Genomic DNA, 144,179 nt, shown 5'->3' on the forward strand with positions numbered 1-144,179 from the left:
TTTTTGACTTGTCAGTCATTGTGTAAAACACTAGGAATCATTGGGTAAAACACCAGGACACTATAGCGTTTAGAAGTGCCCTCTGTTTGATGCAGCTTTTTTTGCAGCTTTCATTTAGACTCTTCAAAGTATCTCTAGAACAGTACCACATTATTATCGCACTCTTCACTCCAGGAACTTTCTTCCTGGATAAAGGTGGGTTAATTATTTACCCAGGATACCACAGATTACCTGCACAAAAATCGACATGAAAAGTAAATTTAGTTTTTATTATTTAGCCATGCTGCATGGCATTTGGTATCTTAAAATGCTAAAAGCCATTGGTAAAGGTAATTGGTCCCAAAGGTGAGACCCATTTACATTGCCAATGCTTGTTTTATTGGTGCTCTTGTTTCTAACTCGCTGGTCCTGTTAAACTCTCAGAGTTGGTCTTGCTGGCCGAGCAGAAGTTTTGCCTTTATCACAAAAAAAACATACCAAGCTGCCTCTTCACAAATGCATAAATGTAATTTTTAAATATACAACAAGCTTGGTATCCTGCTGTGGTTGTATAACACAAATAGAAGTTGAAACGCTTTTAAGTACGTCGATGTGTCAGTGAAAGAAAAATTCCCTGGCAGTGGTGGGACTCAAACCCACATCTCCAAAGGAACTGGAGCTTTAATCTAGCATCTTGGACAACTTTGCCACACTACCCTGTATTGGATCCACAGTAGCCACAATTAGAGGCCGGAAGGCACAGTGCTATAAGACTAGATGAGGTCTGTGAAGAACGGCAGGTGAGGGGGCGAAGCAGGAAGAAGGATGTTGGTCACTGGACGCCTTGCACTGGGTGATTTCCAGACTTCTGAGTGCAATCCACAGGTTGTATTGGTGAGAGAGGTGCAAAGAACAGCAGCAGAGGGGGCTGGCAGCACAGGAATGTCCCTCCTGTGTCTTTTATGGCTGATTTGCCAAAAACATTATTTTACTCCTAATATTATTGAGTAATTCATCAGTAAAGGTCAATCCCACAGGTTTTGTTCAGATGTAGTAATTATTTACATTGAGTCGCCTTTATAAGTCTCTAACAGAGATTTATTATTGACAAACTTGGGCACAGATCTGATTTGTCTTGCAGTAAATAGAGCACTTGGATGAAAAGGTTACAACAACCGTCCTGCACAAAAATAGAAGCAAATGCCTGAAAAGGTTTTGATTGAAATTAATAATTCATAACTCATCTGAGGCCAGTCCAATCAACAGTAGTAACTGAAACCAAGGGGAAGATCCTAAAGATTTTAATTTTAGGCAAAGTATCTTGATAGCAGTCAAAGTAGCCAAACACCCCTTTGCCCGCCCACAAGTCGATGGTAATGCTGGATTATGAAAAAAGAAAAAAATCCATCAATATGAAAATCATCCAAAGCCCAGGTCTATTGTAAGCAGATTAGGTCAAAATCTTTTGTATAACCCAACCAGCCGTCATTGGATAACTCACCACAAACACAAGCAATGTTCCATGATAACAAAATGGGAGTCACAAAATGTCTATTGGCTCTTTGTGTTAAATCTGCTTTAGGGACTGGGCTTAATACCAGTCTTGTGGGGTATCACATTCAGGAGCCAGGAAGGAGAGAGAATGGGGATCAGAAGGCGGTGGGCGTCAGTCAATTTCCTGCAGATTGTTCAGCGGGAGAAAGAATTGCACAGAGGAATCAATGGAGCCTGAACTGAAGCAACAGTTTTCACCCTGCCCTGTCCAAGATCTTCTGCCACCCGACCCAAGTTGTGAGAAGGTTTGTAAAAGAAATCCAAGTGGAGAGCTCCAAGTCAGCCATATGAGTCAACCAGATTTTTCATTGCTGTGAATAATTTCCCCACCAGTCATGAGATTCTAATATTAATGATGACACAGTCCCCTGGGGATAATTTTGGTTCTCGGCCAACACCTGACTCTCTTCTCACTGTTAGGATCTCAGATGAGAGATCACCTGCCCAACCTGAATTAACTCTGATCCACTGCATCCACGACTCCATCTTTGCTGGTTGCAAAGGATGGACTTGATTGAGGATTATAAGTGGGGTGAACTCTGAGGAAAGATGTAGGTGTGGCTATGAGAATAGGAATGTGATGGAGTTACCCTCACACAAACGGAGATGCCTTTTCTTAGGGGTGGATCAGGGGTGGGGTGAGGAGGATCTGCTATTTCTGCACCATGTAGACTGCTCGATGGGTTAGCAATCAAGGTGCTAGTGATACAGCGTTGCGATGGTGTCAATAGGTTTTGTGTTTGGAGGGGGGGGGGTTGATTCGTCCTTTCCAATGCCGCTGTGGACATCTGTACCTGGAGCAGACCACGAGATGTCAACATATTCCCTATCGCCTGGTTGAATTTAGTGAGTAGATCTTCTCTAAAATACTTTAAGACCAGCTCCAACTTCGCAAACAGACCATTGCAATGTTCTTTAATTATGGAATTTAAAAGAGCTATATTGGAAGAGTGCAAACTTTCTTTCTGTAGCAAAATGGTGGGCAAGGGGCATGTAGACTTTTCAAATGGAGGGGGTTTGGACACAGCCTTCCTCGTTGAGGTTGCCTACTTGCTGAGTGGTGTAGTTAGCTCAGGTGGGACGCCAACACTATCGTCCGCAGTCAATATTGAAGAATTAGTAACCACACAGGCATTAACTGCTTGGCCATCACTCAAGAGAACCTATTTGCGAGTATACTAGGCTACAGTGCATCTTAATATTATCACATTTTACAAAATGGGTGGCAAAAACAAAGCATACCCTTATTTTTCATGATGTGCCCTAGGTGCATGTTTCTTGGTGCCCTGGGCATTTGGTGACCAAAAGTTCTTCTGCAGACCTTTGTTGAGCATCTTTTAATAACCTGAGGTATTGAACCATTTATGCTGAATTGAGATGGATCTCTGCTAACATGAGTGCCTTCTTCTGAATAACTTGAAGAGACCTCGCTTCTAGTAATGATCAGAGGTGCTGCACCCTTTTTTCACTTTAGAGGGACATGTAGTAAAGCTGTGTGGTGCAGCACCATTGTGGGGTTCTTGCATAAAAAGGAAGGAGCAGAAACATAAATCATTGGTGGGGAAGGATACTGAGTGGTGTGGCTTTAGTGACATACACCCTGCAGGACTCATAAACAGACTAGTATGAGACTTACCAGCCTGGCAGGTCGGCAAAAGCTGCCGCCCAACCTGTGTGGTGTGTTTGCCGAAAGTGCATTCATCGATGCTTATAATTATTGTCTGTAAAACCATCAAGTATGTCATATCATATTACCATAATATTATAGCAAAAGTATTGATTTTTAATTCCAAATTGACCAATTTACCACTGAGTTGTTATTCTGGCTTAAAGGTGTTAAACCACTGAAGTTCCACAGTTATGGTTAACGCCTTAACATATGCCATACCTTACAAAGCTCACCATGAAGCTCTTTTCTTAACAGTTTTTGTGTATCTGCGCTATTGGCAGATAGATGTTTTGTGCATGATGGATGCCATGAGTTATGGCATTTGTTATCGGCTTTAATTACCATAACCAGACCTGTGTTAAGGGTAAGCCACTCACCTGAACTCCAGGTTGTTCCAAAATGTTGACGATAGTTCCCAAAACCCACAGAGAGCTGATAAAAAGACAGTGGAAAAGATACACCGCCTTTCTGGAAGCTCCCAAGGGGAAGGGGCATTGGGCTGAGAGAAAAAGAAAGACAAAAGAAAGACTGGATTCTCTGTAGGTGTACCTCATACTGAAGTGTGCCTGGAATTAGTGTTCTCACAACATAGCCATACTGGGGTCTGATTGGGTTGAACCTCTTGAGATGTAATGGGGTGTGACTCTGGCTGAGTTCTGATACTGCAATAAAGATTGCAAATTACTTGATGATCAAATATCTGACGTGTATTAGACTCTTCTAGTATTAAACGTACCAATATAAACATAGGAGGAGTCAAATATTGAAATGATCACGTTGTCAGCGAAGAATAACACAATGCCAAGCACTTAAGGTTGCTTCCTGAAGTTTTTTAATAAGCGTTCTGTTTATAAAACACAAATGTATTAACGGAATTAGCAACAAAGTTCTTTAACTAAGAATTCTGTCATCAAAGTAAACATATTCAATAGCTGTTCATTACCTTGGTGATGTCTCGGTTGAGTATGACTCTTTACCTGGGAATCCTTATTATCAAAGAAACATGAAAAGAAAACGATATCAAGCTAGAAAAGTTCCTTGCACACACTTTCTGAACTGTTAAGACCGTGGTTATGTCTTAGTACAGATTGTTCATGTAGATGTAAATAAAACAAGCATTTGCAATGCAATCGGTCTCGCCTTTGGGACTTTATATGTATTTAGCTATGCGCCACATTAGCCTGGGTGCTGAAACATCTACTGTTCTTTAACATGGAGGGAAAGTAAGCACCAAACTGTGGAACTCACCAGGTATGGGAACACATGAAGAGAAATACTGCTTATCAGCTGGAAATGGTATTGTCCAAAGCTCTGTTTTTAATATAAAATCACAGCCTTCGGTGGTCATATCACTGAAAATAAAAGATTTGGAAAAATAATATTGTCTACTGGTGCTCATGGAAGACAAGTTTCTATGGCCTGGAATCTAGGGAATGCTAAAGTGATTCTGGTATTTTACTGACCTCTGCTGCCCATTTTCCATCAAGAAAGTTAAATAGAGGCAGTTGCCAGAAAAATGAAAAAAGGAAGTCACTAAGCAGAAAGCAATTCTGGTATTTTACTGACCTCTACTGGTTGTTTTCTATCAAGACAGTTAAATAGGGGCAGTGCAATCGAACAGAAAAAAGTCATTAGAAAAAGCTGAAGAAGGCAGTCCTAGGGCTGATCTCCAGAGCCCACAAAGTACATACAACAGATTTTCCAGACAACGCAAGCACTGTCTAGGCTCGACCTAAAAATCAAACACAAATCTTTTTTTTCATTGTCTTTACCATGTCCTGCTTATACAAAAAATATGGTATACTTCTGCACCGTTAAAGTTCTCAAGTTCTTTCTTTGAATCTTTTTTTAGGGACTCACAATTCACTTAGTTCTAGACTTTGTCCAAGTGTAATCCAAATAATATGAGAGAAAATAAATGAAGCAAAAGGGCTTGTCAAGTGATTTCAAAGACCGTCTTTGTCTTACTTTAACAATGTTCTGTATGTGCTTGTCTTACAGAGTTGACGGTAGGAGAATCCGCTGAGGAGAAGTATTGGCAGGAGACGCCCTACAAAGGACGCAGAGCTGAGAAGTGGAATTCCAACTGGAACAGCAAGGAAGCAGAGAAAGCCGGAGACCGATAAGAGCTTTTCCCAAACCAACATGACTATGCGCTGATCTACTGAAAGGGAGCGGTTTAAATACCTCAGGCACCTGCTTTCAACACGTATTGCACGTTGCAACATTTGACAGTCTACACGCTGCAATGGTCAAACATTTGCACGTGTCTGCAGGAACATGGGTTTCGGGGAACAGACGCGTGTGCCCACATTTACACGTTTGGTCATTCCAGTATGCTCCTCTTACATGGGCACACTTTTGTTCATTCCCGTTTGCCTATTTTAGTTGAACAGATTATTTCAGATAATTAATTACAATAAATGCAACAATAAACATTCCTACTGTTATGCTTTACCTTATTCTGAACCTGTTAACCATTACTGCATTTTCTTTTTGGGGGGTACATCAGTATAACTTACTTAATGACAGAATACCCACAGGATCACAGTGCCCATAACAACTTGGGCCTGTGTTGGACACCTCATTGTGTCACTGCACCTTTGCCTCCATTGGTGTACTCTCTATGTGGGTGTAGCCTGAATGGTCATCTGAATGAGTTGCAAGTGCTGTAGGGAATCACTGCACCTTCGCATCCATTGGTGTTATCCGATCCCTGATTGTAGCCCTGAGTAGGTATCTGAGTGGGTGGGCTTGTACCCAGGCTGGGCATGTCTTGAACACCCTATTGTGTCATGACACTTTTGCCTCTATTGATGTGTTCTGTTCTGTGTGTGTTGCATCTGAGTGAGTGGCCATTTTGGACTTGTGACAGGCATTTGTGATTGTAGTTCAGGGTAACATTAAGGGGTATTACAACATTTTTAGAGTTCAGGAATGTGCAATGAAACGGGGTTGTAATGGGTTCATATGGCTCATTGATAGTAGCATTAAGGGGTAGTAATGCCTTTTTAGAGTTTAGGGAAATGTAGAATTAAGGAGTAGTAAGGGGATTTTTGAGGTGAGGGATTAGTTTTGCTAAGGAATAGTAAGGGTTTTTTTAGTGTTCAGGAATGGTAGTGTTAAGGGGTAGTTACAGTTTTTAGAGTTCAGGTAAGTGTATCATTAAGGGATAATAGGGGGATTTTAGGATTCGTGGATGGCTTAAGTTAAAGAGCAATAGGGTATTTTAAGACTTCAGTGATTAGTAGCACTAAAGCGTATTAAGGGTGTTTTAAGATCCAGGATAGGGTAGAATAACGGAGTTTTAGGGTTCAGGGATGGGAAGAGTTATGGGGTGGCAGGGGGTTTCAAGGGTTCAGAGAAGAATAGCATTATGGGGTAATAAGGGTTTTATATTTTTCAGAGAAGGGAATTGTTAAGGGTTAGTAAGGAATTTTTAGGGTCAGGGAAAGGCTAGCGTTAAGAGGTAGTAAGGAGTTCTTAGGGTTCAGGGAATGGTAGCACTAAGGTGTAATAAAGACTTTTTTAGACTTAAAGAAAGAGTAGCACTAAGGGATAGTATGGGATTTTTAGGCTTCCAGAAGGGTAGGTTAAGGGGCAGCAAGGAGTTTTGAGGTTCATGGAATGCAAGCAGTGAGGGGAAGTAAGAAGTTATAACTAATGTGTTCAAGGGAATCAAGGGTTGTGTGCATTTTATTTAGGGTTCATGGAACAATAGCATTAAGGGATAGTAAGGAATGTTTAGGATTATTGACATCAGCGTATTCAGATTCCTCAGTGAACCCGTCATTGTGTGCCTGAGTGCAGAATCACCAGTAATGTCTGACACAAGGCTCTTCACAAAATGGAAGGGGTTTCTGCTACAGAAAACTCTTTCTTTTACAGTTAATTACATTTGAGGAAAAATTCTAATTTGTCAACAGAAGTCTAAATTACAGAGACATACAAAAATGTTAACCCTTTCAAGCCCAACCAGCAAACAGTTTTCAACACTTAGAACTCAGAAACTACTTAATAAGATCACAGAAGAAAACTTGCTTGGTAAAGTTCAATTTTTAAGCAAATCCTTACAGCCTGTTTTGGAAAGAAATTACCTACAGGGACTAAAGAAGGAAAGCACTTTTTTTTTACACCCCCTTTCACTTTCCTCCCCCCTGCATGGATAATGAGGTAACTTAGCATGGTGAACCTTAGCTGCATGAGTAAATAGATTGTCAAGGTACGTGCAAATCTGTATGCAGGGCAAACGCTATAGGTAAATCAATAAATGCCTTTTCAAAGGAAACATATTCTTAACCATAACCATACAGTGGTGAGTGTCACAGTGTAAAAAGGGAGCAGTTTTCATGCATTTATTGCTCTATCCAAGGAATGTGCAATGAAACGGGGTTGTAATGGGTTCATAGGGCTCAGTGATAGTAGCATTAAGGGGTAGTAATGCCTTTTTAGAGTTTAGGGAAATGTAGCATTAAGGAGTAGTAAGGGGATTTTTGAGGTGAGGGATTAGTTTTGTTAAGGAATAGTAAGGGGTTTTTTTAGGGTTCAGGAATGGTAGTGTTAAGGGGTAGTTACAGATTTTAGAGTTCAGGTAAGTTTATCATTAAGGGATAATAGGAGGATTTTAGGATTTGTGGATGTCTTAAGTTAAAGAGCAATAGGGTATTTTAAGACTTCAGTGATTAGTAACACTAAAGCGTATTAATGGTGGTTTAAGATCCAGGATAGGGTAGAATAAAGGGGTTTTAGGGTTCAGGGATGGGAAGAGTTATGGGGTGGCAGGAGGTTTCATTGGTTCAGTGATGGGTATGGTTAAAGGGTGGCAGGAGGTTTTAAATGTTCAGAGAAGAATAGCATTATGGGGTAATAAGGGTTTTATATTTTTCAGAGAAGGGAATTGTTAAGGGTTAGTAAGGAATTTTGAGGGCCAGGGGAAGGCTAGCTTTCAGAGGTAGTAAGGAGTTCTTAGGGTTCAGGGAATGGTAGCAGCCTTAGTAAATAGATTGCCAAGGTACGTGCAAATCTGTGTGCAAGGCAAATCAATAAATGCCTTTCAATGGAAACATATTCTTAACCATAACCATACAGTGGTGAGTGCCACAGTGTAAAAAGGGAGCAATTTTCATGCATTTATTACTCTAGCCAAGGTACAAACATCTATGGGGCATATTCTCAAGAACGTGTGATAACCATCGCAAAAGTAACTTAATGCAGCCTACAACATCGCAGTCTATCGCGGGAAACTTACACTGTGTTAACCAAGTATTCACAACATGGCGGTACCATGCGATAGTCACCAGATAACGCGCCAAATGGCCACGTTAAAATCAATGCCACGCCGCAAAAATGCAAAACACGAACGCAAAAAAAGCTGCAATGAGGCCAAGCGCGATACAAAATGCTGCGAAAACCAGCCACAGGCCTGCAAATCCAGAGCGTCTGGCGGGAAAATACACTATAAAAGCTTCAAAAACAACACACCTGCGTAGCAACATGGATGCACCATGACCGAGCGCAGAGGCCAACCCAAACCCCAAAAGCACCACAGACCACTAGCAAGGAACAAAGGGCTCAGGGAAGGTCAAGCAGAAGAGGGAGAGGAAGACGGGGTGCAATTCGCAGGAAAACAAGACCAGCAACTGGATGACCTGGAATGCAGCCAGAGTGTCGAGGAGGAGAATGGATGAGGCCAAGAGGCACTGGCATGACATGAAAACATAAACCACGCACAAACCCGCTGCCAACAGGAAGGCAGCAACGGCGACAGGAGGTGGGAGTCCTGCACCACAGGAGGAGCAGGAGGAAATGGAGGCCAGTCATCAGGAGGTGGGAGTACGGACACAGCTCGAGTAATCTGACACAACAACAACAGGGTGAGTAACGACCAGTGACTGGGGGTACTGGGGGGACTGGGGAGATGGGCACAATGTCACACATGCACAATCAAGTATAGCACACTGCACACCCACAATGACCCAGGATCATGTCCCTCTTCCCCGTGGCACACTGCAGCACACACACATAGCAATCACAGCACATCCCATGACAATGTGGCACCAAGTGCAACACCCACACTGCAGAACAGGGGACACAACTAGGTCCGCACATACGCAGAAACAGGCCAATCGCATTGGACAGAGCAGGGAGCTGCGAGATGCATATGCACAGGTACAATCTGTAGTCCAAATGCCCACTCTCCCCCCAAATTGCCAGCACTACCAAAACAGTCACAATGTACATTGCCACAAAGTCTGCATGTAAACAAGAACATTGCGCAAACATAAATGTCAACACAGTGTCAACATGCATCTCTCCTTCACATTGCAGAGGGACAAAAAACACCTCCAGCAGGTCAGACCAGACAACCCATCAGTGATGCCGGAGATGACCACCACACCTCTAACACCCTACAACAGCTCATGGACTTCTCAGGCAACCCACCCCCAGGAGCAGGGCAGCCAAGCCACATAGAGAAGACCCCAGCCCCTGCATAGACCACACAGCAGGAAACTCCCGCCACCAGCGCTGGCTCCCAACACTTCACCCAGGCAAGCATCGCATTCCAATGCCAGGTGTCAGAATGCCAAAAGGAGATGGCTGAACAGGTGCGTGTGGGGTCAGAGCTCATGGAAACCAAACTAGATCACATATGTGGGTGTTAAAGTCTCATCAGGGACTACCTACATCCCACAAAGGAGACCCACATCGCGTCAGATACACATGCATGTGCACATGTCCTGCAATGAACCATGCCCAGAGCCACAGAATCATCATTCACACCCCGACGCTGGTCCTCGGTACGACATCCTAGTCCAATTCTCATACATATTGAGTGACTGACGACAAAGCTACATGTCCAAGGTCATACCCGCTGCATGCGGTGACATGTCTGCATCCACTGTACAGAGCACAATGTAATTTCGTAGGGCCCAGGGCCCTCAGGCATACAACAAGACCACAGGGACACACGCATATATTATGTTGAACTGGCTATGGGCACGTGCGCCTGGCCCCTTTATTGGCAGGGCCACATGTACAGTGACGCCTGTGCTGGATGTGTGTGGGGTGAGTATAAGCCAGTCCGCACAAAGTGCTTGGTGCTGGTTACAACTTGAACAGTGGACACCAGTGCAATGAAAACAGAAAACACCAGCATAACAGAGTCAACAGCTGAGCAACATGGGTGGAGCTGGAGCAAGTACAGGGGTCACCCAATATCCAGTCAGGAGGTTCCGTGAGTTGCAGTGCACTGAGGTAGGGGCACCAGGGCTGAGCGTGCTCATGTGAGATATTGTCTCGGATTGTGTCTCTTCGGGATATCCCTGCTGCAGCTGCAGTGGGGTGTGTTACACCTGCCACTTCTCACCCATCATCATCCCAGGTCCTCCGCACTGCCTGAGGTGACAGTTGTGTCTGCAGTCCACAGGGCACTACCCAGTAATAGATCCGGGTGTGCAGCTGGACTACCACCTCCAGTCTGCATTCCTGCCTTTGGGTTGTTGCCTCCTGCCCTCCCATTGTCTGTGCCTTCTCCCGTCCGCACACTTGCCACATCTTCCTCGTCATAGTCCCAGGTTTTCCCTACTGCATGAGGTAACATTGTTGCGTGCGCTGTCCACAGCACAGTACTCAATCAGAACAGGTCCATGAGTTGTGGTGCACAGAGTTAGTGGCCCCGGATGCAGTGCGGCCGGCACAGGCACACTGTCACGGGAAAGCGACTTACGGTGCAGTGAGATAGGGACACCAGAGCTGAGCAGGTCCTCATCGATGTCCAAGGTAAATGACGCGGAGTGTTTCAGGAGACAGTGGAAGGTGTTCTTCCAGGTACTGATGCAGAGGGCAGAACCAAGCACACACAGACAATGTGTAGGAGATGAATGCTACAGACACATACTTGACAACAAATCAGTATCGGCTACATGATGATGATGAAAAAACCCAGGCTATAGTCTCACACACCACCAAAGTTCAACCAGGGAGTGTACATGGATTACGGGGCACAGAGTTAGCGGCACTAGTGCTGAAAGGGGATGCAGTCTGCGATGATGCGTGTACAATGGCATAGAATCTGCCATAAATAAATCATGTCTCAGTTCCACATGTGTGACCTACTTGTCTGCAGTGCAGTCCGGAGCCATGGCTCAGCAGGGGCCCACAGCCACGTGTCGTTGGCTCGAGATGCACAGAGTTAGTGGCACAAGAGCAGTTGTTGGTAGTGTTCGATCACCTCCGTAAAGATGATCCTTTCTTCCTCTGGACTGAACCGCATCTTCCTCTGACTCCTCACCTTGCGTACAATGGTACACACTCTGGAATGAATAAATCAAGACTCAGTTCCAAATGTGTGACCCAATTGTCTACTGTGTATGCCGGTGGAGAATGTCAACGAGAAAGGAGGACTGAGGGCCTTGCTCGAGGAGGCCATGATGGTCTGAGCAGGCTGTCGAGGTTGCGTGCCTCGGGCTTGGAGGTTGCATTGGCATGTGGTGGACCCTCCTTGACACAAGCCCGTGTCGGCAGGTGAGCAGTGAGGCCTGGCTGCGCCGCAGTAGGCAAGACTGGTTCGGGGACTAGTGACCCCGGGTACAGCAGGCGCACAGGATCACAGGAAACTCCGCTCAGGACAACAGCATTGGCCTTGTGGCAGTGTGAGAGGCATTGCCCTGGCAGAGGTGTTGGGCATTCCGGAAGGGGATCATGCCCAGGGCTATGTGCTTTTAATTCACACCCGACGCTGGCCTGGCATACGCAGGGCCAGACCACTCTGCTCACGCTTACAGGGAGGGACGTAACAGGCTACATTTCTGCAATCTTCCCCCCTGGCTGGGGTGACATGGTTGCATCCACTGTCCAATACACTCCATACACCAGCGGTGTATGTTGACATGGATATGGGTGTGGTCTGCATTCTCCAGTCTGTCCATCACATCCACACCACACTTGACATTGTGTACATACTCATTTATGGGTCACTTGCCTCCTTCGCACATGCCTGGTGCCCACCTCTCCACACTATCTGCTATGGTGTGGCCGAGGTGCCATGCCATTGATGGGTTATGTACATGCCTGGCACAGGTTCCCACAGTGAGTTGTGCTGTCGTGTCTGGTGGTTGTGCATGTTGTATGTGAGCTTGTGACGTGTGCATTTCCTGTGTCATGTATTGCATGATTGTGGAGTTGAGGTGTGTGGTGTGTGCAAATGGTATTGGCCAATGAGCAGTGCATTTCCGTAGGTGCCATCCTGCTGGCACAGGTCGATGATGGACTGTCAGAAGGTGTGGGAATCATGCACACTGCCTGGGTGGTTTGCGGTGGTGTTGGTGGAGATTCCCTGGTGGTCCACTATTGCCTGGACATTGGTGGGATACATGCGCTTTCTGTTGCGTCTCTTGTGTGCAGTGTTGCCAAGGACCAGTAGTGGGACATGTGTGCAGTCAATTGCCCCCTGACACGTGCAGGCAGCCAGCATGGCGTACACGCCTTGCTTGGTCTCATGCTGTTCATGCGCAGTGTGTGCGAAGTATAGATGGTGGGATACCAAGATGATGGTGTCATCCATGGCCGTTGTGAGGGACTTGTATTGGCCTGGCTGTGTGACTTCTCCGTCTCAGGTGCATGTTGGTCGGAGGGTACCAGTATTGTAGTACTACCACATTGCCACGGTATTACCATATTTTCAACAAAACAAATTGCCAAATGGCGGGTCACTCGGTGAGCCCCCCAACAATGTTGTAGTGGGCCAGGGAAAACCTTTCCTGCACCGCCATATATTTTTTTCTTTTCTTTCTAGGACACGTGGGTTGAGTCCTGGGTACTACAATGGCAACCAAACATATTTGTTGATAGTAGCCAATCAGATCTTATCTTTAGATGTGCCAGTCCAGCTCTACAACTGCAACCCGAAATATCTATAAAATTTGAGCCTTAATATCTCAGAAACTACTTATCAGATTTATACCAAAAAATAAAAAGCACATTTTCTCAGTAAAGATCTAGCTTTCTGCCAAATTTAGTGTAATTCTGTTTAGTCATTTTGACTGCCGTGCAGTTTAAAATTCCTATAGAAAATTGCATGGTTAAATTAGTTTTGGCCCCCGCTTTTCCTTGCCTCCGCTTGAAGGATCACTTCAAAACTTTCTAGGAAAGTTTTGAGAAGATTCATCAAATGGCACTAAAGTTCTTAGTAATCTAAAAAATCTATTTGCTCTGGAAATGTGGCCCTAACTATAACTTTAAGGTGGCAACTGCCAGGGTGTAATATATATATATTAGGCCTGTCCAGACAGCTCCTTCGAGTGCTTTGTCCATCTCCTGGTCACTTTTCATTTGGATTTCAAGTTGAAAGGATCACTCTCTTTCCTCCTGCATACATATACTATTGGTTTTTAACCAAGGACTCTGTTTTTGTGACATCACAAGTAAGTTCAAAAACATTTGTATAAGGGTGTTGTTTGAAAGAGGACATGTACCAGCACTTATTTGTACTGTTATTCAACTGCTAATTGTTATTATGGTTGTGGTGGGTGTCCTGGAGTTGCAGTAAGGTCCTAGTATTTTTGCTGCATTGAATTTTGTATTCTTAGTGAGGAATAAAGGTTGCATAGTTAAGTACTTTTTCTCCATATTTTTTAAATTTGCACTATTCATTTATTTCACCATGTGGCCTAGTCTGCTCACGGGACATCCAGCAAGTACTAGTCATTGGGTACATGAAACAACTGTTTCTGTGGTATATGTTGTTTTAAAACATCTATTATTTAGTCCAGGGATGGCATTGGATGAATTAAAAACGTTTTGTTTAATTTTGTATTTCATATTTTTTCTGCAAGAAGTGTATTTTGGAGTAGTAATGTTATTAGATGCCTTGGGAAGATGTATGTGCTGTAAACGTCTGAGATCTGCCATGAGATAAAAGGGTAAAGAAAAGTTCCTCAAAGTCTTAGAATTATCGAAAAGGACAATTAAGAGGATGAGCCAGTGACTGTCAGTTTGGAAGAACGCTCAGAAGATAACGAGATTACAGCTCCTATTCAACCTGCTCAGAGGGATGTGGCACCGGTTCCACCACCACCACCAGCTTCCATATTTGTAAGACCCGCACTGAGACCTACATCCACCACTACCACAGTCGAAGTAGGCACTGCAGGCAGAGAGACAATCCACACACCTCCAGTTTTTCCTCCGGTATTGACAGTGGGACACTAAAAAAGATCTCCTCCTCATTTTGGGACTTCTTTATGATTAGCAAGCACGAGGATAACATTGCAATATGCTCCATTGGCCATGCAAGTGTCATTGAGGTAAGCCTGGTTCACACTATGGTACTGGAGGCCGAGAAGCCAATATGAAAAAACTAGGGGTGGGCGGAATTCGCGGAATTGCGTTACGCAAATCTCCGCGAAACGGTAAAAAATCTCCGCGAACACGCAGAAATTCCGCGAACACGCGGAATTGCTTGTTCGCGATGCTTTTTTCCTGTTCGCAATTGCTGTTTGCGTGCTCGAGGAGAATTATTTCGCGAACATGCAATTTGAGAACGCGAACAAGCAAAAATTTCGCAAAATCGCGGAAAGCAGACTTTTGAGCAATTTCGCGTTCTCCGCGGAACGCGAAATTACGCAAATTCCGCGAGCGGAACGGAATTTGCCGCCCAGGCCTAGAAAAAACATCAAACAATCCAGTCGGAGGAGCACCTTAAAAACACTGGTGGTGGTGGTGATGAGAGAGAGGAATCAGCTCTGATCACAGTGATAGGAGGTGATGAGGAAGAAGTAGATAACAGCTTTCATCAAGCAACTCATACCCAGAAGTGTGTCAGCATCACCTGCATAAGCAACCTCCAAATGGCACAAGACACAGATGGCAACATTACTGCATATAGCGATAATTTCCCTAGATGCACTCCTGGTTCTCTCTGCATCAGTGGCACCACAAAGGAAAATAATCCAAGTTGCTATTGCAGCCATGTTTAGGCAGGAGGGGCCCTGTGAAGAATGCCACCACCCAATAGAATGTTTGTACAATGGGAAGCTTCTTAAAATGTTAGTGCTGGACCACCTCCCTTTTTCTTTTGTGGAATGAGTGTTTTTTTTTTTAGGAATTGTGGCCCAAAATGTAAGGTTCCCAGCCAGAACTTTTTGCCAGAGTTTCTGTTCCAGTGCTGCAATTGGTTGGACAAGCTTTGCATAGGAATTCTGTTCACACTATTCACCTGATGACAGATATGTGGACCAGTTGTTAAGCAACTGATTACATGTGTATTACTGCACACTGAATCACTCTTGTGGGAGTTAGGCAAAAAGTATCTGCAGGTCTTAGCACTGCAGAAACCTTTAAGTGTATTCAGCAGCATGCAACAGTACAGATGTTTGCCAGGGAGAAATTCCATACAGCTGCAAACATCTTGGAAGACTTTAACAGCATGATGTTTGAATGACTGTGACCCAGATGTCTCAGAATCTGATTTGTTGCCACGGGCAATGGCAGTAAGGGCCATGGCAGATGGTGGACATCTCAGGTTCCTGCTTTTCGCTCATTTCATCCACCTGATTTTGCAGGACTTTCTCAAAAAAGAAGATATAGACAGCAACATAATGGTCACCTGCAGAAGAATCTGCACTCATTTTCAGTAATTATTTTAAAGTCGGATGCCGTTGAGGATCATTCACCTTGCTAATAGAGTACCGGTAAAAGCCCTCATACAGGAGGTTTCAACATGTTGGGAATCGACCTACTGCATGTTGCAATGTCTGTTTGAACAATACAGACAGATCACTGACTATGCCCTTCAAAGAGGAAGGGATTCAACTGGGAAAAGCATGAGAATGGAGATAGACAAATGAGAGATACTATAATGCCTGACACATATGCTACTTCCTCTTGAGGTTTTTACACAGGAATTCATTAGGGAGGACAGTATGATGGATTACACTATCCTGTTGTTGCATCAGCCACAAGGCCAGCTGAAAAAGGTGTCACAAAGGTTTGCCAGTGTGAACAAAGAAGCGTATCAGTTGGTTGAGAGCTTAATCCTTTGTGTGGCCGTTAATCTAAGGCTGCAAAAGAGGAGTACACCTGAGCCACACTACTTGATCCACAGTACAAAAAAAACTACTGCCCACTTTCATCCCTTTTTCAGGAGGTGATGTTTCACTATACAAGATGTGGATTGTTGAGCAAGCGAGAGACCTGGAATAAGAACAGCCAACACCAGCAACAACACCTGCAACAACAACACCAGCAACCAAAGAATCTGACCTAACCTTTCCAATGGCTTAGGTTCAAGTGTAATGACTTAAGTCAAGTGCAGAGGCAAAGGCAACAGACATTGAGCAAGTGGTAGCACCAATTACCATTCATAGGATTGTGCAAGACTATTTGGATGAACCAAAAGAGGTCTACGGGGATCAAAACCCATTGGCCTATTAGTATGGGAAGATGCGGCAAAGGCCAGAGCTCAGTGGGCTGACAATAAAGTATATGGCTTGTCCGGTAGAAAGTGTGTCTGCTGAGCGTGAGCTTAGTGCGGCTGGTACAGTTGTCACAGTCAGAAGAACCATTCTCTTGCTTCAAGACGTGGAGTGATTTACCATGAACAATATGAACCAACACTTCATATCACAAGATAACACTGTTCCTGAAACAGCACAGGAGAAGGATTAGGGCAAGTGGTCAGACTCAGGTGCGTTAACTGACCAAATTCTTGACAAAGCTCCTAATTTGAGGATAAACTTTATTTTCCTAACCGAATAGACCGCAAAGAACTTTCACATGTCGAACTGCTTTGCCCCAAAAAAATTGATATAGCTAGAGGAACATTGTATCTCTGGTATCTAATTATGCAGCACCCACCACTTATTCACATGTATGGCCGGACTGGAGTTGGACCAGTGTGCAAGGAAGAAGCTATTCACTTAAAGGACATGAAGTCAATGTCTGCCTCCGTCACATCCCTATCCTTCTTTTTTTCATTCCCTAGTTGGACTTCCCCACTAAAGAACATTCATTTACAAGGCTGCCATTGTGTTGCTTCCCTGGGAAAAAGAGTAAATACAATAGTTGACAATTGTGTTCCACCGTGGTTGGATTGGAACAGGTAACAATTGCACCAATGAGTAATATTATTGAGTGAGTGTGAGTGGTGGTGATTTATTGTGGTGGCCCACAGTGAGGGTGTTGTTCCACTAGTAATGTTTGCAAATTTGATTTAGACTGTTTGCAATGTTTGGTGGCTGATGGAAAATTCTGTCTGAAGGTGATTTTTGGCACTTTCCTTCAAACTTAGCTATATTTACTTGCAAAGTCCATTGTTTCCTGTACTTTTTTTTCAGGTCGTTCTGAGATCAGTCAATTTAGTTAACAAATGGAATATACAAAGCAAAATGCTCACATTCTTTTGCTCTTCTTGTTCCTCTACAGCAGTGCACTGCAGGTCTATCTCTCTCAATCTCATTTGGGTGAGGAGCACTAGGATTCGGGAGTCAGATGGCGTGGGGATTTGAAGTCAGAAAGACTCAGGGCAGGTCTACCTCAACAGCCAGATGAAAGAAATTATCTACTTCAAGTTTAAAGGGAAACCAGCATGACTCAAAGAGGCCGATTCAGCCCTGCGAAATTCAATGGAGAGACGTGCATTGATTTGGGAAATGATGAGTAGTGTTCTGGCTCATTTCTGTCAAACTCCTCTAATGAAGTGGATGTGTTTGGGGGTTGTGACTGGAGAGAGACATGTCATCATGTCACATGATGTAGCACTCAGCTAACTGTTATGACGGTTGTGAAATTGGTCAGCCAGGTACATGCAGCTACTTGTCTAGGATTGGTTGTAAAATTGCTCTCACTTCTTGTTTAATCGTACATGAGTCATTACGATTCCAGCAGCCTATACTCTTGCTCTTGATCTATAATGAAGCTTAACTTCTGTCCTGACTAATATCTCATCCCTAACCAATCAGTTAGAGGAATTCCCCCAAATGTGCTTCAGGAGAGTTAAAAATCTTAAACAAATTCTGTGCCAATCAGAATTTATGGATAAACGGAAAAACCTAAAACCAATTTCTTGACCAAGTTCTGTGGCTTCTACATCTGCCATGACTGCAGTACGTGCAAACTGGGAGCCAGTAAACAGGTGGAATACAAACATGAGTCAAACACTACCATCCAAATCATGGATAGGATTACCTGTACATCAACATACACCATCTACATTATAATGTGCTCCTATAACAAAATCTACATAGGGAGCACAATCTGGGCGCTCATAACAAGAATCATGGAACACTATCGCAATATCAACAAAGAAGAGGTGGGACCCCCACTAACGGAACCTTTCCAAGAAGTTCATCCACACAGAAAAACATTCAAATTTTTTCAGACTGGAGATTATGAAACCAGCCTCCAGAGGAGGCAATGGAGAACAACCATGAGGCGGAAAGAAAGCGAGTACATAATGCGCCTAAACGCCACGACGCAAAGACTCAACAAAGATGCAGAAATGCACTACTGGCTGTACTAACAGGGTATATCTATTTATGCTGATACCACCTATAGAGACCAAAGCCGTACTGATACAATTTACAGTGCTCCAGATAACACTTTTGAGCCCCCATGCGCCGTATTTATATTTTCTGTAATAACCATCTGTTGGAAGGCGGACCCCGAGGAGTCGGCGAGACCACTCAGGGGGAGCCCCCACACTGTACGAAGTAGCCGAGCGCTGCAGAGAAGCCTCCTGGGAGATCCTTCTCCTATTATGTACTAGCACAGTAACACCACCACACCGGACTCAAGGAGGTTGTCTCAAGATGAGCAATTCTTTATCAACACTTTAAACGGTTACGGGTTCAACCTTACACAAAAAGGGGATCGAGGGATCCGCAAAAGTCTCAGTGTCTCTTTTAGGAGGGAAGGGGTAGCGGGACAGTCTTAGGCAGGAGCTTGGTACGAGGGTACCTGGGGCCCAGTTCTTATCCTCAAGCTGGAGGACCTCCGGGTCTCGGAGGGGTCGAGCCGCGACGGTGTCAGCAGGGCTCTGGCGGTCAGTTCGGGGAGAGCCGCGACCCGGTCAGCGGGGCTCTCAAGATGGTTTCTGTTCAGCTCGAGCCGCGATGTCGTCAGCAGGGCTCCGAGGGAGGGTTCAGCGAGGTTGGGCCGCGACAGCGTCAGCAGGGCCCGATGTTCCAGGGGGCTTCAAGGTTTCAGCAAGAAGGAGCCGCGACGCAGTCTGCAGGGCTCGTGATGGTTTCAAGCAAGAGTTCTTCTCCGTAGGGTCGGCCGCGATTCAATCAGCAGGGCTCTCGACTCCGGGATACAACTGCCGGTCTGTGCCGGGGTCGCCCCAGATATAGGTCTGGAGCCCTTTGATGTCCGGACCCTTGCGCCCGGGGGGCGGAGAGGCCGGGTTGGGAGCGGCCAGACGCCCAGCAGGAGAGGCGCCCGGCCCAGGAGAGATGGAGGCCGATCGCACCTCGGTGCGTGGGGACGGTTGGGGGTCCCATCGATGCCGCCCTCCGCCAGGGCGATGAGGTGTTCACGTGACGCCCCCTGGCCAGTTCTTGGTGCCTCAATGTCTGGGCCTTGCTGGGCCGAGGCCGGGTTGAGCGGAGTCATGAGGACTGGCGTGCAGAGTCACGTGGCAGGCAACAAAATGGTGGAGCCCCGAGGTGTATGAGACCCCGTGCGGCTCGAACGGGTAGCTCGTGGAGGCTAGGGCGGGGAATGGGCCCAACCCCTGGGAAGTCAGGACCACGCCACGAGGCCGGGTCCAACAGGCGTCCCCCCCAGCCGAAGGCGGAGAGAGTCACCCATCGTCAAGGCGGAAGAAGCGGGACAGGCTGTCCGCGTTGGCGTGGTCATTGCCGGGTCGGTGCTCAACCGAAAAGTCCATCCCTTGCAGGGCAATGGACCACCGCAGCAGCTTGGGATTCTCGCCTTTCATTTGCATTAACCACCGCAAGGGCCGGTGGTCGGTCTGGACCCGAAAGTGGGTACCGAAGAGATAGGGCCGGAGCTTCTTGAGGGCCCACACTACGGCGAAGGCCTCGCGCTCGATGGTGCTCCATCGTTGCTCCCGGGGCAGCAGCCTTCGGCTGATGAAGGCCACCGGGCGGTCGAGTCCCTTCTCATCAACCTGGGACAGGACGGCCCCGATCCCATATTCGGAGGCGTCTGTCTGCACGATGAACTCCTTACTGTAGTCAGGGGCCTGGAGTACAGGGGCAGTGCACATCGCTGCCTTGAGAGTCTCGAAAGCGGATTGGCAGCGGGGAGTCCAGTGCACCTTCTTGGGCTGTTTCTTCGAGGTGAGCTCCGTGAGAGGCCCAACAATGCTCCCATAGTCCCGGATGAACCGCCGGTAGTATCCAGTGAGGCCCAGGAAGGCCCGCACAGCGGTCTGGGTAGTGGGGGGTTCCCATGCCTGGATGGCATCGACTTTTGGCTGGAGAGGGGCCACCTGACCGCTTCCCACCTGATGGCCCAGGTAGGTCACTGATCCTTGGCCGATCTGGCATTTGCTGGCCTTGATCGTGAGCCCGGCCCCTTGGAGGGCGGCCAGGACGGCTTTGAGGTGAATTAGGTGCTCAGCCCAGTGGTTGCTGTACACGGCAATGTCATCCAATTAGGCCGCGCGGAAGGCCTCGAGCCCGGCCAGAACCTTGTTTACAAGTCTCTGAAAAGTGGCCGGGGCGTTCTTCATGCCGAAGGGCATCACCCGAAAGTGGTAATGCCCATCCGGGGTAGAAAAGGCGGATCTTTCTCGGGCGCCGGGGGTGAGCTGGATCTGCCAGTACCCGGCGGTGAGGTCCAGCGTGCTCAGGTAGCGGGCGGACCCCAAGCGGTCGATGAGTTTGTCGGCCCTGGGTATAGGATGGGCATCCGTCTTGGTCACAGCATTCAGGGCTCGGTAGTCTACACAAAATCGTAACTCCGGGGGATGGCCGGGGGCTGCGGCCTTTGGTACCAGGACGACAGGGCTGGCCCACGGGCTGTCGGAGGGCTCGATGACCCCCAGGGCCAACATCTTCGCTACTTCGGCCTGGATGCATGCCCGTACTCGGTCGGGTACCCTGTAGGCTCGGTGTCGCACGGGGGGGCTGTCCCCGGTGTCGACGTCGTGGATGCACCAGTGGGTCACCCCCGGGGTGAGGGAGAAGAGGGCTGCGTAGTCCTGCAGCAGTTGTTGACAGTCGACACGCTGTTCCGGGGTCAGGGAAGAGGCGAGTTGGACACCCTTGAGGGATCCGTCGTGGACGTTGTTCTGCAAGAGGTCGGGTAGGGGCTCGGAGTCGTCCTCGCCCCCCTCGTCGGTCGCCAGCAGCAGGCTCAGTTCGGTCCGGGCAAAGTGGGGTTTGAGCCTGTTCGCATGTAGAACCCGGAGGGGGTTCCGGGGGGACTCTAGGTCGACTAGGTAGGTGACGGGACTTTTCTTCTCCACCACCTTGAAGGGCCCGGTCCACTTGTCCTGGAGGGCGCAGGGCTCAACAGGGGCCATGACCCAGACTCTCTGGCCTGGCTCGAACTCGATGGTAGAGGTGTTCCGATCGTACCACCGCTTCATGTCCTCCTGGCTCGCCCCGAGGTTGGCTTCGGCCATGGCTCGGAACTTGCGGGTCTGGTTTCGTAGGGTCAGGAGGTATCGGTAGACGTCAGGAGGGGCGCCTGGGAGCTTCTTCTCCCAGCCCTCCTTGACCAGGCTGAGCGGTCCGCGGACCGGATGTCCGTACAATAGTTCAAACGGGCTGAACCCCAGGGACTTCTGCGGGACCTCCCGATAGGCGAACAGGAGGCATGGTAGTAGGACATCCCATCTCCGCCGGAGGGGCTCTTCCAAGCCCTGAATCATCCCCTTCAGGGTTCTGTTAAAGTGCTCGACCAGCCCGTTCCCCTGAGGGTGATAGGGGGTTGTGAATTTGTACGTGACCCCGCACTGCTGCCACAGGGACTGCATGTGCTTGGAGATGAAGTTTGTGCCCCTGTCGCTCACCACTTCGCGGGGAAATCCCACTCGGGAGAAGATCCCCATCAAGGCCCGGCCTACCACGGGGGCCGTTACAGTTCTTAGCGGGACCGCCTCCGGGTACCTGGTGGCGTGGTCCACGAGGACCAGGATGAAGCGGTGGCCCAGGGCGGTCCGGGGGTCCAGGGGCCCCACGATGTCGATCCCTACCCGTTCGAACGTGGTGCTGACGGCTGGAAAGGGCTGGAGGGGGGCCTTGACCCGACCCCCCGTCTTCCCGCTGGCTTGGCAGGTCTGGCAGGACCGGCAGTGGTTGTCCACGTCTCTCCGCATCCGGGGCCAGTAGAAGTGGGTCACCAGACGGCTGTAAGTTTTGTCTTGCCCTAGGTGTCCGGCGAGGGGCACGTCATGTGCCAGGTTGAGAAGGAACTCCCGGAAGCGGAGGGGGACCACCAACACGCGGCTGGCCCCGAGTTCTGCCACTTTCTGTTCACTGTACAACAGGCCCTCGGACCAGTAGACCCAGTGGGTGCCGGTCTGGTCCCCGTTGGCTTGTGCGGACGCTTGTTGTCGCACCCCTTCGAGAGAGGGACAGGACTGCTGTTCTTGCTGGAACTGCTCACGGGTGGGGCCCCCTTCGTGGCGCCATTGTGCAAGTTCTGGTAGGGCGCCGAGGGAAGCAATCTCTTCGGGGGAGGGTTCAGCAGGTCCCGTGTCGGTGTCCGCCTCCCCCTCGCTGCAGGCGGGGGGTGGTGCGAGCCCCTCGGGCTGGGCGGCCCCGGGGGCCAAGGACGAGCGGGGGTCCTGGGCGGTCATGGACCGGGTGATGGCGCAGGCCCATTCGGATAGTCCCAGCATTCGGAGGTGCTCCCGTCGCTCCACTTGAGCCCAGGGGGAACTCTCCAGGTCGTTCCCCAGGAGGCAGTCTACTGGTGCGTTGTCGCGGACAGTCACTTTTAGTAGGCCTGTCACCCCTCCCCACTCGAAGGGGACCAGGGCCATCTGGCACAGGCTCTCGCTGTTGTCGGCCGTCCGGACGGGGCACAGCACATTGGGTAGGATCTGTTCGGGGGTCACCAGGTGGCAGCGGACAGCGGTGACACTGGCGCCGGTGTCACGAAGGGCTTCGGCCCGTTGTCCATTGACGATGACCTGCTGCCGGTACTTCTGGGTGTTGCTTGGGATGGGGGTGCGGGGCACCATTTCTCGGCTGCCCAGGCAGACCAGGGACATGGCCGCCGGCTCCCATTCGGTGGTCCCTCGGTCGAGGGTTTCTTCTTCTTCTTCTCCTTCCCCCAGGGCGGCGGCCGCCAGCTGTCGGGGCGGGGGCCCGCCGGCCCCGCTTCTTCGGTTCAGGGGGCAGACCGGATCGCTGGCATAGTGTCCGGTTTGTTGGCAGCCTTTAGCATGTTACTGGGGGCCGTGGTCCGGTTCTGGCTGGGGTCGCCCCTCTTCGGGCTAGGCTCGGGGAGAGGGGTTGCTGCGGTGGCCCTCGAGGTGGGCTCCTGGGAGCCCCGGCGGGGGGGTCCCGGTTCCTGTTCGGCCCTCCCCCTCCACCGCGTTGGCGGGGAGGTCCCGTGGGGTTCCTCTGGTACTCCCCCATCGAGTTCCGGGGGACTCGGGTGTTGACCCATCGATCGGCCTCGACGGCGAGTTTTCGTGGGTCGGTCATCTTGCTGTCGAGGAGGTGTTGCCTTAGCTCCACGAAGCAATTGTTGGAGAGATGTTCCCAAACAATGAGGTCGACCAGCTGCCCGTAGGTGGTGACTTTGCTACCCTTGATCCATCCTTCTAGGGCCCGGCTGAAAAAGTCCACATATTCCACCCAGGTAGTACCCGGGATCTTCTTGCAGTCTCTGAACCGCTGGCGGTACATTTCCGCGGTTAGCCCGTAGCGGGTGAGCAGGGCCTCCTTCATGTGGTCGTAGGAGGTCATCACCTCCTCTGGCAGCTGGAGCAGTGTGTCTCGACCTTCACTTAGGAACCGACCCCACAGGCCGGCGCCCCAGTCCTTTCGGGGCACCTCGTAGGCCTTGAACCATTGTTGGATGTCGTCATTCTTATAGTACTCCTTGACGACATCTTTCGGGATATGTACCTTGGCCTCGGCAGGCGGTAGGGTGTCTCTATTACTGGGGGTGTCGGTCCCCCCGTTCTTTGCCTTGATTTCGAGCTCTTTGAGACTTCGCTCGTGTTCAAGGGTCAGTCTTTTTTCCTCCAACTCTCGGTGCCGTCTCTTCTCTTCTATCTCCTCTTGTAGCCGTAGCTGCTCTAGGGCCAGTTTCTTTTCCGCCAGCTGGAGTTCGCCGTCCAGCCGCAGTCGTGCGAGCTCTAGTTCGTGGTTCCGGACCTTCTCCCGCTCTAGTATCTCCTCTTCGGAGAGGCCGGTTTCTAGGCTCTTTCTTCCTCCGGTTGCCGGAGTCGGTGCGGTTGATGTGGCCACAGTCAGGGGCAGGGGACCTTCTTCCTGGGAATGGCCTGCCTCGGCCTCCAGCCAGGTCCTCAGGGCTTTTTGCATCTCCTCTTTGGTACCTAGGCCGGTGGTTGCAATGCCTTTGTCCTTGCAGAACTGTTTCAATTCTTTGTGCGTGTATTCCTCCAACCGTTCGGGCTGGAACTCCGTGGTCGCGTTATTTTCTTGGTTGCTCATGACTTCTGTTTGTCTGGATGGGTAGCTAGTGGGTTACTGGCTGGTACGTACTGCGTTCGGCTCGGATCCCGTCGCTGGCCACCAAATGTTGGAAGGCGGACCCCGAGGAGTCGGCGAGACCACTCAGGGGGAGCCCCCACACTGTACGAAGTAGCCGAGCGCTGCAGAGAAGCCTCCTGGGAGATCCTTCTCCTATTATGTACTAGCACAGTAACACCACCACACCGGACTCAAGGAGGTTGTCTCAAGATGAGCAATTCTTTATCAACACTTTAAACGGTTACGGGTTCAACCTTACACAAAAAGGGGATCGAGGGATCCGCAAAAGTCTCAGTGTCTCTTTTAGGAGGGAAGGGGTAGCGGGACAGTCTTAGGCAGGAGCTTGGTACGAGGGTACCTGGGGCCCAGTTCTTATCCTCAAGCTGGAGGACCTCCGGGTCTCGGAGGGGTCGAGCCGCGACGGTGTCAGCAGGGCTCTGGCGGTCAGTTCGGGGAGAGCCGCGACCCGGTCAGCGGGGCTCTCAAGAGGGTTTCTGTTCAGTTCGAGCCGCGATGTCGTCAGCAGGGCTCCGAGGGAGGGTTCAGCGAGGTTGGGCCGCGACAGCGTCAGCAGGGCCCCGATGTTCCAGGGGGCTTCAAGGTTTCAGCAAGAAGGAGCCGCGACGCAGTCTGCAGGGCTCGTGATGGTTTCAAGCAAGAGTTCTTCTCCGTAGGGTCGGCCGCGATTCAATCAGCAGGGCTCTCGACTCCGGGATACAACTGCCGGTCTGTGCCGGGGTCGCCCCAGATATAGATCTGGAGCCCTTTGATGTCCGGACCCTTGCGCCCGGGGGGCGGAGAGGCCGGGTTGGGAGCGGCCAGACGCCCAGCAGGAGAGGCGCCCGGCCCAGGAGAGATGGAGGCCGATCGCACCTCGGTGCGTGGGGACGGTTGGGGGTCCCATCGATGCTCACTCTGCCAGGGCGATGAGGTGTTCACGTGACGCCCCCTGGCCAGTTCTTGGTGCCTCAATGTCTGGGCCTTGCTGGGGCCGAGGCCGGGTTGAGCGGAGTCATGAGGACTGGCGTGCAGAGTCACGTGGCAGGCAACAAAATGGTGGAGCCCCGAGGTGTATGCGACCTCGTGCGGCTCGAACGGGTAGCTCGTGGAGGCTAGGGCGGGGAATGGGCCCAACCCCTGGGAAGTCAGGACCACGCCACGAGGCCGGGTCCAACACCATCCAACTGTCTGTTTCATTTGCGCCGCCTCCTTCACCTCTTACTCTCTTGTGGTGACCTATATCAGGGGTAAATGTGGACCCCACGATTTTTCTCTAGTTCCTACCTACCATTACATATCTGGTGATGCATGACATGACCCACATCATGGACCCATATGCCGTAACATACACAATAAGTGTAATCTGACTTGTTTTCCATATGATAAAGATAACCTTATTCTTATTTAGTACACTAGAGATTATCCTAAATAAGTCCCCTAGTTGGCCAACCTCCTCTCAAACTTTTTTTTCTTGAGCCGTATTTGGCATCCCCATCACACTTCAATTACGTCTTATTTTGTTCCCATCTCTCACTCAGTCTAACACTTTTGCAATAAATACATATTTCTACTACACCCTACACCTATATTTGAGATTTACAATGTATAATACTAATATGTATCTATCCATACTCCCCAGAGTTGAGTAACTCTTCAGTTGCCCCGGTAAACAGCAGCGCGTCATGATCAATTACTAACTCTGACGTCAGAGGATGAGTCAGGATATAACCGTTAGCGTTCCCCGGAACTCTTCTTGTTCCTGGGACCGCAGAGATTTATCCATATCATTGCAGAGACCAACTCACTTCGATTCAAAGGTAAGGTGGGACATTAACTGTGCCTGAAACCTACCATCATGCGCGCATGCTACTGCACGAACTAAACCCCTATCGTTTTCAGCACGCATATTTCTGTCTTTAACTCACTGTAGCGCTCCGCTTGTTTAGACAATATTCCCGAACACTCTACTTTCAAACCAACACCAGTTTCCTCTGGATTATTTAGCCGTTTGCTCTTAGCGCCCCCTTTGGTATTTTTCTCGGTATTATCACTTTCATTTTCACGGCCTCCTAGTCATAAAGAATAAAGCATGTCAGATTTAAACACATTTTACAATTTATATAAATTAGTGACTTCGAGTGTGTTTACTTGCTTCAGGAATACGAACAGTAAGCATTTGATCTACCTTGTGTGTATTCACCGTTCTCTAACCTGCTATTTGAGCCTCTTAGGACTGCTTCTAACACATGTTTTGCTCGATTTCACTTTTTCGTAACTTTCGTAACACGTTCTCCTTTTCTCTCTTACGAAACGCATCCTTTTCCTTATCTCACTTGATTGTACACGTGATTACGCCAAACCTTATTTCAATGCCATACAGTGCAATATTATACTTCTCGAATTAATCTATATCACCCATAGGACTTTGTGACTCTGCATGCCTAATTAAATCTGCCTGGATAAGAATAACCTTAATGGCCATGGGAAGAATGTACTTTGTATAATCCATTTTGCATTGGCTATAGGACTGTACAGAATGACCATGCATGCCTCTCTTTCAATGCTGGACTCGCAAATATGTGTTCATTTGTTGAACAATGTACCTTATATAATCTATCCTTTGCGTTAACTATAGAATTATGTAAATATCATATGTTGAATTACCTGATGCTCATAGATGATTTTTTCTCAAACATTAAGTTTGTATGTATTATGCCATAATGTGATATTTTATACCTAAATTCACTTTGTGACCTTATTTTCTTCCTTTTTCCGGCTGGGTGAAACACCCACCTTTCACCCACCTCCCCCTTCCCTGTCTTCTGTCCCTCAAACTTTAAAATAATTTTTCCACCTCTTACCACGTATTCATACTATTTTTTCACACACCAGTTTGCTGTGCCTCCCCCTAAAATGTTCCTTTCCTCTATATCCACATATTCTCAGCCTTGAGAAAGCCCTCGGCCGATGGGCCACTTGGCCGAAACACGTGTCGGCTGTTTCTTCACTATTTTTGTTCTTGTTGCATGTATGGAAATATAAATAAATATTATGCACTTTAAAAGCACTAAATAACGATTAGAAATTATTCTGTTTAACTATATACAAATCAAGAAGGCACAATCTTCCATTTCTCTCTAGACTTACCCCATAATGGATCTTGAGTGAACCCTTTTGAGAGGAATATGCCAGCACTAAAATTGTGCCCTGACAACTGTAGCACAAAAGCCCAGATTTCTCCACCCATTTCAGTTGCCAATCATAATTTTTAGAACTGTGTAGGTTCATTCTGCCATAATGTGTATTTTTAAATTCCAGGTGACAGAACACTGAGATATAACTTTTGTCTCTGGGGCTGAATGACTTTTTGCAATGCATTTAACTGAACAGTGTCATTCCTTTATTTCCTTCCACAAACAATTTGATTATGATGATGTGCTTCTCATCACCCTGATGAATATTTTTCTTGTGTATTGTTTGTCTTTTTCACACCTTTCCCAGACTCCCCTTTCCAATCCGTTCATCATACCCATAATCGTCTTCCCCAAGGTTGTGAGATAACGAGGCTTGACTTATGAATTCAACCATAAATGGATCACACTCTTGGTGGGGCAGGTGTGGTGAAAGCCACACCAACTTTCTGTTGGATCTTCTTACCTGACCAATAGCCCACGTCAGCCCTACTTACTCAACATTGGCAAAGCCAATAGGTCTCGCCTTTGGGACCTTATAAGTATTTAGCCATGCAGTAAATTACCCTGGGTGCTAAAGTGATGGTGTGGCACTGAATATATGTTTGCTTGCGTTCCCGGGAGTGCAACTGTGGAGTGCTATAAAAAGCACAACAAATACAAATAGACAACCCCAAAATGAACCGGAAATACACATCCATAATCAGAACAGAAAGAGAGACAAACTCTACGCGACCACAATAGAAATGTTTGCGGTAGAGGGTAGTCTATAATGAGCCACCGCGCAGTAATAAAAGGCATTGGTATTAACAATGCCAATAGCTTAAACTAAACTTTTAGCTACTGGCATATTAAATTACAATGCCTTTTATTTATGTTTTACAAAACAAAAAAAACAAACAATGTCATTTACATTCTCAATAGCTCAAAATAATGTCAGTGCGAGACCTATTACATTGTAAATGCTTGTTGGTATAGTTCACGACTATGTTAGGGGGGGTCATTCCATACACAGACATAACCATTGTCTCCCAATCATGCACCCTAGTCTTCTGACAGTAGAAGCGACACAATTAATGGCGCGTAGGGGAAGCACTTCTAGGATGGTCATAGTCATTATTAACTCTCACAGAGCAGGAGTGTGCAGCCATGTTGTACGTCTGTTGAGGAGGACATCTGAAACTGGGCCACCAAGAACGGTTCACGAAAATGTTGAAGATCAATAGTCACGTTTTATTGTTAGCAATTGCAAAGGACAACCACTGATGATAATTCAGCTCTGGAAGGGATTGCCATTATGTCACAATTTAAATGAAGGCGTGCAATCAGTGGGTTACTGAGGGTATGAACATTACCAGCAATAGGGTCAAAGTCCAAACTACAGTATCTAACGGCCAACTGCTTTACGTGATTTGTGATAGGAGCAGTGCCTTAATTACCTTTCCATTCCTCTATTTAACCATCATATAAGTTCTGAAAACACAGCATGTCATAAACCACGCCCTTTACGCGTCCGGCATGTCTCATGTAAACCTATGAGACCAACTGCAAGTCCATTCATGGCCTCATTCCCTTTAAAATGATTAACGATTGATGCACAGGCATAGAATTCCGTACATGGAGGAGGAAAGTACAATAACAATGAAAAGTAGACAACTGATCTCTCTCTGTCTCTCTCTCTCTCTCTCTCTCTCTCTCTCTCTCTCTCTCTCTCTCTCTCTCTCTCTCTGTCTGTCTCTCTCTCTCTCTCAATGGGTCTACAATGCACACATCGGCAGTAATCTTCTACGGTAGCGCCCTGCAGGGTAATCAGATGCACAAACCCTAGACGTTTCCACGCTTGGCCCGATGTGCCAAGATAAATCCACTTGTAAACAAAGAATGCCATCCACGTAGTGCTCAGTCAATTGCTGCATTATCTCAAATGATTTGTTTCTATCCTCTGGACTCGTTAGTACCACATGTTCCCTGAAATGTTACACAAATAACGCGCAGTCTTGGACATTCGGCATATAAATCAACTTTCTTCTATTACATACACCTAGCGCTAGGACACTCCTGGGTTAGCAGTTAAGCCGTATAACCTTTGGTGAGTTACATTTGTCAAGGCACCGTCAACACCGTTCAAGTGCCATTCAACGAATGCTTACCGTTATTGAATTTGCATCACGTACAGATTTACATTAGAAAACGTGCACTGAAAAAACAAAAGGATTAGATGTGTATTATAGGAAAAAGTTTATTTTCTAACGATTGAATGTTCACATAGAGTCACATTTGAGCCCATAAAACTACGTGGAGTGTGGCACCTTACGGTGACTGACGGCGAATTAGGACTTAACAGCTGCTATAAATTGTTAAACAAATCGAAATTAACTACTCCAATCGCTATGCACGGTTTATCTTTTTTCAGTATTAAGCTTAAACTACCTGTCCTACATCAGTCGCATGGTGGCAGAAGGCCAGCAGCGTGACTCTACATTACATTAAATCTATAGTCCCCCTGTGCAACACAGCCACAATATTTAAGTCTGAAAAGTAAAGGAAATATTCAAGCCAAGTGCAATGTCCTGTCAGTGAAAGGCGGGAGCTTGCTCTCTGTCTCCTGCACACTCACTACTACACTTTCTTCCGTTGTAAACACACTTCACAAAACCACTATAAAACAAGGTGTCTGCAAAAAACACACCGGCTCACCCCCCAGAACAGCAGTCGCAAACGGAGGCCCTGGATAACATTGATTAAAAAGAATGTGCTCCGTGTGTGATTTGTAGATCACACAGCACCGCCCTGCTAAACAGCAGCTAGCAGGATAAGGGGCGGGAAGGGATGGGTGGAGATATTCACAGGAGATACAAACAGCCATTGGTGTAGAGGCCAGTGTTTTCAGCCTGTGTTTTCTATTGTGCACGGAGGCATGCAGGCGCTGTGCACTACATTTATCTACGTATACTCTTAAGCTTCAGTGGAAAGCCAGACACACACTGCATGCCCCTACAGAGGCAGACGGCACCAGAGACCCTCCCTGAACACCAGTACCGGGTACGAGCTGGTGACTGTCTGGAAGTAGCAGCAGTAACTATTCACCATTTTAACAAGGGGGTGGGGCATATATAGTGTGAATTCAGGCTGTGGGTGGGCATACATTTGTAGTGGGAGGTGAACAATTGGGGTCTTAATTGATGTGTGGCATCACACAATCCATTCACTAACCCCTTGAGTGTGCCCTGCGAGCAACAAATTAACAGTGAAGTGCATAAAAAAAAAAAGTGTGTGCACGTTTGAAATACATAACGCAAGAAAAGTGTGCCCATTTTAAATACATACCACAACGAGGCAGAGCAACTAAAAGAAAAAACGTAGTTGCCCTACTTAGTTGTGTATGTATTTTAAACGTGCACACTTTTGTATCGGTATGTATTTGAAATGTGCACACACTTTATTTTCTTTTAAAGCATGACTGCTGATGCAGCTGCGCATAGCGCCATCCTGCCAGGTACACTTGGGGTCCTCCGGCATGTGGCCAGCAGCTCAGCCCTTAGAAGCAAGAGGGTGAGCGCCAGATAAATGGAGCAGTGGGGAAACTGCTAGGTGCCGCACGGATTAATATAAATAATTAATTATAATATTTTAAAGCACACGCAAAATAAAAGCAGTGCAGGAGTGAATAACTAAATGCTAATTTGGTGTGTGCGCTGTAAGGGTACCGGCGAGCATTTAGCAATGTAATCAAAGTGCAAACAAGTCGCGCTGTCTGCATGTTTCAACAACAAACTTTAAATAATGGTTATGCAACCTTGCTGCAGGAACACCGGGAGTGTCTTTAAAGCCACCCATATAACAATGAGTAAATGCTGATTTAGTGCGAGAGATATAAATAGCTAATGATAATATTTTAAAGCACACGCTGTGCAGGAGTGAATAACTAATGCTGACTTGGTGCGCGCGCTTTAATTGTGCCTGCGAGCGATGCGCTTGAGTGATGCGCTTAATGACGAAGAGATAGGAAAGCCAGATGGTGGCTGTGCACGTAACCGCAAGCTTTAGGCCACAAGCAAAAGCATGTGGTCGGACTTTTTAAAGCCCACTTACTAAATGTCTCGTCAGCGCGGCACATGTGTTGGCTCAGGCGAGACCTAAAAAGGAATATAAATCATCATTAAAATCATCATCATAGTGCAGGGACAGAAGTTGTCTGATCCAGTGATCCATTATAGATAGTAGTACTACTTAGCACTATCTGGCCTGATTCACAACGATAAAGTTGCACTGTTGCTATGAGTTCACTCTTGCAAATTGACTGAACTACTATATGTTTTCCTTTACAAGTAGTAACCTTACGAGTTGTAACTAACTAGCAGTAGGAACTCCTTTTAAAATAAGTGATATGGAGTATTTCCTTCTCTAAAAATACTACTTATGAAGTTACTGATGGAAAATATACTAGTCGCAAGCTTACACTGCAAGAGTCAGAAAAGTAAGACCAAAAGTGTAACATACATTACATTTCTGAACTAACCCACGTGTTGCTTAAATGCTTAACCACCTGAGTCCACTCCTGACTCGAATATTTCATAAGTTTTTAAAAATTGTTTTAATGAATTATACTAGCTCCCCATTGCTCAGAAGTTACCACTGCTAGTTTTTGTCCTATAATTTCTTTGTATCATGATGGAAGTCTGGTCTGAGTCTTTGATTACGTTATGACATTTATAATAAATAACTCACTAATTCTTGTTTTCTTTTAGTCTGGTTGCCTGTGATGGATAATCTTTCTGAAGAATCCTACAGCTGGAGTTCATCTACATGGAATTGTGACCTCACTTGTGATGTCTTCTGTTGGAAACGGGTAGCGTGGTGCAGAGCGGGTGGGTCAAACTCTGGAGGAAATGTGTTAAGCATCCACGAAGTACACACAGGCGACACACAAGGCACACTACAAAAATAGACGCTACACCAGATTGTGTATGAATAACTTTTGTATTAGCAAAACACAAGGTATTTCTGGGTAATCTCTATACTGCGCCAACCGGCGCCAGTTCAATCTTTACAGGGGAGATTATGTACATGGCAGGGCCAATCGGGCCACTGCCAGAACCATTGTGACGTAAAAGACAATAAAGTTAAGTCCATCAGCCTCAGTCCTGCAATAAAAACATCATGGCGCAACATTAGGCATTAGGCCGGAACACCTGCAATTGAAACATCATCACAGCACCATAAGTATAAACGACCTGAATAACCCCTGAGGCGGGAAAGCTGTAAGGGAAAACATTAGGCATCCACCTGTGGACATAAACCTAACAGGCATGAGGAATTCTTCTTAGGGTAAAACGCCAGGCAACATCACATTAGGCATTAGCAGATGCATAAGGCATTAGGCGTAATCATAGGGGCTTGGCATGAAACCCGAAGCATAAACATTAACACATCAGTAGGCTTCCAATCCAGTTTAGCATAAGGCGTGACATAAGCCTTGTGTACCATTGGGGACTAAAACACCTTAGCTTCAAACCTGCACAACAGTGGGTACGATCATATTAGCAGGGGCATTATCACCAGGAAGCATGAAAACGTGAGGCAGTAGGGAAAGGCTACACCTAGTATCCATGGCCCGCACACCAACTAGTCCTTGGCACCAACCATGCGTTCAGGTGAGTCCCCCCTGCAGTTCGCTGACTCCCTCAAGAATGGCCCAACGTTGCAGCTGCCCACTGTCCAGCGGGGCAGCTGAGTTCAGCATATCAGGCCAGGAAGCACGTGCCCACTTTGGAGCCCCTCCCAGGACTCTAAAGTCCACAATGCCCCCAGGTAACAGGTAACAGAACTGGGCAAGTTGAGGCCCCACTCTCCGGGGCTCAAAAGTCAGGGAGGCCCCTTCGTTGCTACTGCGCCGCCATCGCGGTGCAGCTGGGAGGGCAGGGACTAGCGCCGGGGCTCGCTCGGTATCAGGGGCCTCAAGTACCGACCCTGTACCTCGGCCGGCCCCTGACATCCTTCAACCCCTGCCCCCACTCACCCGGGATTTCCTCGGCCGCCTCACATCTCCCGCTGCAGGTCTCGGCTCTCTCCTCGGCTCTCCGCACTTCACCCGGGCCCCCTTCTGGGACCCGGGACTTCAATAGGAGGGCGCGAGGCTCCAGACAACTTCTGGGGCCTCCCTCCTCTCACATCCGATGCGGTTTCGCTGGCAGGGCACTGACAGGCGGGGTGGGCTCCCACTTCGGTCTCGGCTCTCTCCTCGGCTCTCCGCACTTCACCCGGGCCCCCTCCTGGGACCCGGGGCTTCAATAGGAGGGCGCGAGGCTCCAGACAGCTTCCGGGACCTCCCTCCTTCGGCCCGGCGGCCCACGCCCCCAACCAGGCACGCTCCTTCCTGGCTTCCGGGTCGCTGCGAGCAGCACAGCGGCCCGCGGTTTTCTCTGCGCCCGGGTTGCGGCTGGAATTTCTTTCACAGCGCCGCAGACGCGCTGGCACTCGGGTCGCAGTGGTGATTCATTTCTCGGCGGCCATCGCGCGGGGTGGGCACCCACTTTTCAAATAACCGTCACGGCGGCTAAAATGCGGGGTGGGCACCCGCAGAGGGCAGTAAGGTGCTGGGTAGGCTCCCACAATGTTTAAGGGCATGCAAAAGCGGCACAAACGTGGAGTGGGCACCCGCTTTTCCCCCAAGCAGGCAGGGAGGAATCCCTCACGCTGGGATCTCCTCGTGACACTTCAGCAGCACAGCGCTGCAGGGACGCAGGCAGCTGGGATTGCAGCACTCACCAGCAGAGCACAGTCAATTCACATGCAGCGCCGACCGAATATAGCGCTCTCCTTCCGCAGGGAGCTTGAATGTAGCGCTCTCTTCCCGCAGGGACGGCAGTCAGGGTCCCACGAGGCGCTTGCTGATTCCTGAGCCCTTGGTTGAGGGTTTCTTGAGGGGGGGAAGTTAAGATGGTGGCTGAGGAGAGTCTACAGCCAGTCTCTGTAGGTCGTCCCTGGGTTCCCCTCCCGCTGGGCCAGATCAGTGGGCTAGTTCAGGATCCCTCACTCAACTTAGAAGGCAGCACCTTATCCCTGTCACTTCCAGTGGCATAGGTCCCCGACTAGGCCCTACCGCCTAAAACTCCTGCGTAGGTTCCCCCAGGTCTGGGTCGCCCCAACTATAGGTTTCCCTCGCCCTGCAGACAGTAGAGGGGTGTAGGTAAGCTCAGGGCCCAGCACACAGGCCCATGTGGCGGTAACCCCTGGCAGCAGGTCCCCTCTATCTCAGGTCCACCCTCTGACTGAGCACATGGCAGCCCAGCTCTGCCCTTTATACGCCCCTCACCCCACCTACCAGACAGTGCCAGAAGCTTCTAGAAGCGTCTGGGGAACTGGTCCTAACTGGCCTAGGGAGAGGAGTAGAGCACCCTGGGTGCCAGGCTTCCCTCCAAAAGCTAGGGTTGACGGGAAAATAACAACTAGACTGGTAACCCAGCTCAGTCAGTCGGCACAACCACACAGCCATGGCAACCATTTTAAAATTTACATGGGTAAACAGGGAAACTCAGTCTGCGTACATTATCACACAGTATTCAATATTCGCATTTAAATAACATGGAGTTTCCCATAAAAGCGAAAAAATTCTGGAAAAAGGGCCAAGTCCAACATCTTCCCTGTTAGCGCTAGCCCAATTCTGTGTGTCCTCACGCTAAGACATCCCTGTCTTTATAGTGGAGCCCTATCAAAAAATAGAAAATTAGCACCAATCCATCAGAGATGACTGAAAGTTTCAAATTTTCTACAGAATAGCACTTCAAGGGCTGCATCCCCAGCTCCAATGGCAGTTGATTCCAGGCTTTAGCTGCTAAAAAGCTAAAGGATCGGCCTCCTAAATGTGCCTTTTGAATTTTAGGCACTGTCAGCTTTGCCGTGCCTGTAGACCTAAGATTCCAGATAGGTCTGTAGGGGGTGAGTAAGGGCCGTAGATAGCTAGGTCCTTTCTCATTCAGAATCCTATGGAAGAAGCATAGAGTTACTCTGTTCATCACCGGTAGCCAGCGTATTTCCCTCAGGGCTGCTCCCACTGGGGTTCACCTTGGGATGTTCAATAATATCCTGGGCTACAGCATTCTGGACTTTCTGCAGCATTCTCAAATTGCTTTTAGTGACCTCTAGATCAGGGGTCTCCAACAGGTCGATCGCGAGCTACCGGTAGCTCGCCGAGACCCTGTCAGTAGCTCGCGCCGCTTGCTGCTCAATTTAGTAGCCCTTTAGTGTTATTTGGGCTATTTTTCATGCTCTGTTGCCGCCCTCAACCAAAGCAGCTGCTCTGATTGGCTTAGAAGAGCTTAGCAGGGGTGGGCTGAAGAGGATGACGTTCCTCTCCTTCCTTTGTTGATCTCGTGACTGTTTCTGCGCCCCCTACCCTTTTCTCACTGGTACCGCACTGTTCATTGTGCGAGTGCGACGGGTGCCGGTGAGGAGCTGCAGCAGGCGTGTCAGGGCAGAGCAGCTGGTTTGCAGGTCTTGCAAGCAGTATACAACTGCTGGGACCCGCACCATCTGCCCTTTTCTGCAGAACAGTTTGCCACCTTATATCTCACCAGTGCAGCAGGTAAGCCGTGTGAACACACCCTGGGCCCCCTGTAAAAGTAAAGAGTGAATGACCCTGCATAGTGCTGCATACCGACTTTTGTAAGGCTTTGTCCGGTCAACAATTCAGTTAAAAGCCATGTATTGCGATCAATATGGTAATCGTAATGGGTAAAAGTGCATCTGCTTATTGTTGAAAGCCGTGTTCCTAGAATGGATAATACAGGAAAGGAAAGGTTAAATCTCAGATGAGCCTGTTTAGTCAAATCATGCCTTGCACTTCGATCAATATGGTAATCGTAATGGGTAAAAGTGCGTCTCCTTATTGTTGTGAGCCATGTTCCTAGAATGGATAATACAGCAAAGGAAAGGTTAAATCTCAGATGAGCCCGTGCTCCAATAGCGGCCAAGATCCCTTTGCGGTATGTTTTTCAGAGATAACAAGCTGAGGCTTGCGAAAAGGTTTCATACATTACCACTCATATAGCGGTAGGGTAGCCAGTCAACAACTTCGAACAGCTGTAGATGGGCCAAGAAAATTAACTTAACATAAAGAGAACAGAGATTGTTTATTTTTTAAGCATGTCCATTATTTTTTTTTTTAATCACACAAAGTACTGTAGGTGTAGGTAGGGAAGTAACGGCCCTTTAGTGTTGTTTGATGGGCGATTTTGGCCGGGCAGACTTTTTTCAGGCTATGTTGCTGCCCTCACCCAAACCAGCTGCTCAGATTGGCTTGAGCTTAGCTGGGGCGGGCCGAAGAGGATGACGTTCCTCTCCTTCCTTTGTGGATCTCGTTACTGTTTCTGCGCGCCCTGCCTTTTCCTCACTGGCACCGCACTGTTCATTGTGCGAGTGCGACGGGTGCCAGTGGGGAGCTTCAGCAGGCGTGTCAGGGCGGAGCAGCTCGTTTGCAGGTCTTGCAAGCAGTACACAACTGCTGGGACCCACGCCATCTGCCCTTTTCTACAGTACAGCCTGCCACCTTATATCTCACCAGCGCAGCAGGTATGCCCTGTGATCACACCCTGGGCCCCCTGTAAAACTAAAGAGTGAATGACCCTGCATAGTGCTGCATACCCTCAGCATGAGCCATGGGACTTTCGTAAGGCTTTGTCCGGTGAACAATTCAATTAAAAGCCATGTATTGTGATCGGTATTTTAATAATGGGTATAAGTGCGTAGGCTTCGTGTTGTGAGTCATGGCCAGTGTTCCTAGTATGGAGTTCCTAGTATGGATACACAGGGAAAGGTTTTTTTTAATCTCAGATGTGAGCCTGTGCCCCAATAGCGGCCAAGAACCTTCTGCAGTATTTTTTTACGAGACAACAAGCTGAGGTTTCCGAAAAGGTTATCATACATTACCACTCCTAGCCACTGAGTAAACATCTTCGAGCAAAAAACAGAGATGGGACAAGAATATGTTTGGAGAACTTTACATAAAGAGGACAGGGATTGGTTATTTTTATTTTTTGGCTGCAGCATGTCCAATATTAGTTTTTTTTATCACACAAAAGTACTGTAGGAAGTATGGGTGGAGCACACATGGTATTAATTATCCCCTTTACGGGCCATGCAGATAGGCTCCTACTCCTATGGGACCTCAGAGGGAGCAAACAGCCAATGTAAACGGCGATAGCCAGTCCATAAAGTCAAAATTAGACAGGCCATTATTTTCTACTCTTCAACTTAGTCATCCATTGCAAAGGTGCCACAAACTGGGACCCCCTTGAAACGGTTGTCATGGGAGCCTGATAATAGGAGGCCTCTCAGAGGTGTTACCATGGATTAGTCATGAATACCAATTTAAGAAGAAAATTTGTAGCGTTGTTAACTGAACATAAGCAACGAAGCATGCTTAAACGTTTAAACCAGAATAACAGAATTAAGGCTTAACTCCCCATCTTCCAAAATGCTTACAGCGGAGCAAATATTTCTTTGCTTGCATTGGAAAAACCTTTTACATAACACATGGAATATGAAAGCAACTTGCCAACAGGCTCAGAACACACATGGCTAAGAGAGGATTCAAAGGTGAAAGAATGACAGATGAAAGGGTACTTTGTGATGAAGTCGGGAAGCTAAGAGTCTTTATCTTTTGATAATTTTATAAGCGATAGGCGGCTGATATACCAGCTAGCAGGGGTGCACTATTACTTGCAATGGGTCGCAGTTTCCTTATTAAATCCTGAGCAGCGACACAAGATGGAATGGCCAATTAAGGTTGATGAAAAGCTCATGGCAATTAAGAGGATGAGCTCCAATAGGGCACTGGAACCAGATACACTGCTACATTTTGCAATAGAACAGGAGTGGAGATCCTATCTGTTGTGGCCAATCTCTCTCTTAATACCTTATTGAGAAGGAAGGGATAACCCCAGATGACTGAGGCCAACATTAGTTTAATTAAAAAGTTTGGAAAGTGCACTGTTTTATCGCCCCAGAATACTGATTAACAGAGACACCACTATTATCACTGGAATTTTAAGCAGCAGACCCCTAACATAAATGCTTTTTGTTTTCTCATAGCCTGGCCTGTCAGGTTTGTCCCAGGTAGAGTTGACTATTATTAAAAAATATGTACATGGTGGGAGTGACGCCATGTTAGGACTGCACTCGAGAGGCTAGTGGGGTGGGAATGTCCTACTGGTGAAACAGGCCCTATCAAAGGCTTGTCTGACAGATCAGTACATTTCATTAGTTGGTTTTTGGGCTGTTTGAAGGCCGATTTTATTGGCTGGTGGGCTCTGCCAATGCTTCTCTGTGGTTAACTTTTTGGGCTATTTGTGGGCCGATTTTATTGCCCGGTGGGCTGGTTTTTATTGTTAATTTTTCTTTTTTTTTTTAAAGTTTTAAAGGAAAGTTTATTGAAATTCAATTACAACAAATTAACAATAGAACATAATATCTAAACACGTCTAAAGTGCAAAAAGAAATGGCATAAATAAGAGGGAGAAATAAAGAGAAAAGGGAAAGATAGAAGAGAAAGGAAAAGAAAATATCATTTAATAAAGCAAAACATATGCATTAAGAATGTAATCATTGGTATACAAAATTATACAAAAAGTATAGATAGATATATAAACTGTACAGAAACTCCTCTAATAATGATGTATCAAGATAACCATAAGACAATCAATAAAAATATATACATGAAACCATCAGGAATATTTTCATGGAGGTTTGGGAACTTCTTCCGTACAAGGATTATGTAAAGGTAAGGATCGAGCAGATATATTTAAGAAATTTGTGATGGGTAGCCATAGTAAGTCACGCTTAATAGCAAGTGTAATAGGATAAACATAGGCTCTATCTAGTCTGTGATGATAACAAACTGCATACCACCAAGCTTGAAAAGAAACATTTGAGGTATCTTTCCAAGATTTAGTGATTTGTTGAAACGCTACGGCTATAAGTAAATCAATAATGGATGTGTTAGTAGTGGAAGAGGACCATATGTCTGAGAGACTGCCTAAGAAAATATGTGAAAAAGTAAGAGGGAAATGGGTGGAAAAAATCTTATTAATCTGATTCCACACATCGGTCCAAAATTTATAAATCATCGGGCATGTAAATAACATATGTTTAAGATCCGCCAGTGAAGCTGAGCAAGACCAGCAAGAGGAGGGAATGGATGGGTCAATTATATGCAGTTTGGCAGGAGTGATCAAAAGTCTATTATATATAAAAAATAACGTTTGAGTTGTATTTGCTGCTCTAGAGGATTTCCTTATCTTGGTCCAGACTTTTTGCCACATTGAAACAGAAAATGCTTCCTCTAAATCTGACTCCCAATCTTTTTCTATTTTAGATTTATCTCGACTGATAGAAGTATCCCTTAATTTTTTATAGATTTGGGAAGCGGAGGAAGAAGCAAGTAAATAAGGGAGAGAAAGAGGAGAAGAGTTGGTGTGAATGATGGAATCAGAAAGGGCATTATAACTGTTTTGCACAACCGTGCGCAATAGATTATATTTGGATTCAAATGATATTGGCAAAGAAAAGTGGGATTGAAGAATAGAAAAGGGAATACAAGTACCTTCATCAAATAGTTGGTGAGTCCAATTAATACCGAGATCTTTCCAGTCCTTCCAAAAAAGCGTCTTGTTTCTAATTTTAATAAGAGGGTTATACCACAAGGGGGATTGCAAAAAACGTGAGCGGTCATCTAAACCCTCCAGGAAAAGAGGGGAAAATATTTTTCGAGAGTTTTTAAGAATAGGGAGAGAGAATTTCTTGGGAATATGGGACAGTGACACAAATTCTTCAAAAGTGAAAGGGTGAAAGAAGGAAGATTCAATGTCTACCCACAAAGGTTTTGAAGGGATATCAGACACTTGTTCAGATAGTAAGGAAACCGAATGCTTAAGGAAAAATGAAGTATGATAAGAGGCAAAATCCAGAAAATTAACTCCACCCAACTGCTTAGGACATTTGAGTTTTGCAAAAGACATCCTAGCTTTCTTATGTTGCCATAGGAATTTTGATAGAGTAGAATATATATGTTTATAACAAGACTTAGGGACATTAACTGGAAGATTAGAAAGATAAAACAAAATGATTGGAACTAACATCATTTTAATAGAATCCAGTCTACCCCACCATGATAAAAACAAGGGATGCCATCCAGTTGTAGAATCCTTTAGCGTTGTTTGTAGATTTTTAATATTTAGTGTTAGTGTCTTAAATAGAGGACTTAAACCACAAACCTAAGTATTTAATCTTAATCGGACTCCAATGAAAAGAAGAGGCCAAAAAGTCTGCATGAAAACAAAATTTATTCAAAGAGAGAATTTCACATTTATCAACGTTAAGTTTATAACCTGATACTTTCGCAAAATCAGAGACTTCCGATAAAAAGGATGGAATAGAGGATTGTGGGTTAGAGATAAATAAAAGAATATCGTCCGCATATGCAGAAAGTTTCAAATACATATCCCCATAAGGGAAGCCGGTAATATCCTTATTCATTCGAATTTTTGTCAAGAAAGGTTCTAATGCCAAAATATAAAGAAGAGGAGAAAGAGGACATCCTTGTCGGACACCTCTGAAGAGAGGAAACGAGGAAGAAACAAGGCCATTAGCTAAGATAAAAGATCTAGGAAAAGAATACAGTAAAGAAATATAAGCAAGAAATTTCTGGCCAAAACCAAACCAAACAAGAACTGCGAACATAAATTGCCAATTAACCCTGTCAAATGCCTTTTCAGCGTCTAACGCAACAGCAGCTAAAGAATGCTGGTAGGAATGGAACTTACTAAGTACATTGAAAAAGAGGCGAGTGTTATCAGAAAGGTGATGGCCCTTAATGAAACCGCATTGTTCTTTACCAATTATTTTAGGTAAAATTTTGTCGAGACGAAGCGCAAGAATTTTTGCAAATATCTTATAATCTAGGTTGATTAAAGAAATAGGTCTATAATTTTTACATAAAGTATGGTCCTTATTCTCTTTAGGGAGGAGGCAGATTAAGGCTTCTTGAAAAGAACCTTCAGATTTTTTGGACGATATAAAAAATGAAAATAGCTGGTGAAGTTTGGGAACAAGCACCTTAGAAAAATGTAAATAGAATTCTATCGTGAAGCCATCTGGTCCAGGAGCCTTGCCTTTTTTAAGCACCTGAATGGAGTCCAAGATATCTTTAGGGCCTATATCTGCTTCTAATGGTGCAAAATCAGTTTCTGGAAAAGAAGGAGAGGGGATAGAGGATAAATAATGTATTTATTTATTTAAGCTTGTACCGCGCACAGCTACCCACAATGGGTTTCCCGGCGCCAGGGATAGACTGTAGAAGAAAAGAGAATGTCACCTTGACTTAAGGCCTCTGCCGACTATTGGTCACGCTTAGTAAAGAGCAGGGTCTTCAAGGCCTTACGGAAGCGGAGTAAGTTGGTCTCAGATTTTAATGCCAATGGGAGGGAGTTCCAGTATTTAGGACCAAGAGTGGAAAAGGAGCGGCCTCCCATTTTTGCCAGCTTCCATCTTGGTACTGTGAAATTGCCAATGTCCGATGACCTTAATGAGCGCAGGGGTCTATAGGGTTTTACCAGCCCCTGAACATATACTGGGGCGCTACCCTGCTTAGCCTTGAACATATAGCAGAGTACCTTGAATTTAACGCGTTCTAGGATGCTCAACCAATGGAGGTCACGCAAAGCGGCAGTGGCTGAGGTGCGTCTGGGGACATTCTTTAGCAGGCGCGCGGCCGCATTTTGCACCACCTGCAGCACATGTATAGTAGCTTTATCTGCGCCCAAATAGAGAATGTTGCCATAGTCCAGGCGTGATGTTACAAGTGCCCGGACTACAGTTCTGCGAGAGGAGAGGGGGAGCATCCACAAAATCTTGTGAAGCCATCGCAAGGTTGAAAAGCAGATGGCTGAGACCTTAGTAGCCTGTTGTCTCATAGTTAGCCTGTCGTCAATAATGACGCCCAGGTTGCGAACTGCAGTAGATGGTGTAGGCGCATTTCCCAGTTCGATGGGCCAATGGCGAGGACCCCAAAGATGTTTGTTCTGTCCCAGAATGACCACCTCGGTCTTCTCCCCATTCAGCTTGAGACAATTTCTCCGCATCCAGTCGGCCACAAGAGTGAGGCCCGACTTGAGTGCGGAGATGTTGTTTACGTCTCTCCCTGACAAGGAGAAGACAATCTGGGTGTCATCTGCGTAGGAAAACAGGGTTAGCCCAGCTTGTTCGACTATGGTTGCCAAGGGTTTAACATAAATATTAAATAATAAAGGGCTAAGAATTGAGCCCTGGGGGACGCCGCGGGTGGATGGACAAATGGCGGAGGCAGCTTTAGAAGAAATCACTTGGAAGCTTCGGTCACTAAGGAAAGACGCCAGCCAGGCCAAGGCCTGGCCTGCCACACCTAGAGATTTCAGAGAGTCAATGAGGATGGAATGTGACACGGTGTCGAAAGCTGCGCTCAAATCCAGCAGGATGAGCGCCATGGTGTTTCCCTGATCGACACCGTGCCTAAGACTCTCTGTCACCCCCAGGAGGGCTGTCTCGGTTGAGTGCCTAGGCCGAAAGCCCGACTGAGAAGGATGGAGAAATCCAGTGTTTTCAACCAGTTTGGAGAGCTGAGAATTTATATGTCTCTCCAATATCTTTGAGAAAATTGGCAACAAAGATATAGGGCGAAAGTTAGCAGGATTTGAAGGATCTGCACCCTGTTTTTTTAATAACGGTACAACCATGGCGTGTTTCCAAGGTTGTGGGACATGGGCCTCGCTCAGAGAAGCGTTGAGTAATTTAATGATGGGGGGATGAGTGAGGGGGTCTAATTGTTTTAATATTTTGGCCGGGAGAGCGTCCTGTGGGGAGCCCGATCTCACACTATTTAAACAGGAGAGGAAAGAAATGGCGTCTAAGGGCTGCCAAGTAGTGACTACTGCATCAGTGTCATTGTTTTCCAATTTTTGGACTATGTCAAGGGCAGTGTACATAGTACCTGGAGGTGTAGTGAAATTTTCATAGATAAGATCAACTTTATCTATGAAGTAATCCGCTAAGGACTGACACTGAGTGCCATCAAGTGCCGGGGGAGGAGGGATCGAGTTAGCACCAGTCAATTTTTTGACAACAGAGAACAGCACCTTTGGGCAGTTTTGTGCATCAGTCACAGTTTTCCTTGTGTAGTCTGCTTTAGCAGTTTTACAACTGTAGTGGTATTTTTTTAAGGCTTCTTTATATGTGGCTTTACGTGAAGGAGAATAGCCTTGTCTCCATTTACGCTCCAAGGTCTTACAATGTGAGCGGAGGCTTTTAAGTTGTTCCGAATACCATGGAGCAGGAGGGTGGTGTGAAAATGCGGGCTTAGATGTCATTGGAAGCGCTGTATTGACTGCAGTGGTTAGCCAGAGTTCAGTGGCGCAATTGAGAGCGGCAGTTGGTAGTTCAACACATGGAAGTGTTTTGATCAGTAGTTTATTGAGTTCTGGCAAGTTAATCTTCCCCCAATTCCGAACTGGCCGCGTAGTTTCCACCTCAGGTCTTATTACTGTATCAGCCATGTCATAAGAGAAGGGGACAGCTAAGTGGTCGGACCAGGTGATTTGTAGGGCTTCACGAGAACAATCTAGGGACAGGTTAGATAGGATCGGGTCCAGTAAGTGACCGGCACAATGAGTGGGACCTGTGTTTAGAAGTTGAAGGTTAAAAGCTTCCAGAATAGGGAGAAGCTGATTCCTATTAGGGCACTCATGGTCGTCTAAATGTATGTTTAGGTCCCCTAAGATTGTGAAATTAGGCGCTTTAAGCAGTACTGGGGCTAGGAAGTCCGGTAACGATGTTATCCAAGGGCTCGCTGTCCCAGGGGGACGGTATACCAGTAGCCCTGACAGCGTAAATTGGGGGGTAATGGATAATTTAAAAAGGGCTGATTCACAATCTTTTTGAGTGGTGTCTACCAATTTACAAGTGTATACATTTTTGTAAATAATTGCAATTCCTCCACCCCTACCGGAAACTCTATCCTGACGAAGAATGGCGTAGTTAGAGGGAATGGCGTCTGCCACATCCGGGCCCGAGCAGTCTCTGAGCCACGTCTCGGTCAGGAATATAGCATCAGGTTGATTTTGATCTAGAAAATCGTGGATATTGTATCTATGTTGTGGTAAGGATCGGCAATTTATGCTCCAAAATCTTAAGAGGGGGCGAGTGGAAGTTGTCCTAGAGCATACCTGTCTCTTTCGTCTGCCTTGATGTTGGAGGGATCTGCATGTGGTAGGGGTTTTTAGTGAAAAGTTGCAGCGAGGACAGCTGAACTTGTGAGGCGGGAAAGGGTAGGTGGAGCAGTTATTATTGGGAGCACCACGTAGCGTAAATAACTCTTCGGAGGAGTATGTAAGAGTCATGATGGATATAGTGGCTTTACTCACCAATAAAGGGTATGCCAGAGCCCAGAGCCCAGCCTAGCGCGGACGAGCGCAGACGGGCAGGACTCTGGCTGGACTCCGGCGCGACTATGGCGCGCCCGCTGTGCGCGTTCGCTGCGCGAAGCAATGGGCGTCTGTTTTTATACTGTCCCTTTCCAAAATGGCCACCGCCGTCTGCTCGAGCGTGGCCCTCCTGAGTCAGCCCTGAATCGGCTGTACACCCAGGGAAGGAGGCAGGTGAGCGAAAGTGCAGCGCTCCCTCCAGAGAGTAAGCTCAGTATTTTAAATCGCCTGAGCGGTAAATAGATCGAGCAGCGCGAAATTCCGTGACTGCTTGCAGGGGGGGGTAGGACACAAAGGATAATCACAGTAACAAGTTAAAATCTGAATCAGAGCGTTTTTTAAAAGCTAGCAGCCCGGCTCAAGCCTCAGGCAATAGTGAAGGTAATCTTAACAGAGGAGGAGACTCCGGGGTATAAAGATTTTGATAAAAATTAGTGAATTCCGTCAGAATATCTTCATCCTTATAAAGAGTGATATTAGATGAGGAGACAATAGACTCGATTTTTGTGCGTTCTCTCTTAACTTTAAGATACTTGGCAAGAAGGTTACCTGCCTTATTTTGCGCGCTATTGGCACTGGATTTTAGTAAGATTAAATTTGCAGACTCCGTGGAGAGTTTATTAAAAGAGAGTTTGGCCTTAAGAAGTTTATCTAAGTCAGATTGAGATTTAGTTAAATAATAAGAATGTTCCAATTGTTTAATTTGTGTGGTGATTGACTGTAAGGAATGGGATGCAACACGCCTTTTATGGGAAACAAACGAAATAATGAAATCTCTAGAAGCAGCCTTAAAAGTGTCCCATAACACCTGAGGAGATGTCAGAGGAGACTCATTTTCTGTAAAAAATAGGGATGAAAACTCAAGGAAGGCTGGAGTAAATTTGGGATCCAATAGGAGAGAATTATTAAACCACCATCTTCTAGTACCTTTTATGGGGGGGGGAGTAAATCTAGGCACAAGGAGACTGGAGCATGGTCAGAAATTAAAATAGAGCCTATTTCCGAATGGGTAATGTGTTGGGTCAGGGCTTTAGAAATAAAAATGTAGTCAATCCGGGACTGGGAAGAATGAGCCGGTGAGTAATATGTGTATTCCCGAAGTGTGGTATGGCAGAGTCTCCAGGAATCAACAAGAGAACATTGGGATATAGTGGATGTGAATTGAGTGTGCATGTGAGAGGGCGAGAAACGGGAATGGGACCTTCGATCTAAAATAGGGTCCATAACCGTATTGCAATCACCCCCTAGAATGAGATAGCCATCAGAGGAGTGCATCAACGAAGCTAGTATCTGGGGCCAAAATAATTTGTCTTGTATAGAGGGGGCATACAGATTAAAAATACTTAAAGGGATTTTATCAATCAATAAAGATACAGTAACCCACCTACCATCAGAGTCATTGGCTTCATTTATAACTTTGATATTTAACCGCTTATGACAGAGAATAGCACCACCATTACGTTTCCCTGAACCAGGAGACGCAAAACCATGACCTACCCAATTACAACGTAATTTGGTAACTTCAACCTCTTTTATATGAATTTCTTGTAATAACACAATATCCGCTTTTAAGTTTGCCAAGTGAGATAAAACTTGTTGCCGCTTAATGGGAGAACCCAAACCTTTAACATTCCAGGTAAATATATTCAACGACATCTAAATATATAACTCATATCAAAAACATTGTGTGAGAGACAATTAAATACATGGGTAACCAAAGAATAAAAAATAAAAAAACATCATATAAAAGTTTGAGAAAATGACAATGTCTTTAGAGGAGTAGTGATAGGGTACGGTAAGGAAGTATGAAATAAGAAAGAGTCTTGAAAAAGAGAGATTGTAAGCAGAAAGATACGAAGTGAAAAAGTTGAGAATTAGAAATAAGTAAGGAAAGAAACACCAAAGACAAACCAGAAATTGGGAAATGAAGAAAATTAGCAAAACAGGAGGAGAAAAGAAAGTGAGAGAAAGGACGAGGACAAAAAACAAAAGAACAACAACATCAATACGCATAGTATGACTGTGATAAAAGAAGAAAGAATAGGGGGAGATAGAAAAAAATGAAAAAGAGCCAATAATAGAATAAAAAAATACAAAGTGTCGCAAATACTTGAGAAGAAAGACAAAGAACAAAGAGACAAGGTAGAAAAAACCAATAAAGTATATCATAAAGACATACCACAGATAAACATTGAGGATGGGGGGTGAAGCCACATAGGAAAAGGCAGCATACCAAGACGGACAACTCCAGGACTGACGAGGGCACGAGGAACAACGACCTCCAGGGATAACGAAGGAGTAAGAATGACGAGATTATATAATGCATATAAGTCATATACTGAACATGAGAAAAAATGCAAAAATTTAACTTGAAACTGAGAATCCCAACAAATGCCAACACAAGTAGAGAAATTACGATCGGGACATGTCCATGGATTCATCCCTGCAAGTGTTTAAAAAATGCTGGAGAAGTGCAGGATCTTCATAGTTAGTTGTTTTGTTTTGATATGCCACTTTGAACAAACACGGATGAAATAAACCATAACGAGCATTAAAATTACGGAGTGCAGGCCTCATATCCAAAAATTTCTTCCGCCGATCCGCCATGGCTTTAGAATAGTCTTGGGCAAAGAACAGATTAGAGCCATTCCAGAGAATCTTTCCTTTTTGTTTGGCAGCCTGAAGGACTTTGAGCAAATCGGTGTCCTCCAGGAAATATAGAATAACACCTCTAGGCTTCACAGGAGAGGATGCAGCAGAAGAACCCGGGCTGTGACCTAAGCGGTGAGCTCGCTGGATGTTGAGAGGAGGTGATTCAGGAAAACCGAGAAATTTTGGTAGGAAGGAGTGAAAAAACGACAAGGGGTCAGGACCTTCAAGGCCTTCCAAAAGGCCATAAATGCGTAGGTTATTACGCCTATTTCGGTTTTCCAAATTCTCCACCTGCTGCGCCAGATGCAAGATCTCCCTTCGCATATCAGGAACGTGATCTGTGATAGCTTGAATAGAGTCGACATGAATCTCAAGAGCATCCACCCTCTTCTCCGTGTTTGACCAGTTATCTTCAAGGTGCTGGAGGCGAAAGTTAGTCTCTTTCATATATGGCTTGAGTGAGCTTATTTCTTCCAACAAAAGCTCCATTGAAATTGTAGGTGAAATAGTTGGAGGAGAAGGAGGGTTAACCTTTGTTCTCTTACCAGAAGATGAAGGAGAGGCAGAGGGAATTTTAGAGACTGACTTAGCGCTGGAGCATGAAGTAACAGAAGACAAAAGTTTAGAACTGACAGAGTCAGAGCTGGGTTCCTCCATAGAATCCTGTAGCACACTGAAAGGGTTAGAATCCTCCATTGATGTATTTTTGGCCTGCTGGGCGTTACCATGGCTAGTGCGAGGCATTGCCATTCAACCCAAGAAATGCGGAAAAGCCACAAAGAAAATGAGGTTAAAATGAATTGAGTATAAAAAGTAATCCGATGGGGCTGGAGCGTTGAACCATTGGTGATGTCTCAAAACAAAATTTTGACTGAAATGCCACACAACGGCATCAGGAGGAAACAAAAGTCAAAGACCATGTGACCACTGAGGCCATAAATGCTCACCGTTGGTCACATAAGTATCCGGGTGTGAGGAGAAGCTTCATCGACGAGACGCTGGAAATCGGAGCATTCAAAATGGCAGCCGCGGCTTTCATGTAGCCGCGAGAGGAAACAGGACGCAAAAACCAGCCGACTCCGACATCACCAGATGCCGTCGATATTCCAGGCGATGCAGGCGAGTGTCCCGAACATGCTCCCACCGCCAAGAGATCCCAAGGTGAGGGAGGGATGCCCTGGGGGAAGACCAACGCGCTACTCCGTCACGGAGCACCGACGAGCAGCGGCCATTTTCCTCGGCGTTCAAGCCACGCCCTCCTATTGTTAATTTTTCTGATAATACCAAACATTGCCTGCTGCAAGCACAAATAGACTAGTCTTCCATACCTTGAAAAACACCTCCAGGGCTAAACAACATGTCTTTTTAACTTATTTTGCACATGTAGCCCACTTTTTTTTAGCTATTGGATTTGCTAATAGGGCTTCTTCTAATTTGGTGCTGGGGCCTCTTTTCTGTCCCAGTCGCCTCTGCTTTCATGGCTTGTGCTTTAGTTTGCTGTGTCACTGTTGAGGCTTGTGCTTTAGTTTGTTGTCTCACTGTTGTGTCAGTGAGTCTGACGTACGTCCCACATGTCAGTAATGTGGCATGTCATGGCCCTACATTTCCAAGTATTGGCTAGGTCGGAGCAAAGGCTCACACACATCCAGACCAGTGTTTTACATACAAAATTGTTTTTCAGTAGGAAGGTGAACCTTCTTGCACATAAAAAAAATCCTCAGAGCATTTTCCTCTTTCTAGGTGTGCTGCAGAATTCAGCCCACCCACATATAAAAAGGGAAAAAGAGGAGCAATAAAGGTATTTCTCCTTGTCACGCCTCACCTGCATTTTGGCGCTTTCCCAGTTCCACCACTAATAGTAAATCTGAGAATGTGCCAAAATCTATGGGTGGATGTGTGGTAACACTCATGCTCCACTCATGGAACACATCCCTGGGGCAGAGTAATGCAACACAGCAATTTGCGCTGCCTTTTCTCCATATCTATGAGTCCATTCAAGGCCACGCAGGGGGCTATGCATGGCCTCATCGTTTTTGTACAGTGCACACTCAGCTTATGCATTTCAAGGTGCTGTCATGTGTGATGATGAAGAAAGGGGACACATTGTGTTGCAGTGTAATTAGCACTTAACAACGTAACCCAATGTGTGACTTGTCTTGCGTACGTGTGAATATCTTCTTGACTCAAAAATGCAGGTGAAGGCAGGCATTTAAGAGGGTAATAATCCCAAGAGAATGGACAGAGAATTAATATTCTTTAGGAAGGTGATATTGGTACTGGTTTGAAATGTGGGTGATCCCAGTCACCATAAGCCTGAGGTCACAGGGCTATGTCACAAAATCTGCAGCTGTCATGGAATATCCTTATCTGGAGTAGTTTTGAAAGCTTGTCCTAATTAAAAAAAAAAAAAGTTCAATGTTTGCTACAAATGTAGGAGTACCCAATAGAAATGATTTGCAAAACTCTCACCTTTGAGAATTGAGTACTTGATGTGGTACAATTTTAAGTCCTCTTCCTATTTACAGAAGTCGACTAAAGTCCATTCAAGGCAAAAATGATGATTTGGTCACAATGAAACAAATCTCAGATCATTTGTGAAAAGCAGTCCTCCTGTGTTCATAATTAAACATAGCTAAGGTGAGTTAGTTATCTCACTTTCCAACTGTGCTGTTTAATTTACCAGCATGTCTGCTACTCACAAATGGTCTGCAATACAACATTATTAAAGGTGTCCACGTGGTATTCTTGCATTTATCGATTGTTGGATTTTTACTTCATCAACATTTTTACTCTTGCTTACAGCCTTAACAACTAATCATGGATGATGAGCCAGGTCCCTCCAGAAGGGCAAAGAGTAAGACATACTACTTCCATCAAGAGTGGGAGAACACATTTTTATTTACACAAATTAAAGACAACTGTGTATGTTTGATCTGTGGAGCAAAAGTTGCAGTGGGAAAAAAGGGCAATGTTGAGAGGCATTTTTCAGCAAAGCACATGCATTTTGAGAGGAAGTTCCCTAAAGGAAGCAGCCTGAGGTCACAGAAAGTAAACAAACTGAAATCTGCATTGCAGACACAGCAATCTTTTTTTACAACGCCCACAAAGAAAGCCACTGCGGCAACTGAAGCATCCTTCATAGTTACTCATCACTTGATTAAGCACAAAGCAACATTTTCAGATGGAGCGGTTGTGAAGGAAGCAATGCTTCTAATGGCCCAGTCCTTATTCAAAGACTTTAAAAATTGCCCTGAAATTATGTCTGCCATTTCAGATGTGCAGTTAGGGTCAAACACTATGGCAAGAAGGGTATCTGCATTATCGACTAACATGATAGAGCAGTTAGAGCGCAATTTAAAGACATGCACATATTTTTCTCTTCAATTTGATGAATCTGTTGATGCAAGCGATATTGCACAGTTGGCAATGTTCGTTAAAATGGTTTTTGAAGAGTTTACTGATAAAGAGGAATTTTTAACATGTTGCCTCTGAAAACCACAACCAGAGCATCTGACATTCACAATGAGATGAAAAATTATTTTGTAAAACAAAATGTCCCATTGAAAAAGTTAGTGGCGATAACCACTGATGGTGCACCCGCAGTGATAGGGCGTCATTCTGGCTTCATTGCCAATTGTAAAGCAGATCCAGATTTCCCTCCGTTATTGAACTACCATTGCATTATAAATCAACAGGCAATATGTGCCAAGGTAATGGGGTTTTATCATGTGATGGCACCTGTTGTTAAAATTATTAATTCAATTTGTGCAAAGGCAAAGCAGCACCGAACCTTCAAATTGTTCCTTGAAGAACTATCAGCCAAGTATGGTGACCTTTTACTGCACACTCAAATCCAATGGCTTCGCAGGGTAAAAATACTGCGAAGATTTCTTTCGCTATTGCCAGAAGTCAAAGCTTTTATGGAGTCTAGAAATGAAGATACCACACTGTTATCAAACACTCAATGGTTGCTCCATTTAGCTTTTTTGACAGATGTGACAGAAAAATGAAATGTATTGAACTACAAGTTGCAAGGCAAAAACAAGACAATAACCAACATGGTAAGTTCTGTGAAAAGTTTCAAATCAAAACTTAACCTTTTGATACAGCATGTGCAGAAAAGAAAGATGCAGCACTTTCCCTCTGTGCTCCAAATCTTTTCAGAAAACAAAGCTGAGGCTGAGGTTCTGGACATAGAAAATACAGCAGCCTCCTCATGAGGCTTAATCAAGTGTTCAGTGACAGATTTAGTGATTTTGAGCAACTGGAGCCCTGTGTGATGTTGACTTCAAACCCCTTCATGGAAGTGGATGTTAGTGACATTTCAGAGAAAATGAGTGTGCTTTTGAACCTTGACTCTGCCATAATGGAAATGGAGATTGTCACACTTCAAAATGACATTGAATTGAAATCAAGGAAATCTGACATTAATTTCTGGTGTCTTGTGGATGCTGAAAAGTTTAAGAACATCCACACAGCTACATTGAACCTTTTTTCCCTATTTGGCTCTACCTATCTTTGTGAATCAGCTTTTTCGGATATGAACTTCATAAAATCTAAGTTTTGCACACGTCTAACTGACGAACATTTAAATGACTCCATAAGAGTTTCCCTCTCAAGCTACACCCCAGATTACAAGGAATTAGTGGACACCATGCAGTGTCAAGTCTCTCACTGAAATAATTTGAATTCATTCACAATCAATACTTCAATGAGCCAGGTCCCTCCAGAAGGGCAAAGAGTAAGACATACTACTTCCATCAAGAGTGGGAGAACAAATCCCAAACCTAGGTATCTGTTTCATTATGAACACCAAGATTGAAGTTGCTGCAGAGAAGAATCTTCAGCCCCCAGTTTTATTTGAACAACAACAAAGGAACTTGTACTGCAGGCCTGTTTTACAAACACAAGAAAAAGTAGCTGGGGAGAAGAATCTTCAGCATCTTTCAAACTTTGTATTTGCTGCACAAGAGCAACGCAGTGTTTGCTGGAGGCCTGGTTTATTGACATCAAGGAAAAAAGATAGCTATAGAGAAGAATCTTTAGCATCTTTCAAAATTCCTTTTGTTAGTAACAGTTAGCAGTTGAACAAGAACAAAGCAATGTGTAGTTCAGGCATGGGCTTCAGACACCAAGAAAAAAGTAGTTGGAGAGAATAATCTTCAGCACCTTTCTAAATGTTTAACATTTATTTGCTGCACAAGATAAGAAAAAAGCAGTGTTTACTGGAGGCCTGGTGTATAGATATCAAGATAAAAAAAGAGCTAAAGAGAAGAATCGTCAGCATCTTTCAAAGTTCTTTATAGCTGAATAAGAACAAAGTAATTTGTACAGCAGTCCTGGGTTACTAACACTCCTACAAAGTAAAGGGAGCAATAAGAGTGGAGGACAATATCGTTACTTTACAATCCAAACAGAGCTAAAGTTCAGCTTATCTGGCAATTGAAAAACACAGCGATCTTGTCAAAGCTACAGTAGAAGAATCCATCTGCAATTGTGATTCAGCAAAGCTTTGCACAGGCTGACTGCCACACACTGTGACTACTTCACTACTATAATGACTTCTTCGCAACTGCCCCCGCTAGGCTACCAGATTACACAGCATTAGAGGACATCATACTGTTCCACAGTGAGGGTAAGATTTTTGTTTCTGTTTGTTTGTTAATGGAGCTGCATTACAATGATTATTTCATTGACAGCTATTGATAAGTCCTGATTTTGAAGCTATTAATTGAAAAGTCGTAAACTAGCGGTTTGCCAACAGCACATGCAAAGTCTTTTATTTCAGTGTTATTGTGTTCAAACCACAGTATGGGCTCTGAAGAAATAGGCCTAACGTCAATGAAACTGGGCGGAGTAGGACTCTCGGAAAAATGTGCGAGTTGCTTGGGATTTAGTAGCTCACGACGATTTTGACTGACCAGAAGTAGCTCTCACTACACAAAAGGTTGGAGACCCCTTCTTTAGATAGAGAATGTTGCAGTAATCCAATTGAGATGTAATCAGAGCCGGAATAATGGTATTTTTAGCAGCTAGAGGTAGAAGATCACAGATTTTGTATAGCATCCTTAAAGGGCCAAAACAAGTACCGGCCAAAGCTGATATCTGTTCTGTAAAAGATAGGGTATTATCAAACCATACTCCCAAAATTTTGATCTAAGGTTTGAGAACCGGGGTCAGCCCTAATTCTTCCGGCCACCAGATATGAGACCAGATGGTTAGCTGTTTACCAACTACCATGATGTCAGTCTTGCCTGCATTTAATTGAAGGCAGTTGAGATTCATCCAGTTAGCCAAATTGATTAAGCAAGCTTTGAATTTAGGCGCAGTCTCTACATCCTTGTGATCTAATATGATGATCAGTTGAGTGTCATCAGCATATGACACCAGGTAGTGGGCGCATATACACATTAAATAACATTGGGCTAAGGGCAGAACCTTGTGGCACAGCTTGTAACAGGGGATGGATCTCCGACTTAAAGAGCTGTTGTAGGACATAAAAGGATCTGCCTAGTAGGAAATGCTTTATCCATGCCCATGTGCTGCCTCTGATACAGACATCACTTAACCATTTTCAAAAGAAGGCCGTGGAATACCGTATCAAAGCTGCCCTTAAATCCAAGAATCAGTGCTGCTGTCCTACTTTCATCTGCTGTTATTTTTAGCACCTCAGAAGCCAGGAGTAAAGCAGATTCAGTGCTATATAAGGCCCTGAAACCAGACTGAGTTTTATGAATAACCTGGTTTTCTTCATAAACGTAGTCCACCACCAATAAGAAGGCACCCTGGGAAACCCTGCAATATGGTTTTGGAAGATTGAGAGAGGCAGCAGCCATTGCTTCATCTACTAAATTGAGAGAACTGAGAAGTGAACTAGTTTATTTAGATTTTGGTATGCATGTTGTAGGTAATAGGTATAGGCACACACCCTAGCGGCCAATATAGTTACAGAGCCTAGTAGGGTAAGGGTATAAATAACTGGCATACTAAACAAGTAGCTGGGTGCTGCAAAAGTGGCAATAGGTAACCTCATCATGCAATATGACAGGCCTAGTCTGTTTTCTTCTCTCTCTGGTAGCAGGGTTTAGTTTTGGTATAAGTAAGGTAAGTAACCTAGCAAGTACATATGTGGCAAGTAACTTCAGAAAAGGCGAGTCTAGGGGGAAAAGTCGAATTACACAGTATGTATATATATGTGACTGTTAAGAGGGTAGATTTTTGGCAATAAAAAAACAGAAGGCTGTGGTAAGTGCAAAGACAAAAGACAGATTACGAGTAGGATGCAAGAAACAACCTACCTCTTTATTTTTTTTTACAAAGAAATTACACCTTCTGCACCCACAACAGGTCCACCTCTCTTCCCAAACAAGTAACCCCAATGTTCCATCAATGTAAAGTCCAAACCTTTCCCCGCCTTCCCTTCCCAATTCCAGCCCTCTCCACCCACATCAAATGTACTTCTCACCAAAAAAGTCTATAAAAAAGGGTTTCCTAGTGAACATTCAGGTGGACGTGAAGGTGTGACACCTTTTGAGAAAGGTTCTGCTGGCTCAGTGCCCACTCAAGTAGGGCGCGGCAGAGGCGGGGACCTGTTGTTGGTTTGGAGATTCTGCTGGTTGGCACTGGCAGCAGTGGTGGATTCCAGCTACTGGCAGCAATGGTGGATTCCAGCTGCTGGCAGCGGTGGCAATGGTGTGGCTGGGATGGACGTGATGGGCCCTGCTGGTCAGAGGGACCAGAGGCACGTGTTTCCAGCTCCTACAAAGTCACTAACCGGCAATGTAATGCCACAATGGCCTCCATCCTCTGATGCTGCAGCCGTGCGGCTATCTCTTGCATGGATGGTGGAGCTTCAGCAGGAAGGAGTAGCTATATCAAGAAAGAAAATAAAACACACAAAATGTAATGCTCAGTGCAAACACTTGTTTATAGTGGCACAGTACTAAAACATTGCTGGGCACCTAAACACATTGCAATTTTTAATATGATTAGTCACAGGACCAAGTTTTCCCCACACAAGCATTACACAATAGCACTGACTGCAAGGAATTAAACCAGAATACCACCAGAATAAAAGTGATTTTTCCATTTAAATGATTTCATAGTGAAACTAAACGACACTTTGTGAACAAAACTTACCTCTCATTAATGATACATGCTAGTGTCGGGGGTTCTGTCCCAGGGCAGAAGAACCAATATCCACAGGAGCGAAGAAAATGCCTCTCCACTCCCCTAGGCTACAGCCACCTCTAGCCAGACAAGGCGCACCGAAGGATAGACTAGTACCCCTAGGGAGGGAAGAGACGTCGTAGGACCACCAGAATTATCTTCCAGTATTTCTCGCAGGAAGGGGAGAGGAACCCAGAAGTCGTGCAACCCTGTACGAAATAGACAACACAGGATGAGAATTATTAACAAAAGGCATCGTATAGGCCTGAACACAGAACGGGATGTACAGGTTAAACTTCCCAGGAAGTATGCTTCCACATACTCACTTTGTTGCTGCCAGCATTTCGTGTAGAGTTGGTCTCTTCAGTGTAGAAAGGAAGGGTGGGAAAAGATGACTGCTTAATCTGTTTGTTTATAACATAACATGTTCAAGGCATACGTCGCCATATAATTTGATTTATAAAGCAATATTTTTAGCCAGAGGCATGGAGGCCAGTTAATGCACAGGGGCGTGTAAGCAGAGTCCTCCAGTGGTCCGAGAAGTGAATCATGCAAAATTGAAGACACAGAGTAAAGGGATTGCCGTAGACACGAGCAGACCCAGACTGATACAATGTATCAGTTACCGTCTGTCTATGTGCTTTCAACACAGCGAAAAAAAAGGTCCGCAATGCTGGCAGCCGGAAAAAAGGAATCCTAAAATGTCACAGCGCAACCTCGCGCTCGAAGCACACAAGGTTCCCTAGAGCCTGTCCCCCCAGCAGGCAGTAAACAGACTCAAACACAAAAAAAAGTGGAAAAAGAAAGAAAGAAACAAAGTGCGTCCCTGCACGTCCTGTGAAACACATAGGCAAACTTTCAGCGTGGCTTCGCGCACAAGGCAGAAATGGTCAAAACAGAGAGAGCGTCCTAATGCTCAGTAGCGGGTATCAAATACACCAAAAAAGGTCCGAGAATCCAGTAACAATATAACGCCTCTAGAATTTGAGAACCAAATTCCAGATGCAACAAAACTCAGCCGTTTGGAAATCCAGAAGGGTCGAACAAACAGGAAGTGCGTGGTCCTTGCCAGGAAGAAAGCCAAGCACCCGGGATCGGGCGCTGACTGCTGATAAGCTGTAGAGGTCACCTGACCTTGGAGCAGGGCAGCATGGGAAAGCATACAGTCTGGTACCCACTGCAGTGTATTATGGGAGTGGTAGTTTTTGGCTAACACCAAGTAGGGACAGGGTACATGAAGCCTGGCAGTTAACAGCTAGTGTCAGCTCTGCTACACTCTGCAGTCTGCGGCATGTTTTTGTGGCAGATGTAATGGATAATGCATTAATTTACTTTAATTCCAAAGGTACTGCTTTTGCTACACTGCAGTACAGGGAAGGGAATGGGATATATATTATTTGGCATGGTTGTCACAGCGTATCCCATACGACGAACTCTAAATCAGATACTTAGTCCCACTTTACACCTTGGCCTAACCCTCCACCTCAAATTATTGTCAACAATAAGTTTCACTTCGTAATAGGGAAAGTTACTCTATTGCAAGGTAAGTAATCATCACGTGCTAGGCTTTTGTTTAGCTTTTGCGTAGTTAGTCGCTGTGGTTGACAAATGACAAAATTGAAAAATGTGAACAGGCTTAAATCTGTCATGGAAGCCATTAAATATAAATCACTTTGGCAGAAAAAAGTGGCACATGCCAAGAATGGAATTTTTAAATGTTTGTTTGGCTGGGACAAAAGGAAAGAATGATGGGGTGAAGTACCAGTGGGAGGTGGCTGAGTGGGCACTGAAAACACACCATGTTTTTGGTTTTTAATGCATTGCAAAATGTTAATGTTTCATCACCTGAAGCCGATGCTCATTTCACAGCAAAAAACTGAACACTGCATGGCCAAACTGAACCATGCTTTAGATAAGTCACATGTGGAGAAATGCCTAGGCAGGAAGCTGATTAAAATGGGTGGGATATCTGCCTTTGTCAGTAAGTAAGCAATGTGACTTACCACTCTTCCAACTGCCTGGGCCTCATCCATTGCACTCTGTGCTGCCTTGTGGCTGGCACTCCTGAGTTTTTAAAACGAAATTGCCTTTCTTTCGGCTGTCTCCCATCTAAAAATGTATCTGTTTCAATAGAAGTCAATGGGGTAAATACATTCTCCCAATTATGTTTTTTAAAATACCCCACTTTCCTCTTCTAAAATGTTGGCATTTACGCTTCAGTGCCAATGGCCAGTGGGTGAATGTGTATGTTTTCAACAAAAACATACATTTTCATCTTTATTAAACATTTTTTTAATTATTTTGTTAGGGCCCCAAAGCTCCTAAGTAAATGCTTACATGCCCTTACTCAATGGCTTGCATTGCTAGCAAAGTTCCCTTCCTCACTCAGCCACTAGTATGTAGTTTCCATAACAACAACACATATCTGTTGTCCACAGACGTAACTTGCTGCAAACACACCTCTGTTAGAAATGGGGGTCTCTAGTTGGCAAGTAGGGACCCTTCCTTCTAGTCAGGATAAGGGAGTTACGCTCCTAAAATAACTCTTGCTCACGCCCTTGGTAGCTTTTCACGAGCAGTCAGGCTTATCTTAGAGGCAGTGTGTAAAGCATTTGCACATAACCAACAGTAATTCAGGGTAAGCACTACAAAAGGACACCACACCAGCTTGGAAAAAATATCCAATATTTTTATATACTTAAGACAAGACCAAAAATGATAAAAAAAATCCACAATACAGTACTTAGAAATCTCCAGTTATCAAAATAACCTTGAAATAAAGTTCCTTGAAGTTGATAGCTCCGTCCAGGGCTATCACGGCATCGTGAACAAACAAATCCAAACAGTTTTGGCTGACCGCGGCATCGCGGGCCAGCTACAGTGTTGGGAAGACCCGCAAAACAGTGCCTTTAGAAATGCAGGGCATCGGCGACCTCTCGTAGAGCTTCTGAAAGCACGGCGTCTGCAGGCGTCGGTTCCAGAGGTCGGTGCAGGAGTCGTCAGGCCCTTGAAGTTCCACGTGTTGCAGATTGAACTCCTCGTGGTTGAAGTCGGGAGTGCTGGGGTCGGCGGGCATCGGGGGCTGTGGTGCGAAGTGCAGCAGTGCGGTATGTGATGTCCTCAGGTCACGGTGCGATGGCGGCGTTAGATGGTGGCGTCGGTGAGACCAGGTTTGTGGTGCGAAAAGCTGCGGTGCTCGTCGCAGTGCTGCCAGGTCATGGTACAAGCAGCGTCGTCGTTGCTGAAGCAATGTCATTGGCTGACGAACTGGAGTCGATGTCGCCAGTGTCGGTAGGCGAAGACTGCGGTGCGGGGTGCCCTGGAACCATGGTGTAAGCAGTGGCGTCAATGTCGGCATGAAGCGTCGTCGTCGGGGATACCAAGACAGTGTTGTGAAGCGAGGCGATGGGGAGTGTGTTGCCCACAAGTCACGGTGCAAGCAGCGGCTCGGTAGCTGCTTCATATGGTGTCGTTGGTGAGACCAAGGTTGCGGTGCGGCATTGCAGCGGTGCCCTATGCGGTGCCTTCAGGACACGGAGTCGGCATCAGGTTGCTTTTCCTTCTATTGCAGCACAAAACACACAGTCCATGGTACTGATGGCAGAAGAATTTGAAGTATTTGCTGTTCCTGAGACTTCTTGAACAGGGGGCAAGCTCTACCTCAAGCCCTTAGAGATACTCACAGAAAGAAGTTGCAGAAAGTTCAGTCCAGTCCAAGACAGAAGCACCCACTGCAGGCCAACACAGCAAAGCACTCAGCAAAGTGGTAATTCCTCCTCACTGCTTCTCCAGCTCTTCTTCTTGGCAGTCTTCTTGGTCCAAATGAGTTCTAAAGTTTAGGGGTTTGGGCCCCACTTTTTATAGCCCAAAATACTTTGTTCTCTCAGGCAGAGAGTGTCTGTGCTTAGTCCAAACCAGTTTGGTCCTCTCTGGCCCAGCTTCCCAGCAGGAGGTGGAGACAGCATTGTCCAAGGCAAACAGAGCCTAGACCGGTACAAGGAAAATCTCCTCCCACCACTCTAAATGCAGACCGGGCCTATTCAGGTGCTAATGACAACTCCTCCCACTACTCTGAATGCAGTCCAGGTCTAATCAGCCCAGCCCTGACTCATCCAGACTCTTTGGAACCACTGCACATTCCCAGCCTCTGTTACCCCAAACACTGACAGTCAACGCACATCCTAGCAGAGGCACACAGGATGGCTAAGCAAGAAAATACCTACTTTCTAAAAGTGGTATTTTCATCCACAGGATGTAAAAATCACCTTTACTAAAAGATGCATCTTTAGATTCTGAGTTCAGGCATACTAAACTTTATTTTCCTATCTGGTCCCAATGGGAAGATATATTTATAAGATGTTACAAATTAACTCCCATGCTTCCCTTGGGACAAATAGACTTTTCATAGTGAAAAACGAAATCCACTGTAATTCACTACCAGGACATGTCACACACACCAGTACATGTCCTACCTTTAATATACACTGCACCCTGCCCACAGGGGTACCTTGGGCCTACCTGAGGGGTGACTGATATGTAAGAAAAAGGAAGGTTAGGGCCTGGCAAGTGGGTACACTTGCCAAGTCGACATGGAAGTTACAAACTGCACACAGACTTTGCAGTGGCAGGTCTGAGTTACCTTTTCAGGGCTACTCATGTGGGTGGCATAATCAGTGCTGCAGGACCACTAGTAGCATTTGATTTACAAGCCCTGGCACACTCAGGGCACTTTACAAGGGGCTGACTAGTAAATCAAATATGCTAATCGTGGAAACACCAATCAATAACACAATTTACACAGAGAGAATATGCACTTTTGCACTGAATAGCAGTGGTAAAGTGCGCAGAGTCCTAAAACCAACAATAGCAGGTCAGGAAAAAATAGGAGGAAGAAGCAAAATGTTTGGGGATAACCCTTCACAAAGGGCCATTTCCAACACAACCCCCTTCCAGTGTAGACCAATCCATACCTCAATGGGCTTCCCTTCTTGGGGCAATAGAACGTGGAACCTGGCCCGCAACAGCAGGGTTTCTATTCCCGTTCTACGCCTTCCTGAACCTAGTTGGATCCCTCTATCCATACTCTCAGGGCCCACTATGCTGACGCTTTGGAACCCTTCCCTCACCTGTGGACCCCATCTGTGCAGCGTCCAAACTTACTTTGCTCACAGATGTGTCCCAACAGGCAGACAGTACCCACATGGCCAAAACAGTGGTGTGGCCAAAGTCCACCCCTAGGGTGTGACTCCTGACCCCCTCCCAGGGGTAACTCTCTTAACCAGGATAGCAAGCCACAGTGGCCACTAACAACTGTCAGTGATGAGAGCCAGGCCTTATGCCTTTCAGACCTCTCTAACCTCTGTGGTGTCAGAGTGGGGGTGGTTGCCCCAGGTGCCTGGCACCCTTTGTCCACTCTCCCTCATGCAAGATTAGGTATGGCTTCCTGAAACTGGCCCACCAGCCCAGTGTCTGTACCCTGTGGCTGAACAGTAGACTTTTGTGGGCTCTCCCACTCCCTGTCCTCCTCCCAAGGGCTCTGCATCCCCCCAAATGGAGCAGTCCCCCTCGACTCCAGAATTGTCAGGGCACCTATGGCAGGTGTTCTGCACAATTTTCCCACCAGTTCAGGGGTGCTATCCTGCAACTGGTCCACCAGCCCAGGGTCTGTACCCCGAGGCTGCACACAGGACTGGGGTGGTCTCTCCTATACCCGGTTCTCCTCCCTGGGGCCCTGTACCCTCCGACCTGGAGGGGTACCCCCTTCCAGAATTGTCAGAGCACCTGTGGTAGGTGTCCTGCACAATTCGCCCACCAGTTCAGGGGTGCTATCCTGCAACTGGTACACCAGCCCAGGGTCTGCATCCTGAGGCTGAACAAGGGACTTGGGTGCAGCTCTCCCACACCCGGTCTTTCTCCCTGGGACTCTCTACCTTCCCGCCTGGAGCAGCACCCCAGAAGACAAACTGGTAGGGGCACTGTTAACAGTCACCCCTTCCTCTAGGTCATGGGGACCCCCTGAACCTGTCCCTCCAACCCAGGGTCTGTACCGTTAGGCTGGACCTGTGCCTGGCAACCCAGGAGTTCCAGGGGAGTACACCAACCCCCCTAAGGGAAACACACTCCTAATGAGTTGTGCAAGAGTCTGCCTGGTGCAGGTCTCCAGCCTCCTATCCACCTGACAGAGCATGAAGACCCCCCCAGGCCAGAAGTGGCTTCAGCAGGGTCAGTCTTGGGGTGCTCTGGCCTCAGATCTGGCAACCCCTGACCCACTGGTCCTTCGACTGTGGATGGCGTCCTCTCCTCACCCTTCCAACTAGAGCGGTGCTGCCAGACACCAGAATCGGTGGGATGCTCATTACAGCAGTCCCCCCAGTTCCCCAGACACCAGGGGATCCCCCTCAATGGGTGGCCTTCCAGTGCAGCCAAGGTTCCCCACCTGGTGTTCCCTCATGAAACCACCCGGGCTCTGGGACCAGGTTACAGGCACCTTGGGCTGCAGCCCATTCCCACTCCTTCTCTGTGGAGACAGGACATGAGTCCCTACACCCTTCTCACGACACCGGGACCTATCTGGGCTACCACGAACCTTTCCCACCACCCTCAGTTGGGAAATACCTAAGGCACTTCCTTCAGGATCACCCCCAGATGCTTCTCCAGACCCTCTGGAATCCACCAAAAGGTCTGCCTCCAGTGCAAGCTCCCTGGAGTCAGAGAACTCACACTCAATTTGGTGTTGGTATAGCTCTAGAAAACAGAGACTTAAAATATGCTCTCCAACAATTGAATCACACAGCCCCACACAGGGGTTAACCAAACTACACTTCACCCAACCATCCAGTACCTCAGAAAAGTACCCCACATCATTCTCACAAGACTGGTGAGACAGTGTCTGACTGTTGCTGTCCCTCAACCCCTACTCTTCAGGCTGGTCTCCATACTCACTTACCAGGGCTTCTATCACGGGGCGAAGCCCTCTCCCTACACCTTTCAGCTAGAGTCAGTAGATTGTCCCTCCCTCTGGCCAGGAATATGATCTCCTGTGCCAGTTTCCCAATCCACCTCAGAGACACTGCGCATCACTGGAGTAACCTCACAATTCTGAACCCCCTGGTGTATGTCAACCTCCTCCTTGAAGCAGGGCCCCAAATCTGTGTGTGCATGTACCTCACCCTCAGTACTGGACACTACATTTTTACTGCCACCATCTGAGATGGGCCTAGCCCTACTGGCTTCTCAGTCCAGCTCTCTCATTTTAAACTCATGGTCTAACATCGCCCTTTTCTCCTCCGTGGCTAACTTGAGCTTCTCCAGTTCCACAGCATCTCTCCTTGCTTCCTGCCCCTCCTCCAGCTCCTCTGCGGATAAGGCACTGCTGCCTGGTTTAGAGGGTGCCCCCTCCCGAAAGCACATCCACCCTTTGAATAGGCTCCTCTGCCTCATGCCAAGATCTCCAGACAGCTCACTAGCATGTCTGGCTGCTACCCAGGCCCTCAACGCCTTTTGTAGCTCCTCTTTTCTGGTGAGGCCCCTGATTTTGATGTTGAGGTTTTTGCAGATCGCCTTCAATTCCTTCACATTGTAGGTTTCTGACCTCTCCTCCTCAAAGGCCACTTCCAAGGATGCAGCAGATTGTGGTAAATAAAATATTACCGGGACTGAATTTCATACTGGGTCTTAAACAAAATAGCTCAGAATAATAAGAGGCAGAATCCGTGGTATAAGAGGTTTCTGAATGGGCTTTATTCCAAAATGGCCGACTCGAGTGGCGGCCTTCAGGTTCCGTCACCATGAAGGTTCAGGAAGTGAAGTACGATATTTTATTGACAGGAAATTGCTTTTATAGAACATACATTACAATGAAACAAATGTAGAAGGCGTAACAATTGATAAGAGAAACGACACTGCTAATACGTAACCGAAACTAGGCGTAACAAGGAGTAAAAAGAAACATGATTGGTTATAATTTCATACATAGGTGGATCTATAAGATAATACTTGGCAGAGATGCGCGTGCAGCAGCATGACGTGTAATTGACGTGCAACTAGGGGGTGAAGGGGACTTGACATTTAGCTCTACATGTGGAGACGAAAAGTCTGGGGGGTCAAGTCAACCTAATCCCAAATCATATCTAACATCCTATGTTTAAAGAACTATGTTATCCACAAGGAAGGACTCTCGGACAAAATCTATTCTATACTGACTGTGTGTGCGTGCACAAGCGTCTAAGTGTCTATATGAGATGCAAGAGGCAGAAAACTTTCCATGGCAACTGGGCTATGAATTACTTGCATGGGGACAGAGAGGCCGAGCCTTTTGCTCGAGAGCTAAAGGAAATGTTTACCTAAATCACTAGACAGGAATGCATCGGCTGAAGAGCAAAGTAGATAATTCGAAGGTGAAATACAGCTTCTTGGCAGGCGGGCGAAACTGGCCGAGGCAGGCACCGTTAGCTGCACAGGAAATAGGACAAAGTTCATGGATACAGATGCGGGCTCAAGCTGACGCTTGTCAGAGGCAGAGAGCAGAGAAAGAATTCAATGGCAGAATCGGGCCTACTTCGCCTGAACTGTAAAAATGGAGTAACTTAGCCATATAAAGTCGGTGGCCTTTCATACTTAGGAATCGAATATCCAGCCCATTAATGGCGGATCTGACAGAGGACATGTTGACGATGGACGCACATGTGTTTGCGTCTTCGAAACTGGAACTGGAGGGAACATACATGTGCTTGTAACATGCATATAGAACCGTTGGGGTCCAAGATAGGGGACATAACTGATCAGGAAAATCCACATTTCCACATTCCCTCCTTGTCCCCTACTTGCCCGTCAAGAAACATCAATCTTCATTAATCCATCGATTTGCTCATGGAGCATCATTTCTTCTTCTTTCTTCTTCCGTGATCTTGAGCGAAAACCTTGATGTGGAATACACGATGTGGCACACAGACCACAAATCGCTGGTCCACATTGCAGACATAAACAGCAACTGAAGAGTATAAGAAGGCCAATACCTAGGAAGGATAGAACTCTCCATCCCCAGGCTGATATCACACTCCAAAACCACCCGGACCAAGTCCAAGTGCCTGGATTCTCGTGTATCTGGCTCACAATCTTATGAAGGCGTGTTATAGCTTTATATACAGATGGCGAATTTTCTGGTATGAATACGCAGCAGCTGGATCCGATGACCCTACAAGCTCCGCCCCTATCGGCCAGGATGACGTCAAGGACAAGCCGATTTTGAAGAACAACAATTCTCATCACTGATTGTTCCTCTGTCAGATTGCCTAGGGCGGCTATAGTCTCATTCACTACGGCTTCAAGAGTCTTGGTTAGTCTACGTATCAGCTTACTATTTGAAATTGTACCTATATATGGAAAAATACCTTTATTGAAATCTACATACTTGTCCCATGCTGTCTCAGTATAATCGACAACTGGGAGATCTCTTCGCTCTCTATTGTGTACTAAATGAACATTTCGATAATAATCAGGAGGAGCTAAGAAAACAGGTGGCAAAAGGAATGCTATGTAACAGGTACCATCCCAATCTGGTGGTAGACCCATGTATGCAGTCTGACCACATATGAAGTAGGAGTGGCGTGAAGCTCTAAATGAAGATTTGCCTTCATCACTAAATTCTACTGTAATAGTACATTTGCTATGGCCCATATGTATGGAACCAACTTTTCTTATACATAATTCACCTTTAACTGGAAATACTGACATGGTGGGCAAAATTAGCTCAACTTCGGATTCGACATTCAGAATCATGAGATTAGGTGTAAAATTACCTAATCTATATACTTCGTTTTCTAGATCCGTTCCTGTTCTACTGGGGTGACCCTCCTTGTCAGGGTAACAGACTTTGTATAACACTATATTCAGATTTCCCCATATCCAATGGTGTTGATAAACTGCTGTATCTGAATCTATAGAATTGATTAAACTGAACCATGCTCCACAGGAGCCATTATGTGTGAACGGATGTGGAAAGAAAGGCAGAACTCCTTTGTTATTCTGATATGGGGGGAGTCGGCCACACACCCAACAATTCGTAGCATTACTAGTCTGATGGGAATGATGTAACATACTAATGAAAGTGTTATTACGCAGCGCAAGTCTATAGGACAACTCATGTGGGGGTAGGTCACTAAAAGAATGTTCATCAGTTACATTGAAAACATGTTTAGAAACGGGATAATATATATGCAACAATATACTTGCAGTAATTATTATAAAACTCAAGAAAAACAAAATTAATAAAGTCACGATACAGTGGCTACGCAGTAATTTACAGTATGCATGTCGTTTCAACATTGTTCTTGACTGTACATGATTCAGATCTAAGGGATACATGTCGGGGACAGATTCAACCGCTTCACCTTGGAGAGGACTTAAACAATCAAATCGTCCGACAGCTTGGATCTGGATCTGAGTTTCAGTTTATAGAGGTCCGTGCTACTGGCCTCAGCCAAAGGTAGCTTTGAGTCAATGGGTGAAGACACACGGGGAGGACTGTTTATATCTGAAGGAAGTCCATGAAATTTCTTGATGTGGCTGGAATGGACCCAGCCCTTCCTGCCCTCGATCTTCACGGCTGTCCTTGTCGTCAGCAGGACTAACTTAGGAGTCTTCCACCTGGGCTCCAGCTGAGTCTTTCGGTCGAAATTCCGTACAAGGACGAAATCGCCTGGGATTACGTCATGGGGTTTCACCTCAGTGTTGTCAGGAAAAGCTGCGGCTACCTGTGAACGACAAGATTGTAGTGCAGACATCAAGGAAGCCAGGTAATCTGTCAGCATATTACAGTCAACATCAGTTATTTTACGGGGTATAGGCGTCCCCCACATATTCGGTGGTCTGCCAAAGATCACCTCATAAGGGGATAGCCCTGTTCGAGAGTGTGCTACCATTCTCATGTAAAATAGTGCAACTGGTAAGGCTACTATCCAGTCAACACCTTTTTCCTGACATATTTTAGACAATCTGATTTTCAAAAGTTGGTTATGTCGTTCCACGAGACCTGCTGCCTCGGGGTGTCGGACACAATGAAATTTCCACTGATATCCTAGCAAGAGTGAAACATGTTTCATTAATTCGGATGAGAAAGGCTGGCCGTTATCTGAATATACAACACGTGGTAAACCATACCGTGGGAAGAATTCTCGAACTAGCTGCTTGGCAGTAGTCAGGGCAGTGTAATCTGATACTGGGTATGCTTCAGTCCACCGGGAAAGAGCACAGACAACTACAAGAACATATTTGAATCCTCGACATCGTTCCATCTGGATGTAATCCATCTGGAGGACTTCGAAAGGATCGTCAGGAGGCTGAAATCCACCCTGCTCTACGGGAACACTCTTTCCTGGGTTAAACTGGCAACATATCATACAGGTACGGACTTTTTGTTTAGCTGCTGCTCGTAAATGTTTGTTGAACCAAATGTGCTGAATGCTGTCTAGCATAGCTTTCTCTCCTAGATGCGCTGGACTGTGAATTGTAGCTATAATGGCTTGGACCATTGAATCAGGAAGGAACCATACAGATTTCTCCTTCGTCATCCATCCTTGATCTGTCTGGATCCCTCCTAGTTCAGTCCATTTCTTTATTTCTTCTGCTGTGGCATGTGTCTGTATGTCAATTACGTCAAGTGTGGGATCCTTAATCGTCATACACTGTGTTGGTGTCTGAACTATTGGCTTTGTCATGTCGGATGTGCGAGTCTGAGCAGTCTGTTTAGCTGTTCTGTCAGCTAAATCATTGCCTTGAGAAATGATATCAGTAACCTTCGTGTGTGCTTTGCATTTCATAATCGATATTGCAGTCGGTAAATGAATTGCGTCTAACAAAGCATGAATGAGGGACCCGTGCTGAATATGGGTTCCATGAGAAGTTAAATAACCCCTCTCTCGCCAAAGCACCCCGAAGTCATGTACGACTCCGAATGCATAACGTGAATCAGTATATATGTTGACTTTCTTGTCTGTGGCTTGAATACAGGCTTGTGTTAGAGCAATAAGCTCTGCTGCTTGGGCTGACAAAGTATCTATACAGTTTGTTTCAATAACCTCAGTGTCTGTTGTGACTGCGTACGCGGCCACTAAATTTCCTGTACTTGTTCTCATGCATGAACCATCTACATACAACGTCAGGTCTGGATCTAACAATGGAACGTCTGTTAAGTCTTGTCTGGGTTTCGTTTTTATCTCAATAACTTCAACACAATCATGAGCTAGTGGGTCTGTACCCATTACGGGCAAGAGTGTAGCAGGATTCAATGTATTACAACGTCTGATTTCTATGTGTGGCTGAAACAATGTCAACTCATACCCTGTATGTCTAGCTACGGTCAAGTGTTGTGTTTGCGTCCGGTTCACAAGAACCTCTACTGCGTGTGGTACTTGTACTGTCAATGGATGCCCTAACACTATGGCATCGCTTTGTCTGATTGCTAAAGCTGTTGCTGCTACTGATTTTAGACACGCAGGCAGAGCCTGAGCTACGGGATCTAATGTACTGGAAAAATAAGCACATGGCTTGCGTGATCCTGCTTGTTCCTGAGTGAGCACTGACAAGGCAGTACCTTCACGTTCTGTAACAAAGAGTGTAAAATGTTTGCTGTAACATGGTGTCGCTAAAACAGGTGCTTGACATAGAGCTTTCTTTAAGCTTTCAAAAGCTAGTGTGTGTTCCTGAGTCCAAGGGAGGACAGTCGATGTGGCCGCCTCCTGTGTTGTCAACTGAATGAGTGGTTTTGCTAGGAATGCATATTGAGGGATCCACTGCCTACAGTACGAAGTGAGGCCTATGAAAGCCCGCACTTCCTTTTGTGTCTTGGGTATTGGCATGTTTGCAATTAACTGAATGCGATCGGGTGTAAGCTGCCTTCCCTCCTTGGACAGCGAGTGACCAAGATAAATAACTCGCTGGACACAGAATTGCAGCTTAGAAGGAGACACCTTGTGCCCCTTGTCGGCCAGAAAATGTAAAACTGTCAGTGAAGCTTTTTCACATTCTGGTTCGCTCGGGTGGTGATCAGCAGATCATCGACGTATTGAAGCAGTGCAGTGTCAACTGGCATGTGTATGCTATCAAGTTCTCGTTTCAGTGCTTGGCTATAGATGCTGGGACTTTCTGTAAATCCTTGAGGAGCGCGGGTGAATTTAAAGCTTCGTCCATTCAAACTAAATCCGAACAGATATTGGCTTTCCGGATCTATTGGGACGCTGAAAAAGGCATTCTTGAGATCAATTACAGTAAATAATGTAGCTCGAGAATCAATAGCTGTCAGTAATGATGAGATATCGGGGACCACAGGAAATTGTGGCACAATGCATTTGTTTAATTCGCGCAGATCAATAACTAATCGATATACTGGCGGGGCCATTGGATCAGTTCGTTTAAGAATCGGAATGATCGGTGAATTACATACATTGGAGTCGGTTTCCACAACCACTCCTTGTGCGACAAGCTCGTCAATGATTTTCAGTAAAGCCGCTACAGCATCTTGCGGTAACTTGTATTGTCGCATTCGTGGTAATACCACTCCTGCCTTTAATGTGACTCGATATGGTGTAATGTTCATGCAACCAACATCAGTAGGGCCTTGTGCCCATAGATGTGAGGGTAAGGTCTGTAGTCGGGAATCCATGTCTCTGGATACATAGTGACCCTTAAAATCACGTAAAAACAATCTTACTCCTTCCGGAGAACAACAAATAATAGCCCCTAGGGCTTTCAATGTCTTTATACCTAACAAGTTTTCTGGACAAGATTTGGTAAGCAATAAATCAGTAGTTCGTGTCAAGGGACCAATCGTAAGTGGAAGCGGCTGTGATACTTCATTAACAATAGGCTTTCCTGAAAAACCAAGGGAAACATTTTGAGAGCCTGAGAGGGGTGCCCCTGGAACTTCACTACGTTTTATAGTTGTTCGACTTGCCCCTGTATCGAGTAAAAATTTTCTGTCTTGACCTAATAATTCACTATGTACATAAGGTCCTTCTTGATCTACCGGGATCTCAATAAGGGGTAAGTCAACTTCCCTCTTTAGGCTGTTTCATGTGTAACGTTGATACTCAGGATATTCATACTGTGCGGTCTGGTACATTTGTCGTGTGGTTGTTTGTGTGGCAGCAGCAGGCAACGGTGGTGCAGCTGGCACAAACTGTATGGGCTGTTGTGAGGCTGGCATAGCCTGTTGCTGAGCTGGCATGGCCTGTCCATGCTGAGTAGCTCCTTGTTCATTCTGATCCTGTCTGGCTAGTCGCGGTCTTTCTTTTGCAATACCAATGGCTATATTACGCTTCAGAACTTGCCAATCGTGTACATAATGGCCTAGTTGCTTACAGTAATTGCAGGTTCCTTTTACAGGAACTGCTGAATCTCCGGAATGTGTCACACCCTTTTTGTGACCATCCGCCGGTACTGTCTGGGAAACTAGCATTTTCATTTTAGTATCCTTCATACGTCTTTGCTCGTGTTCTTGTTCATCTCTAATTCTATTGTGATGATACTGTAACATTTGTAGCATTTGTGACGGAGTGTTACTTTGCCAGGTACTCTCGAATTTCAATATTCTATTCTTCACTGGAGGCAATGCATTTTCTACTAATTTTGTCACAAATAAATGTGGATATGAGTCACTACTTGCTTTTATACCACTATTTATACCAAAACATTTTTCAAATCGGGCATAATAATCACTTGTGTCTTCATCATGCTTTTGTTTGCAGGCTGTGATTGCACCCCAATCTTCCTTTTTCGTAGTTAACAAACGTGGCAGTACCTGTACTAGTAAACCTGGTAATGCTTTAACTTTATCCCCGAGTCCTGAACCTGCAGTTCGGGCTTTCTCTTCTGCTTCTAATGCTGTCCAATCTATCTTTTGATCTCCCACTTCCCACTCTTTTTCTTTCAGCTTTTCATAAATGCCAGCAGGCATTAGCACCTTTAATATCGTCATAATATCAGGATAGGTGTACTCTCCCATCAGTAACATGTCTTTAATTTCTCGGTGAAAACCCGCTGGGTCTTTGTCATGACTGGGTACTACTTTCTTCATTTCTAACAATTCGATTTTTGTTATGGGTGTGTATACAAATACACGGTGAAACTGACTGTCTTCGCCTTTTATTGGGTGCACTTCTCGTAAGGGATTCTGTCTATCCATGTAGTACGGTGTTCCTTCTTTGTTGGGGATCGAGAAAGGATCTGGGCTTACAAAAAGAACGTACTGTTTACGTGACATTAGTATTTCTTTAATTAACTTGTTACTAGAACCTCTCCACCTATCCGCAAGTAGTTCAGTTAATATATCAGGTAAGGGACCAGGATCAGCATGTTGGCTCTTATATAATATAAGAAGTTGCTGAATCATATAGATCCCAGCTAAACGTTGTTCATCTGGACTGAGGTTTAAAAACGTGTGTGCGACTGTCACATCACCATATTTTCCGGGACTGTCCATCCAATGAACAGCTGACCTAGCTAATTCTTGTTCGTCCATAGAATCGAGGAGGTGGTAACCCCTTCGTTCCCGGAGTATTTTATCTGCGGCTTGAAACAAACGTTCGGGAGACTTCATATTTATTATAGGCGTCGGATAGGTTCTGCTATTGTTTGGACATACAGAGTGTATCGGGTCAGAAAAACATCTAGCATTATTACAGGACCTTCCTCTACCTACATAGGCTATGGTGTCTGGCTGTCTTACGGAATCCCCTGATTCGGACGCTTCATCTTGCTCAAACTCGTCTGTTTCCAATCTTTCTTCATGTATACGTTCTACTTCTTTCCTAATTTTTCGGCACATGGCTACTATACTTCCTTGTTTATCATGTTTTCCGTCTGATATATTCTGACTCCATTTAGTAAGAGTTTGCATTATTTCTGGGTCTACCCCCGGTCGGTCTTGATTTCTGATCACACAATTTACAAGAAAACGTAACAATTCTCCCTGTATCTCTACCTTCTGGTATTCCATAGCTCTGTTAATGCATTCAGGATCTTTTCCTGTTTGGACAAAATGATATATGCTATCTAAATGCATAGCCATTCCTGGTAGTCTCCCTAAAAACGATGCAGCTCGTCTAACACGTAATGATGCCAGGACCATTTCGTCCTCTTTACCGGGCACCGGATCATATCTACAATCTATCATAAGATCCTTAAGCATGCGGGTATTTATAAGTTTGGGCGTACGTGCATGTACTGATTCTTGGAAAGAAAATTTACTCACTCTGGGTGGCGTGAAAGGAATGCTAGTAGCACCCCCCGTAGCCCCCTCTAGGGTACTGGACGTGAAAGGATTCGTTGAACGTGCTACAGCCACTACAGGTGTGGCCCCAGCTGTAGAATCGGTTGCGGGGACAGATGCGGAAGCAGATGTGCTTGCCGAAGCTTGTGTCGTGACTTGTGTCGGAGCTTGCTGTGGCACAGAGACAGATACCTGGTCTTGACGTTGAACCCCCCCAGCAGACGGTCTATGTGGTGCGGGGTTAGCATAATCGGGAGCTGCGTCATCTAGATATGAGGAAAGAAAAATATCTTCTGCGGTTCTGGGATGTCCTTTAGGATGTACTTTTATCGGAAACAATGGGGGTGGCAAGTCTTTTGGTATGGCCGCAGTAGCTTTAGGCAATCCTTCGGCCAGAAGGGGATACATTCCTTTTATAAGGGCATTTCTTTGTCTCTCTGTTTGTTCTGCTTGTACTCGTGTACCTTCTTCAATCAACAGATTCTCTCGAACCTTATTTGCACTTGCTTTACTTCTCTCTTCCTGTCTTAGCGCTTTTTCGGTGCGCCTATGCGATTCTTTACGCCATAACTCAACAGCGTCTTTCTGTGACTGTCTAGCTTTCCTCTTCCACAATTCTTCTTCTACTTTCATGATACATTCTGCATCCCAGGTCCCAGCGACGGGCCATCTTTGACTTTCTGGTAACTCTTTGGTGTAGTCCACCCATAGATCTAGGAATAATATGGCGTCTAAGCCATGCTTGTGATACATAAAGTGCCCTGGAGTGTCCCTAGGAGGAATAGGAACTGCCTCTTCAAGCACCCCTTTTCTAGTAGTGATCTGTCTTAACTTCGAAAAGAGCGGCATATTGACAACTGATCTGATACTTAATCTTGAACACACTTAATACGGAAAAATACAATAATGAACAGTGAACAATGAACAATCATTCATACCACAATATGCAGGACATTATTAATACATTTAAACATTAAACATTAAACATTTTGAAAATGACCAACAATGATGACAGTCTGCATAACTAATCACCAAGCAGAATTCTTGACAATAACTAGATACTTCGGAATACTTGATATACTGCTAAACAGTACATATACACTGCTAAACAGTGCAGACCGGATTTGTGTACCCAAATCCGTCTTGACCGGCACAACCTATGTGCGCGTCAGCACGCCTCCCCGGCGATGGTACTCACCGAGTAGCTCAAAACGAAAGGCCTCGGAGAATGGACTGGACTCGACTGTGGACATCGGACCCTCTGGACATCGGGACTTCGAAAACCTGGTGGGCCTCTGTACACCTCGGATCTTGCTCTCTCAGCTGGGCTCTGGTCGGGATACTTCGCACTTCTCACCGCCTCGTCTGGGTTGATCGCAGCCTCAGTCGCCCCCGCTTGACCGGAGGGAGCTACAGGAAATCCTGCTGGTACGCGTTATGGTCCGTCCAGCTGTGGCAGGAGACCGGGCCTGCAACGCACCGCCGGCGCGTGAGATGAGAAAGTGTCCCTATTCGGGCGCCATTATGTGGTAAATAAAATATTACCGGGACTGAATTTCATACTGGGTCTTAAACAAAATAGCTCAGAATAATAAGAGGCAGAATCCGTGGTATAAGAGGTTTCTGAATGGGCTTTATTCCAAAATGGCCGACTCGAGTGGCGGCCTTCAGGTTCCGTCACCATGAAGGTTCAGGAAGTGAAGTACGATATTTTATTGACAGGAAATTGCTTTTATAGAACATACATTACAATGAAACAAATGTAGAAGGCGTAACAATTGATAAGAGACACGACACTGCTAATACGTAACCGAAACTAGGCGTAACAAGGAGTAAAAAGAAACATGATTGGTTATAATTTCATACATAGGTGGATCTATAAGATAATACTTGGCAGAGATGCGCGCGCAGCAGCATGACGTGTAATTGACGTGCAACTAGGGGGTGAAGGGGACTTGACATTTAGCTCTACATGTGGAGACGAAAAGTCTGGGGGGTCAAGTCAACCTAATCCCAAATCATATCTAACATCCTATGTTTAAAGAACTATGTTATCCACAAGGAAGGACTCTCGGACAAAATCTATTCTATACTGACTGTGTGTGCGTGCACAAGCGTCTAAGTGTCTATATGAGATGCAAGAGGCAGAAAACTTTCCATGGCAACTGGGCTATGAATTACTTGCATGGGGACAGAGAGGCCGAGCCTTTTGCTCGAGAGCTAAAGGAAATGTTTACCTAAATCACTAGACAGGAATGCATCGGCTGAAGAGCAAAGTAGATAATTCGAAGGTGAAATACAGCTTCTTGGCAGGCGGGCGAAACTGGCCGAGGCAGGCACCGTTAGCTGCACAGGAAATAGGACAAAGTTCATGGATACAGATGCGGGCTCAAGCTGACGCTTGTCAGAGGCAGAGAGCAGAGAAAGAATTCAATGGCAGAATCGGGCCTACTTCGCCTGAACTGTAAAAATGGAGTAACTTAGCCATATAAAGTCGGTGGCCTTTCATACTTAGGAATCGAATATCCAGCCCATTAATGGCGGATCTGACAGAGGACATGTTGACGATGGACGCACATGTGTTTGCGTCTTCGAAACTGGAACTGGAGGGAACATACATGTGCTTGTAACATGCATATAGAACCGTTGGGGTCCAAGATAGGGGACATAACTGATCAGGAAAATCCACATTTCCACAAGATGATGCAACTGATTCAGGCATGTTGTACTGGAAAATTCAAGTTCAAGCCCAATCGAAAGGCAAAAATAGACTAAAAAACAGTATGTGGTGGGTAATGGTCTGTGATATGTTAGTAGTGCACACCAATCACTGCAAGTCAAGTGCAAACACAAGTCCCATCCTCACCACTAACAACCAATGTTGGAAATGGGGGTCTCTAGTTGGCAGTGGTTTGCACCTAGTTCAAGTAGGGACCCTTCCTTCTAGTCAGGATAAGAGAGTTGCACTCCTAAAATAACCCCTGCTCACCCCCTTGGTAGCTTGGCACGAGCAGTCAGACTTATCTTAGAGGCAGTGTGTAACGCATTTGCACATAACCAACAGTAATACAGTGTAAGCACTACAAAAGGACACCACATCAGTTTAGAAAAAAATAACCAATATTTTTGTATACTAAAGACAAGGCCAAAAACGATAAAAATACACAATCCAGTACTTAGAAATCTTCAGTTATCAAAATAACCTCGAAATAAAGTTCCTTGAAGTTGATAGCTCCTTCCGGGGATATCACGGCGTTGTGAACAAACAAATCCAAACAGTGCTGGCTGACCGCTGCATGGCCAGCTACGGTGTCAGGGAGACCCGCAAAACAGTACCTTTAGAAATGCAGGGCATTGGCAACCTCCTTTTAGCTTCTGAAAGCACGGTGTCCACAAGCATTGGTTCCTGAGGTCGGTGCAGGAGTCGTCGGGCCCTCGAAGTCCCACGCGCTGCTGATCGAACTCCTCGCAGTTGAAGTCAGGAGCACTGGCATCGGCAGGCGTCGTATGCTGTGGTGTGAAGCGCAGCGGTGCCGCGTGCGATGCCCCCAGGTTGCGGTGCGAGCAGCGGTTCAATTGCAGCATCAGATGGCGTCGTCGGTGAGACCCGGGTTGCGGTGCGAAGTGATGTGATGCTCGTCACGTTGCTGGCAGGTCAGGGTGCAAGCCGCGGCATCGTCGTTGCTGAATCGCTGTCGTCCGCTGACTAACTGGAGTCGATGTCGCCAGCGTCGGTAGGCCAAGGCTGCGGTGTGGGAAGAGGACGGTGCGTTGTGTAACTTTACGAGCAGTGCCCTCGAACCACAGTGCAAGCAGCAACTTCGATGTTGGCATGAAGCGGCGTCGTCCGGGATACCAAGGCGGCCGCGTGAAGTGAGGCGGTGCGTAGTGCGGTGCCCACAGGTTGCGGTGCGAGCAGCGGCTCGGTGGCAGTATCAGATGGCATCGTCGGTGAGACCAAGGTCACAGCATTGCAGTGGTTGCCCTCTCTGGTGCCTTCAGGACACGTAGTCGGCAGCAGCGTCGACAGCAGGATCGTAGACAGTGTTGGGTTGCTTTTCCTTCTGTTGCAGCACAAAACACACAATCCCCAGTGGTGGTGGCAGAAGAACTTGAATTCTTTGCTGTTCCTGAGACTACTTGAACAGGGGTCAAGCTCTACCTTGAGCCTTTGAAGATACTCAAAGACAGAAGTTGCATAACGTTCTGTCCAGTCCTTTTACTGCCGAAGACAGAAGCAGCAGCTGCAGGCCAACACAGCAAAGCACTCAGCAAAGTGGTAGTTCAGGGGTTTTGGTCCCACTTTTTATAGCCCAAATTACTTTGTCCTCTTAGGCAGAGAGTGTCTGTGCTTAGTCCAACCAGTTTGGTCCTCTCTGGCCCAGCTGCCCAGCAGGAGGTGGAGACCGCATTGTACAATGCAGAGAGGGCTTATTCAGGTGCAAGGGAAATCTCTTCCCACCATCTAAATGCAGACTGGGCCTATTCAGGTGCTAGTGACAACTCCTCCCACTACACTGAATGCAGCTCAGGTATATTCAGCCCAGCCCTGACTCATCCAGACTCTCTGGAGCCACTGCAAATATCCAGCCCCTGTCACACCAAAGCCAGACAGAGGCACACAGGATGGCTAAGCAAGAAAATACCTACTTTCTAAAAGTGGTATTTTCAAAAACAGAATGTAAAAATCACCTTTACTAAAAGATGCATCTTTAGATTTTGAGTTCAGGGATACTAAACTTTATTTTCCCATCTGGTTCCAATGGGAAGATATATTTATAAGATGTTATACAATAACTATCATGCTTACCTATGGGACAGATAGCATTTTGATAGTGAAAAACTAAATGCACTGTAATTCACTACCAGGACATGTCACACACATCAGTATGTGTCCTACTTTTAATATACACTGCACCCTGCCCACATGGGTACCTTGGGCCTACCTTAGGGGTGACTGATATGTAAGAAAAGGGAAAGTTAGGGCCTGGCAAGTGGGTACACTTGCCAAGTCTACATTGCAGTTACAAACTGCGCACAGACTCTGCAGTGGCAGGTCTGAGTTACCTTTTCAGGGCTACTCATGTGGGTGGCACAATCAGTGCTGTAGGCCCACTAGTAGCTTTTGATTTACAGGCCCTGGCACACTAAGTGCGCTTTACTAGGGGCTGACTAGTAAATCAAATATGCCAATTGTGGAAACACCAATCCATAACACAAGTTACACAGAGAGCAAGTGCACTTTACCACTGAATGACAGTAGTAAAGTGCCCAGAGTCCGAAAACCAACAACAGCAGGTCAGGAAAAAAAGGAGGAAGAAGCAAAAAGTTTGGGGATAACCCTGCACAAAGGGCCATTTCCAACAACCTCTTTGTACCACCAGTGCCAGAGGTACTCTTATTTGTACATCCCAGGTCCTTTATCTGTGTGACAGCGGTTAGGCTTAGTAAGAGCGATGTTATGGTGTATAATAGTTTGAATCAGGTGTTGTATAAAGTTGTTACTTGGATTGCTGTCTCCCAGCCTTGTCCTCTAACCCACCCCAAACAGACTAACTTCCTTCAGGACCTCACAGCCTTTCACACTGCTCCCACCTTCTCCACAAAGATACCACAGGCTTTCTTGGTGTGTTAACAGCCACAGTTCATTAGCAATTCTTTTCATGCTGTATCATAAAGTGTCACATGGTTATTGGTCATGAATATTGTTAGACCTGGCATCATTGGCATGAGTCTCTCCTCCATTTTTTTCTGTTTGCCTCCTCTGTTTACGATGTTTTTGCTGGATTATTGCTTTGGGCACTGTGCCACTGCTGATCAGTGCCACAGTGCAAGTGCTCCCTATGTTAAATTGTACATTGATTGGTGTTACCATGATTGGCTTGGTTGACTTACTGTTCAGACCCTAGTCTAGTGCACTGCGTGTGCCAAGGGCGTGTAAGTTAACTGCTGCTGGTGGGCTTGCAGCACTGGTTGTGCCACCCACAGAAGCAGCGTGCAAAATGTGTCTCAGGCCTGCCACCGCGGCGCCTGCGTGCAGTCCCTGACTGCCATGTCGACTTGGTAAGGAAACCTACTTACCAGTCTCTAAACCTTCACTTTGCCACATTTCAGACACCTCTATGGTAGGCCCTAGGGCAGGGTGCATTGTTGGTAAAAGGTAGGTCATGCCCTGATGTGTGTGGCATGACCTAATAGTGAATTACAGCCATTTTCGTTTTTCACTATTGAAGGGCTACCTGCCTCCAATAGGCCAGACTGGGCAGACTGATTATTAACTCCATTATAATCTATCTGACTCAGGGAGCATGGTAGCAAGTCAAGTTTAGTATCCCTGAACTCAGAATTTAATAACACACCCTTTAGGATGGATGGTTTTTAAATTCTATGTTTGAAAATAGCACTTTTAGAAAGTGGCTATTTTCTTGTCCAACTATCTACCGGTCTCTGCTGGTTTGGTGTGTGTGTCAGGGGCTGGGTGGCCCCAGAGGTCTGAGTGAGTCAGTGTGGGGTGAATGGGGCGTTTACACATAGAGTGAGGGAAGAGTAGCCTGCCCTGCCTGACACAATACAGGCTCCGCCTCCTGCTGGGCGACTGATAGCCCTGCTCCTGCCAGTGACAATACTGGCTCCGCCTCCTGCTGGGCGGCTGAGGACTCTGCCCTGCTCAGTGAATAGGCCAGGTGCCTCTGCCTGGCAACACCCACAACAAACCTGAGATGGTGGGAATCGCCCTGCTTGGACAAAGGGAACAAAGGGAAAAAGGGGTATAAGAGAAGGACCCCTGAACCAAGAACTCAGATCACTTCTGACAAGGAAACCTGTACCAAGGACAAGAAGCCTGCTGATCTAAGGACTTGCCTCCCCTTTCTGCCAGAGTGCTGTTTTGCTGTGGAGGAACCTGAAAGCTGCTTCTTTATTTTTGCCAAGGAACAAGGAGAGAGGAACTTGGTGTGTACTCTCTGAACACTTGCTAGGAAATCTCCAAGGACTGGAAGAGTGCCAGTCTCCTGTTGAAGTCACAGGGCCAAAGGACTTCACCATCTACTGAATTGCTGAATTGCTGGAAAGTGTTGTTTCCAGTATACAAGGGAAAATCTGCAGTCTCGACGCCGCCGACGCCGCCGAATCCAGCTCGACATCGTGAGTAACGGCTCCAGTGTCCCGAGCCTTCGACGCCGGCCGCCGGGCCCGATCGACGCCAGCAGCAACGCCAGTGAGCAGTGGGTATCGGCCCCGGCTCCAAGTGACCCCGTCTCGACGCCGGTATCGACGCCAGGGAGGAGTGAGTATCGGCTCTACCTCCAAGCGACCCCGTCCCGACGCCGCTGCTGATCGCATCGACTCGACGCCCTTCTCGACGCCGTGAGCGCTGCTCCGGCCCGACATCCCTCGACGCCGCTGCGGATTGACCCGACTCCGAGGCACGACCTCGACGCCGACATCTCGACGCCGTGGATCATCGTTTTCTTCGTTTCTCAAGGTACTGTACTTGTGGGGTCTGTTGCAACTCCAGGCTCGACGTAGCGCTCCTCGCGGTCGACGCCGAACCTTGGGAATCTTGTAGACTCGACGTCGTGTGACTCCTGTGGGGGTTACATTGTTGCCAAAGAACTGTGCTCAGAAGAATACTTTGCTAAAGAACTATTTGCCAAGAAGAAACCTTACTTGAACTAATATTTTTCCTTCCAAAGAGTATTTATTAAGACTGTGGTATATTTTTGTCGTTATTTGGTCTTGTGCTAAACCTTATATAAAGATCCTATTTTTATAATAACTTCTGTGTCGTGTCCATCTGTAGTGTATTCACTTTATTACTGTATGTGGTCATAAATGCTTAACACACTGCCTCTGAGATAAGCCTGTCTGCTCTGCCAAGCTACCAAGGGGGTAGCAGGGGTTATCTGAGTGTGTAATCCCCTTGCCCTGACTAGAGTTGGTTGGTCCCTATTTGTCAGAAGTGTATACCTCTGCCAACTAGAGACCGCCGGTTCTAACATTGGTGGCAGCGGTGGGATTTGAACTTTGCATTTATGACTCATGTGCAGTGATTAGTGTACGCTACATAGTGAAAGCAGACCATAACGCAGCCACAGTCCGTTTGGTAGGATATTCTATTTTTGTTCTCCGCTTTCCTGGAGCTTATTTTCTTAAACACTGCCAGTTTTGACCATGGAGAATGCCGGAGCTGCTACACCTGTGGAGAATGTTGTGGGGGAATTCGATAAGGAGAAGATAGATTCCTACACGCTAAAAGATCTAAAAGGATTTTGCAAGCAGTTTAAAGTTCCTACCACAGGTGTCTCAAAGAAAGAGGGCTTCCTCAAAGCGCTGAAGGCCTGGTTAGAGGCCAGAAATCCCTCTGATCCGGTGGTGGTACCGGAAGAGGAAGAAGAAGAGGAAGAGGAAGAGCCCACAGGTGGGCCAGTGTCATCTCCAGGCAGTAGTGCGTCCTCTAGGAGCCTTTCCCCCGAAGAATTAGAAGACAGGGAGAAGGAGAGGGGGTACAAGTTAGAAATGGCAAAACTTAAATTAGGAGGGCAGTTGGAATTAGAGAATGCAAGAAGCAAGAGAGAAGCTGAAATGGAGAGCAAAAGATTAGATTTTGAGAGAGAGAAATTAGCGTTTGAACGTGAGAAGATGGTGAGGGAGATGGAGCTTAAAACTAAGAGTTTAGAGTTGAATCCCTCTGGTGGCAGCACTCCATCTGTGCCTGCAGAAAGTAGGTTTTATTTTCCTAAAGATGTGATCAAGGATTACAGTAAGAATGAAGATATTAGCCAATGGTTTAAAGCATATGAGTTAGCATTGTTGGCCCACCGGGTCCCTGAGAAGGATTGGGGAACGGGGTTGTGGAGCCGCTTTACAAACGAGGGGAGAGATACCTTGTTGAGCCTTCCTGCTGAGGATAGGATGTCTTATACTCATATGAAAGATGCTTTAATGCTGAGATATGGCTTAACTCCAGAAAAGTACAGACAAACCTTTAGAGAATGTAAGAAGTTGCCTGGTACTACGTGGGTTGAATATGTGTCTTTTTTCTGCAGAACCATGGATGGTTGGATAAAGGGTAGCAAGGTTGATAGTTATGATGCTCTTTATGATTTGTTTGCTTGGGAGCACTTGTCTAATAACTGTTTTCCAGAGCTACGCCAGCACCTTGTTGACAGCAAGCTATCTAACCCTAGAAAACTTGCTGAGGAGGCGGACCGCTGGGTCAGTACCAGGGTCCACAAGGGTCCAGTGGGAGACTCAGCCAAAGGTGGGCAGGGTCCCCAGCAGAAGAGTGGGGGGGACAGGGGTAAACAGAGGGAGTTTCAGAAAGGGCCCCAAAGTAGTCCCCAAGGGAACCAAGGGAAGGGTTCCCAGCCTCCCCCTGTAAAGAAGCCAGAGGCCCCGACAGGTAAACCTGTTCACAGGGGCCCCATGACCTGCTATGCCTGTAAGCAGGTGGGACACCGTTATTATGATCCCCAGTGTCCCATGAAGGATTCGAATGCACCGCCGCGTGCACCCCCTCGTCAGGTAGCGAGTGTAGCCCTGGGAGGGGAGGAGATGGGTGCCCCCGGTGGGTGGGGTCCCGCAGAAATGTCCCTGGTCTCTTTAGGAGACGTAGAAATGGTCCCTCCAACCCCTCTGCCTAGTAACACTAAGAAATATAGGCAGTGGGTGACCATTAATGGCCATAGGGTGGAAGCTCTCAGAGACACCGGAGCGAGTGTGACAGCTGTCAAGTGTCACTTGGTGTCCAGAGAGCAGGTGGTCCCTCATGCATTCTACCCCGTTGTAGCTGCCGACAACTCACAGAGTCAGTGTGAGGTAGCTCAAGTTCCCTTTGAGTGGGGGGGGGTCTCAGGTACTCTTCAGGTTGCTGTGAGGCCCGCCATGCCTGTTGATTGTCTCTTGGGCAATGATTTGGAGGACTCCCCTTGGGCTAAGGTGGAGAGAAAAGCGCATCTGGAAATGTTGGGTCTGCCTGAGTGGGTGTGTGCGACCACCCGGTCCATGTCAGTCAGTAAGGGTGTTGATGGGGCCCTGGAGCCTGAAAGTATGGCCCAGGTCCCAACCGTGAAGAGAAGGGGCAGGGGGCGCGGGAAACCGTCCCCCATCGTTCCCGCGGTCCAGGAGGGAGCAGACCCTGAGGGGGATGCCCTGGAACCGACAGGAGAACAAGTGGCCGAACTGGGAGACCTGCCCGAGCTGACCCATTGGCAGCAGGATGGTGGTCCCTCCAGGGAGGAATTTTGTGCTGAGCAGAAAGTGTGCCCTTCTCTTGTGGGTATGAGGCAGCAGGCCTCAGCCCAAACGACAGGTGATCAGTCAGGATCACATTGGGTCTACTGGGAGAACGACCTCCTGTATAGCGAGCCTAAGGCTGCTGAACCTGGGTCAGCCCGTGTGCTGGTGGTACCCCAGCGCTTCAGAGCCTTCCTACTGGGGTTGGCTCATGACGTTCCGTTAGCTGGACATCTGGGGCAGGACAAGACCTATGACAGGCTTGTCACCCATTTTTATTGGCCTCAGATGAGAAGGGATTCAGATATCCATTGTAGGACCTGTCAGACTTGCCAGGCAAGTGGGAAAAGTGGGCGGAAGCAGAAGGCTCCCCTCCAACCTTTTCCCGTCGTCAGTACCCCCTTTGAGCGAGTGGGAATTGACATTGTGGGGCCACTGGACCCCAAGACAGCCATGGGCAACAGGTTTATCCTGGTCTTGGTGGACCATGCCACCCGGTACCCGGAAGCCATCCCTCTCCGAACAGTGACGGCCCCCGTGGTGGGACGGGCACTGATGGGTGTTTTCTCCCGCATGGGGTTCCCCAGAGAGGTGGTGTCAGACCGGGGCACCAACTTCATTTCGAATTATATGAAGTCTCTGTGGAAGGAGTGTGGGGTAACCTACAAGTTTACCACTCCTTACCACCCTCAAGGTAATGGGCTGGTTGAGAGATTCAACCGGACCCTAAAAGGCATGATCATGGGTCTTGAAGAACCAATGAGGCGTAAATGGGACGTCCTCTTGCCATGCCTGCTGTTTGCTTACCGTGAGGTGCCACAGAAGTCTCTAGGGTTCAGCCCCTTTGAGCTTTTGTATGGTCACCCGGTAAGAGGACCTTTGAGTCTGGTTAAAGAAGGCTGGGAGCAATCTCCCAGGAAACCTCCCCAGGATGTATATAGTTACATGCTGGCCTTTAGGAACCAGACTCGGCGCTTCAGAGATCTTGCTCAGGCAAATCTGGAGGCCAGCCAGGAAGAGATGAAGCGGTGGTACGATCAGAATGCCACTCTGGTTGAGCTTCAACCTGGTCAGAAAGTTTGGGTCATGGCCCCTGTGGAACCTTGTGCGCTCAAGGACAGGTGGACCGGACCATTTGAGGTTGTGGAGAAAAAGAGCGATGTCACCTACTTGGTGGACTTGAAGTCTCCCAGGAACCCCTTAAGGGTCCTGCATGTCAACCGGTTAAAGCCCCACTTAGACAGGTCCGAAGTGGGCATGCTCCTTGCCACAGATGCTGGGATGGAGGAGGAGAGTGAGCCTCTTCCTGACCTCCTGTGTGCGAAAGAAAAAGATGGGTCAGTGGATGGTGTTGTCCTCTCTGACACACTGACCCCTGAGCAGCAGCAAGATTGTCGCCATTTGTTGGTACAATTCCCTGATCTGTTCTCCTTGATCCCTGGTGTCACTCAGTGGTGTGTCCATGATGTGGACACTGGGGACAGCACTCCTGTGAGGCACAAGGCCTACAGGGTGACTGACAAGGTCAGAGCATACATCAAGGAGGAGGTCTCCAAGATGTTTGCCTTAGGGGTGGTTGAGTCCTCTAGCAGTCCTTGGGCCAGCCCAGTGGTCTTGGTCCCAAAGGCTGCAGCGCCTGGTGCTTCACCAGAACTTCGGTTCTGTGTGGATTACCGAGGACTCAATTCGGTCACCAAGACTGACGCGCACCCCATCCCCAGAGCTGATGAGCTCATCGATCGGTTGGGGGCTGCCCGGTACCTTAGTACGTTTGATCTAACGTCTGGGTACTGGCAGATCGCCTTGACTGATGGGGCAAAAGAGAGGTCTGCATTCTCCACACCAGATGGGCACTACCAGTTCCGTGTGATGCCCTTTGGGATGAAGAATGCCCCTGCCACATTCCAGAGGTTGGTTAACCAGGTATTGGCCGGGCTGGAAGATTTCAGCGCCGCCTACCTGGACGATATAGCAGTGTTCAGCGCCAGCTGGGAGGAACACTTGCGCCACCTCCAGGAAGTGTTGTTGGCCCTGCGCAGAGCAGGCCTCACAATCAAGGCTAGTAAGTGCCAGATTGGGCAGGGTTCAGTGGTGTACTTGGGGCACCAAGTAGGGAGCGGCAAGGTGGCCCCCCTGCAACCCAAGATAGATACCATCCTGGCTTGGGAACCGCCCAAAACCCAGACTCAGGTGAGAGCCTTCTTGGGTCTCACGGGTTACTACAGGAGGTTTGTCAAGGGGTATGGCAACATTGTGCACCCCTTGACCTCGCTGACTTCCAGGAAGCAGCCGAGACTTGTGATCTGGACTGACGCCTGTCAGAACGCCTTTGACACCCTGAAAACTGCAATGTGTACAGCACCGGTCCTCCAGGCACCCGACTTTTCAAAAGGATTCATTGTCCAGACAGACGCTTCAGAGCATGGTGTGGGGGCTGTTCTGGCACAGATGAATGAGGAGGGCCGAGACTTACCTGTAGCCTTCATCAGCCGGAGGTTACTTCCCAGGGAACAAAGGTGGAGTGCGATAGAGCGTGAGGCATTTGCTGTGGTCTGGGCGCTGAAGAAGCTAAGACCCTACCTGTTTGGGACTCACTTCCGGGTTCAGACAGACCACAGGCCCCTCAGATGGTTAATGCAGATGAGGGGTGAGAACCCAAAGCTGTTGAGGTGGTCCATTTCCCTACAGGGGATGGACTTTACGGTGGAACACCGCCCTGGTACAGATCACGCCAATGCTGATGGTCTGTCCAGATTTTTCCGCCTTAGTGATGAGGACTCCCTGGGTGAAGGGTAGTTCTCCCCACATTTCAGCTGGAGGGGACACGTGTTAGACCTGGCATCATTGGCATGAGTCTCTCCTCCATTTTTTTCTGTTTGCCTCCTCTGTTTACGATGTTTTTGCTGGATTATTGCTTTGGGCACTGTGCCACTGCTGATCAGTGCCACAGTGCAAGTGCTCCCTATGTTAAATTGTACATTGATTGGTGTTACCATGATTGGCTTGGTTGACTTACTGTTCAGACCCTAGTCTAGTGCACTGCGTGTGCCAAGGGCGTGTAAGTTAACTGCTGCTGGTGGGCTTGCAGCACTGGTTGTGCCACCCACAGAAGCAGCGTGCAAAATGTGTCTCAGGCCTGCCACCGCGGCGCCTGCGTGCAGTCCCTGACTGCCATGTCGACTTGGTAAGGAAACCTACTTACCAGTCTCTAAACCTTCACTTTGCCACATTTCAGACACCTCTATGGTAGGCCCTAGGGCAGGGTGCATTGTTGGTAAAAGGTAGGTCATGCCCTGATGTGTGTGGCATGACCTAATAGTGAATTACAGCCATTTTCGTTTTTCACTATTGAAGGGCTACCTGCCTCCAATAGGCCAGACTGGGCAGACTGATTATTAACTCCATTATAATCTATCTGACTCAGGGAGCATGGTAGCAAGTCAAGTTTAGTATCCCTGAACTCAGAATTTAATAACACACCCTTTAGGATGGATGGTTTTTAAATTCTATGTTTGAAAATAGCACTTTTAGAAAGTGGCTATTTTCTTGTCCAACTATCTACCGGTCTCTGCTGGTTTGGTGTGTGTGTCAGGGGCTGGGTGGCCCCAGAGGTCTGAGTGAGTCAGTGTGGGGTGAATGGGGCGTTTACACATAGAGTGAGGGAAGAGTAGCCTGCCCTGCCTGACACAATACAGGCTCCGCCTCCTGCTGGGCGACTGATAGCCCTGCTCCTGCCAGTGACAATACTGGCTCCGCCTCCTGCTGGGCGGCTGAGGACTCTGCCCTGCTCAGTGAATAGGCCAGGTGCCTCTGCCTGGCAACACCCACAACAAACCTGAGATGGTGGGAATCGCCCTGCTTGGACAAAGGGAACAAAGGGAAAAAGGGGTATAAGAGAAGGACCCCTGAACCAAGAACTCAGATCACTTCTGACAAGGAAACCTGTACCAAGGACAAGAAGCCTGCTGATCTAAGGACTTGCCTCCCCTTTCTGCCAGAGTGCTGTTTTGCTGTGGAGGAACCTGAAAGCTGCTTCTTTATTTTTGCCAAGGAACAAGGAGAGAGGAACTTGGTGTGTACTCTCTGAACACTTGCTAGGAAATCTCCAAGGACTGGAAGAGTGCCAGTCTCCTGTTGAAGTCACAGGGCCAAAGGACTTCACCATCTACTGAATTGCTGAATTGCTGGAAAGTGTTGTTTCCAGTATACAAGGGAAAATCTGCAGTCTCGACGCCGCCGACGCCGCCGAATCCAGCTCGACATCGTGAGTAACGGCTCCAGTGTCCCGAGCCTTCGACGCCGGCCGCCGGGCCCGATCGACGCCAGCAGCAACGCCAGTGAGCAGTGGGTATCGGCCCCGGCTCCAAGTGACCCCGTCTCGACGCCGGTATCGACGCCAGGGAGGAGTGAGTATCGGCTCTACCTCCAAGCGACCCCGTCCCGACGCCGCTGCTGATCGCATCGACTCGACGCCCTTCTCGACGCCGTGAGCGCTGCTCCGGCCCGACATCCCTCGACGCCGCTGCGGATTGACCCGACTCCGAGGCACGACCTCGACGCCGACATCTCGACGCCGTGGATCATCGTTTTCTTCGTTTCTCAAGGTACTGTACTTGTGGGGTCTGTTGCAACTCCAGGCTCGACGTAGCGCTCCTCGCGGTCGACGCCGAACCTTGGGAATCTTGTAGACTCGACGTCGTGTGACTCCTGTGGGGGTTACATTGTTGCCAAAGAACTGTGCTCAGAAGAATACTTTGCTAAAGAACTATTTGCCAAGAAGAAACCTTACTTGAACTAATATTTTTCCTTCCAAAGAGTATTTATTAAGACTGTGGTATATTTTTGTCGTTATTTGGTCTTGTGCTAAACCTTATATAAAGATCCTATTTTTATAATAACTTCTGTGTCGTGTCCATCTGTAGTGTATTCACTTTATTACTGTATGTGGTCATAAATGCTTAACACACTGCCTCTGAGATAAGCCTGTCTGCTCTGCCAAGCTACCAAGGGGGTAGCAGGGGTTATCTGAGTGTGTAATCCCCTTGCCCTGACTAGAGTTGGTTGGTCCCTATTTGTCAGAAGTGTATACCTCTGCCAACTAGAGACCGCCGGTTCTAACAAATATGCACCAAGGCATGCAAACATCTGGAAAATCGAACTCCTGCCTTCATTGGTTTTAAATCAACTAGTCATAAATTAATCTTCGGAGAATCATAAATACTTCTCCGTCCCCATAAATCATCCTATGAGAGCACTTTGTTCTAGTGCTCCCTTTGTGTTTTGAGCACCGCAGATTCTAGGCTTCCTTTGCTACTGATGTCTGGCATTCATCGCCCTCTGGCCAGGCCCGAGGTGCAAGAGCTGTGGCTGTTCTGCACTGTCCCCATCGTGACCCTCTATTTGCCCCCTGTTTCCCAACTGTGAGGCATCCCAAGGACCTTGTTCGGTTATATTTTTTCATTTGGCCCAAAGTGTTAATCGCTTGCTGTCCTTGCCTACACTGCTTCCTATTGAATATCCTGTGGCTACGATTGGGCCCTTTGAACCCCGCAAGCCATTGCCAAGGAAGAATTTCCGTGGGCATCTGGCTGTATGACCCTTATACTCAGCCGCCCTCGAGGTCTTTTAGCTGCGGTCCCCTCTAGAGTCTGGCTCCACCTCCTCTAGCCCGCACTTCAACCCACCCCAAATGGGTGAGCTTCCTTTAGGGCCTCCCAGCCATTCACACTAATCCAACTTGTTAACAAAGGAACCACAGGCTTTCTAGGTGTGTAAACAGCTGCAGGAATTTAGCAATTCTTTTCATGCTCTGTCCTAAATCATCACTAGTTTCTTGGAAATTAATATGCACCAAAGCATGCAAACATACTGAAAATTGAACAACTTGCACATTGTAAATAATGCCTTTATTGGTTTTACATCAACTGCAGTCATAAGTCGAACTTTGGAGCATCGTGAAGCCTTCTTGTTCATCCCCAAAAATCATCCTTTGACAGCACTTTGTTCTAGGGCCCCCTTTTTAGGTCTTGCCTGAGCCAGCGAATGCACTGCTCTGGGGAGACATTTAGTGAGTGGGCTTTTCAAAGTACTACCACACGCTTTTGCTGGCCTCAAGCTTGCGGTTACGCATGCGAGCACGTGCGCAGCCACCATCTGGCTTTCCTCGCGGTAACCTTACAGCGTGCCTCGCTCCGCCCCTCCCCCACCACAGAGCGCGTCCCCGCGATCATCACTTTCGCTTTCACGGCCGCGTTACTTTTACAGTCGCGCGGCCAATGCTTGTTTTATGTTGTGAAGTGTTTCTATGCCTCATGAAAAAGAAACTGACCTTGCGGTAGTTACCACTGCGCACAGTGCTGGAGGTGGCTATGACCCTTGGTTATTAGTCACCTTAACATATACAAAATAATCAAACAAATCAATTGAATTCAGAAGCCATATATTAATTCATATATGTAAATTATTTGTGCACATATGCTTATAGTTCATTTTGTTAGACAAAACACATCACTTATAATGCATCCAGATGTTGATACATTTATGTCAGTAAACAAACAAAATACCTTTTTAGTTCGTTCAGTTTAGTACATGAGAGAATAAAGATGAGCACAATGCATTTCGGGACCGGCACGTCCCTTCGTCAGGGACAATCTAAGGACAAAAACACAATAATAATAGACACTACTGATAATCGAACACATACTGATAGTACTCAATGAAAACCATTGCTGATGATGCAACAAGCGATTAGTCACGCTACATAGGCAGTGACACGAGCCACTATTCGTGGGGTGTGTGCATACAACAATATATTGTGTTGAAATAGGGGCAGCAAGAACAACGCCAGCAGAAAAAGTAATGCACCGTGATGATAATTGAAAGGGCGATAATCTGTAATCTACTAGAAATGTAGAAACGGTAAGGAGTACGGAGGTATACATGGCGAGGTGGACTCACCTCGTCTAATGTACCAAAAAAGACCTCACTAAGAGTGAAGATACGGGCAAATGCGGAAATACCAGCCGATGCACTGCTGTAAAAGAGACAACGACAATGGGTTGGAAACAAGAAGCTGGGAAGCGAAGTGGTACAATGTGAAGAAAAGTGGCTTACCACTTACCAACAACTGTTCACGGGTAGAGACACAGTGGTATTAGGCTAAAAAACGAAAAAATAAGTGGGTAAGAGTGATGGGGCAATCCCATCAATCAAACGGAAAACAATGAAAACAGAAAAACAAATAAACGAACGAAGCTCAACGGTAAAAGCAGAGATACAAACTTACATGAATGTCGGGGGGACAAGAAGAACGCGAACCGTTACAACAGGTGAAGACCGGTACCTGAACAGGATGCTCGTGGGATTACAGCGAGCCGCTAAATACAGACTAGAGAGAAAGGACGGCTCCAAAGTGTGACGTCCGGTGTGGATAATGGTGAAAATAGAAACGGGACAGGCGGACATCCGCCATGATGTAATGGTAACAGTAATTTTATGGCAAGACCGGAGGCTCCTATTATGCCTTCTTTTCTTGCATTTATTTCAATAGCAGCAAGATAAGTAACAAAACTACACTCCCCAGAAGGCTGTAGGAGAAAAACTACTGGCCAATGGGGAGAACAGAAACATAAAGAAACCAATCAGGTCAGGCCAACCATAAGGACCTATCTGACCGCAAGCAGTCCTCTTTTCTTGCTGCTCGCAGTCAGATAAGTCACATTCTTCAATTCTCCCATTTGAAAATTGTGTTTATTGAGTGTTTAAGCATATTTATGCTGTTTTTATTGTTTCCTTAAGCTTCGTTTTCTGCGCTGCGTTTCTATGGTTTCGACTTTGTTGTCGTTTGAGATCTTTTGAAGTTTCTCGGCTTTGTATTCAGCGCGTCTGTTCGCGCGCGCACGCGCGCTTTGTTTATTTTACCGGCTTCGCTCGCTGCCTCAGAACGGCTCGCGGAACGACTCGTTTCTGTGACGCCTGTCAGCGCTGCAACGACTCGCTTCTGTGACGCCTGTCAGCGCTGCTTGTAGCTTCGTGTCCTCAGTTCCCTCAGCGCTCGTCTGTGCATTCCTTGGCCACACCTTCTTTGGAGGTTCATTTTTTCACCGGCAAGCCTTTTCTACACGCCCCTTTGTTCTTCTGCTCACATTAACCCGTTGTTTTCCAGTTTAGTGGAAATGGAGGTTCCCAGCTCTCCTGAGCTCGATAATGAGGAAAATATTAATTTAAAATCAGATTTGAGCCATTTTATCAATTCTTCTGTGGAGTCTGCAGTTGAACATTCCATGCAGAAAGTGTCTAAAACCATGGAGAATTCTTTACTTCGTATGATGACCAAAGCTTTGGCCCAGTCTGCGGGGGAAAGCAGAAAACGTAAACTGGTTCCTTCCACTATTTTACCCCGTAAAGTGTCACATGTGGTTAGCGAGGTTTCCTCGCGCAAGATTGAGGATGATGTTCCTCCCAGGCCTCAGTCAAAGGAGGGGATTACTTTGACATTTGGCAAAAGTAAAGCCAAGCTTAAACATGTGGAGGTTCCTAAGAAGCTGGTCATTAATACCATCCAGGATACGGATGATGATGATTTATGTGACACATATGACGACCCCCTCTTTGATCTTTTTGGTGTTGAAGATTCTTCACCCAAGAAGCAAAAGTTATCTCCCTTCGAGTCCGAACCCATTCTAGACTCAGAAGGCATGCCCATGTTTGATCCTGCTTTAATCAGACATCCAAATTCTACGGAATGGTTTCCCATTCCCCATGTGGGAGAGTATATATCCGCCAAACTACGACAACCGTTAGATAAATCTGTCAGAGCAAAATTAAAATCCTAATGCCCCAAGCCTTCTTTGGCCTCCAACATTACAGTCACTCCCACTATTGATCAACCGCTCCTCACCTTCTTCTCAAAGTTCGGTAAGGACCCTCGTAAGGGGGTGGATAGAGCATGGTCCTCTTGTCAGGACAAACTTTTGGATATGGTGGGCCCTCTTGCCCGTATTTTAGATCTGGCAGAGTCGGCGCGCTCTGATGAGTTAGTGCTAGACCCCGAAGAAGTTTCCCTTTGGGCTCAACGTACTTTTTGTTTATTGGGCAATGCCAATGCCGCCATTACGCATGAAAGGCGCAAGGGTCTTCTAATTAAGTTAGATCCTAAGTTAGCCAATCTGGCTTCTCAGGACCCTGGACTCAAAGCGGATGGCTTACTCTTCGGTGATTCTCTGGTCAAAGACCTGTCTAAATTTGTCTCCACTTTTGCCTCGCTTGACAAGGCCCAACTTTCCATAAAAAAGGTTTTTGCTCCTCGGGTTTTTGGCAGGGCCGGCAGAGGCAGAAGCCGCTCTTCCGGCCGTTCTTCCAACTTCCAAGGTTCCAGAGGCGCCTCCAACGCCGGTTTTCAAGAATACAAACCTCAGTTCTACCCCCAGCGTGGCCGTGGCTTCCGGGGTCGTGGACAAAGGGGCCACAGAGGCAACAGCAACTCCAACTTCTCCCAACAAGGTAAGCCTGTCTTCTGGCCCTCCCGTGGGAGGGCGTTTAGCTCTTTTCCTAAGCAAATGGCAAACCCTGACTTCGGACCCTTGGGTTCTCAGCTCCGTCCAAGGTTATCTCATAGAGTTTTACGCTCCACCTTTCCAGGTTACTTTACCTCCTCCTCTGGTTTTTTCCGACGACGTGTCACGCTTGATCTCTCAAGAAATTCTTTCCCTGTTGACAAAGCAAGCTATCCAAAAACTCCCATTCGATCCCTCGGGCTTTCTCAGCACCCTGTTTCTGGTTCGCAAAAAGAACAAGAAGATGCGTCCCGTTATCAATCTCAAAGTCTTCAACCAGTTTGTCGTTTACAGACATTTCAAAATGGAAACCATTATCCATTTACGCGACACCCTTCGAACCAACGACTGGTTAGTACGGCTAGATCTTCAGGATGCATATCTGACAGTTCCTATCCATCCCTCGCATTCCAAATTCCTCCAGTTTCAATGGCTGGGCGTCACTTATCGGTTTTGTTCGCTCCCCTTCGGGCTTTCTTCGGCCCCTTGGTGTTTCACCAAACTCATGAAACCTGTGGTGGCCTATCTTCGAGCTTTGGGAATTCGCCTAATCATCTATCTGGACGATATCCTTCTGATGAATACGAGCAAACCAGGTCTCTTGCGGGACCTTCAGGTGACCCAATCTCTTTTGCTCGATCTCGGTTTTCTGGTCAATCCAGAGAAATCCATGTTGGTTCCCTCTCAAAGTGTAGAGTTCCTGGGGTTCCGCGTGGACTCTCCCTCGGCGTCTCTCTTTCTCCCTACCGAAAAGATCGCATCTATTCGTTCAGAAATTTCTCAAGTTCTTTCTCTCTCTCACATATCCCTCCGCTCCCTCGCAAGAATCGTGGGGCTTCTCTCCGCCTCCATTCAAGCCATCTTCCCAGGTCCTCTTCATTATCGGGCTCTTCAGCGCCTAAAAATTCGACATCTGCGTCAGGGGCTGGCTTACTCAGATCTTATCCACCTAGATCGAGATTCGCGTTCCGAACTGCAATGGTGAATAGACCATTTAGATGCGTGGAACGGAAGGACTATCTTCGCCACGGCCCCAGATCTTGTGTTAGAATCAGATGCCAGCCTGGCAGGTTGGGGCGCCCGTTGTGGGCCAATCTCGACTGGAGGTTCATGGTCTCTAGAGGAGTCGTCATTGCACATCAACTGTTTAGAGATGCTTTCCGGCTCCTTTGCAATCCGCAGCCTCGCAAAGAACAAGGTAAGTTGTTCCATTCTTCTCAGGATGGACAATGTTTCTGCGGTCCGTTACATCAACCATCTCGGTGGCACAAGATCCAAACCCCTCGCAGAACTCGCCAAGAGTCTATGGCATTACTGCCTCTCCCACAATCTCTCCCTCCAGGCCGAGTATCTCCCCGGCAATCTCAATTCCGTCGCGGATTGGCACTCTCGGTATCTCCGGGATTCCAGCGACTGGAAATTACTTCCCTCCGTGTTTCATTCTCTCTCTCTCAAGTGGGGTCCTTTCTTCATCGACCTGTTTGCATCCCGCCTCAACTTTCAGTTACCTCGTTTTTACAGCTGGCGCCCGGATCCGCTGGCTTTAGCGACCGATGCGTTCCTTCAGGATTGGTCACTTCATCTCAATTACGCTTTCCCTCCCTTTCTCATGATCAACAGAGTTCTTTCCCAAATTCGACGCCAACAAACGTCTCTGGTCATGGTGGTGCCCTTTTGGCAATCCCAGATTTGGTTCCCTTCTCTCTTGGAATTAGCGGTGGACTTTCCGGTCCTTCTCCCTCATTGCACGGACCTTCTTCTGGACCCTCGAGGTTCTCCTCACTCCCTCATCCTGGATCGGTCTCTGACTCTTTCGGCCTGGAAGCTCTCCGGTCTCTCTCTTCTGACCAAGTCCTTTCTCAGGAAGCTTCAATCTTTATCAGCCGGGCCTGGGCCCCCGGTACTTCCAGAGCATACAAATCCGCTTGGTCTCTTTGGGCAAGCTGGTGTCTGGAACGGTCTATTGATCCCTTTTCAGCCTCTGTAACTTTTGTGGTTAATTTCCTGGCTTCGGAGGCCAGCGCTGGCAAGTCTTATCGCACGGTGAACCTGTACAGATCAGCTATTTCCCTTAATCATCGTCCCATTGACAACAAACCGGTCGGCTCTCACCCGCTGGTCTGCCGTTTGTTAAGAGGAATCCGGTTTTCCAAACCTCCGTTGGCTAAGTATTCTTCTTTATGGGATGTTAATTTGGTACTCAAATTGTTTATGGATTGGCCTGATAATGCTGCCCTTTCTTTGAAAATGTTGTCTGCAAAGCTTACTATGTTGTTGTGTTTAGTCTCCATTAAACGTGTTTCTGATGTTAAGGCTTTAGACCTTTCTTTAAGACAGTTTTCTCCAACTGGAGTGTTGTTTCAGGTGCAGAGACGCACAAAAACAAATTTACAAACAGTGTTTTATCCTTACTTTCCAGTTCAACCGAAGTTATGTGTGGGTCGTTGTTTAAAAGCTTATGAACAAAAATCTGCTGATTTTAGGACTCCTTCACATACCCAACTGCTCATTTCTTTCCGCAAACCTCATCTTCCTGTTTCCGCTGCTACTCTGGCCCGTTGGGTCCGTTGGATCATGTCTCTTGCGGGCATTGATGCTTCGGTGTTTGGGGCTCATTCTACCAGGGGTGCCATGGCTTCTAAAGCCTTTTGGTCGGGCTCCCGTCTAGAGGATATCCTTAAGTCAGCAGATTGGTCTAATGACAGTGTTTTCAAAACCTTTTATTGTAAACCTGTAATTACTGCTTCTTCTCTGGTTGTTGATATGCTTTGAACTAGCATAATAGGAGCCTCCGGTCTTGCCATAAAATGTAGATTTTCCTAATAACTTATGACGGAAAGTCTTAATTTTATTAAAGACACGGAGGCGAGTATTATCCCTCCACAACAGTTCTAATTTGTCCTGTTTTTCCCCCCTAGGTACTCCAGCTTTACCACCACCTTCCTCGTGAGTCTGGTCCTGCCTCACCGGAGCCATTGTCGTCGACTTCCATCTGGCTACCATCTTGGTTTCCTCAAGATCTTTCGTCCTTGGTGTTCCTCATTCAAGAACTGTTTACCTGGCTATTGACTGTTTACCTATTGTTATTCTTATTTCCTCTGTTTTCATCTTCCTAATTCGCACAAGAAAAGAGGACTGCTTGCGGTCAGATAGGTCCTTATGGTTGGCCTGACCTGATTGGTTTCTTTATGTTTCTGTTCTCCCCATTGGCCAGTAGTTTTTCTCCTACAGCCTTCTGGGGAGTGTAGTTTTGTTACTTATCTTGCTGCTATTGAAATAAATGCAAGAATAGAAGGCATAATACTTGCCTCCGTGTCTTTAATAAAATTAAGACTTTCCGTCATAAGTTATTAGGAAAATCTACATTGTGCTCATCTTTATTCTCTCATGTACTAAACTGAACGAACTAAAAATGTATTTTGTTTGTTTACTGACATAAATGTATCAACATCTGGATGCATTATAAGTGATGTGTTTTGTCTAACAAAATGAACTATAAGCATATGTGCACAAATAATTTACATATATGAATTAATATATGTCTTACAGACTTTATGCCCGATTGACAGCGAGCATACCACTGCAGCACCTAAGTCATAAGTGATAAAATCATTGTTTTAACTTGAACTAACAGGAGTGCGCTGCCCCCGTCATTTATCTATGCCTCATGGCCATGTCCACGCTCATAAAACAGTGTAACTAAAAACATCTAATGCACGTGTTCCTGGCGCGACAGTACGAGATAAATTAATCAGGCGGATTGTAATGGTCATGACTACACTTTATTGTATGCACACTTTTGAAACCACTTGATGACCAACAGTAACACGTCCCTTCATTTTGACAGCTGAAACCATTGTGAATGTACTAGATTTTAAGAAGGACGTCGGCCTGTGGCATGGAATTCTAATAGTGAGTTGTTATTTTTTCTTTAGTTTATATTTTATATTTTTGCTTTAAACAGTCCCTTTTCTGTCACTGTACTTGTGTGCTGCTTTAGGTTGGCTATTCTTGTGTCCCAGATCCCCAGCTTTTTTTGGTTAAAGGACGTGTTTTTCTTGCTGAAATAGCTGGGTGACTCGGTGGGTCTGCTCGCTTGAGTTTCTTCAGGCGGCATAGCAACTGCTGGTGTCATGTTTGGTTTGCCTGTCGCATGTCAAGTTAATGAGATTAGGGTTATCTACCAATGTCAGGTCGGAATCTAGTTTATTTTTACAACTTTATTGGCTATAAATAAACGCGCGCTCCTTTTCGCATACTTGTGTAAGGCTTTCTCTTTTTTTCCATTTTTTTGCAATTGCAACCTAGTTCAGAAATATGTCTGTGCGTGTATGGAAGGCTAGCCAAAATGAGCCTGGGGTCCCATCATATTATATGTGAATGAAGATAAAATGTATGCTCTAGCACATAGATTTATACTTGCTTAATAAATTGGATTAGTGCACGAGTCGCTGGGTAGGTAACCTTATTTACAGTAATGTTTGTAACCTATGGGATTAGGGCAGGTGTTTGAGGGCTTGAAATGCAATGTGATATGTTCATTTTTAGACAAAATAATGTTTTTTTCCAGGTGCAAAGTATCCTTAAACCTGTTTAATGTTAATATGCGCCCTTACTTGTAGAACGTGTAAATCACAGATGTTAACTGGCAAGTGTGGCATTGGTGTACCTGAGATTACATTAAGTTATATTAAGGTTTTATAAAGGGGGACTCCTGGGGCCGCAGATATCAATACATGCAGTAGGCACAGTGGCACTGGGCCTCAGGAATTAACAAGCATTGGCATAGCCAATAGGTCTCGCCTTTGGGACCTTATAAGTGTTTAGTTATCCAGCACGATATCTTTGGTGCAACAACATTAAGTGTTGCATGGCTAAACACTTATAAGGTCCCAAAGACGAGACCTATTGGCTATACCAATGCTTGTTGTGATTATCACCCTGGCTTTTAGGCTTCCCTTACTACTGATGTCTTAAGTCCACAGTCCTCTCACTCGGGCATGGGCAGCAAGTGCCTGCCTGCCCTGTATTGACCCCGTCCTGGCCCAATGTTTGACCCCAGAGTCCCTGCCATGAGGCATCTCAAGGACCCTGTTCAGGCAGTTCTTGTTTTAGACCCAAGGTGTTAATCTTGGCATTCTTTTGGTGCTGTACAACACTATGCTGCCAGTGGTTCCACGACTGCCGTCAGCTCCTACTGTCATTCCAACATTAGCCGTCCCCAAGAAAATTCTATCGGCTTCAGGGCCCCTACGATGTACAGAAGGAACATGTCCATCCCACATTCTGATAATTGAATACCATCAACTGTGTAGTGACCCGAGAGCCTAATGTTAATGAGGCCATGCCTGGCAAAGTCCAAACCCATACTCTGGCAGAATTTGGACATGAAAATGTTGACCTTCATCCTGGACCTTTCTACCATGTTGTGGCCTAATCCCCACGACTCAGGACTCGCTATTAGCTCAGAACAGTCTGGCTAAGACTTCAAGTTTCTTTCATCATCTCGAGGGATGTCTGTCACCCGAGCTCAGTGAGATCCTTATCGGCCGAAGTGCACCCAATCACCTCAAGCTTTCTGAGCACATGCAGCGCCTTGTGTACACTGAGTAGGAGCTGCTCCCATTTCATGCTCTGCATGTCCATCCAAATCAATATGGTGTTGGACAGCAAAAGCCCTGTAGTGCTTACGCACCCTCACTCAATGTTGGACCCTCATGATGTAAGCATGGCCCAGCATCCAGGCCATCCGTTTTCAAGATGTGGTCCCTGTTTTGAGAGAAAAGGTTAACTTAAATGCATGCACGCCTAATGTAAGCCCTGAAGACTTGTGATCTCCATCTTCTGAGTCACTTAATTCCTTCCTCACCCAAGCCATGCGCCGCAGCAGTCTTCTTAGTTCCTACACAGAAAGAATGTGAGCCATAACTTTGTGGTGTGAAATCTGTGTGCTCTAAGGCTACCCTCATTCCCGCCATGAAGGGGAACTTGCTGTGGCATGTTACAGCCTGATGTTTAAATAACAGTAGACCCCCTTGGGTCCTGTGGCATAGGTAGTACTTAGGTGGGCAAACTGAGAAGTACTCGGGGGACGTGATGCAAAATGCTTGACAAGAGGGACGAGCCTGCCTAAGAGTGTTCTGCACTGTGTTGAACCAGGGTTCCAAATGAAAAGGAAGTAATTGAGGTAATGTAGCTGCCTCCCCACATGGCATCTCTCACTGAGCGCCCACTCCAAAAAGGTGCTGAACACTGGAGTACACACAATATAATGCACAGCCCACGGGGAGGCATGTGTCCTAATAAAATATGCCATCCAGCTGTAAGCCCAGCAAATGATGGCTGACCAGGGGCACCGGCAGGAGGTGGAAGGCAGATTTAATGTCTGCCTTAGCCAGCAGTGCCTGTCTTCTGGTATCGCTCAGCAAATCCTCAGCTTCATTCATCGTGGCGTAGGACACTGAACATTGGTCTTGGTCCAACTCGTCGTTCACTGATGCTCCTGGGGGGTAGGAGAGGTGGTGGATGAGTCTAAACTGGCCAGGCTCCCTTTAGGGGACTACCCCTAAGGAGTAAACAAAGTTCTACAAAGGTGGGTGCTCAAATGGTCCCGCCATGAAGCCTAACTTGAGTTCTTTGTCTGCCTGATACCTTGAGAGCTCTATATTCTTCGCAATCAATGTGAGCTTCTTGCTTAGGTGCTCTGCATGGGGCCTATTGTATAGAATGGGGAAACCTACACTAATACCTCTTGCCAGTAGCTAGGCATTATCATGTCTGTGGTACTTGCTGAGTAAACATATGAGTTGTATAGGAGTGGGTGGCAATAAATCAACCTTCTCAGACATCAATCCTGGGTAGGGTGCACCTGCTACTGCTTTTTGGGGGGCTTTTTCTTTTGCCCAGCGCCTCTTCCTTTTTTGAACTCGCTATCTGGGTGATGTCCCCCAATGTTAATGCTGGCATATCTGAACTTGCATGCCTGGCCCCACTTACAGTTACCCTTCTCAAACCTCTAGCAAGTCATTGCTTGTTACTTAGAAGCCCTCCTTCCTGAGTAAGACTTACTTTTGCTGGTCTCCTGCCTTTTCTTGCTCCCAGAGGCCCGAAATGCTTGCTCTTGTGTATCCACCCCTTTGCATGCGCTGCTACCATGTTGTGCATGAAGCCTGTGACATCCTGGTGATCTCAGTCAATTATGCGGCAACACCTGCATGTTAGCTCCAAAACCTTCATCGTATTGCAGCCAGGCTTCTCCCTGGTATTCGGGCTATGCTTCATGTACTTTATGCTCATAGAGGAAAAGTGCTGCTGAGCTTTGGGGGAACTTTTCAACAAATATGCAGGCCAATGTTCTAAATGCATGACGTCATTTGTCAATGGACCTTTCGATTCTGGGCCAGCGCCTCTCTTTTCTATCCTTCTCTTTCTTGTCCTGAGTGAGTAAATCCAAACCCACGTGCCTCCCCTCCAATTTTGTGAATATATGTTGATAAACTCTTTGGGCTATATCCTTTACTTTACTGTTAGGGGGACCAGACTTGCCAGGCCTGTTTCCCACACAATAATAGGTGGGTCTACTGGGGACGGCCTAATGTACTAGCTGGCCAGTTTTCCATTTGCTGCACGATGAGTGGAGCCCCTGTTCCACTGTAGGATCTGCCAAATCTGTTTGACTGGTGTGTGTCCCTGATGGGGCTAAGTTCTTAGTGGGGTCTTGATGCTTCTTAATAGCTGTGGACTCTGGCCCTGCTATTACCCCCAGCTGTCAGGTCTGGCCGTGCTAACCCTGGTGTTGCAGACTCTGCTCCTGTAAGAGGTGTGTTCCACCCTCTTGTGCTTGCACCTACAGTGTCTCCCTGCCCTTGGGTACTGGGCTTTACTACTCCCACTTGCATATCATAATTGGTCAGACTGGGCTTTCTGTCCACACATGCTACTGCATCATGCATACCCGACCCCACCCCTGACAGCCGCCCCATATCGATTTTCACCCTGTGTTGCTGGCGAATCATCTACCTCAGGTGCATTGCTTGTGTTCGACACTGCTGTGCTGACTTCAGGTGTCCCCAGTGTGTTCACGACTTTTGTCTCTTTGCCACCCTTGTAGGCACGCCTTGCGCTGACCAGGAAAATTGGTGAGCACCTGACTCCTCTTGCAGACGGCCACCATTGTGGCTACATGCCTTTCGGCTTGTGCTATAGCTGCTGCTGGAGCTCAAATGGACCTCCTGCTTGGGCCACCCCCTGCTCTCGCGCTCCTTAGTGTTTGTGTCTCTTTCCCTGAAACACAAGCCTCTGCTTGAGCCCCACAGATCCTCCTACCTGTGCCGCATCATCCTCCTTTGGCTCCTTGGGTGACTATCAGTATCCTCGGAACTGCTGCTGATGCTGAGGCTCCCTTGGACCTCTTAGCATTGTCTTTGCTGTTTCTGAGCCCCTGTACTTCAAATACCTCAGATGGGAAGCCAAACACCTGCTATATGAGCCATTTGTGGTCGCCACTTTCAATTGTTTAATTAGTTGGCTTAGGTCTTTGCCGAGCACTGACGATTAAGCCTCCTACGGGCATGCCAATTGCTTCTGTCTAACTTTAAGCCAACAGCCCAGGGTGACTAGGGGTGCTTCAATGCAAAAAGAACAATCGATGGACAGAATGCAGAACAATGTCATACATTCACCCCAATACAGAGATCTGGGTCTAGATTCATCGTTTTTTTGCTCCCCGTGCCATTTCAGTTTGAACCCAGCCATATGCAAATCAGTCTTGACCCTGCGCCCTATGGGAACAGTCCAGCCCAAACTGCCAGGGCAGGTCCTCCCTGGATGGGAAACAAGCATCCTTGGATCGGTTTCTGGCAGTGACGTAACAAAAGCTTAAGGGGCCCCCCTGCAAGGTGCGCTGAAGGGGCCCTGCTCAACTAAATGCAATCTATGTCCCTCACCTATCAACTTTGCAAGAACTTTCAGAACCTCACAACCAATAGACACTTTTAGCAGAACTATTCCCAGATTACACAAATCTTCAGGTTGTGGATTGAGACTGTGATGTACCTCAAGTGAAAAAAGGCCTATAGGTTGCACACACTAAATGACATCAACCAGATGGGTGGTAAACTGGGGAGTGGATATGTTAATGATACACGACAGAGAGGCATCTTAGACAAATTACTATTGTTGTTAGTGTATGCAATGCTGGTGCTGGCAGAGAGGAAATCAGAATATCTAAAAAGATCTTTTAATTAAATGAGGAAATGGCAGAGCCGGAAAACAAACAACTTTATACAAGAATGAAAATCATTCAATCAGGAACCTTATGTAATGCACACATAAAAAGCACTAAGCACTGAGTACTGACAAGCTCAATACTTTGTTTCAGGATTTGGGGACATGGTAGCCAGAAACCTTAAGTCTTTTTATTAAACCATAATCACGTGTTTGAAGATGTTGGTGCATCTGTCTGAGGCAGCCAGTCTATCTAATAGGCATAAGTCTAAAACCTGGTTTAGTTTATCCATTTATCACCAAAGACAGATGTGTAGAACAGCAGAAAGAAGATGGAAGAAGAGAGAATTTGAGGAAAACAGGACATGCTCTAGAAGAATCTGCAGCTCCATTAGGAACAGGAAAAGGCAAAAGCTGTATTATACTGCTACTATAATGGAAGCCATAACATCGCGTTGCTAGGGGGTTCAGTTAGCTTACTCATCCATCAGGCCTCTTCCTGATGGCATTGCCTTCACGGAGTTTGGTAACCTAGAGGGACTCTTGCCTTTCAACACAAGATTATAATCCAGCACAATTTCAATTTCAATTTATTTATTATGTTTTGGCACTACAAAGAGGGCCACACAAACAAAATATACAAAATACATATACATATTCCATCATAAAAAGAAAAAATAAACAATTACAACATTCTCCATCGAAAAGGGCATACTATGACACAATCCTCCTCATTTCATCAATAAATATCTAAAAACCCTTTAAAAAAGTTAAAAATATTGAAGCAAAACATTTCATTGGGAGGGGTATACAAAGCTTTTAAAAAGGAATTCGCATCAAGGATTCCTAATTGTAGACAAATTGATTTTAACCACCTTAAACGAAGTAAACGTAATGCAGGACAAATAAACAATACATGAGTACGATCCTGTGCTGACATATTACAGAGATTACATAGGGGGGAAGACCCATACCATTTAGCCAAGAGGGAATTAAGCGGCAATAAATCTTGCCTCAAAAGAAACCAAAATCTCCGAATACCATGTGTTAAATTCCAAAATACATAAGGTTGAACAAACTTCCTAGAGTAAGTATTACACAGTAGGGCACTTCGCTTCTTAGCTATCATGGATTCTTTATCCCTCCTGAAGCAAAGAGACCAGGAAGCCTGCTTCAAAAGAGATTTTAGTTGGGAAGAAGAAATAATAAAAATAGAACTCTCATCTAATTCAAGAAGTGCCACTGCCTTTCTGAAATTCTTAACAATTTGAGAGTGCTCTTTAAAACTTCCCAATAATTCACTCTTGAGAAGGGATCTCAAAGTCCCCATTTCTCCTCTGGCAAGGCTGGCGACCCAACGTACTAATGCAGACAGGCCCTGTACCCAACTGCTACGCAGACCAAATTCTAGTCTAAGAGCAGCTGTAGAGCAAGCTGAATTCAGGGTGGTTAAAGACCTTAATAATTTTCCTTCAATCATATGAAGGAAGCCCCAGTGTTTTAAATCCATCAATTCTATTCCGTATAGGAGGGTTGAGGGGATTTTTGCCTTATAAACCTCTAATAAAAGAGCAAAATGTCTTCTCCCTGTAGCGGAATAAAGAGAACTCAAGCTTTTGCCTTGAGACAGGGCTTTACGAGAGTTGTTATCAATGTGTTGCCTCTCGCTCAGGTTTGCTGAAACAATTCTTCCTAAAAAGGTATATGATTTAACCACTTCTAATTTCTGCCCACCTACTGACCAACCATAATTCTCAAATTTGGATTTTTTCCTCCCTGTGATGCACATAATTTTACTTTTTGAGGCATTTATCTTCAAAAAGTGGGACTCAGCAAAATCATGTAAGGCCTGCAGACGATTAGCTAAGCCTTTAGGAGTTAAATCTAAAATTAAAATATCGTCAGCATATAAAAGGCAGGCTATAGTATAACCCCCCACTACCGGGGCTATACCAACACAAGATGCGAGCGAGTTTGGAAGATCAGCAATATACAGGGAGAACAACAGAGGAGCCAGAAGACAACCTTGTTTTAAACCATTAGTGGAAGGAATAGCACACGAGAGTCCCCTTTCTCCACCCTGTAACACTCGACACCAAGTGTCCGAATGTAGAGATCGTACTAGGTCTAATAGAAGGGGGGGCATACCTAATATAGCTAGCTTTCTCCACAGCAGAGGACGATCCACTTTGTCGAATGCTGTAGAGAAATCAATAAAAGCCGCATAGACTCCTCCACCCCGAACTCTTACGTATTTGTCCAGGATAACCTGCAGGGCTGTAAGGTTATCCAAAGTACTATGCCCTTTGCGGAAGCCCGTTTGTTCAAGAGGCAAAATCTGATTCGCCTCAACCCAATCAGTGATTAAAGCTAGAAGGCATTTGGAAAAGACTTTTCCAATAGCATCAAGGAGAGCTATCTGACGATAGTTCATTGGATTATTCCTATCGCCCTTCTGGAACAGGGGCACCAAAATGCTCCCCTTCCAAGAGGATGGCACAGTCTTACTTGAAAAGCAAGCACTAAATAAAGGAAAGAGGATTTTACTCCACAGAGCAGGATCTAACTTTAGTATCGAAATGGGAAGTTCATCGGGCCCCATAGCTCCAGAGGAACGCATATCCTTAATAGCCATTTCAATGGTTTTCTCTGAAGGGGCTTCAATAGAAAGCTCAGCATCTCTCGGAGCTTCTAAGGAGCACTCACCTTCAAATGTTACGCCATTCCCAGCATAAAGGGCGGAGATAAACGACACCCATAATGATTCGGCAATAGGAATAGGATGAGGGCTGACTCTAGCTCCACAACCCTCTCCGATGAGAGACCAAAATTTTCTAGTATTGCCATGAACAACCGCCTCCCTTAATCTGATCCAAAGAGAATCCTCTTTTTCCTTTTTAAGTGTCTTCTTGATGCGACTTCTCCTTCTTTTTAACAAATATATTTTGTTTTTTAATTCAGTAGATCTACACAGAAATTGTTCCCGCACTAACCTATTTATTGCCTTATTTAAAGGGATCAGCGAACTGGGAACAAAGCTCCTCTTTTTGGAAAAGGAGGATCTATTAGCAACACGAATAACCTCCTTCATAAAATCCTCGAAATGAGTCAGTTCAGAACCCTGCCAATTGATCAATTTTGGGATAGTTTTTCCTAAAATACACTTCAGGCCTTTCCTGGCTTTAAAATTCCAGAAACATCTTCCGGTATTCTTATGAAAATTAAATATATCGCTATTAAGATGCCATGAGTCAGAATTTGGAAAAAATAAAGACAAATCTATAATGATCACGTTGTGATCACTGAATAATGACGGTAAGACTACCAGATCTTTTACTAGAGAAAAGACATCATAGTCAATAATTACATAATCCAAGATTGACTGACTGAAGGGGGATCTATGAGTATAGTTAGCAGGAAAATCGGAGGGAAGCCTACCATTCACTATTATCCCCTCAGTTGCAGAAAGTTCTTCCAATAACAACTTCCCTCTTTTATTAGTTTTAATTTTATTAGGGAAGAGAATCTGAGGGATAAGGTAGGCTTCTTCTTTGCATTTATTTCTGAATAACTCTAAACTAGTGTTGGAAACCTTACAATTAAAATCGCCAACTAACAGTACATGGGGGGAAGGATCTAGCTCTTTTAGCTGTTTAATGTATGAAAAGACTTGCTTCAATAAAATATTAAAACATTCATCCGGGGGAATATATACGTTTATTATTACTAATGAAGTATTGGTACCCCAACTTGATTGCGAGCAGAGGGTCACTGCCTGAAAGAGATTCTTTGGATCAACATAATGTGTAAAATTCCATTTCAATCTATTTGACAAGAGGCACGCAAGACCACCTTTGGCATGCCCTTTCTTTGAAGGTAATGCCCTTGCCTCGAGGACAAAATAGTCTTTTCCTGCATATAGACTACTAGAACACCAGGTCTCTTGGAGGCAAATAATGCTAGCTTTCATAGAGAATAAATACTGTAATTTCTCAGCATTATTATGAATACCAGCAGCATTCCAAGAGATTACTTTTAAACTATTGCTAAAGATGTTGAAAAAGCTTAGGATTGTCTAAAGTTTTAGTAGACAAAACCCCAGGCAACCAATTCCACTGAGAATTTTCATTGTTTGGGGGAATATTCTGGGTAAGCGAAACTGGCTTTGCCTGAGTCACCCGGCGTGTATTTTTTGAAACAGAAATCTTTAATTCATCATATAGGGAAAAGAGAGTATCTTGACCATTGCCCTGCTGAGAAAGTCTATTTGGAGGGAAACAATTTCTCCCAAAGGGGAGAACAGGTAAAACATCAATTCCCCTACACTGAAAACTCTCGGCCTGTTGTAGAATAAGGTTTAATATAAGTTTAGAATAGAATTTTACCCTAACAAAGGGAGCGGACGCTGTTCCCAATATAGAGACTAAATCAATATCATTAGATTGAATCAATTTTAGGCTCTCAATATCCTTAAAATATTTGAGTAGCCATGCTCTATTTAGGGATAAGTCTGAATCAAATAAGGGTAAAAAATCTACTGTAAATGTATCTACATAGACTTCCGGAATTTTTGAGGGCAAATGCTGGGGCCGTACCTCTCCCACATCCAAAGCAGCAAAAACGGGGGCAAAAGGATCAAGAGCTACAGACCGCCCAGGCGATTCTACCTCGGGCAGGGGAGTTGCACATCTCCCTACATCCGATGGGGGACCATTCCCAGGGCAATCAGAAATAATTTCTGTGCCCGGGACTGAGAACTTTAAGATATCAGAAGAATGGGAAACCACCTCCTTACACATTAATTCTCCCGTCATTTGGAACTTAGAGTCTAAGACCTGGGAATCCTCAAAAATGATTTGTTTCTGCTTTTTCTTTCTGAATCTACGGATTGGTTTCCTCTTTTTTCCTAGATTCTTTCTTTGTTTTCTAATTTTTCCCTTTTCAACCCCCCCTGATCCCTTTGATTCAGGTAAAAAGATTGGAAATAGTTCTCTTTCAAGATTTGGAGCAGCAACCTCAATGATTTCTTCTTCAATTTCAAGGTCGCAAAGCTTTGCGCAATTAGATACAGGTAAAATGGGAGCTACAGGGGGCTTATTTTGAACTGAGTTTACATTTTCATTTAAGAGCACACTACCCAACTCATGCCCCAGAGGGCTTACTTTAGAAACAACATCAGGAACCTTTTCCTGAGCTTTTAACACTAAGGCTTTTAGTATCTGGGTGACTGATTCCAGAATGCAATCGGAACTTCCCACAAATTTACTCAATAACTGTAGGATGGATGCCAGCAAATGTTCCAATGCAATCAAGGATTCAGAAATCGGTTTTTCCACTTTATCATAATCGAGTAGATCCTTATGACCAGTGTCAGATAAATTAAGCAGTGGACTCATGGAAAAATTTGACTGAGAAAAAATATCTGGCAATTTTAGAGAAGGGGTACTACTAAAAAGAAAGAGACCAGAGGAAGAAACACCAGTCGGGGGTTTAATCACTTCAGGTAAATTCAAAGGACCGTCAGCTAAGTATCGACCACAGAGCTCCAGGTCAATACTTGACAACTGAGAAACTCCCTTACTGTCCGTCATTAATTGTGGACCTCCAATGGGGTCAGCAAGGGGAAACTCTGCAGAAACGGCAGGCGCATTGGTTTGCTGTCCAGTCTTAGGATAAACAGAAGCATCCCCAATATTTCCTGACCTATCAGATGGCGGAAAGAAGGGATCTTCAGGAGGAGGGATGTCTGACTGATCTTTTTTCCCCCTACTAGATACCGTCTTCTCCCAAAATTGAGGCAGCAGGGACTGACCCTTTAGTAGCAAATGACTAGAAGATCTGTTGCTAGGGGAAATGGGTTTTGACATTGTACAGACCCTATCCCCAATTACTCTCCCGGACCGTAGTTTTTTGGCTGACATCTTTATATAACAAAGTACTATAACCCCAAAAGAAACAATAAATATATGTTAAAATTAAAAGAAGATGAAATATTTGGGAGAGAGTGACGAAGGGTTCCTAATCACAAGGAGAATGTGCACACCAAACAAAAATATATATAATACAAATAATAAAAGATATTTTAACACAATCGATAAATAAATAGGCCCAGTCCAGTCTCCTCGAGCCTCTGAGGGCCGCAGAGGGCCCGCCCTTTGCCCGGGCTTAGCCCGGCGCCGCCCGCGCGCTGTCCCGCGACGCGGGAGGTATGCAGAAATTTAAAGCGCCTCCGGGCGCGTGAATAACGTCACCTGATTGGCCCACCGGAGCAGGGGAGGCTGGGGTGTGTAGTTCTCTCCACTCGGCGGCCGCGATTTCAGCAAGGCGACGGCGGGAGAAAATGGGTCCAGGAGCAGCCAGAGCTACAGCAAGGGGCTGCAGGTAAGTTTTAAATGGGTCCCAGAATTCGCCACAGCGTCAAAGCAACACCCGCTCCCCCGGAGGTATGCAGAAATTTAAAGCGCCTCCGGGCGCGTGAATAACGTCACCTGATTGGCCCACCGGAGCAGGGGAGGCTGGGGTGTGTAGTTCTCTCCACTCGGCGGCCGCGATTTCAGCAAGGCGACGGCGGGAGAAAATGGGTCCAGGAGCAGCCAGAGCTACAGCAAGGGGCTGCAGGTAAGTTTTAAATGGGTCCCAGAATTCGCCACAGCGTCAAAGCAACAAAATATGAATAATCTCTAGTCAGGAACTCAAATGTTTTCTCCTTATTTCACTGGGCGAGGCACTGTTGAGTCCTTGCCCAGCAGCATGTTGTGGTATCTGTCCCTGATATGGCAAGGTGTGGTCTCAAAATACACATTAAAAAACAGAAGGTCTTCCCATGGATGACAGCCAATTTTCGACCAAGTTCTTATATTGCCGGAATTGACCAAGTGTCGGAGGGAGTGGTACATGAAATGATCCAGAAGCATGTGTGTAAGCTTTACTTATTCAGTGAATGTTAATTAGGATTTCAACTGGGGCATGGTAGAGACCGTCATTTTCTTGCATGAACCTGTCCGTGACCTATGATACAATAGATCACTCTGTTCTTCTAGAAGGGGAGAACTTTTCCCTATGGATTTGAGGTACAAAGCTTGGCTGTAATCAGCTTTAGACTGGGCTTAGTAATTACGATAATTATCCCACAGTGAGGGAGCTTTGTTTTTGCCCTGCCACAAGATTCTGCAGTTTATCAATTGCTTTTTAAAGGGTATATGGCTGACTTCAACTGGACTGGAAATTCAGCACTAAATAGATGACACCCAAAAAAGGGCTCATCTGGAGGAAGGTAGTTGCCAGGCTCTGTTCCCACATTCTTACGGGCTCACAGAGATTGTGGCCTCTCGGTGGCAAAATTTAATCATGGAATCATTGCCTTCACCAAACAGCCTTCATCAGCAACCACACCAAGCACAGATTTAGCTGCTATCTTGTACATGCCTTCTTGTCAGTAAACGTAATACAGCAAGTGCCTTTAAGAAAACTCTGATCACTTGAGCATGCTTGAGTATCAGTACACTTAAAAAGGAGTTTAGCTCCGACTTTCAGTGTTCCGCAGCGTTTCGTTGCAGTATAGAACCTCTCCAGCTCTTCCAAGCATCCTCAATTGTCCTATTGCTCACCACTGCTCCACATTTTTCTCCTTGCCTACCCTTCTAGATTTCCTAGGGCCCGATTCGCAGAACTAACTTAAGACAAAATCCTAAACTTACTACTTTTGGTATTCACAGAAGTTAGGATTTTGTCTTAAGTTTGTCTTAAGACAAACTTAAGACAGACTTAAGACAGACTTAAGACAGACTTAAGACAGACTTAAGACAGTCTTAAGACAGACTTAAGACAGTCTTAAGACAAACTTAAGACAGACTTAAGACAGACTTAAGTTAGGATTTTGTCTTAAGTCTGTCTTAAGTCTGTCTTAAGTCTGTCTTAAGTCTGTCTTAAGTCTGTCTTAAGTCTGTCTTAAGACTGTCTTAAGTCTGTCTTAAGACTGTCTTAAGTCTGTCTTAAGTTTGTCTTAAGACTGTCTTAAGTCTGTCTTAAGTCTGTCTTAAGTCTGTCTTAAGTCTGTCTTAAGTCAACTTAAGACAAAATCATAACTTCTGTGAATACCAAAAGTAGTAAGTTTAAGATTTTGTCTTAGTTAGTTCTGTGAATCGGCCCCTTAGTCTTTCAGTTCCAAATGGTCCTCTTTGCCTTTTCAGTGCCATTATGCTATTTTTATACTTGCCTACTTTATTCAGCCCACGTCAGACAGATACCTTTATTACCAGGCATTTTCAGATCAGAATTTCAACTAGTAGTGTTTCACTCCAGGCTTCTGGTTTCTTTGCAATCACTGCCTAGTCTACAGCAGGTCAACTCTACTGCTGATTACCATTTCACTCCAGAACCATTTGTAGTGGCAAGCTCGAAGACCAATCTTGAAAGGCAGATATTGGACTGCCATCATCCTGAGGCTTGGTGCTGCCTCTTGTAAACCAGGAGGCACGCACCATTTTAGACTGAGGGTTATTGTATTCCATCCCCTCATGTCTGACAATAGAGAGAGAGCAAATAACAGCTTCTTGTGGGGCTGAGAGTAAGTAAAACAACTTTCAGCAGCGGAAAAAAGGAAATATCACAAAATGGAGTGGCTATTATATCTTAATCTCTGTTTTCTTGCCCGGAGTTCCTTATGGCAGCACCATGAAACATCTCTACCGTTAAGATCCTAAAAGTCTATACTGACCATCAACTCTCTTTAATTCCAACATTAGAACAGAAGTGAAAAGTTTAGCCAAGACTGGGCCGAAATCTTGTTCCGTTCTACGGCTCAACAAAAAGGGCTGCATTTATCAGGGTTAACATTTTATTTTGTATGGCCTATGATAATGTCCTTCATGACAAGATAACTGCTGGACAGATTTAACATGTTCCAAATGGCTCAAGAGCAAGCTATGTGATTGATTTACGGCGTAAAGAAATCACATTATGTTGTGCTCCGTAGAATTAAAGGTGCTTTGTCTGGCCCATATAACTACTTATTACAAAGGCAATTTGTGCCTTAAAAAGTCATTAGAAGATGCTGCCCCAGAAGACATTTGCGATATTCAGCTTTAATGAGATCTATCTCGCTGAGATAATTCCAGTGGAGCCTTCTTTGCCATCTTTGTGGTTTCCCTATGTTACATATTGTCTTCGGAAAACTAGGCAACTGAGAAACTGTTTAAAACTAGTCATTTCTAGAAAAAGTATAGCTAAGGATGAGTTAGTGCTCTACCGGGTAATGCTGTTCTTTGTACAGTGGCCATCACTCTACATACATACACCAGAATGTTAATCTATATTTGTAATTGGACATGCTCACTTTTCTCCTTTGTGATGTACTCCTCTGCAAGTTTCCCCTCAATGTAGCTATTCTACCCATCTGTATCTTCTCCTACTAATTTCCTACCTCATGTGGCCTTCTCTTTTTACTCTCTTCTTCGCATCTTCCCTGTCCTATGGTTCTCCACTCCCTCTCATCTGCCCTCCCTTCAATGCTTTTTTTGTCATCTCTCTTCTACTGGTTTGTTTGTCTTTTCTCCCTTCCATATTATACGTCTCTGTGTCACCTTTGTTCCTCTCTCACCTCTCCCTCTCTTTCTCATGTCTTTTCATCATCACCGCTACCTTTCTTGATTATATATATATTATCCACTGACGGTCGCCAGTAGATAGTTATAGTTAGGCCCTGCTTTCCATAGGAAAAGCGTTTTTTCTTTTCCCAATAACTTTGGCGTCGATTGACGAATCTTCGCGAAATTTTCAAAACTTGTGGCCCGCTCTGGTTAGCTCCTATCCTGAAAGTCGGGGTTATTCAGTAAGTGGGAGCTGAGAAAAAAGGGGGGACCCAAAACGTGTTTTCTAGGGGTGGGCGGAATTTGCGTAGGCGCGTTACGCAAATCTCCGCGAAATGGTTTAAAATCTCCGCGAACACGCTGAAATTCCGCGAACATGCGGAATTGCTTGTTCGCGATGCTTTTTTCCTGCTCGCGACCGCTGTTTGCGTGCTCGGGGGGAAATATCTCGCCAACAGGCATTTTGAGATCGCGAACAAGCAAAAATTCCGCGAAGACGCGGAAAGCAGAATTTTGGGCAATTCCGCGTTCTCTGCGGAACGCGAAATTACCTAAATTCCACGAGCGGAACGGAATATGCCGCCCAGGCCTAGTGTTTTCTCAAAGTTATTTCCCATAGGAAACTTTAGACACGACTACAGCCCGAACTGCTGAACAAAATTACACCAAATTTGGCAAAATGTTAGCCCTTGGTTCAGAGAGAGACCTTTGTATTTTTAATGGTGTAAATCCATTCAGTAGTTCCTGAGAAATTAAAAAAATAGAGGTCAAAACATCAATTTCCCATAGGAAACTTTAGATATGTTTACAGCTGAAACTGCTGAACGGAAATACACCAAATTTGACAAAAATGTAGTGCTTGGTTCATAAAACAACCTTTTTTTTAAAAGGTGTAAATCCGTTCAGTAGTTTTCAAGATATTAAAGGAAAATATCTTTATGTATCTGTGCAGGACCTAACTACACAAGCACGAGCTTGGCTCTAATTGGCTGTCAACACTTCAAACTAAGAAGTGTTGGCAGCCATCTTGGTGCAATGCTTTTTAGGTCTCGCCTAGCGACACAACGCATGCGCTCCACACTACACAAACACCACAGCACTGCCCTAAACCCTAAAACAGTACCCCAGCACGAAGCCCTACACTGCACTAACACCACTGCACTGCCCTAAACACTGAAAAACTACCCGAGCATGACCCCCAACATTGCCCGAACACCACTGCACTACCCTGAAACACTACCCCCAGCGCGACCCCCTACACTGCCCGAACACAACTCCACTGCCCTAAACCCTGAAACACCACCCCAGCATGACCCCCTACACTGCCCGAACACCACTGCACTGCCTTAAACCCTGAAACACCCCCAGCAAGACCCCCTACACTGCCCGAACACCACTGCACTGCCTTAAACCCTGAAACACCACCCCCAGAAAGACCCCTACACTGCCTGAACACCACTGCCCTAAACCCTGAAACACCACCCCCAGCACAACCCCCTACACTGCCCAAACACCACTGCACTGCCCTAAACCCTGAAACACCACCCACAGCACGACCCCCTACACTGCCCGAACACAACAGCACTGCCCTAAACCATAAACACCACCCCCAGCACGACCCCAAACACTGACGAACACCACTGCTTTGCCCTGAACCCTGAAACGCCACCCCCTACACGACCGCCTACACTGTCCGAACACCACTGCACTGCCCTAAACCCTGAAACACAACCCCCAGCAAGACCCACTACACTGGCTGAACACCACTGCCCTAAACCCTGAAACGCCACCCCCAGCAAGACCCCTTACTCTGCCTGAACACCACACCACTGCCCTAAACCCTGAAACAACACTCCCGCACGACCCCCTAGACTGCACGAGGACCATTGCACTACCCTAAACCCTGAAACACCACCCGCAGCACGACCCCATAGACTGCACGAACACCACTGCACTGTCCTAAACCCTGAAACACCAACCCCAGCAAGACCCCTACACTGCCCGAACACCACTGCACTGCCCTAAACCCTGAAATACCACCCCAACATGACCCCCTACACTGCCAGAACACCACTGCACTGCCCTAAACCCTGAAACACCACCCCCACACAACCCCCTACACTGCCTGAACACCACTGCACTGAACCCTGAAACACCACCGCCCGCACGACCCCCAGCACTTCCCGAGCACCACTGTGCTGCCCTAAACCCTGAAACACCACCCCCAACATGACCCCCTACACTGCCCGAACACCACTGCAGTGCCCTCAACCCTAAACACCACCCCCAGCACAACCCTCTCCACTGCCCGAACACCACTGCACTGCCCTAAACCCTGAAACACAACCCCCAACATGACCCCCTACACTGCCCGAACACCACTGCAGTGCCCTCAACCCTAAACACCACCCCCAGCACAACCCTCTACACTGCCCGAACACCACTGCTCTGCCCTAAACCCTGAAACACCACCCCCCGCACAACCCCCTACACTACCTGAAAACCACTGCTCTGTCCTAAACCCTGAAACACCACCCCAAGCAAGACCCCCTACACTGCCCGAACACCACTCCACTGCCCTAAACCCTGTAACACCAGCCTCAGCATGACCCCCTACACTGCCCGAACACCACTGCACTGCCCTAAACCCTGAAACACCAGCCCCAGCACAACCCCCTACACTGCCTGAACACCACTGCACTGCCCTAAACCCTGAAATATGAACACCACTGCACTAAACCCTGAAACGCCACCCCTAGCAAGACCCCTACACTGCCCGAACACCACTGCCCTAAACCCTGAACACCACCCCCAGCACGACCTCCTACACTGCCCTAACATCACTGCACTGCCCTAAACCTTGAAACACCACCCCAGCACGACCTCCTATAATGCCTGAACACCACTGCACTGCCCTAAACCCTGAAACACCACCCCCAGCACTACTCCCTACACTGCCCGAACACCACTGCTCTGCCCTAAACCCTGAAACACTACAACCAGCACGACCACCTGGACTGCCCGAACACCCCTGCACTGGCCTAAACCCTGATACACCACCCACTGCACGACCCCCTACACTGCATGAACACCACTACACTGCCCTAAATCCTGAAACACCACCCCCCAGTTCAACCCCCCACACTGCCCGAACACCACTGCACTGCCCTAAACCCTGAAACACCACCCCCAGCACGACCCCCCCACACTGCCCGAACACCACTGCACAGCCCTAAACCCTGAAACCCCACCCCCAGCAAGACCCTCCACACTGCTGGAACATCACTGCACTACACCCTGAAAGACCACCCCCAGCAATACACCCAATACTGCCCAAACACCTCTGCAATGCCCTAAACCCTGATACACCACCAACTGCACGACCGCCTACACTGCCTGAACACCACTTCACTGCCCTAAACCCTGAAACACCACCCCCCAGCAATACCCCCTACATGGCCCGAACACCACTGCACTGCCCTAAACCCTGAAACACCACCCCCAGCACGACCCCCCCACACTGCCCGAACACCACTGCACAGCCCTAAACCCTGAAACCCCACCCCCAGCAAGACCCTCCACACTGCTGGAACATCACTGCACTACACCCTGAAACACCACCCCCAGCAATACACCCAATACTGCCCAAACACCACTGCACTGACCTAAACCCTGATACACCACCAACTGCACGACCCCCTACACTGCCTGAACACCACTTCACTGCCCTAAACCCTGAAACACCACCCCCCAGCAATACCCCCCACACTGCCCGAACACCACTGCCCTAAACTCTAAAACACCACACCCAGCCAGACCTCCTACACTGCCTGAACACAATTGCACTGCCCTAATCCCTGAAACACCACCACCAGCACAACCACCTACACTGCCCTAACAACACTGCACTGCCCTAAACCCTGAAACACCAACAACAGCACGACCCCCTACACGGCCCGAACACCACTGCACTGCCCTAAACAATGAAACACTACCCCCGCATGACCCCCTACACTGCCCAAAACCCCCAAAAACACCCCCCGCCCAGCAAGTCCCCCTATATTGCCCGAACAACCACTGCACTGCCCTAAACCCTGAAACAATACCTCCCGCACGACCCCCTACACTTCCCGAACACCACTGCCCTAAACCCTGAACACCACCCCCAGCACGACCTCTTACACTGCCCAAACACAACTGCACTGCCCTAAAACCTGAAACACTACCCCAGCACGACCGCCTACACTGCCCGAAGATTACTGCACTGCCCTAAACCTTGAAACACCACCCAGCACGACCTCCTACACTGCCGGAACACCACTGCGCTGCCCTAAACCCTGAAATACCACCCTCAGCAAGACCCCCCACACTGCTGGAACATCACTGCACTAAATCCTGAAACACCACCCCCAGCAATACACCCTATACTGCCCGAACACCACTGCCCTAAATCCTGAAACACCACCCCCCAGCTCAACCCCCCACACTGCCCGAACACCACTGCACTACCCTACACCCTGAAACACCACACCCCAGCAATTCCCCCTACACTGCCCGAACACCACTGCACTGCCCTAAACCCTGAAACACCAGCCCCAGCACAACCCCCTACACTGCCTGAACACCACTGCACTGCCCTAAACCCTGAAGTATGAACACCACTGCACTAAACCCTGAAACGCCACCCCTAGCAAGACCCCTACACTGCCCGAACACCACTGCCCTAAACCCTGAACACCACCCCCAGCACGACCTCCTACACTGCCCTAACATCACTGCACTGCCCTAAACCTTGAAACACCACCCCAGCACGACCTCCTACAATGCCTGAACACCACTGCACTGCCCTAAACCCTGAAACACCACCCCCAGCACTACTCCCTACACTGCCCGAACACCACTGCTCTGCCCTAAACCCTGAAACACTACAACCAGCACGACCACCTGGACTGCCCGAACACCCCTGCACTGGCCTAAACCCTGATACACCACCCACTGCACGACCCCCTACACTGCATGAACACCACTACACTGCCCTAAATCCTGAAACACCACCCCCCAGTTCAACCCCCCACACTGCCCGAACACCACTGCACTGCCCTAAACCCTGAAACACCACCCCCAGCACGACCCCCCCACACTGCCCGAACACCACTGCACAGCCCTAAACCCTGAAACCCCACCCCCAGCAAGACCCTCCACACTGCTGGAACATCACTGCACTACACCCTGAAAGACCACCCCCAGCAATACACCCAATACTGCCCAAACACCTCTGCAATGCCCTAAACCCTGATACACCACCAACTGCACGACCGCCTACACTGCCTGAACACCACTTCACTGCCCTAAACCCTGAAACACCACCCCCCAGCAATACCCCCTACATGGCCCGAACACCACTGCACTGCCCTAAACCCTGAAACACCACCCCCAGCACGACCCCCCCACACTGCCCGAACACCACTGCACAGCCCTAAACCCTGAAACCCCACCCCCAGCAAGACCCTCCACACTGCTGGAACATCACTGCACTACACCCTGAAACACCACCCCCAGCAATACACCCAATACTGCCCAAACACCACTGCACTGACCTAAACCCTGATACACCACCAACTGCACGACCCCCTACACTGCCTGAACACCACTTCACTGCCCTAAACCCTGAAACACCACCCCCCAGCAATACCCCCCACACTGCCCGAACACCACTGCCCTAAACTCTAAAACACCACACCCAGCCAGACCTCCTACACTGCCTGAACACAATTGCACTGCCCTAATCCCTGAAACACCACCACCAGCACAACCACCTACACTGCCCTAACAACACTGCACTGCCCTAAACCCTGAAACACCAACAACAGCACGACCCCCTACACGGCCCGAACACCACTGCACTGCCCTAAACAATGAAACACTACCCCCGCATGACCCCCTACACTGCCCAAAACCCCAAAAAACACCCCCCGCCCAGCAAGTCCCCCTATATTGCCCGAACAACCACTGCACTGCCCTAAACCCTGAAACAATACCTCCCGCACGACCCCCTACACTTCCCGAACACCACTGCCCTAAACCCTGAACACCACCCCCAGCACGACCTCTTACACTGCCCAAAAACCACTGCACTGCCCTAAAACCTGAAACACTACCCCAGCACGACCGCCTACACTGCCCGAAGATTACTGCACTGCCCTAAACCTTGAAACACCACCCAGCACGACCTCCTACACTGCCGGAACACCACTGCGCTGCCCTAAACCCTGAAATACCACCCTCAGCAAGACCCCCCACACTGCTGGAACATCACTGCACTAAATCCTGAAAGACCACCCCCAGCAATACACCCTATACTGCCCGAACACCACTGCCCTAAATCCTGAAACACCACCCCCCAGCTCAACCCCCCACACTGCCCGAACACCACTGCACTACCCTACACCCTGAAACACCACACCCCAGCAATTCCCCCTACACTGCCCGAACACCATTGCACGGCCCTAAACCCTGAAACACCACCTCCTGCACGACCCCTTCACTGCCTGAACACAATTGCACTGCCCTAAACCCTGAAACACCACCCCCATCACAACTCCCTACACTGCCCGAACACCACTGCACTGCCCTAAACCCCGAAATACCACAACCAGCACGACCCCTACACTGCCCGAACAAAACTGCACTGCCCTAAACAGTGAAACACTACCCTCGCATGACCCCCTAAAATGCCCGAACACCACTGTACTGCCCTAAACCCTGAAAAACCACCCTCCAGCATGACCCCCTACACTGCCCGATCACCACTGCACTTCCCTAAACCCTGAAACACCACCCCCATCATGACCCTCTATACTGCCTGAACACCACTGTACTGCCCTAAACCCTGAAACACCACCCCGCACACGACCCCCTACACTGCCCGAATACCACTGCACTGCCCAAAACCCTGAAACACCACCCCCCAGCAAAACCCCCATACTGCCTGAACACCACTGCACTGCCCTAAACCCTGAAACAATACCTCCCGCTCAACCCCCTACACTTCCCGTACACCACTGCCCTAAACCCTAAAAAACCACCCCCAGCACGACCCCCTACACTGCCCGAACACCGCTGCACTGCCCTAAATCCTGAACACCACCCCCAGCATGACCTCCTACACTGCCCAAACACCACTGCACTGCCCTAAACCCTGAAACACTACACCCCAGCACGACCGCCTAAACTGCCCGAACACCACTGCACTGCCCTAAACCCTGAAACACCACCCCACAGCAAGACCTCCTACACTGCCTGAACACCACTGCACTGCCCTAAACCCTAAAACATCACACCCAGCAAGACCCCCTACACTGCCGGAACATTACTGCACTAAACCCTGAAACACCACCCCCAGCAATACACCCAATACTGCCCAAACACCACTGCACTGCCGTAAACCCTGAAACACCACCCACTGCATGACCCCCTACACTGCCTGAACACCACTACACTGCCCTAAACACTGAAACACCACCCCAGCATGTCCCCTATACTGTCCAAACACCACTGCACTGCCCTAAACCCTCATACACCACCCTTCCGCAATACCCCCTACACTTCCCGAACACCATTGCACTGCCCTAAACCCTGAAACACCACCTTTCGCATGACCCCCTACACTGCCCGAACACCACTGCCCTAAACCCTAAAACACCACACCCAGCCAGATCTCCTACACTGCCTGAACACAATTGCACTGCCCTAATCCCTGAAAACCAACCCCAGCACGACCACCTACACTGCCCGAACACCACTGCACTGCCCTAAACAATGAAACACTACGCCCGTATGACCCCCTACAATGCCCGAACACCACTGTACTACCCTAAACCCTGAAACACCACCCTCCAGCAATACCCCCTATACTGCCCGAACACCACTGCACTGCCCTAAACCCTGAAACACCACCCCAGCATGACCCCCTACACTGCCCGAACACCACTGCACTGCCCTAAACCCTGAAACACCACCCCGCGCATGACCCCCTACACTGCCCGAACACCACTGCACTGCCCAAAACTCTGAAACACCACCCCCCAGCAAGACCCCCTATACTACCCGAATAACCACTGCATTGCCCTAAACCCTGAAACAATACCTCCCGCACGATCCCCTACACTTCCCGAACACCACTGCCCTAAACCCCGAACACCACCCCCAGCACGACCTCCTACACTTCCTGAACACCACTGCCCTAAACCCTAAAACACTACCCCCAGCACGACCGCCTACACTGCCCTAACATCACTGCACTGCCCCAAACCTTGAAACACCACCCCAGCACGACCTCCTACAATGCCTGAACACCACTGCACTTCCCTAAACAATGAAACACTACCCCCGCCTGACCCCCTACAATGCCGGAACACCACTGCACTGCCCTAAACCCTAACACCCCACCCCCCAGCTCAACCCCCCACACTGCCCGAACACCAGTGCACTACCCTAAACCCTGAAACACCACCCCCAGCACGAACCCCCCACACTGCCCGAACACCACTGCACAGCCCTAAACCCTGAAACACCACACCCAGCAAGACCCTCCACACTGCTTGAACATCACTGCACTAAACCCTGAAACACCACCCCCAGCAATACACCCAATACTGCCCGAACACAACTGCACTGCCCTAAACCCTGATACACCACCAACTGCATGACCCCCTACACTGCCTGAACACCACTTCACTGCCCTAAACCCTGAAACACCACCGCCAGCACAACCCCCTACACTGCCCTAACACCACTGCACTACCCTAAACCCTGAAACACCAACCCCAGCACGACCCCCTACACGGCCCGAACACCACTGCACTGCCCTAAAGAATGAAACACAACCCACCGCATGACCCCCTACAATGCCCGAACACCACTGTACTGCCCTAAACCCTGAAAAACCACCCTCCAGCATGACTCCCTATACTGCCCGAACACCACTGCACTGCCCTAAACCCTGAACACCACCCCCAGCATGAGCCCCCTTGTTAGAAATGGGATTTCTGGTTGGCTAGGGCTTGCTCCAAAGCCAGGCAGAAACCACCACTCTAGTCAGGGCAAGGAAGTTACACGCCAAGGATAACCCCTGCTCACCCCCTTGGTAGCTTGGCACGAGCAGTCAGGCTTATCCCGGAGGCAATGTGTAAAGCGTTTGAACACGCACCCAGCAACAACACCCAAGGCCCACCACAAAGGAAACTCCACACAAGGTTATATATAAAAATAGCCTTTGTATTATACCAAAACCCATTAGATAATACTCACACAATTTACACTGTGCTAACTGGCACGGGCAGAATTTTACAAGGGATTATATGTACAGGGGACAGGGCCACAGGGACCACCGTCAGGAATTAGCACTTTTAGAACTTAGCACTTAGAACATAGGATATAAAATTACTGTAGCACAAAATAACATGTAGCGCACAACCAGTAACCACTGGTAACAGGTAAGTACCACCTACGCAACCCTAACCACCTTAGGAAAATATCGCGCAGGGAACCAGGAACTCACTAGCACCACCTGTACTAGGAGAAAACAACCACCTAAGTATCAAAATACCTGTAGGGGTAAAAGCACATTACACATGATGCATAAAAACACATTCAGAGGTGTAAACACAAGGCACATGACGCATAAAAACACATTCAGAGGTGTGAACACAAGGCACATCACGCATAAAAACACATTCAGAGGTGCAGGTTAGGAACAATAGCGCAAATCTCACATTAGCCACCACCTGTGGCAGTCCCTAGGCCAACTGGCCTTGTCGGGGCTAGGACGCCCTGTCCAGCAGAGTCAGGGCGCGCCTGCGCATGCTGCGCAAACCAGGGCGCACAAGGCACAACCTACACGTTGCAGCTGCCCACTAAGTGCTGGGCAGCTGGGAAAAGGAGCGTGGGCACCACTGTGCCCTTTAAAACCAATCTGTCGCACTTGGAGTCTCTCAGGGGCTCAGGAACACTGCCCCCTTCGTTGGAGCCTCTCAGGGGCTCGAGAAAGTAATGCTGCGACGTTGGAGCCTAAAATAATGTGCCCCCACTCGCGTTGGAGCGGCCTGCTGTCTTCCGGGCCGCTCGTAGCACCAGAGAGATGCCCTCGTGGTCGGAGTCCCTCGGGACTCTATACAAATGTGCCCCGTCGTGAGCCTCACAGGCTCTAAAACAATGTGTCTTTTTGGAGCCTTCTAGCGCTCTTAAACAGACACTGTCCCCATACGTTGAAGCGACCTCCGCACTCTTACACCAACAATGCCCAGCATGGGTTAGAGCCCTCTAGGCTCTCAACAAGGTGAAATGCCCCTGTACGTCGGAGCGACCTCCAACTGTGGCACCGCTGTGGGGGGACAGGGGCAGAGACTACTACCACGCGGAGTCCTGCTTACCTGGGACTCCCGCGTTGTCTCCTACTGGTTTCCTCGCTGGCGTCTTCGCCCGGGCCCCCTCCTGGGACCCGGGACTGGAATGCGGAGCCTACCGGCTCCAAACCTGCCGGCAGAGCGTCCCAGTGCGGGGTGGGCTCCCGCCTGGGTCTGGAGACACACGCTTCCGTCGCAGGAGCGCGGGGTGAGCTCCTGTCACTTCCTGCACTTGGCCTCGCTGCTTCACCCGGGCCCCCCTCCTGGGACCCGGGACTGTCTCCACGAGTGCGGGGAGGCGGGGTAGGCTCCCGTCCTACCCGGCCTCACTTCGCCGGCAGCTTCCTGGGTCTGCCTTCGTTGCGAGGCCTCGCCTGCAAGCAGGGATTACCAGTCTCCTTCCGGGTCACCGCAGGCAGCGGCCGGCAACGTCGCGGCAACTCCTTGGCCGCGGCGGTGATTTTCTTCACGGCAACGAGGGGTGGGCTCCCTCAAGTAAACCAAGGCAATAAGCGGGGTGGGCACCCGCTATTTTGAAAGGACAATAAATCGAGGTGGGGCCCTCGATATCAGGAATAAAGCGCTCCTGGAGCTAAGGCCAAAGGTGAAAGCGCTTTCTGCGCTCAAGGCAAGTCCAGCGCTTCCAGGCGCTGGAGGCTTCAGCAAAGTCCCAAGTACAGCGCTCCTTGACACTGGGGTCCCCCAGAAAGCGATCCTAGCGCTATAATTCAAATAGAAGCACCTCCAGGCGCTTTAGGGGAGAATGTAAAAGTCCAGCAAAATTTTAGGAAGGTAGGCAGGGGGGCAAGGCTGGGCCAGGGGCCAGCTCACAGGGCCCTCCAGGCAGGAAGGCAGTCCTCAGTGGCGGTTCCTCCGGGCCTCCAGCAGCAGCAGCCCCCCTCAGATAGGATCCTGGAAGAGAACAACTCTGTGGGGACGCAGCCCAATTTTTACACACTTTTTCCCTTTGTTCTGGGTTCAGGGTGAGCGGGAAAACCAGTCGCAGCTGGTTGGGGAGCAAGCACCCTTGATGTGCTCAGCCCCTCACTCTATTCACTGGCAGGGCTAGGGTCATCAGTCGCACCACAGTGGGCGGAGCCAGCATTGTGTGGGGAAAGCCCTGCCCTATTCAGGTCCAAGGTGCACTCCTCCCCAGCCATCAGCATGCTAATCTCCCTATTCACCACTGGGTGACTCCTCCTGACTCTGGGAATTCCCTAGCCCGTCACATGACCTCAGCCAGCCAATCACGCGACAGGCAGTCAATGCACATTTATGCCAGCGTCTAGAAGTGGCACTTCCACACTAGCTAGATGCACGCCGCACACATCATCGCGCAGCATTTAATCACATGAGTCCGCACATACCAGACTCGACCCTGCACACCCCACGCATCAAGAACTACCAGGGACACATTCATTCCCCATGCATTCCTATGGGAGGGCAGGCCTATCTCATCACATGCACTCAGAGTGCACACGCACTTTACTCTGGGACACAGGGAAAGTGCTCAGAAACCAAAAATCACTACCACCAGGTCACCAGTAAAAGCAAAAAGTTCAGGGGTGAACCTGCCAGAAGGGCCAAGTCCAACAGTTACCAAAAGTACGCGAGCTGAATCCCTAGGCTTACATACTGGCTAAAAAGCCAAATTTATTTAACACACACCCAAAAAATGCTATTCCACCCCAAAAAACACCTTTTGCAATAAAATCCAAAGCCATCCATGGTGTAAAAGAAAATCAACAGACAACACAAACTGTAAATTTAAATAACGCACCAAAGATTTGAGGCTCACTACCTCTGGGCCTACTGGCAGACTAGGCCACAAGCTTGGAACAGAATGGCAAAAGCAAGCACACTGCTTGGATGGCTCCACAAAATGCCCGCCGCACACCCACAACCACAAGAAATGGAAGACAGTCAATGTACGCCTATGGCAAAAGCACAATGCCTGCCTTCCTAAAATGGCCGCCACACACGTGCACAGGCCACCCACCACAAATAACCAAAAAGTGAATACAAAGGACAGGAACAGGAAGTTGTAGTGTCTGTGGAACTTACTTCCTCTCATAAAAATATTTTCCAAAAAATAAAAGCTTCTCCGTGCTCCAAACCTACAGCTGAATGACAACCTGAGGAGTTTTTTTAGCAGAAATGCACAAAAAAGCGTTTGAGAAGGATCTATGTTGCTCGCGAGATATTGTTTGCCAGATTGCAAAAGCTGCGTGTTCGGGATCGCGAACTGTACAAAAAGGCTTTATCGCGTGCGCGATCACGTATGTTACGAGCGCGAAAATGACAAACTGTAAGTCCGTGTTGTCGCGCTGTGCAGAGTTACTGTTAGAAATGGGATTTCTGGTTGGCTAGGGCTTGCGCCAAAGCCAGGCAGAAACCACCACTCTAGTCAGGGCTGGGGAGTTACACGCCAAAGATAACCCCTGCTCACCCCCTTGGTAGCTTGGCACGAGCAGTCAGGCTTATTCCGGAGGCAATGTGTAAAGGGTTTGTGCGCGCACCCAGCAACAACACCCAAGGCCCACCACAAAGGAAACTCCACACAAGGTTGCATATAAAAATAGCCTTTGTATTATACCAAAACACATTCGATAATATTCACACAATTTACACTGTGCCAACTGGCACGGGCAGAATTTTACAAGGGATTATATGTACAGGGGACAGGGCCACATGGACCACTGTCAGGAATTAGCACTTTTAGAATTTAGCACTTAGAACATAGGATATAAAATTACTGTAGCACGAAATAACACATGTAGCACACAACCAGTAACTACTGGTAACAGGTAAGTACCACCTACGCAACCCTAACCACCGTAGGAAAATATTACGCAGGGAATCATGAACACATCAGCATAACCTGTACTAGGAAAAACCCTCCTACGTATAGGCACAGCTAGAAATAAACACAGCACAAAGGCAATGCGCAGGCGCAAAAGTACATATGTTAAAATCACCAGGTACCCTAGGTGAGGGCACAACACAACTGTTCCCAGGCCAACCTGGCCTCTCACGGGTGCAGAAATGCCCAATATCCCGCAAAGTCGGGGCTAGACGGCGCAGGCTGCGCAAGCCAGAGCGTAAAGGGCACAGCCTACATGTTGCAGCTGCCCGCGAAGTGCTGGGCAGCTGTGGAACTGAACTTGGGCACCACTGTGCCTTGAACACAAGTATGTCAGCCGTGGGAGCCTGTCTCGGCTCTGAAACAAATATGCCCCCTTTGGAGTCCCTCTGGACTCTAAGCAAGTTGCCCCCAACGTGGGAGCCTGCCTCGGGGCTCTAAACAACAATGCGCCGCGTCGGAGCCTCCCGGGGGCTCAGGAGCTCTGCCCCCGATGTTGGAGTCCCACTCGGGGGACTCTGCAATGCTAATGCCCTCGTTATCGTTGAAGCGGCCCACTGCCTTCCGGGACCGCTCTGATTGCCACCACTATGCCCCTTGCAACGTTGGAGCCTTCACGGGGCTCTTTCACGAGTCTGCCCTGTTGGAACGCCTTCGCGCTCGACAACCAACAAGGCGGCTCCGCTCCCCCCTCAGGTAAGAGCCTCCACTCACCAGACTGACACGGGCCTCCTCGTTGCGGGGGACGCCTCCTCCGGTGGGTGTGCGGTGCTTCTTACGTGGCCTGGCTTCACCCAGTCCCTTGTAGCGGGACCGGGACTTCGTCCTGGGTCCGGCGGGGCTGCCGGACGGCTTCCTCCTCTCGGCCATGATCTCCCTGGAGCCGGGACTTCCTGCCTCCAATCTGCATGCTGATGACGTGGCGGTAGGAGTCCCGGTTGCCAGCCAACCCTCCGGCTTCTCCTGGCGGCGGCGAGGAACTTCTCTCGTTCCTTTTACTGAAGCGCGGAGTGGGCTCCCGCCTTCAGTTAAAATAAAAATGCGACGGTGGCTCCTCGTCTCGGAGCACACAAAGCAGGGTAGGCACCCGCGAGGTAGGCGATACGGGGTGGGCACCCGTATAGAACAATAATGAATTAGGCGGGGTAGGCTCCCGCCAACGAGCACAATAATGCTATGAATCCAGGGCAAAGCGGGGGAATCCCTACGTCGGGGTTCCCTCCTAGGTTATCGTAGCGCCACGCTGCTGGCCACAGATGCAGGCGCTTCTCACATAAAAGTGCAGCGCTTCCCAGGCGCTGGCAGGCAAGGTCCAGGAACAAAGTTCTGGTAAAGTTCAGGCAGGTAGGCAGGGGACAAGGCTGGGCCAGGGGCCAGCTCACTGGGCCCTCCAGGCAGGAAGGCAGTCCCAAGTGGCGGTTCCTCCTGACCTCCAGCAGCAGCAGCCCCCCTCAGATAGGATCCTGGAAGAGAACAAATTGTAAGGGGACACAGCAATAAAATCCAAAGCCATCCATGGTGTAAAAGATCTGTAAATTTAAATAACGCACCAAAGATTTGAGGCTCACTACCTCTGGGCCTACTGGCAGACTAGGCCACAAGCTTGGAACAGAATGGCAAAAGCAAGCACACTGCTTGGATGGCTCCACAAAATGGCCGCCACACACCCACAAACACAAGAAATGGAAGACAGTCAATGTACGCCTATGGCAAAAGCACAATGCCTGCCTTCCTAAAATGGCCGCCACACACATGCACAGGCCACCCACCACAAATAACCAAAAAGTGATTACAAAGGACAGGAACAGGAAGTTGTAGTGTCTGTGGAACTTACTTCCTCTCATAAAAATATTTTCAAAAAAATAAAAGCTTCTCCGTGCTCCAAACCTACAGCTCAATGACAGCCTGAGGAGTTTTTTTAGCATAAATGCACAAAAAAGCGTTTTCGAGAAGGATCTATGTTGCTCGCGAGATATTGTTTGCCTGATTGCTAAAGCTGCGTGTTCGCGAACTGTACAAAAAGGCTTTATCGCGCGCGCGAACACGCATATTGCGAGCGCGAAAATGACAAACTGTAAGTCCGCGTTGTCGCGCTGTGCAGAGTTACCAAAAGTACGCGAGCTGAATCCCTAGGCTTACATACTGACTAAAAAGCCCAATTTATTTAACACACACCCAAAAAATGCTATTTCAGCCCAAAAAACACCTTTTGCAATAAAATCCAAAGCCATCCATGGTGTAAAAGAAAATCAACAGACAACACAAACTGTACATTTAAATAACGCACCAAAGATTTGAGGCTGACTACCTCTGGGCCTACTGGCAGACTAGGCCACAAGCTTGGAACACTCAATGTAAGCCTATGGCAAAAGCACAATGCCTGCCTTAACAAAATGGCCGCCACACACACGGCCAGGAGGACACAATAACAACACGCATAATCCAAGGGGAACAAATAAAAGAAATACAGGCCTTTATGGAAAAAGAAGCACGCACTACTAAACTACCACCACAAAATTGCCACAAGCCACATGGGCACTCACAGTCACAACAGGCCATGGAAAACAATGAACTGAAGCAGGCCTATAATATATGACCGGACAAAGGAGGCCTGCTAAACAACACAGCTTTAATACACAAATGAAAATCAACAGGGCTACGAAAGGATTGGAATGAAGTTACACATCAAGCACACACATCCCAACAGAGAAATACACCACAGCCACATTTAGCATTTCAAATAATCCTATGCCATCCATGCCCTACTTGATGTTGAAAATTCTACAGACACCACGAAACATGAACCCATGGGTACCCTACTGGCTGAAATTGCAGAGAAAAACAACTAGGCCCCTATTGAAAGCACAGGCCACCCGCCACAACAAAAATTTTAAAAAACAATGAAAAACCCAGAAAAATGTAGGTAATACAAGCCCCAATGAAACAAACACGCCAATTCTCCAACTTACTTGTAGTAAATTAAATCTCAAATCAAAAAGTCCTCAAATAAATCCAATCCAATGGTATGAGCAGACAGACACAAAAAGTGATCCTTCTAGCTCCAAATCCAAATGAAAGTGAACAGCACATGCACAAAGCACTGGGAGGAGCCTGCTGGACAGGAACCGCAATTTGTAGACTCAGGGGCACTTCCTTCCTCTTGAAAAAAAGAGTTAAAAAAATTAAAGGACTCCTCCTTACACAAAAGACTACAGCAAAATCACAATCTGAGGAGTTTTTCTGAGCTAAATGATCATTTTAGAGAAGGTTTTATGAAGATCGCGAGATATTCTTCGCCAGATTGTAGTTTTTGCATGTTCGGGATCGCGATCTTACCAAGACAGCCGCCGGAAGTCAGCTCACGCTCCCGAATGACGTGTTCGCGTTCGCAAACTCTCGCGGGCTTGGGCAGCCATAGTACAAATCTCGTGGCGCTCGCGAACGGACTGTAGAAAATAGGCCTCAGCTAGGCCTACCAGTGCAAGGGGTTCGCCCTTCTCTGCACAGAGTCCTCAGACTATTGGAAAGAAGTTGGCACAGAAACTGAAATAGAAAATACAGAGTTTAATAGACCTCATGAGGTGGAACTACATTCAGACAGCACCCTTCGGTATTGAATGAAGTAGCACACTGAACAGCAGGGCCATGGTCCTTTTATACCCACTCAGGGGCTAAAAGAAGACGGTACAAATATACTTGAGAGGAGTTATGCACAGATATGGTCATACAGAAACTGCACAGTCGACAAGTGGGAGGAGTTGACAGTTTGCTAACACTGGTAAACATATCCTGACAGTTACATGATACTAGCAGCTGCAAACTCAACTGGGCATGTGCGGAAGTAGAGGATACTTAATATAGTTTGTTGCTAGGCAGATTACAAGAGCAGTCAACACTAAGTGAGGACAAAGCACATGGTGAGCACATGGCAAACAAAATGGCTGCCAGAAATACAAAATGGATTCTACAACATGGACAAGATAGCCTCTAAATACCAGATGGATTCCGCTAATGCTAATCCAATCGCTGCCAATTTACAACAGACGACCCTTTTAGCATTAGCTGAAGACATCTGTTCCTCTAGGGTAATCTAAATATGGATCACTTACATCTATTAACATTATTTCGGCCACTTCTTTATTCAACATTTGTTGGGCCTTGATCTCTTCAATATTCCTTTTAACAGGTATACAAGCAGAAATGCAAAAGGAGCAAAGCATTGGACCACATTGGATGCATACACAGCATGTAAATAAAACAGTAATAATTATACACAAGATAGTTAATAGCTTCCAGCCCCAAGCAGAAACGAGAGTCCAGAACCATCCAGCTAGAGTCCAAGTACCAGTCTCTGGATGAATTTCTGCAGCAATCTTATGCAGTTTTGAGATTGCATCATATACTGAAGGTGAGTGATCCGGTATGAATACACAACAGCTGCTACCGATGATGCGACATGCACCACCTCGATCAGCCAGAACAACATCTAGAACCATTCGATTCTGGAGAGCTACAATCCTTGCAATTTGCAGCTCCTCTGTAATATTTCCAAGCGCCAAGGCTGTCTGATTGGTAACAGCTTCCACAACTCTAGTCAATCGTCTAATTTTCCTACTGTTTAATGCAGCTCCCACAAAGAAGAACAAACCCAGATTAAAATCAACATACTGTTGTACAGTGGTATCTGTTTGGTCTACTTCGTCAACACTTATTGTCCTCTTATATCTGTTCTTAGAGATATCAGTAAATAACTTAAAGTCTCGGTGGTAGGATGCAGGTGCCAGAAACACAGGGGGCAATAGAAAAGATACATAGCATACGCCTGACCATCCAACAGGTAGGTGATAATATCCGTGGCTACCACAGATAAAGTAAGTATTGGGTGAGGCTATGAAAGTGCTATTATTTGTACCCTCAATAGGCAGAATCACAGTACATTCACTTTTCCCCACTGGAATTCTTTCAACACTGCTTACACATAAAATCTGCTTTAGCTCTAGTAACAGAAATCACAAATTGTTTATTACTAGGAAAAGTTCTCATATTTGTGAAAATATATGGCGTTGAAATATTGTCTGGTTGATACTCTTCCCATTCCCATTTAGTCCCGTTGGCTTGAGGATAACCATCGTTGTCTTGGTAGCATACTTTATTGAGGCGAAAAAGAAGCCCACCTACTGTACGTTTCCCAGATGCAAACAAAAGCGCATACCAAGCTTGGCAAGAACCATTATGAGAAAAGGGAAGGGGAATAAAAGGTGTTCCTCCTTTCTTCTGATGTGCAGGTATCATCCCACACACCCAACAGTTGGTAGTATTTGTGGCATTGTGAGTATGATGCAACATCTGAATGAAGGTATTATTCAAGTAGGATTGTCGATGCTTCTGCTCATGATAGGGAAGCGTGAAGTAGTGGTGTTCAACTGGTACCGGAGTAGTGGCAATCAAAAGTTCTCGGGCAGGAGCCACCTTCTCAACGAACCAGGTTATTACTGCTACAGCCACCATAGCAACAACAAACCCCATAGTACAAATGATCTTCCTCTTAGAAACAGTGGATCTCATTGTGGACATAATCGGCTTATTTGTTAAAACAACCGTTGGAGCTCTTATCCCTGGGCAGCCGTTGATTTCTTCACCGAGGGTCAAGACGGGTGTCGCTACACTACACAGAACTGATCCCCCCCCTTGCCACATCGGCATTCCGCTTCACTAACCCAGGGAGGTTACTCAACCAGTCTTTTTCGACGATGCAGGCTCTTTCCGTGGTCTCAGTTGGTATCGGGATACTCCAGGAATCGTGTGGTCCGGAAAGACTTCCTCAGGTTCGTCAGGTGATATGGCCTGGCCTTTCTCTGTATCCAAGATGTCCCGATGGTCGATCAAAGCAACAGGATCCACCAAGGTAGACGGCACTTTCTTGCAGTGGGTGGAGTGTACCCAACTCCTCCTATTCGTTACTCGAACCGCAGTTCTCGTCGATAGGAGCACCTGCTCCGGGCCGCGCCACCTCGGTTCCAAGCTGCTCCACCTCTGGAACGATTTGATCATCACCTGATCTCCATGCCGGAGTCCATGGCCTTCACCTGAAGACCTGTCCGGAAGAGCTTCTCGAACCTGTTGATGAATAGAGACCAAACTGTCAGTCAATTGTGCTAAATAGTCACTCATCAATACACACGGTACGTCGTGTAGGGGACGTGGCTTAGGAATTCCCCAAATGTTCATAGGCCTGCCGAACACCACCTCATAGGGAGTAAGGCCAGACCGCAAATGTGGCACTGATCTAATGGACAACAGTGCCAAAGGTAACGCGTCTGGCCATTTCAGGGATGTGGAGGCTAGTATTTTCGCCAATTTTAATTTAAGTGGCGTTATACCTCTCCACTAACCCTGCTGATTGTGGATGAAAGGCGGTGTGGAACTTTTGTTTTATTCCTAACCCCTTCAAGACATATTCGACAACTTGCCCAATGAAATGGGGACCATTATCACTCCATAAAAATTTACAAACACCATATCTAGGAAAAAATTCCTTCAAAAGCACCTTTGCAGTGGTGAGAGCTGTATTGTCCTTCGTAGGGTATGCCTCAATCCACTTACTGAAGGCGCATACCACTACTAGGACATACTTTAAGTTATTACAGTGCTCGAGCTGGATATAATCCATTTGCAAGACTTCAAAAGGTGCAGTTGGCGTAGCAAACCCTCCTGTTGGAGTTTGTGTCCCTTTTCCAGGGTTATGCTGAAGACAAATCAGACAGGACTGTACCATCTTTTTAGCTGTGCCGGCAATTTCTGGATGCTCCCAAACTTGCGTAAGCAATTTCGTTATCGAGGAGGCTCCAACATGTGCCGGCCCATGTGGAACTGAACTTGGGCACCACTGTGCCTTGAACACAAGTATGTCAGCCGTGGGAGCCTGTCTCGGCTCTGAAACAAATATGCCCCCTTTGGAGTCCCTCTGGACTCTAAGCAAGTTGCCCCCAACGTGGGAGCCTGCCTCGGGGCTCTAAACAACAATGCGCCGCGTCGGAGCCTCCCGGGGGCTCAGGAGCTCTGCCCCCGATGGTGGAGTCCCACTCGGGGGACTCTGCAATGCTAATGCCCTCGTTACCGTTGAAGCGGCCCACTGCCTTCCGGGACCGCTCTGATTGCCACCACTATGCCCCTTGCAACGTTGGAGCCTTCACGGGGCTCTTTCATGAGTCTGCCCTGTTGGAACGCCTTCGCGCTCGACAACCAACAAGGCGGCTCCGCTCCCCCCTCAGGTAAGAGCCTCCACTCACCAGACTGACACGGGCCTCCTCGTTGCGGGGGACGCCTCCTCCGGTGGGTGCGCGGTGCTTCTTACGTGGCCTGGCTTCACCCAGTCCCTCGTAGCGGGACCGGGACTTCGTCCTGGGTCCGGCGGGGCTGCCGGACGGCTTCCTCCTCTCGGCCATGATCTCCCTGGAGCCGGGACTTCCTGCCTCCAATCTGCATGCTGATGACGTGGCGGTAGGAGTCCCGGTTGCCAGCCAACCCTCCGGCTTCTCCTGGCGGCGGCGAGGAACTTCTCTCGTTCCTTTTACTGAAGCGCGGAGTGGGCTCCCGCCTTCAGTTAAAATAAAAATGCGACGGTGGCTCCTCGTCTCGGAGCACACAAAGCAGGGTAGGCACCCGCGAGGTAGGCGATACGGGGTGGGCACCCGTATAGAACAATAATGAATTAAGCGGGGTAGGCTCCCGCCAACGAGCACAATAATGCGGGGTGGGCACCCGCTATGAATCCAGGGCAAAGCGGGGGAATCCCTACATCGGGGTTCCCTCCTAGGTTATCGTAGCGCCACGCTGCTGGCCACAGATGCAGGCGCTTCTCACATAAAAGTGCAGCGCTTCCCAGGCGCTGGCAGGCAAGGTCCAGGAACAAAGTCCTGGTAAAGTTCAGGCAGGTAGGCAGGGGGCAAGGCTGGGCCAGGGGCCAGCTCACTGGGCCCTCCAGGCAGGAAGGCAGTCCCAAGTGGCGGTTCCTCCTGACCTCCAGCAGCAGCAGCCCCCCTCAGATAGGATCCTGGAAGAGAACAAATTGTAAGGGGACACAGCCCCTTCTTATACACCTTTTCCCTTTGTTCTTGGTTCAGCGTGAGGGGGAAAACCAGTCGCAGCTGGTTGGGGAGCACCCTTGATGTGCTCAGCCCCTCACTCTATTCACTGGCAAGGCTAGGGTCATCAGTCGCACCACAGGGGGCGGAGCCAGCATTGTGTGGGGAAAGTCCTGCCCTATTCAGGTCCCAGGTGCACTCCTCCCCAGCCATCAGCATGCTAATCTCACACTCACCACTGGGGCAGACCCACCCAGACTCCTGGAGCCAGGCTCACCAGCCAGCTCCAGCCAATCACACGCCAGACACATTTTACACTAATATGCCAACTCCTAGAAGTGGCACTTCCGCACATGACATAATCACGCATTATACATCATTGCGAAGCATTCAATCACACGAGTCCGCACATACCAAACTCGAGTGCCACCCCACGCATCAGGAACTACCAGGGACACATACATTCCCCATGCTTTCCTATTGGAGGGCAGGCCTATCTCACCACATGCACTCAGAGGGCGCACGCACTTTACTCTGGGACACAGGGAAAGTGCGCAGAAACCAAAAATCACTACCACCAGGTCACCAGTAAAAGCAAAAAGTTCAGGGGTGAACCTGCCAGAAGGGCCAAGTCCAACAGTTACCAAAAGTACGCGAGCTGAATCCCTAGGCTTACATACTGGCTAAAAAGCCAGATTTATTTAACACACACCCAAAAAATGCTATTCCACCCCAAAAAACACCTTTTGCAATAAAATCCAAAGCCATCCATGGTGTAAAAGAAAATCAACAGACAACACAATCTGTAAATTTAAATAACGCACCAAAGATTTGAGGCTCACTACTTCTGGGCCTACTGGCAGACTAGGCCACAAGCTTGGAACAGAATGACAAAAGCAAGCACACTGCTTGGATGGCTCCACAAAATGGCCGCCACACACCCACAAACACAAGAAATGGAAGACAGTCAATGTACGCCTATGGCAAAAGCACAATGCCTGCCTTCCTAAAATGGCCGCCACACACATGCACAGGCCACCCACCACAAATAACCAAAAAGTGATTACAAAGGACAGGAACAGGAAGTTGTAGTGTCTGTGGAACTTACTTCCTCTCATAAAAATATTTTCAAAAAAATAAAAGCTTCTCCGTGCTCCAAACCTACAGCTCAATGACAGCCTGAGGAGTTTTTTTAGCATAAATGCACAAAAAAGCGTTTTCGAGAAGGATCTATGTTGCTCGCGAGATATTGTTTGCCAGATTGCAAAAGCTGCGTGTTCGGGATCGCGAACTGTACAAAAAGGCTTTATCGCGCGCGCGAACACGCATATTGCGAGCGCGAAAATGACAAACGGTAAGTCCGCGCTGTGCAGAGTTACCAAAAGTACGCGAGCTGAATCCCTAGGCTTACATACTGGCTAAAAAGCCCAATTTATTTAACACACACCCAAAAAATGCTATTTCAGCCCAAAAAACACCTTTTGCAATAAAATCCAAAGCCATCCATGGTGTAAAAGAAAATCAACAGACAACACAAACTGTACATTTAAATAACGCACCAAAGATTTGAGGCTGACTACCTCTGGGCCTACTGGCAGACTAGGCCACAAGCTTGGAACACTCAATGTAAGCCTATGGCAAAAGCACAATGCCTGCCTTAACAAAATGGCCGCCACACACACGGCCAGGAGGACACAATAACAACACGCATAATCCAAGGGGAACAAATAAAAGAAATACAGGCCTTTATGGAAAAAGAAGCACGCACTACTAAACTACCACCACAAAATTGCCACAAGCCACATGGGCACTCACAGTCACAACAGGCCATGGAAAACAATGAACTGAAGCAGGCCTATAATATATGACCGGACAAAGGAGGCCTGCTAAACAACACAGCTTTAATACACAAATGAAAATCAACAGGGCTACGAAAGGATTGGAACGAAGTTACACATCAAGCACACACATCCCAACAGAGAAATACACCACAGCCACATTTAGCATTTCAAATAATCCTATGCCATCCATGCCCTACTTGATGTTGAAAATTCTACAGACACCACGAAACATGAACCCATGGGTACCCTACTGGCTGAAATTGCAGAGAAAAACAACTAGGCCCCTATTGAAAGCACAGGCCACCCGCCACAACAAAAATTTTAAAAAACAATGAAAAACCCAGAAAAATGTAGGTAATACAAGCCCCAATGAAACAAACACGCCAATTCTCCAACTTACTTGTAGTAAATTAAATCTCAAATCAAAAAGTCCTCAAATAAATCCAATCCAATGGTATGAGCAGACAGACACAAAAAGTGATCCTTCCAGCTCCAAATCCAAATGAAAGTGAACAGCACATGCACAAAGCACTGGGAGGAGCCTGCTGGACAGGAACCGCAATTTGTAGACTCAGGGGCACTTCCTTCCTCTTGAAAAAAAGAGTTAAAAAAATTAAAGGACTCCTCCTTACACAAAAGACTACAGCAAAATCACAATCTGAGGAGTTTTTCTGAGCTAAATGATCATTTTAGAGAAGGTTTTATGAAGATCGCGAGATATTCTTCGCCAGATTGTAGATTTTGCATGTTCAGGATCGCGATCTTACCAAGACAGCCGCCGGAAGTCAGCTCGCGCTCCCGAATGACGTGTTCGCGTTCGCACACTCTCGCGGGCTTGGGCAGCCATAGTACAAATCTCGTGGCGCTCGCGAACGGACTGTAGAAAATAGGCCTCAGCTAGGCCTACCAGTGCAAGGGGTTCGCCCTTCTCTGCACAGAGTCCTCAGACTATTGGAAAGAAGTTGGCACAGAAACTGAAATAGAAAATACAGAGTTTAAAAGACCTCATGAGGTGGAACTACATTCAGACAGCACCCTTCGGTATTGAATGAAGTAGCAGACTGAACAGCAGGGCCATGGTCCTTTTATACCCACTCAGGGGCTAAAAGAAGACGGTACAAATATACTTGAGAGGAGTTATGCACAGATATGGTCATACAGAAACTGCACAGTCGACAAGTGGGAGGAGTTGACAGTTTGCTAACACTGGTAAACATATCCTGACAGTTACATGATACTAGCAGCTGCAAACTCAACTGGGCATGTGCAGAAGTAGAGGATACTTAATATAGTTTGTTGCTAGGCAGATTACAAGAGCAGTCAACACTAAGTGAGGACAAAGCACATGGTGAGCACATGGCAAACAAAATGGCTGCCAGAAATACAAAATGGATTCTACAACATGGACAAGATAGCCTCTAAATACCAGATGGATTCCGCTAATGCTAATCCAATCGCTGCCAATTTACAACAGACGACCCTTTTAGCATTAGCTGAAGACATCTGTTCCTCTAGGGTAATCTAAATATGGATCACTTACATCTATTATTATTATTTCGGCCACTTCTTTATTCAACATTTGTTGGGCCTTGATCTCTTCAATATTCCTTTTAACAGGTATACAAGCAGAAATGCAAAAGGAGCAAAGCATTGGACCACATTGGATGCATACACAGCATGTAAATAAAACAGTAATAATTATACACAAGATAGTTAATAGCTTCCAGCCCCAAGCAGAAACGAGAGTCCAGAACCATCCAGCTAGAGTCCAAGTACCAGTCTCTGGATGAATTTCTGCAGCAATCTTATGCAGTTTTGATATTGCATCATATACTGAAGGTGAGTGATCCGGTATGAATACACAACAGCTGCTACCGATGATGCGACATGCACCACCTCGATCAGCCAGAACAACATCTAGAACCATTCGATTCTGGAGAGCTACAATCCTTGCAATTTGCAGCTCCTCTGTAATATTTCCAAGCGCCAAGGCTGTCTGATTGGTAACAGCTTCCACAACTCTAGTCAATCGTCTAATTTTCCTACTGTTTAATGCAGCTCCCACAAAGAAGAACAAACCCAGATTAAAATCAACATACTGTTGTACAGTGGTATCTGTTTGGTCTACTTCGTCAACACTTATTGTCCTCTTATATTTGTTCTTAGAGATATCAGTAAATAACTTAAAGTCTCGGTGGTAGGATGCAGGTGCCAGAAACACAGGGGGCAATAGAAAAGATACATAGCATACGCCTGACCATCCAACAGGTAGGTGATAATATCCGTGGCTACCACAGATAAAGTAAGTATTGGGTGAGGCTATGAAAGTGCTATTATTTGTACCCTCAATAGGCAGAATCACAGTACATTCACTTTTCCCCACTGGAATTCTTCCAACACTGCTTACACATAAATCTGCTTTAGCTCTAGTAACAGAAATCACAAATTGTTTATTACTAGGAAAAGTTCTCATATTTGTGAAAATATATGGCGTTGAAATATTGTCCGGTTGATACTCTTCCCATTCCCATTTAGTCCCGTTGGCTTGAGGATAACCATCGTTGTCTTGGTAGCATACTTTATTGAGGCGAAAAAGAAGCCCACCTACTGTACGTTTCCCAGATGCAAACAAAAGCGCATACCAAGCTTGGCAAGAACCATTATGACAAAAAGGGAAGGAGAATAAAAGGTCTTCCTCCTTTCTTCTGATGTGCAGGTATCATCCCACACACCCAACAGTTGGTAGTATTTGTGGCATTGTGAGTATGATGCAACATCTGAATGAAGGTATTATTCAAGTAGGATTGTCGATGCTTCTGCTCATGATAGGGAAGCGTGAAGTAGTGGTGTTCAACTGGTACCGGAGTAGTGGCAATCAAAAGTTCTCGGGCAGGAGCCACCTTCTCAACGAACCAGGTTATTACTGCTACCGCCACCATAGCAACAACAAACCCCATAGTACAAATGATCTTCCTCTTAGAAACAGTGGATCTCATTGTGGACATAATCGGCTTATTTGTTAAAACAACCGTTGGAGCTCTTATCCCTGGGCAGCCGTTGATTTCTTCACCGAGGGTCAAGACGGGTGTCGCTACACTACACAGAACTGATCCCCCCCCTTGCCACATCGGCATTCCGCTTCACTAACCCAGGGAGGTTACTCAACCAGTCTTTTTCGACGATGCAGGCTCTTTCCGTGGTCTCAGTTGGTATCGGGATACTCCAGGAATCGTGTGGTCCGGAAAGACTTCCTCAGGTTCGTCACGTGATATGGCCTGGCCTTTCTCTGTATCCAAGATGTCCCGATGGTCGATCAAAGCAACAGGATCCACCAAGGTAGACGGCACTTTCTTGCAGTGGGTGGAGTGTACCCAACTCCTCCTTTTCGTTACTCGAACCGCAGTTCTCGTCGATAGGAGCACCTGCTCCGGGCCGCGCCACCTCGGTTCCAAGCTGCTCCACCTCTGGAACGATTTGATCATCACCTGATCTCCATGCCGGAGTCCATGGCCTTCACCTGAAGACCTGTCCGGAAGAGCTTCTCAAACCTGTTGATGAATAGAGACCAAACTTTCAGTCAATTGTGCTAAATAGTCACTCATCAATACACACGGTACGTCGTGTAGGGGACGTGGCTTAGGAATTCCCCAAATGTTCATAGGCCTGCCGAACACCACCTCATAGGGAGTAAGGCCAGACCGCAAATGTGGCACTGATCTAATGGACAACAGTGCCAAAGGTAACGCGTCTGGCCATTTCAGGGATGTGGAGGCTAGTATTTTCGCCAATTTTAATTTAAGTGGCGTTATACCTCTCCACTAACCCTGCTGATTGTGGATGAAAGGCGGTGTGGAACTTTTGTTTTATTCCTAACCCCTTCAAGACATATTCGACAACTTGCCCAATGAAATGGGGACCGTTATCACTCCATAAAAATTTACAAACACCAAATCTAGGAAAAAATTCCTTCAAAAGCACCTTTGCAGTGGTGAGAGCTGTATTGTCCTTCGTAGGGTATGCCTCAATCCACTTACTGAAGGCGCATACCACTACTAGGACATACTTTAAGTTATTACAGCGCTCGAGCTGGATATAATCCATTTGCAAGACTTCAAAAGGTGCAGTTGGCGTAGCAAACCCTCCTGTTGGAGTTTGTGTCCCTTTTCCAGGGTTATGCTGAAGACAAATCAGACAGGACTGTACCATCTTTTTAGCTGTGCCGGCAATTTCTGGATGCTCCCAAACTTGCGTAAGCAATTTCGTTATCGAGGAGGCTCCAACATGTGCCGGCCCATGTGGAACTGAACTTGGGCACCACTGTGCCTTGAACACAAGTATGTCAGCCGTGGGAGCCTGTCTCGGCTCTGAAACAAATATGCCCCCTTTGGAGTCCCTCTGGACTCTAAGCAAGTTTCCCCCAACGTGGGAGCCTGCCTCGGGGCTCTAAACAACAATGCGCTGCGTCGGAGCCTCCCGGGGGCTCAGGAGCTCTGCCCCCGATGTTGGAGTCCCACTCGGGGGACTCTGCAATGCTAATGCCCTCGTTACCGTTGAAGCGGCCCACTGCCTTCCGGGACCGCTCTGATTGCCACCACTATGCCCCTTGCAACGTTGGAGCCTTCACGGGGCTCTTTCACGAGTCTGCCCCGTTGGAACGCCTTCGCGCTCGACAACCAACAAGGCGGCTCCGCTCCCCCCTCAGGTAAGAGCCTCCACTCACCAGACTGACACGGGCCTCCTCGTTGCGGGGGACGCCTCCTCCGGTGGGTGCGCGGTGCTTCTTACGTGGCCTGGCTTCACCCAGTCCCTCGTAGCGGGACCGGGACTTCGTCCTGGGTCCGGCGGGGCTGCCGGACGGCTTCCTCCTCTCGGCCATGATCTCCCTGGAGCCGGGACTTCCTGCCTCCAATCTGCATGCTGATGACGTGGCGGTAGGAGTCCCGGTTGCCAGCCAACCCTCCGGCTTCTCCTGGCGGCGGCGAGGAACTTCTCTCGTTCCTTTTACTGAAGTGCGGAGTGGGCTCCCGCCTTCAGTTAAAATAAAAATGCGACGGTGGCTCCTCGTCTCGGAGCACACAAAGCAGGGTAGGCACCCGCGAGGTAGGCGATACGGGGTGGGCACCCGTATAGAACAATAATGAATTAAGCGGGGTAGGCTCCCGCCAACGAGCACAATAATGCGGGGTGGGCACCCGCTATGAATCCAGGGCAAAGCGTGGGAATCCCTACATCGAGGTTCCCTCCTAGGTTATCGAAGCGCCACGCTGCTGGCCACAGATGCAGGCGCTTCTCACATAAAAGTGCAGCGCTTCCCAGGCGCTGGCAGGCAAGGTCCAGGAACAAAGTCCTGGTAAAGTTCAGGCAGGTAGGCAGGGGGCAAGGCTGGGCCAGGGGCCAGCTCACTGGGCCCTCCAGGCAGGAAGGCAGTCCCAAGTGGCGGTTCCTCCTGACCTCCAGCAGCAGCAGCCCCCCTCAGATAGGATCCTGGAAGAGAACAAATTGTAAGGGGACACAGCCCCTTCTTATACACCTTTTCCCTTTGTTCTTGGTTCAGCGTGAGGGGGAAAACCAGTCGCAGCTGGTTGGGGAGCACCCTTGATGTGCTCAGCCCCTCACTCTATTCACTGGCAAGGCTAGGGTCATCAGTCGCACCACAGGGGGCGGAGCCAGCATTGTGTGGGGAAAGCCCTGCCCTATTCAGGTCCCAGGTGCACTCCTCCCCAGCCATCAGCATGCTAATCTCACACTCACCACTGGGGCAGACCCACCCAGACTCCTGGAGCCAGGCTCACCAGCCAGCTCCAGCCAATCACACGCCAGACACATTTTACACTAATATGCCAACTCCTAGAAGTGGCACTTCCGCACATGACATAATCACGCATTATACATCATTGCGAAGCATTCAATCACACGAGTCCGCACATACCAAACTCGAGTGCCACCCCACGCATCAGGAACTACCAGGGACACATACATTCCCCATGCTTTCCTATTGGAGGGCAGGCCTATCTCACCATATGCACTCAGAGGGCGCACGCACTTTACTCTGGGACACAGGGAAAGTGCGCAGAAACCAAAAATCACTACCACCAGGTCACCAGTAAAAGCAAAAAGTTCAGGGGTGAACCTGCCAGAAGGGCCAAGTCCAACAGTTACCAAAAGTACGCGAGCTGAATCCCTAGGCTTACATACTGGCTAAAAAGCCAGATTTATTTAACACACACCCAAAAAATGCTATTCCACCCCAAAAAACACCTTTTGCAATAAAATCCAAAGCCATCCATGGTGTAAAAGAAAATCAACAGACAACACAATCTGTAAATTTAAATAACGCACCAAAGATTTGAGGCTCACTACCTCTGGGCCTACTGGCAGACTAGGCCACAAGCTTGGAACAGAATGGCAAAAGCAAGCACACTGCTTGGATGGCTCCACAAAATGGCCGCCACACACCCACAAACACAAGAAATGGAAGACAGTCAATGTACGCCTATGGCAAAAGCACAATGCCTGCCTTCCTAAAATGGGCGCCACACACATGCACAGGCCACCCACCACAAATAACCAAAAAGTGATTACAAAGGACAGGAACAGGAAGAAGTAGTGTCTGTGGAACTTACTTCCTCTCATAAAAATATTTTCAAAAAAATAAAAGCTTCTCCGTGCTCCAAACCTACAGCTCAATGACAGCCTGAGGAGTTTTTTTAGCCTAAATGCACAAAAAAGCGTTTTCGAGAAGGATCTATGTTGCTCGCGAGATATTGTTTGCCAGATTGCAAAAGCTGCGTGTTCGGGATCGCGAACTGTACAAAAAGGCTTTATCGCGCGCGCGAACACGCATATTGCGAGCGCGAAAATGACAAACGGTAAGTCCGCGTTGTCGCGCTGTGCAGAGTTACCAAAAGTACGCGAGCTGAATCCCTAGGCTTACATACTGGCTAAAAAGCCCAATTTATTTAACACACACCCAAAAAATGCTATTTCAGCCCAAAAAACACCTTTTGCAATAAAATCCAAAGCCATCCATGGTGTAAAAGAAAATCAACAGACAACACAAACTGTACATTTAAATAACGCACCAAAGATTTGAGGCTGACTACCTCTGGGCCTACTGGCAGACTAGGCCACAAGCTTGGAACACTCAATGTAAGCCTATGGCAAAAGCACAATGCCTGCCTTAACAAAATGGCCGCCACACACACGGCCAGGAGGACACAATAACAACACGCATAATCCAAGGGGAACAAATAAAATAAATACAGGCCTTTATGGAAAAAGAAGCACGCACTACTAAACTACCACCACAAAATTGCCACAAGCCACATGGGCACTCACAGTCACAACAGGCCATGGAAAACAATGAACTGAAGCAGGCCTATAATATATGACCGGACAAAGGAGGCCTGCTAAACAACACAGCTTTAATACACAAATGAAAATCAACAGGGCTACGAAAGGATTGGAACGAAGTTACACATCAAGCACACACATCCCAACAGAGAAATACACCACAGCCACATTTAGCATTTCAAATAATCCTATGCCATCCATGCCCTACTTGATGTTGAAAATTCTACAGACACCACGAAACATGAACCCATGGGTACCCTACTGGCTGAAATTGCAGAGAAAAACAACTAGGCCCCTATTGAAAGCACAGGCCACCCGCCACAACAAAAATTTTAAAAAACAATGAAAAACCCAGAAAAATGTAGGTAATACAAGCCCCAATGAAACAAACACGCCAATTCTCCAACTTACTTGTAGTAAATTAAATCTCAAATCAAAAAGTCCTCAAATAAATCCAATCCAATGGTATGAGCAGACAGACACAAAAAGTGATCCTTCCAGCTCCAAATCCAAATGAAAGTGAACAGCACATGCACAAAGCACTGGGAGGAGCCTGCTGGACAGGAACCGCAATTTGTAGACTCAGGGGCACTTCCTTCCTCTTGAAAAAAAGAGTTAAAAAAATTAAAGGACTCCTCCTTACACAAAAGACTACAGCAAAATCACAATCTGAGGAGTTTTTCTGAGCTAAATGATCATTTTAGAGAAGGTTTTATGAAGATCGCGAGATATTCTTCGCCAGATTGTAGTTTTTGCATGTTCGGGATCGCGATCTTACCAAGACAGCCGCCGGAAGTCAGCTCGCGCTCCCGAATGACGTGTTCGCGTTCGCACACTCTCGCGGGCTTGGGCAGCCATAGTACAAATCTCGTGGCGCTCGCGAACGGACTGTAGAAAATAGGCCTCAGCTAGGCCTACCAGTGCAAGGGGTTCGCCCTTCTCTGCACAGAGTCCTCAGACTATTGGAAAGAAGTTGGCACAGAAACTGAAATAGAAAATACAGAGTTTAATAGACCTCATGAGGTGGAACTACATTCAGACAGCACCCTTCGGTATTGAATGAAGTAGCACACTGAACAGCAGGGCCATGGTCCTTTTATACCCACTCAGGGGCTAAAAGAAGACGGTACAAATATACTTGAGAGGAGTTATGCACAGATATGGTCATACAGAAACTGCACAGTCGACAAGTGGGAGGAGTTGACAGTTTGCTAACACTGGTAAACATATCCTGACAGTTACATGATACTAGCAGCTGCAAACTCAACTGGGCATGTGCGGAAGTAGAGGATACTTAATATAGTTTGTTGCTAGGCAGATTACAAGAGCAGTCAACACTAAGTGAGGACAAAGCACATGGTGAGCACATGGCAAACAAAATGGCTGCCAGAAATACAAAATGGATTCTACAACATGGACAAGATAGCCTCTAAATACCAGATGGATTCCGCTAATGCTAATCCAATCGCTGCCAATTTACAACAGACGACCCTTTTAGCATTAGCTGAAGACATCTGTTCCTCTAGGGTAATCTAAATATGGATCACTTACATCTATTAACATTATTTCGGCCACTTCTTTATTCAACATTTGTTGGGCCTTGATCTCTTCAATATTCCTTTTAACAGGTATACAAGCAGAAATGCAAAAGGAGCAAAGCATTGGACCACATTGGATGCATACACAGCATGTAAATAAAACAGTAATAATTATACACAAGATAGTTAATAGCTTCCAGCCCCAAGCAGAAACGAGAGTCCAGAACCATCCAGCTAGAGTCCAAGTACCAGTCTCTGGATGAATTTCTGCAGCAATCTTATGCAGTTTTGATATTGCATCATATACTGAAGGTGAGTGATCCGGTATGAATACACAACAGCTGCTACCGATGATGCGACATGCACCACCTCGATCAGCAAGAACAACATCTAGAACCATTCGATTCTGGAGAGCTACAATCCTTGCAATTTGCAGCTCCTCTGTAATATTTCCAAGCGCCAAGGCTGTCTGATTGGTAACAGCTTCCACAACTCTAGTCAATCGTCTAATTTTCCTACTGTTTAATGCAGCTCCCACAAAGAAGAACAAACCCAGATTAAAATCAACATACTGTTGTACAGTGGTATCTGTTTGGTCTACTTCGTCAACACTTATTGTCCTCTTATATCTGTTCTTAGAGATATCAGTAAATAACTTAAAGTCTCGGTGCTGGATGCAGGTGCCAGAAACACAGGGGGCAATAGAAAAGATACATAGCATACGCCTGACCATCCAACAGGTAGGTGATAATATCCGTGGCTACCACAGATAAAGTAAGTATTGGGTGAGGCTATGAAAGTGCTATTATTTGTACCCTCAATAGGCATAATCACAGTACATTCACTTTTCCCCACTGGAA

The 144,179-nt window shown here is 47.2% G+C and overlaps 1 long non-coding RNA gene across 2 annotated transcripts; it reads left to right on the forward strand.

Moving 5' to 3' along the window:
* Nucleotides 1-26,617: 26,617 nt before the first annotated feature.
* Nucleotides 26,618-95,714, forward strand: LOC146844060 (uncharacterized). 2 transcript variants are annotated; one of them, XR_014980709.1, is made up of 3 exons: nt 26,618-26,666; nt 32,789-32,908; nt 95,344-95,714. It is a non-coding gene; the product is annotated as an uncharacterized LOC146844060 (long non-coding RNA). The 2 variants fall into 2 exon arrangements; XR_014980710.1 differs by lacking the exon at nt 95,344-95,714 and adding an exon at nt 51,005-51,669.
* The last annotated feature ends 48,465 nt before the right edge of the window (nt 95,715-144,179 follow it).

The sequence above is a fragment of the Triturus cristatus genome, chromosome 4_1, assembly GCF_964204655.1.
Source record: "Triturus cristatus chromosome 4_1, aTriCri1.1, whole genome shotgun sequence".
NCBI lineage: Eukaryota > Metazoa > Chordata > Amphibia > Caudata > Salamandridae > Triturus > Triturus cristatus.